The following is a 130,405-nucleotide window of genomic DNA, read 5'->3' as shown; positions in this document are numbered from 1 at the left end:
CGGAATGCTCAAGAAAGGGCGATATGTGTTGCAACGACTTGAAGTTGTACCCTTGATAATGGTTAGCCGCCGGCGCGCGTTCAACGCAGAAGCTTCATGACTTTTGACTTACCTGAGAAAGCCAGCTCAGGAAGTACCAGAAGATCGAGATCGTCGGGATTCGCTTTGCTCAAGACTGAGTCGGCGCGGTTGAGGTTATTGTCAACATCGCCTACCTGGGGAGCAAACTGAAGGCAACCGATCCTCATTGTCAGACCGTATTAATGGCGGGCGCAGCGAAACAACAACCAGGTCGAATCTCCTACGGTCAGAATCCCCTCGACCGATCGTACGTTTCGCTGCTCGTGGTAGGTAGAACTCGGTAGGCAATGGCGACGACATTCAAGATAGAGGAAGGAAAACACTACACTGAGAGGAAAAGGTGATAGAAGATTATGGGGCTAAGGAGTCCGACTCAAGTCAAAGTTTAGCGCAGCCCGAAATGGGAGAGAAATCTTGTGCGCCCAAGACGGTATATGGGGGGAATTGCGGAGAGCGGAGGAGGGGAACTCGGAACTTTGCGAGTAGCCACGAGGATAACGCTGCGAGCAACGGCCTAACATCAACGGACCTATTGCGACTCTAGAAGACTACGGTGTTGGTGATGGAGGGTCAACCAACAGGAAGACGACGTTTGCCGCTCACTGAAGACAGGGGTTTGGTCGTAGCAACTGCAGCTATTCGACGGTTGGAACCAATGGCCTATCACCCAATCTGCATCCTCCCAGTGCTTCCCTAGGCACTAGGCTATGCTAGGCACAGGGCACAGGCCAACCTCCCATTTCGTCGGACTGCCCTTGAGGCTTTCCCACTGGCTTATGCTCCTCCTCCCCACAAAGTGCCCGCCCACGTCGCCCACTCATGTGTGACATTCCCCCTGCACCACGCCTCGCGCACCATGTCCCAACCGCTTCTGCCGTTACGGCCAACGGGCAAAGCCCAAGTGACGATCTTGTGCCCAGTTGCCAAAGTTGCCAGTGTGTTGTCGTAACATGGTGGGGCGAGTTTCCTCATGTTCCGAAACCAACCGCATCGTGAGTTGCCCCCTCTGCCTATCGCTGAGTTATGGTCAGTCCCCCGTGCCTGAACAATGTCAGCACAGAAGGTGAACATATCAAGGCTTCTTGAAAACCGGCCTGAAGTACACACTGTTCACGTGGGTTCTTCTCCAAAGATTTCCCACCTGACGATGCTCAGTTGTTTTGTTGTGCAAAACGCCATCGTACAGCTTGGTTGTCTCCGACAATCACACCAGTTGAAATGTCTTCTACTGAATAAGATGGAATAAGATGTTTTCCCTAGCACGAACTTCCTCCACGATCTCTCTCACTGGAAAGAGGCTTCTTGTGAAAACCACTTAGCCAGGCGGTGGGTGGGATGCTCCTGAACAGGAGTGTAATCACAGCTGCAGAGTGATCACGAGCGTAAGTATGCGTCCCACCGCTTCTCACCGGTCTATCACGGCCGCAAAGTCGCATCGAGATGCTTGGCCAACCACGGCACTGGCGTCATATGCCTTACAGGGTCGCTTGCAACAGGCTGATCCTCCAAGACGAAAGTGGCCCACAACTGCTGGCAGCCATAGCGTGGCAGTTGGGGTTGAGGGGCTTACCAGCTGCGCGGGTTGAGCGGGGAGGCCTTCTTCATGTCTGTCCAATCTGATGGAGTCCTGATGGAAAAGTTCGACTTATGATCAGGCGCTCTCTCATAATCTGGCGCCTATGCGGCGCGTAGCCCGTCTCCCTTGCCAACCATTAACGATAGAACGGCTAAGATCCAGTAACCGCAAGATCGCCGTCACCGCCGAATGCTGCGTACTGCAGGCGTCTTAATTTCCATATGCTGTTGGCTAGCTGGTTTTCTGAAACATGACGGGTTTATCGCTGAGAAACGATGCTGCTTGTTTCACCTTGCTATGAAGAAAAGATGATGGTGAGACTTGCGGGGGCTTTTCGGTGTGTGAGCCAGCGGGCCGGAATACTTGCGAGGTAGGTAAAAACGCGCATGTCCTCTAACCACCCCAAGAATGTCTTGACCAAGTTTGAGACTTCGAGTATTGAAGCTCTGTGTTTCCGTTTCTGGATATATTGAAGAGAAAGGTATCTCTTGCCTCAAGGCACTCACTGAATCAGACTTTCTAGGCAGTATGAAATCATATTTTGACATGACTATTCTAGTTCATAAACAAATATTTCGAATTCCCTATCCTCCATACCAACACATCACCTAACTACCCACACGAAGAATCGAAGTTATAAAACAGGTCAGAGACCTGTAACATTACACGTATCCTAACTGAGGCTTCTCGGCATCGTCAGTGAGCTGAAAGCTTGGAGACGATGTCACCAGTCTCAACGGATGTGTCCTCTCGGTACGGAGAGGCAGGCCTAGGTCCATTGTCACCCAGAATGATGTTTTTGCTGACATCGTTGAATCCATAGAATGCTCTCCTGTCATGGTGTACACTGCAGATAATGTCAGCTTCATTGAGGTCAGAGAAGGAGAGCTCAAATCTTACTTCATCAAGGTCATGACCGCCTCGTCCGTAGTCTCGTTGTGACCCCAAGAAACCGTCCACCCACCGTAGCCACAGGCTGCGTCAGCGAAGCTCTTACCCAGGGGTAAAGTTCCTTCAAAAAGGGCAATAATCAGGAGGCACTGTTCCGTCAAAGGACCGCTCTGAATGCCGAATCTCATGATAAGTGCATCGCTGTAAGGAACTCCTCGGTTGAATTCATCTTCGCAACACTGTTAACAAGTTATACATCGCCATGAAACCAACACAAAACTCACATCTGATGAAATCCTTGATCTTCCAGCTGGAAGCGTATGCCATCTCACTCTCTTCCTGACTGGCCATGACCTCTCGCTTGGCCGAGAACGGGTAATCAAAGACCTTGGACTGCTGCGGCGTCGCCGCCTCGCCAGCCCACAGCTCGTCGTCCCTGAAAGCGAAGAAGGACAGGAGCTTTCTCAGATCGTTGATGACCGTCAGCGTGATGAAGCCTTGCTCGTCCCAGCCGCCGTTTATGGTGTACTCGGGCACGCCGGGGCACTTGAGAGACGAGAAGTCAGTTTGGTACGCGGGGAGCCCGCCGGCGGCGTCAATGTCAAAGTTGCAGTACTTGGGCACCTTGGCCACATCTTCGGAGATGAGGAAGGCGTAGCTGCACCGGCTCTGGTCCGCGGCGCAGGTGCGTCGGAAGTTCAGGAGGGTCCAGTCTTCCAGGTTTGGGGGCTGGGCCGGCTCGGTCGGAGCCGTGAGGGCCCGGACGGCGAGGGTGGCGAGAACGACGATGGCTGTTTTGAAGCTCATTTTAATTTCTTGGACCATTTAGACTGAATGATGTTCTCTAGATAGACCTTGTAGTGAGGGATCTCTGGTTCAAAGTGAAGAGATCGTTTCCTCTTAAATAGCTTCGACATTGAGTGAGTTTTGACCATCGCAAGTCAGAGTCACTGTATACACATCACCAGCCATGTGGTCAAAGTGTCTTACGGGATAATTCCAGCTTGTTTCCTGCCAGCAAAAGTTCTGACTGTGAAGCTTGACAGTTTCCAATGTACGACACAAACAGTTGCTGTCTGATAGTCTATACGATCCCGAAGCGGACAGAGACACAAACATATCAAACTGGCCGAAGCAGCTCCGCCTTCCGAGCCTCGACGAACCAGTCAGAGCAAATTCTATATAGCATCAAGCTGCCAAAAATGGGTCCCTCACCCTGAAGGGAAGGGAGTCAATATGAAAATTGGGGTTTCGTGTCCCGGAAGAGCTTGAGATAGATTCCGTGCTACGGTCTCTTGGGCCCAGAACGGGTAATTGCCACGTGTAGTTGAAATCTGGATCTGCCGGAAGTAGTCTTGGCTCCTAGCGTCAAAAAAAATAGTATTGGCTGTTTGGGACCTGGTGCAACACTTGAGGGTCCGCGTTGATGAAGGCTGATATCACACACTCCGCGAGCACAAAAGGACGGTGGGTGATGCCTAAGAAGCATGGCGACAGCAATACAGGAATACCATACCAAATCGTACTTTCGTGTAAAGCAAGACCGTATGAGGCAAGCAAGCCGGGAGGTCATGAACCAGGTTTGTGGTCGCACTGATTTGATGACAAGATTGTTTCTTGGGGCCAGAGCTGACCCTAAGCAATCATGCAAGGACCCGATGAGAGGAACGCCACGGCTAGTCACGCGAAGCTGAAGCTTTCCATGAAATTGTATCCAGAACTACGCCCGGCCGCTTTTTCTGAGGAAAGTATCTGTCATGACTTTCTTTTTGTTACCAGTGAGAGGGAACTCACACTTGGGTCGATAGAAGTGACTCCCGTAGGTCTTTGATGAGTGAGAAGCGACAAGCAGTGAGGATTTCTCTCTGTGTCAAGAGGATGGCAGAGAGTAGACACTGCGCCTTATCCGGGACATCATTCTTTCCCCCATCGCGGGCACTGCGGACGTTAGAGGAATACTGAAGAGAGATAAGGAATGTAGAGATAGATGTAGCAAGTCGGTTGCATCTGCCAATGGGTTCGTCGTGAGAGAAGGGAAAACGAGCAGGGAGGTGGCGCCTCTTATATAATTGGCGTCCTGCCTGATAATACAAGCACAAAGTGACTACAATGCAGAACGATTTGGATGTCCGATGCAAGAATGAACGCAATGTTAGAATAGAGCAAGGTAACGGCAACATTCTGTAGAGAACCCTCATAAAACTCATCAATTTCATGTCGTCGTCGAAATGGAGGTGTTCGCGCATACTAGACGGGAAGTTACCCCTCTCAACCACGGAAAGTGGACGGTGGTTGGCGCATGCAGCCACCATCACCCTCGCTTCTATTCATGGACATCCGCCTGCAGGTGACAGCCATACAGAACGGTCCCAGAGCGGCCCCCAAGCAAATGAGAGAAGTCCGGTTGTGGTGGTTGCCACGACCCGCCGTCTTAATCAGCACGCAGCCGGGAGAAGTTGGTCGCATCGACTTTGTTCTCGCGGCAGCGGCACCAGGCCCGGGCGGGACATTTTAGGGCGGGACATCTTACTGTCGTTGGCCGATAGACGCGTTGTTAATACATCGTGGGCTATAATGTGTGTGTTGGGCTGAAGGAAGCTTACTTACATACTCACTTACTCATGTGTATGAATCCTCCAAGCCATCGCAATCCTATTCTGAAAAACAAATAAGAGATAGTGATCTGCGGGGAATCAGTCCTTCTCCGAATCCCATCATCCCGAATATGCTGGATACTGAAGTTCTCTTTCGCCCAGACCCGAAGGAGGAGCAGGTAGACGGAAGACATCCGAGCTGGCCCCCGTCGCCCGTTCAAGATCTCTAGTCGCGTGGCAATTTCGGCCGTGGTCAGAAGTGGTCTGATTTCCCCGCCGCCGGGCGTCTTCAAAAGTCATTCAAGCTGCCAGAATGCGGGCCCTCTTGGACGGGAAGACGGCCGCTAAATGGCTGGTCAAGGTTCTTCTCGAGATACCTTGTTCAGTCGTTGACAAGGGTTGTTTTAGAGACTAAGACTAGGAAAGCAGGCCGCATGCCCGGCCGGCGCCTGCAAAACCACTCAATCCTGTTCACGAATCACCAGCTGCCTTCTCCCCCGTTTCAACCTTTCCCGTGTGCCGCGTGCGCGTGTCTCTCAAGTCAGTCGACCATTCAACATCTCTCGTTTATTTCCCTCCAACCTACAATTCGTTTGGCGCTGTGGGCTTATTTTGTTTCCTTCTCTCTGATTCGTCGTGTTCGAAGCCTGGGCGCGATTGCAACCGTCAAGGGTTCACCACTACGCGCCGTCTCATTGGACTCACGTTTCTACCCGCTCCCCCATCTTGGCTCTTCTTTCATTGCTATTCTCAGCTCTCTGGCGGAAATCCTCCCTCACCACCCCCGGGCTGGCCTGGACGATCTGGAGAAACGAAAATTGACGTGCGCCAGTGGATAGAGCCTTACCATCTCTGGACACCAACAGCTGCCCTCTTTGTGCTGTCTGCTGTCTCTCACCGGCTGGAGCCAACGCAACACTACCTTCCACTACCACACACCCTCAAAATAGACCAACCTCCATCTAACTACGTTCGCAATGCTTGCAAGTGCAGAGCCGCCTGCCTGTCTTGCATGGGGGATCAGCCGTGCCGTAATACTACCTCTTCAAGACCCGGCATTATATCTGCAATGTGTTCCCGCAAAAGTGAAAGGCGATGGGGTCTCCTCAGAGATGATGAACTTTTGACTGTCTCTTTGATGGTCATCATTCTGTCCGGTCTCACTCACGGGATAGAGCCTGTCATCTTTACTCGCCCATCGAGTTTCTCTCCTCATCAAGGGTGATATGCCATGCTGTTCAGATAATACCCCAGGCTTCACTTAATCCTATTATCCTCTCTCCCCTCCTCCCCTTCCGGCCCTCTTCCCATCTCAAGTCCAGACCAGCAGGACGTGGAAAGGGTAACATCATCATGGCCGTACCGTCTCTGTGGCATCTCCTGTTCGTATTCTCGCTTGTCGCGGTCGTCTTCTCCCTCGAGGTCACACCCGACTCAGACTGTGCGGCGTTGTGCTTGGGTGGGCCAAACGGAACAGCAATCGACACAACGACATCAGGGACCAACTCGTCCGACATAGTCTGCGAAGACGACCAATACCACTCGACAGGCAAGGGAATCAAGTTTAGGAACTGCGTCTCGTGCCTTCAGAAAAGCCAGGCGTCCAAGGGGGCAGAGAGTGACGCCTCTTGGTTTCTGTGTAAGACCTTCCCTCTCCTTCATTCAGGGGAGTATCAGTGAGGCTTTCGAGAATTCTTGGCTTATTTGAGATCGTTTAGACAATATCCGTTACGCAGTAGACGTCTGCCTCTTTGATTTCCCGGACGCAATATCCCACATCAACTCCCCGTGTATCATCAACAGCGCCTGTCGACCTCTGAAGAACGCTCTCGCAACCGCCCTCACCACCCCAGACGCCAACACCGCGTACGACTACTGCATAGCCGACGGTGACAGGTTCTCAAGCTCAAATTGGTGGTCCTGTGTCCGGTGTCTGCAATCAAGCGACAGCCAAAGCTACCTCTCAAACTGTAAGTGGTTACACCAGAGCCGCCGCCCCTTTTTCACAAACGAAAGACAACGTATGCTGATGCCCTCTTGAAGTCTTGATTGCCCTCAAAGCCGGCTGCCAGCAACAACCAGGCAACGGAACGCTCCTCGGCCTGACTGGTCAGCTCTTCTCCACCGAACCTGTCAACATCACAGACTCGAACACGAACACGACTCTACCAGGCGACGGCGGCGCCTCTTCAACAACCATGACCCTCGGCACCATCGTCGGCATCGCCGTCGGCGGCGGTCTCGTCTTCGTCGGCGCTATCTGCCTCTTCGTCATCTACTGCCGCAAGCAGCGCAAGCAGAGAATGCAAGACGAAGCAGACTACCTACCCCCTCACCACCCGCCCAGGAGCCACGCAAGCTCCTTCACAGCCATAAGCAACGGCCCTTACCTCCCCATCGGCGGCGGCGGCGTCGGAGACCACAAGAAATCCTCCTCCATCAACTCGTACAACTACGAGCTCCAAGAAAAGAACATCATCGCGACCAGCAACAACAACAGCTTCAATAACAACGCAGAGTACTACGACAAGCTGGAGCAGGAGGTCCACGCCGGCCGCGACATGGCCCACTACAACTTTGATCCGCACTCGGGCTTCCACGGGCCCGGCAGTGCCCTCCCCACGCACCCGGCGTACATCCCGCGGGCCATGAGCCGACAGTCGGGCCGCACCAACACGCCCACGCCCACGCCACCGCCGGCGAACCTGAACTTGAACGTCAACGCCGCGATCCCGCGCAAGACAAACACGCCAGACTCGTACGCGCTGCAGACGTACCTGACAGCTACGGACGAGCCAGGCACGATAAGCGGCATCAGACCGCCACCCCGCGCCGTCTCCCGGACGCCATCACCCGCGAGATCCCACGGATCACGTAGCGACAACGTGATCAACAGCACACCAAAGATGATCAACATCCCGCCCCCGCCGCCAGGAAAACCACCCGGCCGTAAGCAGTCCAAGAGGATACCGTCCCTATCCCTCCCCTCGGTGCCGCGGATCCGCGTGCCGAAGCAATACTCCCCGCCCTCCATCACAGTCCAAGGCGCCACACCGATAGCGGATCGCGGCGAGAGGACAAACGAGATGCAAATCTCGGAACCCTTGACCTTCCACGAGGAGCGGTTCAGGGATGAGCCGCTCGCGGGCCGGTCGGCGATAATATCGCACCAGGTGCCGGTGAGGGTTGACCCCGAAGAGTATGAGGGTGATATGCCGATTCGAAGCGGCAAGAGTACTCTGTACGGATGAAAAAAACCTTGAGTTAGGTAGTGGGTACCTTGATGTGTCCTGATAATGGCGCAAGGGAACAATCGGTGGTATACCAAGGATTGTACGGAAAGGAGGACGGTTCTCTCTTTTTGATATCATGGAGTTTCTTGGTCTGGGCCGGTAATTTGTATGTTTATATCTAGCGTGCGAGCCTGCGGCGTCAGGTATCAAAGTGATCGAAAGGGTCATGGAACAAATACAATGTTCATCATTGATTAAGTCTATCGTACAACGATTATCATAGCATGTGATTTAACCCAGACGTCTGCCAGGTCCTCTTGTCCTCCACGACTCGGGCAAAACACCGCCGCCCTGAGACACACCAGTGCTGCTACCAGAACTTTGAGCAGAGCCACCACCGCCGCGAACAGCAGTTCCGTATCCACGCTGGTTAAAGCGAGGCGTCTGCACAAGACGAGACAGAAAGCCGGGCGTAGGAATCAGGTTGCTGCCTCCGCTGAACTCGGGCCACACCCGGGACAAGAAATCGTAGAGGTGAGCAGCCAGGAAGCCCATGAGCTGGAGCATGGCGGTGTAGTATCCGCCGGGGAATAACAACGACACCAGCATCATGCAGAACGGGGTGAGCTGGGCGGGGATGGTGACGAAGTAGAAGTTAGCCTTCATCCCGCGCTGGTCCTGGGTAACGGTACGACACATGGCGAGAATCAAAGCCGGCAGGAAGGCTCCTCCGCCCATGAGGTAGGTGCAGAGTGCCTGTGCGATATTAGCGCATGCTCCTCTGGGCCGCAGCTGGATGATGATGATGATATGGTCATGACAATGGTATAAACAGTGAACAAGAGAAACAAAACCCAAATTTTGGGTGTTGATATGTAGGGCGCTAAGAAAACCACTCGAGCAACATTGTGAGGTTGCACGAGCCATCCATAAGACATCCCACCATGCCCACGCCACAAGCCACGTCCCTAAAGCGAAAGAGGACGGGTCGCGCCGTGAGGGTAATCTTCCTCATTTCCAGGAACCGCTGACAGCTGTGGGGATCCACTGTGCGGGCAGATAATATGAGGTGCAAGAAAGTTGTGTGTATAGCAAGAGAGGAAGAGACGTTCTTCTCGTATGGGCATTGTGTATAATGGAGGAAGTTTTCCCAAATGGAAATAGCATGGTTTTGGGCGGACTGCTAGAGCAGCGACAATAGCAACTTACCGTGATGACAGTGCACACGAACATAAGATACCAGATGACATCCTCGCGTCTGGCGAACCTGGGGTTGCCAACCTCGAGCGCCGTCAGGTAGTGGTACAGGAAGTACGTGTCAAAAAGCAGGCCAAGCTGGGGGCCGGTGAGCAGGAAGTTGGTCCCTAGACGCCAAATCTGAGGCGGGATCTGGAAGAGGAACTGGGGCATGAAGATGAACCAGTATCCGTTTGCGACGCCCAGGAGAACGGAAAGAGACGTGACGAACGCGGCTGTTGCAAATGTTCTGTTCAAGACGAGTCAGCAAGGCTGAGGAAGAGAGCAAGGTGAGAGGGATGAGCTGTGCTTACCTTGCAACAGGCGGCGCCTGCCAGTAGGCATCGAGGAACTCGGACATGTTTTCCAATGTCCAGCAAAGCCGTGTTCCAGTGCGTTGAAAAGGCAGGTAAGCAAGAAGTCGTTGAAGCAAACGAGAGAACGTGGTGATGTTGCAGATGGCAAGGCAGCTAGCAAATTGGCCAGGCTGCACTATTTATCTGCAGGGTGTTGCGGGAAAGGAAAAACGTGACCAATCAGACACCAGGCTACCGCGCTGATGTGTTGGTGTTGGTCACCTAAGCTCTGTTCCTGACCCGTGTCCTCTCCTTTTTGGGGGCGAGCTGGGGAAATCTGGAAGGACAAAGAAGCGTTCCTGCCTCTGCGCTTTTCAATTCTTTTTTTCTGCCGCTGGAGCTCCATCACTCGGAGTGGACCTGCCCCCCCAAGCGGTGAAAATTGGAGAATGCGGTCGGGCACGATTCGCTGTTGATGCTGTTTGATGGCAGCTGCAATCGCTGACAGTTGAGGGGTGATGATTGGGCAATGCCCCACCTCGTCCGAAGTCTGCCCCTCCCCGCCACTGGCAGCTCCGACACACGGCGCCCACTGATAACGATTAGTGACTCTAACGAAAAAAAGTCCCAAATCAACCTCAACAATACTCAATACAACTTGCGATTTTTTCACGATCCTGAGACCAATTCATAATATACTTCCCTTTCCTCGATCACGTACGAATTATATACACACCAGCCATGTCTACAACATCTCACCCGCCCAGATGGGCCGCCCTCGCGCGCGACACCAACGAGACAAAGATCCAAATGGCCCTCAACCTCGACGGCGGGGCATTCCCCCCAGACACCGACGAGAGGCTCACCGCGGCCGTCACCGAACACGCCTCCCAGGCAAGCAAGTCCCAGACCATCAGCGTCAACACGGGCATCGGCTTCCTCGACCACATGCTTCACGCCCTCTCCAAGCACGCCGGCTGGAGTCTGGCCATCGCCTGCAAGGGTGACCTTCACAGTTCGTCTCCCTCAGTAACAACCACTCAGACATAGAGAGGAATATCCACCCACTTACACCTTAACCTTCCCTGCACAGTCGACGACCACCACACAGCAGAAGACGTCTGCATAGCCCTAGGCTACGCCTTCGCCGCCGCCCTCGGCAGCGCGACCGGCCTCGCCCGCTTCGGCTACGCCTACGCGCCCCTCGACGAGGCCCTCTCCCGCGCCGTCGTCGACCTCTCCAACAGGCCCTACAGCGTCGTCGAGCTCGGCCTCCGCCGCGAAAAGATTGGCGACCTGTCCTGCGAGATGATCCCCCACTGCCTCCAGAGCTTCGCCCAGGGTGCTAGGATCACCCTCCACGTCGACTGCCTCCGCGGCGAAAACGACCACCACCGCGCCGAGAGCGCCTTCAAGGCCCTCGCCGTCGCCGTCAAGATGGCCACCAGCCGCGTCGCTGGTAAGGAGGGCGAGGTGCCTAGCACCAAGGGAACATTGAGCGCATAAGGAACGATGAGGAGAGGGAAAAAAACAAGAACAGAAAAAACACGGTAAAAACGTAAATCACGGTGAACACACAGCCTGCGAGAGAGAGGTTTCTTGGAATCATTTGAATAATCCGAGTTGATATGATACCCCCGCCAAACTCCATGCTATCATCTTTGGTGGTCAAAAAAAGACTACTCGTACAATAATTCCTGAATTATATCTCTCCAACCAAAAACGCCATATGCGCAAAAAGGGCGGAAGAACGTGAACCGCCCCACAATGCAGATTAACATCATGAGCGCTGTGGTCGCATGTTCTCCTTATTGTTGCTCTGGCCCGACGCTGCGCGCCTCTTGTCGGCCTTTCTCTGTTCTATGCGCGCGATGGCCGCTGCTCGTCTCTGTGGAGGTAACGTGCTTTTTGACATATTTGCCGCCAGCATGGTGCTGGCCTCAACATCAGGCTCGCCCGGTCCCCCTAAGCGAGCAAAACGATCCTGAAGTAGATCGATGGGTGCGTCCTTGTCCTTGCTGGAGAATCTGTGTCGAGGTGCCGGCGTATTGCCTGTCGGAACCTCGCTCGAGGTGACGATCCGGTCGTTCAGATCAGAACCTAGGTATTCTCTGTTACGAGGGGACCTTGGGATAAAAGGTCGCCACTTAGGCTTGTCCAGATTGACGCGGCTCGAGAAGATTTCGGACTGGGGGCGCCTTGGTGGCTCTCTCGCGGGCGGCTCGTCGTCTGAGCTGAGGGAATCGGCGTCTCGATGATACTTGTCTCGAAGGTTTTGAGACTTTGGCTCGTTGAGCTTCTTACCTAGTGATTCTACTAGGTCGAAGCTCCGGCGGCCTGTCTCGGTCGACGTTTTGCGGCTTTTGTTATCCGCAGTGAAGCGGTCAGTCTCTTGAGCGCGGTGTTCCCTGGCGGCAGGATCTCGCTCAGGGGGGGCAGCTGTGTTCTTCGTCTTCGGTACATCAGCTGTTCCTGCTTTGAGCGTCTTGTTTTCTCTCTTAAGCTCGTTGATCTTCTCCGTTGCCTTCTCCAAGATGCGCCGCGTATCTTCCTGCGTGGCCTCGGCATCCGTCCTATAATTCTCAAACTCCGACCTCAACTTGCGTAATTCATCGTCTTTCTTGCGAATCGCATCCTCTAGCTCGTCCACACGCTTCCCTGATGTCGTGGCGTCTTTGACTTGTTCCTTGTTCTGTGATGGTTGTTGCTCGGCAAGTCGTTTGTTTTCTTCGGCGAGCTTGTTTGCTCGTTGCTCTGCGAACAGGAGGTCGGACTTTAGCCGCTCTACTTCCTCCCGCAGCTGTCCGTTCTCCTTGACTTGTGTTCTAGCCTTTCTCAACTCTCGCTGGGCCTCGAGCAACGTCTTGTGTGTCCGCGGCGAGGCAGCCTGCCGTCGGCGCCGGCTTCGTGCATCCCCTTCGTCGTCTTCGCCGTTTTCGCGGTTCTCCAAAAGAGCCGCTAGTTCCTGCACCTGCGTCCGGTACTCAACAGCCACGGCAGTCTGTTTTGCCAAGTCTTTGATAAGCTGAGGGTTGTCTCTCTCTTCGCCGCTGGCTCGCTGCTTCGCGGCAATCTGCGCTGCCATTTCGGAGATCTTCTTCTCCATCTTGGCGGCCTTCTCTTGCTCCTCCCTGAGTTTGGCGTTGAGGTCGATAGCCTCAGCGTCCTTCATCTTGGCATACGACTTGGCAAGCTGTTTGTACTTGAGCAATTTCTCCATCTCGGCTTTAGCGTCCTGGTGATATTGTTCGAATTCCGACTTCCAGTACTTGCCCGACCGCGAATGGGGCTCGTTAAGGTCCATTGTGATATCATGCATGCATTGGTCGTCGTCGGCCTCCTCCCATTCGTCCTCAGCATCGTCACTCCTGGCTGCGATGGTCCGCGTCTGGCTCCTCTCCCGCGAGCTTGAAGTTCCTTTGTTGCGTCGGGAGTTCTCCATTGTTTCGGTCAATCTGGTGCGCTTGCTTGCGGAGTCGCTGGTTGTGTCGGCAAAACTGTCTGGGAATCTCCCAGGTCGTTCGTCGGTGTCTACTTCTTTGCCCTTTCTGTTGTCGACCTTTTTGTTGTCCAAAACATCGTGCCCGAATGACACACGCTTCCGCCGAGATGTTCCGGTTCCAGGAGTGAGAAGGATACCTTGAGGTTGCTTCATCGGGGTTCGGGACTCAGCATCAGAATCGTCTTCGTCCTTGCGACGCGCCATAGTGGCAGCATTGTCGTCGTCGGGTCGCGCAGGTGTTCCAAAGATGGCGCTTTTGAGTGCGCGGGCGGCAAAGACAGGTGCGGGCGTATCTGGTTGCTCAATCTGTGTTGTGTCGTCTGCTGTGAAGTCAGAAGAGCCGTGCGATGCGGCGGGAAAGAATGGTTGATTTGGCTGGGTCTTCTCACCTGCGCCTGCATTTGCTCTGTTTCCCCCCGACGCGCCCTCCAACCCTCGTCTAAGAACCCAGCCCAACATCCTAGGTTGCTTGTGGGCTTCTTATCGGTGGAGGAAGTTGGTGGTGCCAGTAGTTGTATGCGCGCGGATCAATGGTGTTTGAGGTTGGGCGGAGTCCGACAGACGAGATCACATCACATGCGCTCGTGTCCCGGCGGGTCAGGTATTGATTAGTTGTGCAGTTTTTGGTGATCTGACCGCGGCGAACAGATGTGGTTCTCAGTTGTTTACTTTGTTACCGCATATGGACGGCGCGTCCGTGGTTCGTCCCCTGGTCCCACACCGTGCTTAGTCACCGTGCGCACACTGCATCCGCCAATGTCTCTGTCGCTTCCATTGCCCCTCGTCTCAGGGTTCTTCAGAGCTTCAGGCGCCTTGGCCCACTGAAAAGAGCAACCAAGACGGTCAGCGTCATCATTGAGGGGCACTTGCTCGCCCCAAAACGACCCCCCACTTCCAGTATGGCAGGTAAGGCACCCAGCTGGAGACGAATGCGCCGTACTGTGGTGACAGCGCACCAGGCCGTCGATGGTCGCGGTGTGGCGCTTTCATCGGCTAGACCTGCGCTTGTGACTTCTTCCTCTTTTCTTCTTAGCTCTTCTTCACCCATATCACTATATCTGAATAACTAACTTTGCTCAACGTACCAATTATGGCTTTCCCGTAACGGACTGTCACGGCTCGCGCTGTGGTGATTCGTCAAGCCTTTTCTCGTCGTCCTCGATATGGCGTGGAAATCATCCGGGGTGTGGAACAAGCCCATCGACAAACCGCAGAAAAACGAAGATGACTCAAGCTTCCCGGGACTCAGACCAAAGCGTCCCGAGGCCGCCCCCAAACTGGAATATGAGGAGCTCCAGCAGAACGAGCTCATCGCCCTTGAAGCCATTTATGGAGAGGATTTCATGAGGCACGCAGAGACGCCAGGTGCTTGGAAGGTATTAAATACGACTTTATCATCCCGCCCTCAGTATAACAAGATTTCATAGCCTGATGCTTACGCTCCAAACAGAAATCTGACCCCTCATTCGATGTTCGCATCAGAGCTTCATCAGATGAAGACTTTGCAGTTACGCTGGGCGTGGTGATGACTGCTACGTACCCCAGAAGCCCGCCGCTGCTAATACTGAAGAACACTGGCGACCTTCGCGAGGTCACTCTGTTCAAACTTCAGAAGTACCTCGAGACAGAGCCCAAGATATTTGCTACCGAGGAGCAGGAGATGGTGGACCGTATCGTAGAGGGACTCAGAGACGTTCTCGAAGACGCGGCCCAGGCAAAGGCGAAGGGTCTCGAGCTGCCTTCGCTGGAAGAGGAGAGAGCGGCTCACGAGGCCTCGCTGGCTAAATTGGCTGAGGAACAGAGACAGGCAGAGGAGCGCAAGAAGGAAGAGGAAAGCAAGGAGGAGGAGAGGGTTCTCGGTGGCTTGTTGCAGGTTGAATTGAAGCGTCAGAAAGAGAAAGCCAAGGAGACACGAAAAAAGAATCGCCCCAACGGAGGATTACCATCTCTCAACACAACGGACGGTCCCAACTGGCCCGAAAGTGGCCGTATCATCTTTGACAGACCTTGCCAGACCACCGACAAGACTGGGAATGCCATTTCCTTCCAGGCTGTCTTTGGAAAGTCCGAGATTGCCAAAGGTCCCGTCTCAACCGTCTTCTCCGTCTGGCCTCTCGTTAGCAGTGGACAAGAATGCCCCAACTTAGCGCTCAAGGAGACCACTCTTCGCCCGGCTTCAAAGGACACTTCGGTTTTCAAGAAGCAAATTCAGTCACTGGAGGGTCAGCTGGAAGCGCTCAAACAGGTGCGTCATCGCAACTTGCTCGAGGTCTTGGATTTCAAGGTAGAGCGCGAGAAAAACAATGTCGAAAAAGCGTCAGCAAGCCTCTGGACTGTCAATGTCCTTACCCCAAGTGCAGAGAAGGGATCATTAGCCGAGCTACTCGACTTGGCGGGCCAGTTGGACACCAGCAAAGTGCGCGCCTGGACACGGGATCTCTTGGATGCTCTGAACTTCCTGCACAACAAGTCTCTGGTGCATCAGGATATCCATGCAGGGAACGTGCTGCTCTTCCGGGAACAGACAGGAGAAGTCGTGCCGAAGTTGTCAGACGCAGGCTACCAGAGGGAGTTACATAACCTCTCCTTGAAGGGACAGGCGCCAATTGGGTTGAGCTCCGCAAAGTCTGCATACTGGCTGCCGCCAGAGACTGCAGCCTTATCGAAGCAGCATTATACACAAAAGACGGACATGTGGGAGTTTGGCATCGTTTTTCTTCAAATGATATTTGGACTTGACGTGCCTCAAAAATACCACTCACCCTCTGCTGTCTCGGACTCCATGTCTCTATCGCGGCCCTTACAGGAGTTGGTGACCAGATTCTTCAAGCCAGACCCCAAGAAACGACCACGTGCTTTCGAACTCGGCTCCAGCGAGTTCCTCGCCACCGACGCCCCTGTGATCGTCGAGGATACCGCGTCTATTGCGTCAAACTATCACTCCGTAAACACACTATCACCTATACCACCGAGATTGAGACGCGAGTCAACGAATAGAACTCTCACTTCGTCGAGATACCGGGAGGACTTTGACGAGGAAGGTCGTCTTGGTAAGGGAGGATTCGGCGAGGTCGTCAAAGCTCGGAAGAAACTGGACGGGCAGATTTACGCTATCAAGAAGATCAGCCAAAGATCTCAAGCAAGTCTGACAGAAATTCTGAAAGAAGTTCGTCTACTATCGCAGCTTAGTCACCCGGCTGTGGTGCGCTACTATAACACTTGGGTCGAGGAAATACCGGATCAGTCTGATACAGAGGGTGATACATCCACGGAAGACCTGAATACCGAAGACTCTCGCGATACCATTTCTCAGGACCCGGCAATACATTTTGCAACCAGCACCGGCGGCCTCGACTTCATGTCTTCGAGCGGCTACCCGCAAGTCGAATTTGGCTACGATGATTCGGACGCTGAGGAAGAATCTGAAGAAGATGAGGAAGACGATGAAGAGGGTTCCGAGGATGAAACCGACTCAGATGACGACAACAGCAGTCAGGCTGTCGGAAACGGCCCGAGGAGTAGGGAAATTCAAAGAAGGATTAAGCTCCAGCGGTCTTTCAGAACTGTCTTGTACATTTCCATGGAGTACTGCGAAAAGAGGGTGAGTGTCTATACCGCACAGTATACCCTGCCAGCAAAACCATTAACGAGACTGACAACAATAGACGTTACGTGATCTGATCACTCGAAAACTCTACCAAAACACGCCGGAAATATGGCGTCTTTTCCGTCAGGTTCTCGAAGGCCTGGCCCATATCCACGGTCTTAGTATCGTCCATCGAGATCTTAAGCCTGAAAATATCTTTATTGCTCACAGCAGTGATGGAACGGACAACGTCAAGATCGGAGACTTTGGATTGGCTACTAGCGGCCAATTTGCCGTCGACAGGGCTCTTCCTAATGCCATGGAGTCGGACGATATTACCAGGAGTATCGGGACTACGTCGTATGCCGCACCGGAAGTGCGCTCCGGGTCTAGCGGAATGTACAGCTCCAAAGTGGACGTAAGTTTCTCGCGCAAACTATTTGTCATGTTTTAGGTATCATGTTGCTGACCGTATTCAGATGTACTCTCTGGGCATTATCTTCTTCGAGATGTGTTATCCCCCGATGCTGGGCATGCAAAGAGCAGAAGTTCTCGAGAAGCTCCGGCGACCGAGTCCCGAACTACCTGTGGATTTCAAGCCTGCCGAAAAGATACAGACGGATATTGTCCTGTCTCTGATCACCCATAATCCCAAAGAAAGGCCATCAAGTGCAGAATTACTGCAAAGCGGGAAACTTCCCGTGCAAATGGAAAGCGAGACGATCAGACGAACATTAGCTGGTCTAGCTGACCCTAGCTCGCCTTACTACAAGAAGATGCTTTCAACGCTTTTCTCACGACCCCTGGAGCAAGCTAAAGATTACGCTTGGGACATGCATGAGGCGAGCCCCAGCCAGGCAGACTTACTTAACCAGAGCATCGTCAAGGAAACGCTGATTTCCATATTTCGCCGACACGGAGCTCTGGAGTGTCAGCGCACCTGCCTCTACCCGCGTTCATCCCACTATGCAGAGAACGTCATGAGACTCCTGGATTCGAACGGCACCGTCCTGCAACTGCCATTTGACCTCACAATGGGCCACGCAAGAATGCTTGCCAAAGCCAGCGGAACCCCTGGCGTCCAGCGCACATTCACTTTTGGCAATATTTTCCGTGATAAGGGGGATACTGGGCAACCCTATATGCTGGGCGAAGTTGACTTTGACATTGTCACGACCACCACCCTTGACATGGCTCTGAAGGAGGCCGAGGTCCTCAAAGTACTCGACGAAATCATTGCCACGTTCCCGTCACTATCTACGAGCCAGATGTGTTTTCATCTAGGACATTCCGACTTGCTGCAGCTAATATTTGACTACTGTCGCGTCGAGCATAGCTCTCGAAGGGCTGTGGCAGATGTACTCAGCAAGCTCAATATCCACCACTGGTCCTGGCAGAAGATCAGGGCCCAGCTGCGTTCTCCCCTAGTAGGCCTTTCGGCAACCAGTGTCGATGAGTTACAACGATTTGACTTCCGAGGTTTGTCAGCTTCTTTTTCTTCTGCATTGAGTCACATGCTAATAGGGTTCAGATACGCCGTCCAAGGCCTTCTCCAAGCTCAAGATACTCTTTGAAGGCACTGACATGTATCAGCGAGCCTCGTCAACTTTGGCGCATTTGAGAGAGGTCTCGGAGTATGCCAAGCGACTTGGAGTCACAAGCAAGATCTATGTCACGCCATTGAACAGTCTGAAAGAAAGCTTCTACACCGGCGGCACTCTATTCTCCTGCCTCTACGACAAGAAGATGAAGGATGTGTTTGCCGCAGGTGGCCGGTACGACAGCCTCATCAGAGAAAATCGTCCTAGAATTGGCAGCCATTACGAAGAGCGCCACGCCGTCGGCTTCAACTTATCGTGGGAGAAGCTTTCTAGGGCCCCCAAAACGAGCGGGAAAGCATTCCTCAAAAAGTCGGAAGAAGAGGGTCATAACATGTTTAGCAGCACGAAGAGAGTAGGTCATTGATTTTTCTTAGGTTTGGTCCGGCTACTCACCACAACTCACAGTGCGACGCCCTCGTGGCCAGTTTCGACGCTGCCGTCCTGCGCTCTACGGGAATAGAGATCCTGCAGACGCTGTGGTCGCACAACATCAGCGCCGAGCTCGCGAGGGATGCGCGGTCTCCAGAAGACCTGCTCTCTCGCAACCGTGACGAGGGCTACTCCTGGGTCATCATCATCAAGCAAGACGCCATCCTCAAGGTGAAAACGATGGACAAGAAGGACACGCCTGACGTCGACATACCCATGGCGCAGCTTCTCTCGTGGCTGCGCGCCGAGATCCGGGAGCGCGACTCCAAGGAGTCCAAGTCGGCGGCGGTCAAGTCGAGGGCCGGTGGCGGCGGGCAGCAGGCAGAGACCAACGCGACGATGGAGACGCAGCACCACCAGGAGCAGGACGTGCGGGTGCTGGTGGCGGGGACGCGCAGCAAAAAGTTCAATCGCAGGACAGTCGTGGAACAGGCGCAGGTGAGCGCGGCGAGCCTGGTGCGGTCGTTCCTCGACGGGCCGATCCTGGCCATCGAGACGACGGATCAGGTGATGGACCTCATCCGGGACACGTGCCTGTCGGACGGAGAGAGCTGGCGGCGGGTGGAGCACAGCGTCACGACGGCGGAGAAGAAGTACGTGCGGGAGATTCACGACATGTTGCTAAATTGGAAGTGGGCGTGGGAGAAGAAGAGCGGTAGCGGCGGTAGCCGGCACGCGTTTTTATACAACTTCCGGACTGGAAATTGCGTCTACTATGATTTGGGAGCATAGTCTGATGGATGAGGAAGATGGGGTGAGCTTGTAGCTTACTGCTCCAAGAAACGGATGGATAAAGAAATGAACAACCTATCGAGGCTCATTCGTTTTGTCCCTTTTTTCCTCTTCTGTCCTTCTTCTAGGTTTCTTTTACCATGGCTAACGAGAAAGCGTACTCGAAGCACCAATCTCGCTCGAGTCTGCTCAAAGACCATCTCTTGGTGCAGGTTGTGGCAGTTGGTGGTCGTAACAAGACCAACACAATGAAAGGTGAAGCAGGGGTCCGATGCCGGGGCGGTGACTTGTGACGTGGGTTTCTGCGAGTTTGCATGGCTGGGTCGGGACGATCGGACCAAGGAGCATTGGGTTTATCTGGGGTTCGACTTGGTTTACCTACATACTGTGACGCCTTTTTTGCGACAAACGGAGTAGGCAATAGGGATTTACGTGCCGGGTCGTTATGCGAGGACAAAGGCTCCCGGTCAGGTACCGAAACGGAGGTACTTTGGAGCGTTCGATCAGTTGATGTCCAACCTGTACGGATACCTTGATGGCAGATGATGGAGTCTGGATGAGGTATCATGACGGGCCTTCAAGAGCCCTCAATTTGCAAGACATGGGTTTCTTAGTCATCTCGGGCAGTCTTTTGGGAACAATGCGGCAGATGGATACTCGAGAGTCGAGGGGATCAAGATACTGCGACATGGTGTAAGTGCTGTGCTGGTACCTGACGTGGTGACAGGCTGAAATGCACAGACAACAAAAAGAAACCTGGCAGTGCCTGTGAGGTGCATGGCGAGTCCGGACCACCCCTTTGCAGTTCCCAAGTGTGTTGTTGGCTTTGAGTTGAAGACTGGAGGTGGCGGAGGCGAGGTCGAATAAGCACACGCAAAGATGACACAGTAATGTTGCTGGCAGAATAGACAAGAGATTCTCCGTTGTGAAGGGAAGGCCTTGTTGGTGGCGGCGTGTTTGGCTGACTGACTGACCTGGTGATGTGACCTTTGCTTACATTACCTTATTGTATGAATACTACGCAAGGTCCTCGAGTGTCCAGGGACAATAAGACAGGGGGCAAAGGCAAAGGCACCCGACAGCGGCAGACAAGGAGTGCTTCGCAAGGTACCTTATGGTACGGGTAGGGCCAAGGACAGGCGACGGCTCTGAAGCTGGCCACGGATCCGAGACACTGCGTGACCTCCTTGAGGAGTCTAGCCATCTCGGGTGGTCCCTGGGGTCCCATGGTTCCCAAATCGTCCAGGCAGGGCAGTTTCCGGTCTACCTTACCTCATGGCAGGGAACCTTGATAAATCGCAAAGGGGGCCACCTCAGACCTGACTGGAATTGCTGCTTTCTTAATTTGAGACTATTTCTTTGCATCGCGACTTCCCCGTTGTTCAGCTTTGTCCCTGAAAGCCCTCTTCTTTCTCTCACGAAGCACACAGCATAAAATATCTCTCCCTGGACCAGACCTTACCGCCACTCCATTCCCGTCTCATACTCTTACACACCCGAATCCCTCCACCCACCAGACAAGCCCAAGGTCTTCACACTTACGGGTCGGTCCTCCCGTCTCCCTTTATCTTATCGCCTGCCGCCCCCTCCGAGTCAGTTCGGTGGTTTATCGAGTCATCCCCTTTCGCCCCTCCATACCCTCCATCCCACCTCATCGTCGCTTCCTTTCTTTGGTCACACGCCTCTTGTGAGAACTTGCGGTGCGCCTTCTTCACTGCCCACCCACACGAGTGCCCTTTTTTTTCTACTGCTGCTCGTGCACACAATTGCATACTTGGATCATATCATACTCAGACATCTTCTTCCCGGTGACAAATCGATCTCATCGCTCCAACCTCATCCCACTGCCTCACTACGAAGTGCTTCTCCCCCGCATACTACCCACCGCCACCTCACCGTTACAAATACTCCAACATCATGGCGCAGAAGCGATTGATGAGTGAATATCAGACCCTGCAGAAGGAGAAATGGGTTCACATTGATGTCGACGAGCGGAATGTCTTGAACTGGAAGCTTGGCCTCATGGTCGTCAACCCCGACAGCGCCTTCAACGGAGGCTATCTGAAGGTTTGTTTGATCTTCCCCCAATACACTATGGAAGCATCTGGCTCACTGAACTTTTATAGGCTGAAATGACGTTCCCTCGAGACTACCCGTACCAGCCTCCCACCTTCCGCTTCCTCACCAAGAATATCTGCCACCCAAACATCTACACCGACGGCAAGCTCTGCATCTCTATCCTCCACACTCCCGGCGAAGACGAGCAGTCTGGCGAGCAGGCCTGCGAGCGTTGGTCTCCTCTGCAGGGCGTGGAGTCTGTCTTGCGTTCTGTCCTGCTCCTTCTGGACGACCCCGAAATCAACTCTCCAGCCAACGTCGACGCGAGCGTTCTCTACCGTGACAATCGTGCCGAGTACCAGAAGCGAGCGCAAGATACGGTCGCAAAGTCCAAGAAGGACATTCCCGAGGGCGTGGTCTTCCCCACAACCGCCGATCTGGAGCCTGTGCCTCAGAAGCCCATCGACGATGACGCCTTCTGGAACGAGACGGACGATGAGGGTGACTTTGATTTGGGCGGTAGCGATAGCGACTTCGACATGGACGAGTACAACGAGGACGATGAAGATGAGGATGCGGACGACGATAAGCCTTGAATCCAATCCTCGAAATGGGAATCGACCCAGCACACATTCACACTTTCCTGCTCCAACTTGAACCTGCTCGACTAAGAAAAGCAAACACTTCCCGGCAGGCGTTCTGACTTGGCGTTGGCGGCGGCGTTTGCGGTGGTCTCGTTTTCCATCTCTTACATTTTCTACATCTCTCTTCCTCTACACGCATGATGGTGCATAGCAATGGCCCCGGGCGTTTTACCGGCTGTCAGCACGGCCTGCTTAGGCTAACACGGCGTCTCGGTTTCTTTTACGGGTTTGGCATAATTCAATCTCTGAGGAGGGCTTCTGGGAAGGGCTTCCATACAGGGATACGGGAGTTCATATTTGGTTCTGCAAAAGCAGAGAAATCAGAAGGGGGCGGAATTCAATAGTTTGGTGGCTGATTGGCAAACCAAGCAGCCAGGACAGCGCATGAGATACCGCACATAGACCAATCGATCAATGACTTTACAACCGAGCAACTGCAGAGTGCGCCACCTCCAAAAAAAACTAGCAAAGCTCGATGACCAGAGAAAGTATGCCGTACCTTGTGCGGGTAAAAAGCAGAGCTTCCTGGACGTTCTCGGCCAATCTATTGTACCTTGATGTACTCTGGGTGTCTGGTCACTTTCCATTTGCCGCTTGTTGGCGCAACATTGCTCGCGACGTCTGGGCCGGCAGTGGCCGTCAACGTGCACGCCGTTCCCGATCCTTCAGCGCCGTAAGGGGTTTAAAGTGTAAACTTGCCCCGCTAACACCATCAGCATCCATGAGGGTTATCAATGACCTTTTCTTGATCTTTTACCAAGAACTCCTAGTAGCTGGTCACCATTAATATAATAGCTATTGCCAAATGATCTCGAATATTCTGAGTAATGAAATTCACTGGAGAGTTTATGTACATATTTGCTTCCCAAAGTCTGGGTGCCTATGAGGGTAAAGCGTGTTGGAGACGGCAGATAGTGGGGAAGTGTCTTTGTGCCGCTGCTACCTTGAGACGCACTGTCCATGAGAGCAATCGGCAGGACAGACAGCTCATGGGGCTTTCCCAGCACGGGTCTACGTACTTGCATCCAATGCCACTTCCACTTCTCTGAGGTACCAAATCGAACGAGAGGTGTCCCGACCACATCTGACGACAAGACGAACGGAGTCAGATTGCAAGTCCGCTGGCACTGCTTTCTCCCGTGCTGTTGCTAAGTGCTACCTTCCGACCTTTCTTCCGCACCCCTACGGACAGCATCACGCCTAGACCGGGTCGCCTCTACAGCACATTGGGTCCTTTCCGTTTGACACTACCTACTCCCCCGAGCCTCTCTCTGGCAAAGCTACATGCGCCAGGCCACCTGCAACCCCAGCCCGTCTTTCTCGATAGTCATGCGTAACTACCCTCGATCCTTCCACCTCCATCGCTTCTAATCGACCCATTCGTAACGATTCGAATCGAAAACATAATACTTGTCTGAGGGGTGGCTCTACAATATGGCGCCCGAACCCACGGCTCAGGATGTGGACAACTTCCTGGAGTTCTCAGGCCTAGACCCCTCTAGAGACCGCAATATCGTCATTACAGCACTCAAGGTGAGAAGACTGCGGCTTATGAACAAGCGCGATGCTCTTTCTGCTGACAGGAGGGCTGACGTGGGGTACAGAGCAACAGCAATCGGGATGAGCTTGCGTCAGAGGTCTTGATAGACGGAGTCGAAGTAGTTCGTCGTGCCCGGTCAAAGAGCTCTTCATCGCAGCTAATAGGACCCCCAGTTCCGGAGAAAGTATACATGGGACGACACAGCATTTGGAGCCAGTCGTGACGGGGAGCCGAATCACACGGGTATAGGTGCGTTTGGTCTTACGCTCCAGCAGCTGGAGACATTGTGTTGCTGACTTTTGCTGGCCAGCTTTCAACATCGAAGCCCCCGACAATGCCGTCATACAAGGCGTTACCCCTCCACCCGACAACGGCTTCTACGGACCTCCCGCAGGTGCTCCCTCACGACCTCCATCGAGAACAAACAACCGATCGCCGCTTGGTAGGATGATTGACTGGACGACCGGGGACCTTTCCGGTACTGCCTTCCCTGTTGTGTGGGGCTTTGGCTGACCATGGACGATAGGAGCCCCCAGTACTGCTGCGCAAGAAGAGGACGATTATAACAGGGCCATTCGAGACTCCCAGCGAGACGCAGACTACATACCTCAGGAAGCCGGCGTCACGGGCGGAAACGCCAACGCCCCGCACTTTGGACCTGCCAACAGGTCTGACTACGACTCGAACAGCTGGGCTATGGTGACGACCGCAACGAGCTCGTATCAAACGACAGTCGACGACGACCCCGCCCCTTCTGCAAGGAAGCGAGAGGATGACGCCCCGGCGTTCCTTGTGCAGAGAACGACAGCACGCACATCTAAGCACCATCTGGATTCCGTATTGACGATTCTGCATGAGATTCCACTTGCACGCAATATTCTACTGCGGGGTGGTGAACAAGCCGCCAGCTATGGCCACAATAGCGAATGGTGGAAAGGTCAACCAATTTATGCCCCTCACGTCCTAGCCGCCATGAACCAAGGCGACCTCCAGTGGGCCGACGACACGAAGCCGGACTTTCATGAGGAGATTCACCGTCTGATGGCCTTTTTGGACCTGACTGAGAGAAGCTACGGTTCTGTCGATTCCATGGCCGATCTAGTTCCCAAAACCAACTTCGCTACCGAGAGACAGTTCTTTGATACCCTCGTCGAGAAGACCGATGCCGACGTCATTAAGCCCTTGACGCACCTAGCATGCCCCATGTCTACAGACACCTTGGAGAGGACCCAAGACCCACACAGATTTGCGTTTTTGAACTTTGAGTTAACGAAGAGTCAATACGAGAAGACGACATCTCTGTACGAAGCTTGGAACTGGATTGTGTGGCACGATGTCATGACGTGGCTGGAGCTCAATGCGGATACCGGAATGGTTGTTCTCGATGACATGGGCGAGGTCATGACAGTCGTTATCGATGGCGATGGCACACCCGATAAGCTCGACATCCCCGAAGTGTGGTACCCAGAGCGCTATCTCGAGAGCCGGAAGGAAGAGGCAAAGGTCTGCCAGGAACACCTTGCGTGGGTGCACAGGATGCTCTACGAGGCCGAATCCAAGGAGTTCGAGCTCACTAAGTGGATTGATCCGAAAACTGACAAGGTCCATAACAAGGAGGAAATGCTGGAGAAGACAATCAAGGAGTATGAGAGTCACGTCAACTATCTAGACGGCCTGGGACGGTTCAGAGAGCTGCGAAAGTCAGACGACGATGAGCAAGGCAACCTCCGTCTGGAAGACGTGCCGTGCGTCTTGTCTAAAGGCGAAGAGGAGCTTTTCAAGAGCTCGCGAAAGGTGCTCCAGCGATGCAAGTGGCAGCTTGCTCAAGTTAGAGAAAAGCAACAGAGTACGTCGAGCCCAATATTTACCCTATGTTTGTCGGTCACTAATCATGAAAGCAGAACTTAAGTGGGAACGGGAGAGGCTTGAGGAAAGGAAGCAGTATCTAAACACTATACTGACTGACCCCGACAAGCCAGGCTTGAGCAAGCCTTTCACTGGCAAGAAGTACCTCTTGAGGGGAATAGCAACACAGCAGAACGTGACATATGTCTGCAAGCGAGCCGAGCCGTCACTCATTGACATTGATGAGGCGCCGACTTCGATAGACCAGTGGTGGCGGCTGTCGTATAGTGCGAAGCAATACGCAAAGGCCGAGGTACGCGAAGCTGCAACGTTTTCCCCTTGGAACTAACTTGGATGCTGACTTGTTACAGAAATACACCTTCCAACAGGTGGTTGACGCAATCTACTTTGAGACTAAGAACCCGTTGCTCGTGTATGCTACAGAAGACGCAATCAACACGCCCGTGGCACCTCTTTCAGACGCCCTTTTACGGTTCGCAAAGGCCGAGAACAAGATCTTCAGACAAGAATTGAACCAGGAAACCACGGAGGAAGTGGCCAACTTGAGAAACACAAACATGTCGCCAATTTCGCCATCCAAGAGGAAATACCGGTCGGGCAGCGTCGACTCCATGGCAACCAACCGAGCTTCATTGGGCAACAGCGATACAAACTCGCGCGCCGGGGATTTTGAGACGGATCCGTTCGGCGACGGAGACGGCATAACGGACACGGAAATGACGGACCTATCGACCAGGCAAGGCAACACAGAGACACAAAACTCGGGTCTAGCCCAGGTCATGTACTCTAGTGAGACGCGAGACAAGGCACAAGGAGGTTACGACGTCAACGGGCCCGGCATCGGACAGGACGGACTTTCGACCAGTGCTCCCGCTGACGACGGCACAGAGATTAGTCGTACAGTGACGCCAGACGTAGATGTGGAAGAGCCGGCCAAGGGGCCCGAGATGCAGGAACGAAGCGGAAGCGGTGCCGGATCGCCATTCATGGCTAGACACTCGATTTATGGAACGGCACACGACCCCAGAGATGAGCAAAAGACGATCAAAATGATGGATATGGAAATTCCCGACGAGCATCAGTAGCTATGGGCACTAGAGAGCATCATAGGGGGGGAGTTTGGTGTACACAGTAAGACTCGCAAAGGCATAGCGATATAAGCAAAGTTTCGAGAGGCATCAAATGCAGCAAGCATCTTTTGCTTCTTGAAGGCTCTACAGCACAGCACAGCGCAACACGGCATTGCCATGGTATGATGATGTATTATGCAATAGGCTATGAGATTATCAATCATTGGATACCCCATTGGCTCAGTTGATTTTACCCAAGCATGCGTACCTACTATGTACCGAAACACCAAAGATCGATATTATCATTAGAAACTTGTACTGTGTATGTCGGATAATTGCGTAGAAGGTTCTCGAAGCTTCTTATTCAACTAGGAGAATCGAGAGACGTTGCAGGGATATGGTGGCTTGAAGCGGCGCTCGAGCCACGGCATGAGCTTGACTCCGCTATTCCCGCACGGCAAGAGACCCCGCCATTTTCGTCATTGTCCATTTGCGACTGCTTCCCTGCTGCCCAACGAGGTCTCTTGTCGATGATGCTCATCTGGAATGAAGGATAATATGAACATATCTCAGGACCCCGTGTATTTAAGACTGGATAAGTACTATCTAAATGTAGAGGATTGTATGGATACTTTTGTGATCAGACAACCTCGAGAGCAAAGGTCTGACTAGACGAGCCCCATCCAGCCTTTCTGTGTGATCAGACAACCTCGAGAGCAAAGGTCTGACTAGACGAGCCCCATCCAGCCTTTCTGCGCTCTTCCATCGAGGCAGTTCGAGTGAGATCACCCGATTCGACGCCCCGCCAGGTTTTGGGTCGCAAAGTCGCACGGGGATGGGGGGTGTGGTGGTCAAGGCTCCCCCTCCTTCCTACCTTCCTCCCTCCACTCCCGTCCTCTCAGGCTCTGCCTTCCCACCCCCCCTGCTCTTTTGGGGCTGGGCTCCTCTGAGAGACGGGCACCGAACCTTCCACAATCGCGCCCTGTTTCTTCCATTGAAGACGGCCGGGGGTCCTTTTCTACCACTAGACGCTCTGGGCTACCCTCGGTGACCCAGTCTTTCTTGGCTTTTTACCTTGCGCAGTAAGGACCAACTTTACCTTACGTAGAGGTACATATCACGCACCGAGACCCAGACAGTCGGCTGCATCATCCAACCATTCTCTCCAATTCTTCTCTTCTTTAAAACCTACCAACCTTTTTTTTTTTCTTTTGCTATTCACTACCTACACGCACGTCGATTGACTGCGCAAGCAAAGCAACTTTAAAGGGTTCAGACATACAACCACCCCAAGTAACACACGAAAAGACACAACATCAGCGAACACAGGCCACACTTTCGCTGCGATATCCACACTACTTTTACCCCTCCGTTTAATTGACTGGTCGACTTTTACACGACAATCACGCGACAGTCTCAAACCATGGTGAAAGAAACCAAGCTGTACGATCAGCTGGGCGTCAAACCCACGGCGACGCAAGATGAAATCAAAAAGGGCTATCGGTAAGTCGTAACAGCTTTCCCTAAAACTTGTCTTTACCTTAACCCTCTCCGCCCCTCACTTATCTCCCGCCCGTCGTTGCCCAACGGCGTGGCCCAATCGCCCTATTTGCCTCTCCACACGGCCATATCAGACCGTAGTATGCTAACCATCTCACGTGTATAGGAAATCTGCACTAAAGTGGCACCCCGACAAGAACAAGGATAACCCAGACGCCGCCGAAAAGTTCAAAGAGTGCTCCCAAGCCTACGAGATCCTTTCCGATCCCGAGAAGCGCAAGACGTACGATGACTACGGTCTCGAATTCCTGCTCCGCGGAGGCGGCGCCCCTCCCCCAGATGCCGGTGGCGCCAACCCCTTCGCTGGAGGCGGCATGCCTGGTGGCTTCGACTTTGGAGGAGGAGGCATGCCCGCCGGCGGCGGTGCACGCACATTCCGCTTCAGCACAGGCGGAGGCGGCAACGGGTTCAACTTCAGCTCGGCGGATGACGTGTTTGCCGAGTTCATGCGCTCTGGTGCTGGCGGTATGGGCGGTGGCGGCGGCGGCGGCGGCGCGGGCGGCATGGACGACTTCTCCGACATCTTCTCGACGTTTGGCGGTGCCGGTGGCCCGCGCGGTAGCAGATCATCGCGCATGCGCAGCAGCGGGTTCGGCGACTCGCGGGGGGCGAGGGAAGCGACACCCGAGGTCACGACGGTGGAGCGGCCTCTCCCGCTCACGTTGGAGGAGCTGTTCCGTGGCGTGACGAAGAAGATGAAGATCAAGCGCAAGACCTTTGACGACACGGGCAAGAGGACGACGACTGATACGGTTCTCGAGGTGCCCATCAAGCCAGGTCTGAAGAAGGGTAGCAAGATCAAGTTCAAGGGTGTTGGCGACCAGGAAGAGGGCGGCCAGCAGGACCTGCACTTCATCTTGGAAGAGGTACGTTCACATAGTCCCGGTGCGAAAACTCGAGAGACGTGGCAATACTAACAACTACTATAGAAAGCTCACCCGCTATTTGTGCGCGAAGACAACGACCTGGTACACACCGTCGAGCTGGACCTAAAGGAGGCCCTCACGGGGTGGAAGCGGACGGTGACGACGATCGACGGCAAGCAGCTGAACCTCGATAAGAACGGCCCCACACAGCCTGGCAGCTCCGATCGGTATCCCGGCCTGGGTATGCCCATTTCGAAGAAGCCCGGAACGAGGGGTGACTTTGTCATCAAGTACAACGTCAAGTTCCCCACGAGCTTAACGCCGGCACAGAAGCAGCAGTTGAAGGAGATCCTGTAAAGGGAACTCAGGAGTGAGGGAGAGGAGGGGGGTGCAGAGACGATGCCAAGGCGACGCGGAAGTTGCGGCGGGGGTGTTAGACCGTAAACAACATGGTCTTTTGGTTTGGCTGGCCGGGTATGCTCATCATGAATAGGAGTTTGGGGCGTGGTTGGGTTCTCTGCTTTTGTAAAGCCACAAAGGGTTGGCCTTCTTTTCCTTTTTGCCTTGTGAGCATTGCGCATTTCATGAGCAGGCAACATGAACTGAGTTGCTGGTGGGGGGTGATGCCTGCGCAGAGGTACCTAGATATGAAATAATTGAAGCTTGAGATTAAATTGCTACGGATTCAATGCTTGTTGTGATGTGTGTGACTACAGACTGAGGGATGGCGTCCGGAAGTGACTTCTTTTTCAGTTGATGAGCTGCGACGACAGCCGCAATTGTGATGGGGAAGAGTTGTCGTGATAGAAGGGGTGAGCGGCGTACACAATGGCGCAAGAAGCCAACGCCCAGAGTTCAATATTGAGCTCTGAACAATGATACTTCAAAACCTGCAATACGTGGCATCTTGTTCTCTCAGATGGCTGGTAGTTCGTGATCAGGCTTCGGTGACGATATGACCACGACTAGACGGCTCAGTCGGGCATCTCGGGACCGAGAGGTGTTCCAGCCTCCCGTCATCTCGATTTTGTTGTGCTGGAGGTTCCCAGGTTCATCCGGCGTGCTGCATAGACCGAGCGAGCTGTATCCTTGCGGTGAGTGGGGTATGTCTAGCTGGCTACTGACTAGCTAGGTAGATATCTACTACATCTTGTGTAAGTAGGAAGCAAGCATATCAGAATATCAGGTACAATAGGTGACTTCTCTTCTATGATAACGTCTTCGACGTTTGGGAGTGTTCTCAAGCCCACGATTCGGGAAGCTATATCTCGCTCATCTTGTGATATCCAAAAATGGAGAGAGAGAGAGAAAGGACCTCGGCAGTAAGTCTGCTAGGTACGAGTGCGCCCCGTCTCCCTTCTCCAGTGATCAAGCCGCCCAAGCTTGATTTCTGTGCTGTACGGATATGCAAGACAGAGTATTTCGCGCAAGGTTAGGCAGGAGTGAAGATTTTCGCAGGCCCGTCTCCCCGCGTTCCCCGACCCTACGCTCGGCAGAACTCTGTTTCGCAGATGAGGCGCGGGTTCGGGAGGTCGGGATGATGGAGGGCGGGTGTTTATGCGGGGGGGTTGGAACCATGGCCTGATCGCGAAGAGTCTGTTTTTTTACCATCGTAATACCTACTCCTACAACAGCCTACCGGCATCAAGAAATGTAGGATTCCTGAATTGGATGTCAAAGCAGGTAAATGGCGCATCCATCCAGATTCGGTGGTTGATGTTGCCGGGGTTTCGCCGCGGTCTTCTTCACGGGCTTGAGTACATGGGCCATGTGGTGGTGTCTGCCTGTATGTACTCGACCCCGCGGTAATGACGACACTTCACATGCGGGAAATGGTGGGCGACGGGATGGGGACGCCCGTGGGTTTTGGAGGGGGAGGGGTAAAAGCGTTGGTGGGGGCCCCTCGTTCTAGGCACAATACCTAAGCAGCCCAGCATCGATGCAAGTGCTGTCGGGTAAGGTGTTGTAAGGCCATTTTTTCCCGCCAGAGCTGGTTCAGGTCCTACCTTAGTTCCCTTACTTGCGTGTTATTTTCCGCGGCTCTCATTGGACTTGTCGGGACGACGAAAATGAACAGCCGGCTTGTAGGATGAGGGGGAAAGGAAGCGGGCGCGGGCGCGGGAGAAAGAGGAAAAGAAAAGAGAGACCTTTTCGGTTTCCTGGGAGATAGAAGCGTTAGATACCTGAATGGAAGTCCTATTCTACCCTGATTCGCTTGGTAGCTCATTTCTTCTCCTTCTCTCCTACATGACAAGGTTCCCAGTTCTTCAAGTCCCCAGCTCAGCCAAGGTTTCTTTCTCAATTGGTCTCGGACAGTAAGCTTCGTCTACTTTATAGATAGCTTACCTGCTCCCCTCCCCTCCAGATTCAGCTCTCAGCTTCAGTGAACCCCGCTCTTCATAAGACAAGCTCTCCACCTCAAACCCGGAATAGCACCCGAGTCTTTTGTAAAGAACCGCCAACATGCCTCAAGTAAGTCGTGACGAGAGAGAGTCCCAATCCCGACCACCAATCTCGATAGAATGCAACTCGGCTCGACTAACATGTACTAACCACCCTCCAGATCACAACCCTCCTCTTCGACTGCGACAACACCCTCGTCCTCTCGGAGGAACTCGCCTTTGAGGCCTGCGCCGACCTCATCAACGAGATCTGCGCCTCCCGCAACATCGAGCAGCGCTTCACGGGCGAATCCCTCATCAAGGAGTTCGTCGGCCAAAACTTCCGCGGCATGCTCCTCGGCCTCGCCAAGTCCCACAACTTTGAGCTCCAACCCGACGAGCTCGAAAAGTACGTCACCCGCGAAGAGGACGCCGTCATCGCCAAGCTCAAAGCCGCACTCAAACCCTGCCCGGGCGTCGACGACCAGCTCGAGGCACTGCAAAAGGCCGGCAAACATACCCTGTCGGTCGTCTCCTCGTCCGCCAAGCGCCGCGTCTGGGCATCCGTCGTCAAGGTCGGGCAGGACAAGTACTTCCCCGAGGACGTCGTCTTCAGCGCCGCCACGTCGCTTCCCAAACCCACCAGCAAGCCCGATCCGGCCATCTACCTGCACGCCATGAAGACGCTCGGTAAGAAGCCCGAGGAGTGCGTCGCCATCGAGGACTCCAAGAGCGGGACGCTCAGTGGTACGCGCGCGGGGATCAAGGTGATTGGGTACGTCGGCCCCTACGCCGCCGACAAGCAGGCGGAGATGGAGAAGGTGTTGCGCGATGCCGGGGCCGTGGTCGTCATGAAGGACTGGAGCGAGTTCCCCGGCATGCTTGCCAAGATTGAGAGCGGGAGCGCCTGACTAGCCGGGGTTTCCATCCCGTCGCCTTCTCTGTGAGGTCGAGGCCGCGGCGATGTAGAGGGATCATGATTGCTTCCATCTCCCAACTGAAACTCCTTTATCTTTTTCCCCATTTTTACAGTGTTCATATCGTTAGCTAAGACCGGCAGTAATCCGGTTCCTAGAGGCGCTTCATCAAGCCAGCCCGCTCAGGGGAGAGGAGGAATCCAAGTAGACTCGAGACTAGTAAAGAGAGACCTTTTCATCTTCGGTGATCCATGAGAAAGCTGTTGACGCTCTGCAACGTAGCCCGATTCGCATTCGCCTCCGGAAAGGCCGTCATAATGGTCCCCAGCTTCACCCTGATCATGTCCTTGTTGAAAAACGTCGTCGAGTCCGCCACGCGAAACTTGCCGTCCCGGTCGAAGCACCAGCAGTAAATGGCCAGCGCGGCGCCAATGGATAGATCCTTGCCCGTCTCGCAGGCCACGAGGACGCTGCCGCGGCTGCTGCTGTCGCCCTCGGCGGCGCCCTCTACTATGTCGCGATGTGAGTCGAGGTACCGCGAGACAAAGGCGCAGATATCCGGCAGTGCCTGCCGGAGGTTGCGGCTCGCGATCTTGTGCTTCCCGAGCCCGACCTGCATGTACGTCGGAGATTTCACCCACGACTCCCTCGGCGTGACGTCCTGTGTGAGTACGACTCTGCACGCACCCGCGGACACAGCATCCGTTCCACCGCTGCTGCTGTCCCTTTCATCGTCCAGGGGTAACGGACACACGTAGATCCGCGGCGCAACTTTCTTCGGCTGCAACCCCATCGGCGCATTCCTCTTACCCTCCGCGACGAGACGAACAACCAGCTCCGGGAGATCGGCCTCGGGGCACGAGAGCAGCGCCGTAGCATTTTCCCAAAAGACTTCGGCCGTCAGACCGAGGGCCCAGTTCTCCGTGTCGTCGCCGGCGCCTTGGATGTACCCCGCCTCGCTCATCTCCGTGCCGGCGACGCGACGCGAGGAGGTGCAGCAGATGATGGGGTGGTAGTCTTCGAAAACCACATTCTTCAAGGACTCGTCGTCATCACCCGCAGACGTAGATGGAAGCTGCGTCTCCTGCGTGACCCAAAACGGGCGCAGGGGCTTAGAGACGTGCGAGCGGAGAGCCGCAAGGTCGAGGTCGAGGCTCTTGAGGGAAGCGAGGAAGGATGGAAGGAGGGCGGCGATTTGTGCGTGTTCCGAGGCCGAGACGACATTGGGCGGGGTGAAGAGGCGGAGCTCACGCGCCGGGTCGAGGTCCGGGAAGAGGGCTGCGTTGAGGACGGCGCACCAGACTGGGATGGTTTTGCTTAGGGCGTCTGGCATTCCTGAGAGCTGTGTTAGTCTGAAGGTTCTTGGATGTGCTGATATATGAGTCTGATGATGTGGACTTACTCTTGCCCCTGCGGGTTGAATCTACGATGATACATCTAAAGTTCGCAGTCAGCTCTGCTCTCATAAGAAGCATTTGTATCGGAAGCCTCTCTCGCCTGAATGCACTCATGCCACCGTCACCAAACTTCGAAAATACCACCATACAACTCACCCATCATGCTTCCCAACAAGCTCAAGCAAATGCAAATTCAACCTGCGCGTACTAAACTTCCACGCATTCGTATGCCCATCTGTACTCTTGAAATACGCGCTCGCCCGCTTGTCCGCAGGCCGAATATACCAGCTCCCGCAGCGCTCGTTCGCCACAAGCGGACGATCGAAACCGGCCGCGGCATCTTGCACAAAGTCGGCGTCCTGCGTGATGGAGCGAAGCCTGTTCGCGATGGAGAGGTTGGAGCGCTTGAGGTCCGTGAGGATGTGGGAAAAGTTGTGGTTCGCCGTCGTGGGGAAGATGAGGTCTGAGAGGGCAGGGGCTGCGGCCGCTGGGGGTGTGGTTTGCGCCATGGCTTCCGTTTGAAGCTCCAAGGGCAGGACAGGGGTGTGTTTGAATTGAGGCTATCTCATCCAAGATGAGATTGAGTGAGGTTGGAGGGGTTTAGACAAGATTGGCTCTGTCTAGGGCTCGAAATGAGGCACGTCTCAGTCGTGAAATTTCCAATGTGGACGACCCTACTTTGCACTGTGCTTGCGCTCTGGTCTGGCGCGATAGCAGTGGCACTCGGCACTGTATGGATGCGAGGCGATTCATTCATCGCATCTCATTTGGATAACACCGATTATAAGATTGTGAGGTCATGTTTCAAGGCACTCATTCTGCAGATTTGGCTGATGAACGTTTGATGAGTTGGTGCCAAGAGATGAATGAGATTCAAAGGGATCAGAGACATCGGAGATATTGTTCAAGAGACATTGAGTGAGGCTTCATTCTCGTGTCCGTGCTGAATTCCAGGTGCATTCAGCCGCAAGCTAGGGATCGCTGGCATGCCTCACTCAGATGTCGTCCCAAGATGATCAAAGTTCTGTGCTGCTGCTGCCGCCACCGCCGCCGCCGCCGGGCTCTCTCGGGCCGGACTTGAGAGTCGGTAACGCCGACGAGTCGAAGACGGAGAAGATGATGGAAATACCGGAATGTCGAGAATGTCTCCCCGCCTTTTTTCGCGTCGTCAAGATGCGCCGGCAGATGGTATATTGGCAACACGCAAGCAAGCGTGGCTATGTTGGGTACAGCCAAGATGGGCGACGCAACTGTCGCTCGCTTGCTCGCTCGCTTGCTTGCTGCGCGGGTGAGATGCTTTCTCTGCACCCCAGCAATAGCTTGTACCCGGACTGCGGCCGTGGATGAATGGAGACCCGTCTTTACATAGCATCGGGCGGCAAAGACTTACGCCATTGTATCCACCCTACGGATACATCAGGGACTTTATTTTCCTGGCGCAAGGGCATCTGGTGCCCTCTTCCCGCTGTGCCGCTTTGGTGATCAGACCAACAGCTCTCTTGATGTGGGAGAGTAGTGGACAGAGAAATTTATCCCGCTGGAGACGCACTCGGGGTTCCCGTCTGTCAAGATCGAGGTCTTCGTTGTGGAATGGACTGCGTTTCCATGGGCTCTGAAGGTTCCGGGGCTATGAGGGCCCTCTTTTCTCTAGTCTCGTACGAGAGACAACAGTTGCCCTGTGACCAAACAACGCAAGGCCGATTGGACCTTGAGAGTCGCAATTCTGGCGTAGACGTTAGGGAGGGGAGCGCTGGGCGACTCAGCCGTTGTGCGCGTGGACCATCCGGAATGCGGCGGCAGCGGGCTCGTGTTAGCTTCTTGATCTTGCCAGGTTCTCTAAAGTTTTGAAGACGGCTGAGGTGTCAGTCAGTCTGTCAGTCAGTGTCAAATTGTCAGTGTCGCGCGCAATTCTGTGACGGCCCAGGCTGTTATGACAGTCCCGGAGTTCATTCGCAAAAAGACGACCCTGTCCAAAGCTCTGCCGGGCGGTCGTCTTGTCTCATCTCGTCTGCCGTGGGTTGCCGTCCAAGGAATCGAGGCCCATTATCGTCTGCAGGTTGTCATCATTGATGATCGCCGTCCGGCCTTTTCTCCCCCTGCTGCCGCGCATCACCCCAGACAACCGTGACAACCAGGACGTTTTAGCATGCAGCAAAAAAGCAGCAGCAAAGCAACCGCGAAGCAACGACCAATCCAACGCCAGACAACGTCAGACGGAAATCAGGGCTCGCTGGCTTCGGTAGGAGAAACAACGGCGCGTCAGCCATTGGCTTGCGCCGGTTGACGGTTGAGAAATACGAACACCATACCATTGAACTGGTGCGTGGCTTCCTCGGCTCGGTAGGCTCTCTGTACCTTGAACGTCGTCCCTTTGGCTAGCATGCGGCGACACCAAGTACATGGACACATGGTGAACCATAGGGCCACAGGGCAAAGGGGGACAGAAAAGGTAAAAAAAGAGACGGGTTCGAACTATTCGCTCGGGGAGGCGTGGCGTGCAGGGATCTATTGCTCAGCTGGTCGCACTTGAGAGACGATAATTCGCTGCCTGGGATGCAGTGGCGCAGTGTAAACCCAGCGGTTGAGTGGCTTGGTTCAACCCAAGTTTCCGCAGTCTGCCTCATCCCAACCTGTGTGCCTGTGTGGAATCCATCCGTTCATGGAGTGTCCTTGGACCATGGGCCGTGAGTTCGCATTGGTGTCCGTCCCATTGCGCGTAGAGGTTCCGCAGCATCGGGGCTGCAAAGTGGCCGTAGGAGGGATCCTGGTTGAAGCCTCAAGGTTAGGATCAAGAAGAGAAGAATAATTACACTGCAACCTATGAAGGTCATCTTGCAGTACAACATGGAATGATTACATACCTCAAGGTACCTTGCCTTAGTTCATAGTAAACTTCGAATTGCTAAGCTAAGGCAAGGCAGGGAAGGGAAAGACCAAAGATGACGGGAGCTTCAGGCGCGGCTTGGACCCACCCCTCTGCCAGGCGTCCACTCCACCGCCCACTGCCACAGTAAGGTAAGAGGGAACGAGTCGTTGCCCACTGAATCCACGTCTCGTCACTGCCGCAATTCGAGGCCAGCTGGGGCTGTTTCGTTTTAAAGACAAGAAAAGGCAGACGCGTCCCCCAAAAGCCACTTTGCTCCTTCTGATTCTGATTTCCCGTCTATTACCTCCCATCTTCCTCACACTCACCTCACCTCACTCACACACCTCCAAGCTTTCTCTCACGGATATTTTCCAGTGTTTTTGCACGACAGCGAACAGCATCTCACCTCGCCCTCGACACTCGTTCCCACAACCCGAACAACCCAAGCCAGCGAGCTACCTATCTTACATCATTACAGCGGGTTCCCTTATCGATTGGCCCCCAAAACCCCCCGTCCACTGGTTCCGATCCCTGGGTTGTCTCGCCAAACCCCGTTGCCGAGCCGGATTGAGTTTGATCTTTATTTAGAAGGGGAAAAAAGGCCAGGGGAGCAACAGTCGCATAGCTGACAACCTCCTCTCATCCAACATCCCCCTTTCGATCACAAACGTAGGGAAACCCTACTAGATCACCAACAAACCCGACATATTCGACGACTCGACGACAAACATGCTCGGAAACTTTGACTTCGACCCGGAATACGTCCCCGGCGTCAAGCTCGGTCTGCACATCTTCCAGTTCATCCTGTCCTTCGCCATTTGGGCGTTGGAAATTGCAGTGTTTAGAGCCGATAACGCAAAAATTGTCGGCAACAATGGCTGGACTTTTGGAGTAGTAAGGCAACCTGACAGGAAAATGAGGCCTGTACTTTGGCAAGGTATGCAGATTGCTGACAGTCGCATCGTAGTGCTTCCTTTCGCTACCAGCGTGGATTTACCTGATTATGGCGCCGCGGTGGCCGAGAACGAGAAAACTGGCCAACCCCTACGCTATGGCCATCGTAGACGCATGCTTCTGCATCATCTGGCTTTCTGCTTTCGCAAGTCAGGCCGCCTACAACACAGCCAATCAGTGCGGTGACGGCTGCAAGCTCAGCAAGGCCATTGTCGGCTTGGGTGTTTTCGTGTGGTAAGTCGCCAGAAACTCAGATCACGGCTAAGGAAGTCACGATGCTAACAGCACTTTGTCAGCCTTCTTTTCGGCGGCAGCACCTTTGTCAGTCTGTACACCCTCAAGTACTACCAGTTTCACGGCAAGCTCCCCGGCTACGACAAGGAGAAGCTCGGCGGTGACAACATCGACCCCGACAAGGCCGCCTTTTCCATGGCACCCCACGACGAGGAGGCATACGCCCCCGTCCAGATGGACGATCACAACGACGACAACACAACGCTCTACGGCGGCAACGCCACCGGCAACCACGGATACGCCAACAACAGTTACAACAGCCGCTACGGCGCAGGCAGCTCGGCCTACGGCGAGGATGACGACCCGAACCGCTACGGATCCCTCCCCTCGCGCCAAAACGGCGCCATGTTTGACAGCGAGACCGAGTACCACTCCCAAACCCATCCTCAGAGGCCCACCTCCACCAGCCCCGCGGCGGCGGTACAACCGTACTCCGCCCCTGAGCCGTACGGCGCAGCACCCGCTTACGACGACGACCGGCCCGCGCAGTTTCCCTCCGCGCCCTACGATCGCACGATGCATTAAGACGAAGATCCTATTCTTTCAGCGGGATAGTAATCTGGTGTGAGGGATTCGTGATGGCAGGGCCACAACCCGAGCAAAACTTGGCCCGGTTTTGGTTTGACGAAGAGGAACGGACTGTGCTGTCCAGTGTTCACATAGATGGGCTTGGATTTTTATTTTCCGGATTACGGGGTGTTGTTGGCGTCCCATTTGTAACAAAGGTAATCGAAAAGATACCAGGCATGAAGCTCTCTCTAGGTAGACATCAAATTTGATGACATGACGATTCAAAGTCAATGATGAAAATTGGTCAACTTGCTTTTGTAGTTGACATGTGGAATATTGTGTTTTATGCCAAAAATTTTGATCTGAAAACGCCATAACTCCTCAAAAGGGGAACACGACAGTATTTCCTCTATGGCCAGGCTCTTACCACCGACCAACATGTAATATGAACGACTCCTTTTGGAACTTTTTCTTTCCTTCCATGCCCTCCCTCTCTGTAAATGCTTTCTTCCCCTTCACTCTACTCTCTTCCTTCCATTTCCCCCCCTCCTCATCTACACTGCTTCTCCTCTCCCGGAAAGATTTACGCCTTGCCAGTAAACCTCTTCACCCGGCGCGCGATATCGCCTTTCGTCTGCTGCATGGGGTTCAACTTGCGATCCCGCACCATGGCATCGTAATCGTCGCCGTGCTTGGCAATCAGCCTCTCGAGCCACTCCTTCTCCTGCTGGCTAATGTGCCGCGGCTTCTTGATCTCGGGGAGAGCGGCTTCCTTTTCGAGGAGGCGGATGACTTCGGGTCTGCTCTCGTCGTCGATGCCGCCCCATTCTTCTTCGTTTTCGGCGGCCCCTTCCTCGTCATCAGAGTCTTCTTCGAGGGCGTTTAGGGGGTCATTGAGGGGGTTGGGACGCTTGTTGGCGCTGGCGTAGTGGATTTTGATGATCTTGCCGTCGGCGTCGCGCTCGACGCGGGCTTCTTCAAAGACGGCTTCTTCGGTTGTGGAGATGGCGAAGGGGTCGGCGCGCTTGGCGGAGGAGGAGGCGGTCTTTGCTTGCTCGAGTTGAGCGAGGGTCTTTTCTGTGCCGCCTGTTGCTGATTTGAGGCGGGCTGTGAGGCCTAGGCGGCGGTAGTTCTGGGTGAGGGTTTCCTTCTTGTTCCTGGACGAAGGGAAAGGGTTCTTGGTTAGCTTGAGGTTTTTTTTTTCTTCTCAGTTGCGGAAGCTAAACGTGGAGGGCTGGCAGTTCAAAGGGACGACGAGTGTGTGTGTGTGTGTGTGTGTGTGTGTGTGTGTGTGTGTGTGTGTCTGCGTACCAGTTCTTTGCGATGATGTCGTTGCCGAGAGGGTTGAGGAGCTTCTTGGGCCTGTTCGTCTTGACTTTGGCGCGGCCGGAGCGGCGCTTCTTCTTTTGGAGGACGGAACCCATTGTGAGTCGATTGTCTTTTTTCGGAGAGGACGTAGGGAGTGGTAGGATGCGGGATCACGGGTGGTTTGGGTCAGGCAGAATTGACGAGGTACAACGGCCGGGCGCAATGCAGTTTGGCTGGAGGTTGCTCGAGTTGCCGCTTCTCGAATTTTTTGTTAATCTTATCTTATCGGGGGAGGGGCCGCTTGGCTCGTATCGGGCTTAGCGTGGTTCGAGGTGTGGTACCTTCACCGAGATTCACTGATATCTGACCGAGATTCGTCTTTCTCACCTAGGTACCAAATGCGATGCCTTTAACTCCATGCCGTACATAAGGTATTCAAGTTTGGGGGGGGGGGGGGAATAAAAATTCGATTGTCGTAGAAATTGATTCTCCTCATGAATTTCCACATGTTTAAGGCGTTCTAAGTTGTTTTCCTTGAGAGGGGGATGAGGTCGAGTCCTCCTGTTGCATGGTTGTAAGCGAATCTCCTTATCGCCTGAGAAGCTTGAGGACCCTCTCGGGCATGCTAGAACCTTCTCTATCATCAAATCAACGTTTTGTTGAATGTTGGTTTCGTGCAAATCATAACCAGTCGGTAGGATAGACTGTTCATTGTTGCAGGCAGTAAAAGAAACGCCGATGTGTTGATAATCTGTGTTCCGGCGTTCTTGCCTCTCACGCAGATGTCGATACCTTGAAGTAGGGAGGGAGGTAAGTAGGTACCTTACGCATGGTATATCCTACCTGCGCGTTTACGTGTATTCATCCCCGTCACTACAATACACCACAGACGAAGCCCACATAGGTCCCCTCAACTCCATTCCCGTCACCAGCAACCGCAGGCGCCCCTCTAGGTCGGGGGGTCAGGTCAAAGTGGGCTGGGTGGTGGAGTGGTTCATGGTCAACAATCAATTATACGCCAACCAGCCTACTCGACGACAGGCTAAGCGCATACGAGTACTCGAGTACCAGCACCAGACATTACAAGTTCCCAGCATGAGCACCAAGAGATGTAGCCCCCACTTCGGCATCGGGGTGGGTGAACTCTTTTTTGGGGGGTTTCTCCTCTACCGATTAGGCCTAAATTGTGTTGATTCACAGCCCAGCATAGGGTTGGAGGATAAATGTTGCAATCTCGAAATCGACTGGATAAATAGATAGTCGCGGCAAGCTGTAATAGTTTATTTCACGTCGCCTATGAAGGGATCGGCCCAGATTTTGGATGTTGGTGTTTTTTGTTATTACTGGCTCTGCAAACCTGAGTCTTAGGTTCCTCAGAAGCGTTTAAATACGGCTTTCAGATGGTCATTTGGCGCTGTTGATTGGCTGTTGTCCAACTGGTAGGTCAATGGTAGCAGGCCTTAAGGGCGAATGGGGACTTCCTACGGTGATGGATTGCACACTTTCATGTGTGGACTGACACTGCCTTTTAGCTGTCTGGGCAATCCGGTTTCACGATCAATGAAACTCTGGCTTTAAATCTCATCGCAAACAGAGCATACTTCTCATTCATGTCATAATTTGATTTCATTCAGCGTAAAATAGCAGATGGTATATAAGCCCTTTACATATCCACAGGTCATCCACACAACGTCATCCCTTCAACACACACCACCCCCTACACCAGCTTCCAGACACCGTTATTGACCTCAATCTTGATCTCGCGGTTCTCGTCGATACTTTTTCTGCCGGCGTGGAGGATAGCCGTGGTGGCGATGGTGTTCTTGAGGGTAGGCAGGCCCTTGGCATCAAGATCCTTGGGCTTGAGCTGGCCAGAGTTGACCTGCCTGCAGCCGTCGACGAACTTCTCGAGCGAGATGTAGCCGTAGCCCGTCTGGCCGTTGAAGTTTCCGTCCTCGTCGGGCGCGTAGCGCATGTAAAAGGGGTTGTACCACATGAGCTGGCCCGCCGAGTCGTCGGCGACGTCGTAGCCGCGCTTGGCCTGGTCGACGCGGATCTCGCCGTTGGCGGCGAGGTAGTGGAAGTACTGGTTCGAGTGGACACCCGCGCGCTGGGGCGCGGTCCAGCTGGCGGTGTAGACGCCGGTGGCCTTTTTGGATGGGTCGCCCTTCTTCTCCCAGTGGACGAGGACGGAGATTGTGTCCTCGGTGGCCGGGTCGCAGCCAAGGTCGGTGGCGATGCCCTTTGACGCCGAGGCGGAGACCTTGACGGGGACGAAGCCCTGCTGGGTGACCATGGAGTCGCAAATGTCGACGTGGTGGCTGTTGAGGTAGTAGGAGATGTCCGAGTCGACGCCGGCCCAGGCCTTGAAGGTCTCGAGCTGGGACTTGGGCTGGGACATGTAGCTGTAAAAGTAGTTGAAGTCGCCGAGCTTCTGGGCCTTGAAGCGGGCGTCTGAGTAGGCCGGGTCGAAGCGCTTGTGGTGCTCGATGAAGACGTAGACGCCCTTCTTGTCGGCGGCCTCGATGAGGGCCTGGTGGTGCTCCAGGTCCTTGACGGCGGGCTTGGTCAGGAGCACGTGGATGCCGCGCTCGATGGCATAGAGGGCGATGGGGTAGTGGGTGGTGTCGGGGGTGAAGATGGTGATGGCGTCGCCGGCCTTGAGCGCGTCTATGGCCGTCTTGTAGGAGTCGGGGTCCTTCTTGTCGTTGGAGGGGTAGGAGTCGAACGAGGTGTCCAGGCCGTTGTAGGCCTGAGTGATGTTCTTGTGGAGATGCTCCCCTTCACGCCTCGGTTAGCATTGCCACTTCAACTAAGTAAATTTGCTCGGGAAGCGGTGTTCTACGTACTAATGGCAGGGAACTTTGTGCCGTTGACACCAACCATGCCCAGTTGGTTGACCTTGCCTCTTCTCCTCAGGTCGAAGAGAGTCAGGCCGACGACGCCCACCTTCTTGTCTGAGCCAGAGGCACCGCCACCGACGAAACCGGTGGTGTACTCTCCGGTACCAACCTGGTGATGATTGGATCAGCAACTGGAACTGAGCTGGACATTTGTGGATTGGCTTACCATCAAAACGTTGAGAGGCTCCATTTTGGTCGCGTCTTTTCTTTCAATGGGTCGGAATGTTACGTGTGAGGGGAAGGAAAGTTTGGGAGGGAATAGAGAAGAGGAACTTCCTGAACTATGACGGACGGCGAAAGCTATGGTCTATATAAGAGAGGGGTGGGAACGTGTCAATGGGTCAAGTAGCACGAATAGCTCGGGCGAGACGCAGCGAGAGACAGCACAGGACAAGGTAGACAACGGGTAATAATGGGCAGGCCAAGATTGTTTTTTCTCTCCTAGGATGAAGCTCGCCATGGCATAGCGACCAAGGAGGAGCTCCCGTCTCGTCTCCGTCACGTCTCGTAGCTACTCCACGACAAAAGCTGGGCCCGGAAAAATTGAGGGGCAGAGGAGGGGGAAAGACAATTGGAGGGATTTATCAGCCCCGCACTCCGCCGTGCGTCAGCTCCCCCAGCCCAGACGCTTGACTTATCCGCTCAGATAGTACGATGGAGTCAATTCTAGGGAGTCTCTGGGATGATGTGCTGTGGTGGCTTCCCTTGGCTTGTTTTGTCAGAATAAACCGAGATTGTTGAAAGAGCGCATGGCGCATGGCATATGCACGGTTTATTCTTCAGCATTCATCCAGCATCAATTTGTATGAGGAGCACATTGCGGAAGCATGAGAGACTTGCGGAGAACTTGTGATTACGGTAATGGAAATATGTCCCTAGCGTATGGGAAAGAGAATAGTAGAAGAATAAAGCATGCTGTCGTTACCGGAATCCCATCCCGAGTATGACCGAAGCCACGGTGCCGTGGACGCCGGTGTTCGGAGGGGCGAACCGGCCGATTTAAGTCTACGACGGAGGATGCGCCGCCACGCCATCTTGCCAGGCTTTCATATTGTGGCTTGAGCTTCTAATTACAGCAGAGCAACCTGGTATCCGATTCTTCCCTGGAGCCGGTTCTATTCATTTCTTGTCTCGCAGAGAAATAAGGAGCCAAAGTGAAGACATCTGCGAGTTGCGGCTTTGCGCCTGAAGAGGAAGAGAAACATGGAGGGGCAGAAAAAAAAGTGGAATGAGGGGGAGGGGGAGGGGCAGTGGGAATCCCAAGCGTGGGGCAGCGTCGTGCCGTTCTTCCATTGGGGTTCAACGGGTGCCCGTACTTGTGTACCTCACTTTGTGCTAGTAGTCGGCCTAGTAACGTGTGGATTTGGCCATGGAGAATAATGCCAATTTGTCTGGACAGGGTGGTCAATTGCTGGCCGGTTAGAGCAATTAACGCCGGTTATTACCCGTTGATTGGGAAGACCAATGCATAGAAGAGTCAACCCTGTATAGAGTATTTGTACAACCACTCAACCCCAGAAATCTTGACGGCCGAGAGCGAGCACGAACAATGTTGGACAATCGTCTTAACCCAAAGTAATTTGAACGATCAAGGAACCAATACTCGTAAATTCTGATTTGGATTTGGAGGAGGTTTCCAGGACCGCCTTCGCACGCACATTGCTGTGTACATTGACAACCCAGCGTGTATGTAAGTCTCTTTTTCCTGGGCCATTCCCCGCCCCCACGCCCCATCTGCCCCGCGTCAACTTGTAACATGGATGACCGCTGGTACAAAATACATAAAGGTAAGGTGCGTAATAGATAGTAGGTATCCAAACAAACTACCTAGTTATCCGTAGACCATTGGAATAAATATTACAGCGTATGTTGCTAGAAAGAATCTATTGTCGATTGCAGAATACCAGGCTGTCACCACTGATGCAGTATTTTTCATTCCGAAACACGCACCAGGGCATCCTGCTCCGAGGAAAACCATGTGATGGGATTCTTTACCTGCACACGATACATTGCTTGCAGAATTCGATATTTAATCCCTCTCCAACCGGCTAAAGATTGTGGTTGTATTGGCCGACAGTGCACAAACTTGAGTTTCATTGCCCGCGACGTTAGCAATACTCAATATCTTGCACGACTTTACCCGGGAATTGGAGTTTAAGAAGTACACACAATCTTTGCCGAATTACTTACACGCCTTTCATGATACTAAGGTATCTACACCGAAACGTAGCGCAGGCTCCAGGTCAGTCACACGCACCTGGATAAGTTCTTCAGGATATTAGACCACCTAACGCCTTTCTACATGAATTCCACATTGATCGCGAGTTTCAGTACCCACATTATGTCCTCTCGCTCGTCCATTCCGTTCCAGCGCCGATGGTTAGATCCCTCGTGCCCCTCCATGCCTGCTCCAACTCTGAAGCTAAGGTACCGTGGTACCTCCACTCACTCGAAGACACCCCACTTACCCTGCCAGACAAAATTTTCTAGTTCCTATTGGAGGAATATCTTGGACGTAATTTCTCCGTCCACTCAGCTGACTTCCATTTCCATCACTTCTAACCTTCTCCAACACTTCAACGCCGCACAAATCCATGCCATTCCATACACTTCGTATCGCCGGCCAGCCTCTCACATATCGTTGCAAAGAGGTTACAGCGATGCACTGCGCCATCTGCTAGATGTTCTACTGTTTCGGTGTTCATGCCGGTTCTCTCTCGCCGGCCACCGGCTGCGGTCACCAGAGCGACCGGTAGTGATCCGGACTTGCTTAGAGAAAAGCCATCGCTGGCACAGAATATAGCTTACTTGGCTCGTCTCCGGATACACAACAAGACAACTTATCGAATTCACCTCTTGATGCTGACCGTAGGGTTTCAGTATCTTCGAGCTAAACACCACTACCGCCGTGACTCTCGTCACTTTCCTCGTCTCCAATATGCCGCTTAGTGCGTCTACACTTCTGGCGGTGTCGATAGGTCAGAAGATGACGACGGGAAAAGTTCAACTCATGCACGACGGGCGAGCAACCCCGAGACTGAGCTACCAATCGCCGGATGATTTGCCAGGCACCCTCCGGCCTGCAGATGTGCATGTCCCAGTTCGGCGCTAATGCTCAGGACGGGCTTGACGAGCCTTGTGCTGCATGACCAGACGACAGCTCTCCCAATAATGCCGTCTTTCTCATCATCCTTCTGGTATTGCCCTCCACGCGCGATTCCAGATTTCGGACACCACCCAGCCCTGTGCTGGCTGCCTCCGTGCAGATCTCGTGGCATCGGCCGGAAGCATCTGGCTCATTGGCGCAATCCATCTTCCCAGCAGATCCTGTCCATGACACAGGGCTACAGCTTACAGCAGATGCATCTTCGCTACCGTCTATTACCGGGGCCCACGGACCACAGACGTGGGTGGGCGATGTTGGATGGATCGGAGCTTCAAGGGAAGTCCCTTGCTTGTCTCGGATTTCCCTCGTCTTGTGACGGCTGTCTTTTCTCAAAGTCTGCAAATACCCCGCCATGGCTGAGAGCCCTGCCCAGAGGATTCATTCCTCTTCAAAGTGGGACTGAGACGCAGCGAGCCGACTTCATCCTCACCAATGCGGTCAACATCTTCACTCAACATATCTGCAAACATGAGAGCTTTACCATCATTATCCCAGTAGGCTAGTTGAGGGCCATCAAAGAGTAGGAATTGGTCACCAAAAGCCTCATCGTTGAACTACCTGGAAACAGGAACCGCTTGCCGCAATACCGGTGATGCACCTCGTTTCTCTGCACACTCCACCCCCTTCTCCATCTCTCTTAGCGTTCTTCTCGTCTAGTTTCCGATTGCCCCTCCCCCTCCCTCCCCCAACTGGGGTGCAAGGGAGCGTCCCAAGGTGGCCCCGTTGTGCAGTTATTAGCTTCTTCGGTCTTGGCTTTTGAGTCTACACGATGTTCGATAGTTCGGGACAATGTCCACACGAGCAAGGCCCTCGCGACACGTCGAATATTTATTTCTAGGCTCATCCCACCCCACGCGGGCTTGCTGATACTGGAACAAGCCCATTAGCTCACGGAAACCTTTCCGTCCTCCTCGTTGTCTCTTTTCTTTCTCCCTCCTATAAATACAACACCGGCCTCTACCCGCCTCTCTGGTAAGTATTACCTCTTACCTCTTCTCAACAACCACTTCACTCCTCTCTTGTGCTCTTCACCTCTCCAACCTACCCCTCTCACTCACACTTTGCTCACAGCTCTCTCATTCATCCAGCTCACCCACCAAATCAGCCCATCATGACCGTCTCCAACGGAAGCAGTGGCGCTCGCCGCCCCCTCCCCGTCGGCATCTACGCCCCCACCATGACCTTCTTCGACCCCGAGACGGAAGATCTCGACATCCCTACCATCAAGAAGCACGCCGAGCGTCTGGCCAAGGCTGGTCTTGCTGGCCTGGTCGTCATGGGTTCCAACGGAGAGGCTGCCCACTGCACACGCGAGGAGAAGCTGGCCGTGACCAAGGCCACCCGTGAGGCTCTCGACGCCGCCGGCTTCCAGAGCACCCCCATCATCCTCGGTGCCACCGAGGGCAGTGTTCGCGGCACCATTGAGCTCTCCAAGGCCGCCCTCGAGGTCGGCGCCGACTACTCTCTCATCCTTCCCCCCTCCTACTTCCGCGCCCAGATGGACGAGCAGGCCATCTACGACTACTTCATCGCCGTCGCCGACCAGAGCCCCATCCCTCTTGTTCTCTACAACTACCCCGGCGCCGTCTCCGGTATCGACATGGACAGCGACCTGCTCATCAAGCTGGCCGAGCACCCCAACATCATCGGCACAAAGTTCACCTGCGGCAACACGGGTAAGCTCACCCGCGTAGCCCTCGCCACCAACGCAAAGACCCCTTGGTCAGAAGGCTCCGGCTACATGGCCTTTGGCGGCATATGCGACTTCACGGCCCAGACCCTCGCCAGCGGCGGCAGCGGCATCATCGCCGGCGGCGCCAACGTCATGCCAAAGGTCTGCGTCAAGGTGTGGAACCTCTACTCGGAGGGCAAGAGGGACGAGGCCCTTGAGCTTCAGAAGAAGCTCAGCCGCGGCGACTGGTTCCTGACAAAGGCCGCCATCGCCGGTACCAAGGGCGCCATCCAGAGCTACTACGGCTACGGAGGCTTCCCCAGACGGCCTCTGAGACGTCTGGAGAAGGCCCGTACCTCTTCTATTGAGGAGGGCATCAAGGAGGTCATGGACATTGAGAACTCTCTCTAATTGGAGAACGATTTGTTCTCCTTCTTATGATTCATGCACTCATGAAGAATTGGGAGAGAGAAATGACCTAAGCATGCGGGCAACAAAAAAAAAAAGTTGCCCGGCGTGACAGATGGTGGGGTAAACGTCCCCTCCCACCGATCACGGCCGTGGGGGTAGTTTCCCCGGGCTAGGTCTCGGAAGAATGTCCGGGGTGATGATGTGCCGAGCTCTTTTGGTATCCCCCCACCCCACTCTCACCAAGGTATCCGTACCTAGCCTGACATAACTCGGACTTTTTTGTCCTCATCCCCTCAAAAAAGACAGTGTGGGTTGGCATCTGTCGATAGTTTTATAGGGAGTTTTCGGGCGCAGAAATAACGATTTGGGATGAGAGGTTGCATTTGTTGGTACCATTACCAACTTAGGACCCTTGTACTAGGAGCAGCGCATAGTCAAAGACATCGTCCTTGGGACTGAATATCCTAGAGGAACCTCATAATAGATTTTATGATTTATGTATTTTTTCAAATCACTGTTCGTGTTTCGTTAATCATGCGTCTCTACCTTGTTTTCTATACCATGCAGCAAAGGTTCCAGCACTGAAATTGCACTTCCACTGCGTGTCTGCGCTCAATGTCACCGCATCTAAACTCTATACCGCCTCGGATCCAGCTCCGAGATATCGGCGCTGACAGTCTTGCCGTCGAGTATATACTCGGACATGAGCTTCCCCGTTGCGGGTCCGTTCTGGATGCCCCAGCACGTGTGGCCGGCCGCGAGCCACAGGCCCGGCACGGACGTCGCGCCGATGAGGGGCCCAGACTCGTGTTGGGGCAGGTAGCACGCCTGCTTCGCCTTGATGGAGGCGGCCGCCAGGGCGGGGCTGACGGTGGCGATGTACGAGATGATGTCGTCGCAGTTGGCTTCGTCTACTTGGACCTTGTCTGCTGTGTCGGGGAGGGGTGCGTCCTCGTCTGGTTCGCCTACAGTGTGGGGAGTGTTGCTGTGAGCTTTACGTCTTTGATGGACTTGGGGTTTGGTTGTTGAATATGTCTAGGGGAAGGGCCGGAAAGGGGGAAAGGGGGCAACGAACCACATGCATACACCTCGCCATACGGCCGCGCATAAATCTCCGGGTCGACAACGCGCTTATGCTTCCTCTTTTGGCCTTTGCTAACCCGGTGTTCGGGCACAAAGTCGGCCGGGAGCTTGATGCTGGTGAAGACGGCGTAGGGGCTGACGTCGGCGTTGTATACGACGCTGTGGGCCCGCAGGCCCGTGACCTTGGACCGCGGCAGCAGGCGGCCGGTCCACGGGCCCGCGGAGACCAAGACGTCCGTCACGTCGTCGATCGTCCGGGTCTCGTTGGTCTCGCGGTCGAGGTACTCGACGCTCTTGACGCCTCCGCCGCCGCCGTCGCCGCCCTCACCGGAGATGATTCTCTTCAGCAGCGCGTTGGTCCGCACCTCAACCCCCTTTTCCTGCGCCAGCGCCGCCATGGAGGTGGTGAAGTCGTAGGGATGCACCTGCGCCGTCTCCGTCGCGCCAGGCCTGCCCATCTCGGCGTACGTCTCGACGGCGGCGCGATCGATCCAGTCGAGGTCCCCCGGCACGACGCCGCCCGAATCCCTTAGCATGGCCTCGGCGGCCTCGTCCTGCTTCGGCAGCCTCTCCCACCCCTTTTCCTGCTCGCCTTCGTTGGCGCCGGGCGCGACTGCCTCGGGTTTCACGGCGGCTTGTTTGATTTTTTCGAGCGTCTGCTTCGTGACGCGGGCCTCGAAGCTGCCGCAGTTGACGCGCCGGTAGCCCCATCTCTTCTCGCCGCCGTGCTCTGTGGCGAGCTCCTTGTGCAGGCGGTAGGAAAGCGGGACGAGGCAGGACGGGTAGGCCCAAAGGGCGAGAAGGCCACCTGCTTTGCCCGAGGCGCCTGAGGCGATAGCGGTGGCCTCGAGGATGGTGATGCGGTGGAGGGCGGGGTTGTATTTCGGGTGTCTTGTGAGGAAGTAGGCCGTTGTGGAGCCGATGATGCCGCCACCTGTAAAGTGGCCGTGCCCTTAATATCAGTCTACTTGAAGTGGCGACGACGACGACGACGAAGAAGACGAGGACGACCCTGTTGTGTAGTAGACGTACCGACAATGACAATGTTGCGCTTTGCTTGGGGATCCATGGCTGGCAAGGGCGGTGTTAGTGTCGACAGGGCCTCTTCCTCGAGTATCCGTCTGGCAATGTCGAGTTGTCGTTTCTCGCGCCGCTGCTTCTTCGTCTTCTTCCTGACGGCGGGCATTTCGTCACCGCGTGGGGCGGGCGTGTTCCGCTCAACCCTGAGCTCCTCGAGGGGCACGGTCCGGGGCGGGGTAAGTTTCCTTATCGATAGCGCGTGGTGACGGCGGCGGGACGTTGATAGAACGAGACCGCGGCCGGGTTGCGGCCCCCCCTCAAAAAGGTACTTTGGAGCAGGTATCCGTTTCTGTAGGTAGCGTGTTGCAGCAAAGTCTCGAGCAGCCTGACGTGATTCGGGTGATTTGCGTACTGGTGATTGGGAAAGATTGCGCTGAGGGAGACCGGGGCGGCAATTGGCCCAGGATCGAGCTTGTATTCCAAATACGGAAATCACCTCGGCGAGGGAGCTATGACGGAAGAAGCATTGATCCGCCTCGGCTCGGCTTCTTCCTGCTTAGTAATTGACAATCGATGGCTGGCCAAGTCCCGATAACGTTATGAGCCGGTCTGGCGTGAGCTTTCTATTGAAATCGAGGTGGCCTCCCCCCGGCCTCTTCGGTGCTCTTGCCTCGACTCGGGTGGTCTGCCGCCATGGAAGACCCGGACTTCAAAGTTGGTGCTTGTCAAACTTGCAAGAGTCGAGGCTTCAAAACCCATCTGGACTGGCCGACTCGGGCACCGGAACAACGCATTCAACCGACCGGCTCCACTTTCACATGAAGAGCCGGATCTCGCGTTCGCTTCATGAATTCGAAGTAGTGATTCAGTATTGTGAAGTTGATGAGCTGTGAAAGACGATGTCTTTTGGTTGACTTCAAGCAAGACTCTTGGGAACAGAGCTTGCTATATGAGTTGATCTTTGTAGGCAATGCTCTGCTTAATACTCATCTGTCTACCAGTGCCACCAAGTGACCAAAGACAAGCTGTGACATTGGCATGTCTGGATCGAAACAAAACGGAACCAGGACATGCCGTCCCGTACCTCGGCCGATGCAGAGCTTGTCGACCCTCCCGCATCCATCGTTGACGGAGCCCCACTTTCGACCGAAGACCCCGTCATGCCCCTCTTGTTCTGGCCCATTCGAGGTGTCAAAGTGCAGCTCTGTGGAGGCGTTGGAAGTGTTATGGTGCAACACTAACGGTAATGGAAGGTATCCGTAGGCCATTACGGAGTACTGTGTACGCATACGCAGTACTTTAGTCTGTTGGTGTGGCTTCGATGCGAGTGCACGCCCGTGCCCGGGGACCCCATTGGAAACCGGATTGAAACTTTGTCCCGGCAGCACCACTGGCGAAGTGGACAGGCGTGACAAGAAAGGACGACGCACTTCCCTTCCCGTCCGTCCCTGCATCACCCAATACCTCCCTCGTGGCGTCACGCATGGCATGTTTCGTCAACTACATACCAGAGCCTTCTCTCCCATAACAACTTCCACTGCTGCTTCCGTAGCTGTGCACCACCAAAGACTTTTTCTTCCCTACATCTACTCGCTCAAAACTTGTGTATCATCGCCAAACCGACCGCAACTAATCAACAAGATCCAATTGCGGGGTAATCTCAAAGCTATCGCACAAAAGCACCAGCAAATTCACACAACCGCAGCAATGGCTTCCGCAACAGGCTTCTACGACTTCAAGCCCTTGGACAGTACGTGTGATTCTATTGTTGCGCACGCTAATTAACCAATCACCTTGAAAACGGTTCGGCTGACATGCGTTCTTCCCCTCCAAAACAGAGCGCGGCCAAGAGGTTGCCCTCGCCGACTACAAGGGCAAGGTCGTCCTCGTCGTCAACACCGCTTCCAAGTGCGGCTTCACCCCGCAGTACGCCGGCCTCGAGAAGCTCTACAAGGATATCAAGGAGAAGCACGGCGACGACTTTGTCGTCCTCGGCTTCCCCTGCAACCAGTTTGGCGGCCAGGAGCCCGGCTCCGACGACGAGATCCAGAACTTCTGCCAGGTCAACTACGGCGTCTCCTTCCCCATCATGCAAAAGATTGACGTCAACGGCGACGCCGCCAACCCCCTCTTCCAGTGGCTCAAGGAGGAGAAGCCCGGCATCATGGGCCTCAAGCGCATCAAGTGGAACTTTGAAAAGTTCCTCGTCGGCCGCGACGGCCAGGTCAAGGGCCGCTGGGCCAGCACCACCAAGCCCGAGAGCTTGGAGAAGCCCATCCTCGACGAGCTGGAGAAGAAATAAACGCGAAAAGGAGAGAATGATACCCAAGAGCGCGTTTAGCTGCGGACTAAGGGGGAATTCTGTTGTGTTTTGTCTGGGAAACCCGAGCCAATCGCACAGGTCTCGTAGTATAGCTTGGCAACCGCCCTACTCCCTTCGGTTTAGTATAGTACGGAGGATAATTAACAATATGAACCACTATAGTGATTTGTTCTGTTACATGCCTGTTTGAAACATTCGCAGTGCTTGAAGATGAGGCGGTAATCAAAGGACGGTCTCAAAACGTGACATTCGTAGGCTTGAATAGCTTCATGTTGACAGTGAGATACGCATGGGCTGAATGATACTCTTTTGCTGAAGATCACTTCTAGGTTCTCTGAAAATCAGAACCTTTGTCCTGTGCCTGTGAAATCTAGGCTACGAGTTGTGATAGGCAATGCGATAGTGGATATTCATATAATTAAAATACACACGCCTTTCTTAATAGCATTACTGAGGTGGTTCCTCGCATTCCCAAATAGTCAAGTAATCGTGTCATCCTTCATCTCATTCTAGGAATGGCTGCAAATCACCCAATACTTGCCGTTCCTTGCGGTCTATGCTCGTTACTTTGTGAAGCTGATTCCGGTAGACACTTGCCGTACACTTGCCGTGAACGTTGCTATAGTTGTCGCGAAGTTGCTCGATGTGAAAGATAGTTATAACCGCTTTCCGAGTGAAACAATCATCCATAATGATTGGATAGAAGACACTGGTATTGGGGCTGCCTGAAAGCATCTCTGGCCCTAGATGACCCCTTCCTTGAGTGTCTTGTTGGGGTTGACTGCTCCTAGCTTGATGAGGGATAGAAAGCAGTACCTTCTCTTGACCTTTACACGAGGCTTGAGAAAGACATTCCCTGCCATACTTGACGCTGCATGTATCTCGCCTACCCCATTATGGTGGTAACAGTGGCAAAACGGATTGATTCGATGATCAGTGGCTCGATATCTCCATCCTCGACATCATCAGTGCTAGGGTGACTTCCTGCGGCGAGCTACAGAGCTGAACGATCATGATGAATGCAACATTCGGCTGAACACTTGCTCCTTCAGCCTAGCCGAGCCTTCATATTTAAGGCGCCACGACGGACACTGCGTCTTTACAAGGTCGAGACATACATAGTTTCGGTTCTAGGTGTCGTCGTTGAATATTTAAAGAACATATATGCCACGTGTTGCCTAGTTGGTAGATGGAATAAAGAGCTTCTCTGCCTCTACAACTCATGGGGTAATCTTCAGAATAACGGCGATTCGCAGCGCTATCAACATGTATAGCCTCCAAGGACTCGGTAATTGACTCTTCGCCGCCGTGCACACGAGGCTTCATTCCTGTCATAGGCTATGTTGATGGGACCTTCGGTGTTGTAAAGAAAGAGCATCACGACAGGTGAAGCACGGCAATCGCAACCTGTCTATAGCTGGCAAACTTTGATTACCGCTCACAAGAAACTTCATTAGCTAATGAGGTGCTCGAGAACCTTGGCTGCTGTCTTGGACGAGGAGGCAACTGTATGAGTGCCGCGCTGGATTCTGCATAACAGTGAGTTACCGGTTGGCGTTGAAATATCTCACTACATGGTGTGCCTCTTGAACAATCATCATCGCTGAAGCAGATATGACTCTCAGTGTCAGATTGAAAGAAGGGGGCCAGAAGTTGTCTCGTAACTCGACTACAGCAGTTGCGGTCCATCAAAATGGCAGCGATATCATACGAAGCTTCAACTTGATATTTGTGTCCGCAACACAAGTATCTGTATATAGCGCACACTTGTTGAATAAATTGACTACTTGTTGAATAGTACTCATTCAGACTAGATTGATTGTGATATAAGGAAACCCCCCTTGGAATCCGGATCTAATTGGTATGACCTCAACAGCCAGTCAAGTCGTCAACATTTCCACCATAAATCAAGTATGAGGCTCCATCTCGGAAGAGGGCTGTCACATGGGAGCACAAGTTCTTCTGATTTGCCTTGGGAGTGTTTTCATATCTTGTAACACGGATTCTTGGTTACAGTTGACCAATTATAAATTATCAGCCTCTGTCGACATTGTAAACTTTGCTCTCCAAACGGGATATGTACGTCTTTGCCGCGACCTAAAGAATCCACGTAGAAATCTAAACGGGCCACGCTCTCATGTAACAAGACGAAGCTGCTTCTATGGCTGTACGTAGCCAAGCTTATTCGATAACGGCCAAGTGAGGAAGCGACAACGATGACCAGATGTCGCCGAGAAAGTAGCCCTCCAAATTGACCGCGAAGGTCGGTATATGCTACTGGCATTAGACTGACATAGAGCAATATCATTTGGATATTAGGGTCATGTTTAGGATCTTGAACGTTGGCGCTTTTACAGACTGTGGACACCAAAGGTGAGGAGGCTTCAACCATTTGTTGACCTGAAGTCACTCATGGAACTCCCGCGATGTTTGAGAGCCCAAGCTGATCAAAGAGAGACGAGCTCGGCATTCAGTGAAGATGCAAGATATGATCGAGAGTCCACCTAGATAAGGCAATCTGGTCTTGGTTCAGATTACACAGGCTGAGCTGGCTTTCAACTCATCCGCTTCCTGAATTTTATTTTCATAGCGTTCACATTAGGGACGGCATGGTGACCCGAGACAGCGTACATCACAAGGAAGAAGACCGTCTTGGTACTTGCAGAGTAGGGTACTCCCAACCAATATCAAAGACTCGGGGCCTCTGTGCTTACTCGAAGTCCGAGAAAGCGTGATACATCAAGCCACGGAAACATTGGGACTATACCACAAGCCATGGCCAGGGAAAATGTCGTACAGATATCAAATTGAGGCTCAAAGGCAATCACAAGTGTATACGGATATCAGTAATCATGTGAAAATGCGACCTCCAATGCATAACATCTTATTTGCTACAGATATCTACAGAGGCATGACACTTGAATCCTCGTTGGTACGCGAGGCCGCCGCTACGAAACAGAAACCTCACCCTTCCAATTCATCTCACTATCTCTCATTTCTCAAAACCCAGAAGATAGAAAGAGATATTCTGCCATATGCCGCCACGCAAATGAAATCAGGAAACCCCCACGGCACGCGACTCACCGTCACACAAGGCTCCATCACCACTGGCTCATCTCCGTCCCACCGCAAACCAAACAGTGGGAAAGCCAAGATTTGCCCCCTCGTGGGCGTGCAGAGAAATAGAGAGACGTAGAATCGTGTAATCTGGTTCACGCCCCCTGGTTTGTGCGCTTTTTTTCGCGGCATTGCACAAATGCACAATGCGCCTTGTCAAAAACCCCCCATCCTCGACTCCATAGTACCGGTGAAGTTATGGGACTTCATCGCGTGTCCCGGGTGCCCAATGCTTTCTCGCTTGAAGAGCACACGCCCCCCAAGTGCCGGAGACGATCAAGTAATAGAAACTAGGTTGGCCATGTCGTCTTTGCTTGTCCTACTTCTTCTTCTGCTTCGTCTTGCCTGCCGTGTCACTGTAACGCCAGATTCGCCTCGGACCTACAGATGCAAAGGCAAGGCTCGGGAGACGGTGGGAGGCAACAAACGTGGAAAATGCCCAGAGAATGGCGCGAAGCGGGACGAACGAACTTTTGACGAACAGGGGAAGGAGAAGATGTAATGAGAAGGGAAACAAAGTAAAATAAGAAGGAAGAGGGTATTTTGGTTAGTGCTGTATAACGCCATTCAGCGAAGGAATTGCGGAAGTTACAGAATTTTCTCTATTCACTCGTAATTCTAACAACAATGACCAAGAGCAACACGAAAACACTAATTACAGAGCCGCCGACTTGGCTTTCCCATGCATATCCGTATTATTGGATGTCCTCTTTTTCTTTCCAACATCCACGGTAACACCGGGTGGGATTTCCACCAAGAGCTTGGTCCACTCCGGCCGGTACTGCCACTGCTTGCTTGCTTGTTTTTTTTGTAATTCTTCATGCTTGTGAAAGTTGACAGTTACAGCCAAGACATGAAACCTACAGATGTACAGTATTGAAGTACCTAACATGCAGTTGCCGCTTCACTTTGAGGTTCCTCTGGATCCATCCAACATCGGGACATGAACCCAAAAACCACAACAACAGCGAGGCCATTATTATCAGGGGAGCGGCGATCTTGCGTGCCATTGTGACGCACCCGAGCCCCGTTTGCGGGCCGGCAAAGGCAACGGGGGAGAGGAGGGGCGAAAAAGGATCCTGGGGCCGGTCTCGAGGTCTAGACATCGATATCTGATGGACACAACACACACGCAAAGAGAGAAAGGCCCAGAATTTCTAATTCCAGTTTGGACCTTGAAAGAAGGTGTGGCGATGGTAGAGAGATTACCACTACCACTACCCACAGATGGCAAGAAACGTCGTCCGATGTCGCGGATCAGCGAATCGATTTTCCTCCTGGAGAGGACGCACATCTCGAAGGGTGGAGAGAGGGGAGAGGTGTGACTTCTGATATGAATGGGATGCCCACAGATGCGCAAGCAAGAGTCGTCCGCGTCAGAGACCGAGAATCTCTCACCATCTTCAGCGAAGCTTAGGTAGATCTCGACAAAAGTCACGCTTTGCTGCAGTCGCCGCCCAGATTTCAGAGGTGGGAAAGGGAAAGAAGGGTTCAAGAGGCCAGACCACCACCCCTTCTTTTCCAACTTCATCTCATTGGGTCGAAGCAAGTAGAGCATCGCCGGGTAGGGTTGCATACATGGACATCTCTTTCTCTGTCTCTACTTCTCTTTGGCAAGCATCGAGACACGACCCAGCTCTTTTTCGCAGCAAAGTCGGAGACTGGGAAAGTCTATCCAAGCGAGAAACGTCCGAGGGGTAAACAAAAGAACCTCATCACCTTTAGCCTGCGTGATAAGTTGACGCCGTCCGAATTTCGTAAAAAATAGCCTCCTGACAGGTAACCTGACAGGAAGACCCGGAAAAAGGGTCCTGTGGCATGCTTGCTCATGGAGGTAGGTACCTGTCTTTACTGCGTATCACAAGTAGACGTCTGCGTAGCCATAGCTTTCAACAACAAGCACAACCAAATGCCCACTACACCCGAGCGTACATGATGTGCGTCCCATTCCCCCTCGCGCGCCACACCCCTGTGCCGATGCGGGCCTGCGGCAGCCGGGCTGGGAACTTTTGTGGAAGCCAAGCGGGGGGTCGTGGCCGCACCACCACACACACACACACACACACTTCTCGCAGCAAGAAGAACCACCCCCGCATGGTCCTGGTTCCTACTTCTCCATCGGATCCAGATCAGGCAAAGAGCTCGAGGACTTGGGGTGTGTGGGGGCAGAGAGGTTTACTGCAGTCTGCGTAGTTCGGGGAAAGGCTGGCCTCTCTAGTGTACTGCGTAGCAACTTCACACTTCAGGTTTCCTGCGACTGACGTATCTCTCTCTCTCTCTCTCCCTCTCTCTCTCACACACACACACACAAGCTGTTGACCAAGGTAAAGAAGGCGCATCGAAGCGGGATGAGAGGTGATTAGGCAGGGTACGGCCGCCGGCAGAGAGGCGTTCGAATTCCTCGCATGCGGTTCCTGGAAAAGAGGGAACGCAAGGCACACACTATTTGTCCACACGTACAACACACCTACCTCGGGCATACTGCCGCAGTGAACCTCTGGGGGCCCAGCCACGATCTTCAATTTCGAGGACGTGTGAAACGCCACATGATGAGACCTGGCAAGGAGTGACCCGTGGTGTGAACAACAACAGCACATTGCCTCGAAAAGCGAAAGAGCAGGAAAGGAAGCGAGGAGAACCATGGGCCCCCGTCCACTCCCGATGAGATCCTGCCCCCTCTAATCTCGAACGAAGCGAAAGCCGCGGTCGGCAAACCGCCAAGAAAAGGGACTCGAGATAGCGTGCCGGCTAGCCCTTTGACGTCGACATCGTCCATAGAAACGACCGTGAGGCTAACTCGTCCATGCCGGCGATGTGAAGGCGAGTTAAATGCGGGGAAAACAACGGTCAACGAACCCGCATCAAGGGCCTCGTCCGCAGGCGGCAGAAACCACCCCCTTCCCTCGGCCTTACATTGATACATGCAAATCGCCTAACGGTCGAAGATGCTTGAATGCCAAAAAGCCGCCTTGCCGCCCCCGCTGATCTGGTTGCTCTCCGTGTATCCTTGTGGAGGAAATGGTCGTTTGGCACGCGTGACATTGGCATTAGCAAATTCAAAGTCCATCTTTAGTCATGGCGTCCTGTCAACGACCTCTCTGTCGGTAATCGTGCAAGACTAGCTTGATGCTGGGGCAAGAGAAAGCAATGGCCACGGAATGCCACCCCGATCCAGTTTGCGGGGAAAGAAAGTTGCACGAGACGAACTGAAGGGCACGCGACGAGCTTAACTTGTCTTGACTGTTTGGCCCAGACCCCCGATCTCCAGAGTCCCGCCTGGTGAACCCTTGGAAAAAGAGAGAGAGAGAGACATATACGGATCCCTAGACATGTGAGCGAGCGGCGGTAAGACGATCCTTCTCATGTGTTAGTACGTAAGGAGACAGTGTGCAGTCAACTCAACCCCCCCGCCGGAGCATAGTCGCCTCTACGATTAATGGGCTTTACAGTCTCTCGGCTACTTGTTAGGCAGCCTACTATCTTTCAGAAGTGTAACAATAGCCTGGTGTATGTTTCCTTGGGCCGAGTGATCAATAAGCGCGAAACAGCCTGATGTACGCTCACAAGGTTGCCGTGGCTCAGCAGATGTCGTTCTCTTTTGCAAAGGAACCGATAGTCCAGAACCATAGATAGACTAGGCATCAAACGACAGACGAGGCTGCGGCTGCGTAATCGTAATTGTGCCGTTCGTCGTTACGAGCGGGCCACTGCATCAGGACCGATTAGTATAGACTAAAATAAAGGCCTGATGATTGCCACCAGTGGGCTCGAATCGGATACCCGACATATCGGCCTGAAGAAGAGTCAGGCTATTGCCTTCCGAGCCCTCCACAACTTTTCCTACCGATCGAGTTGCAAACAATGGAGGTCGAACGACGGTATTCTCATTATGAAGTCTACTCCACCCCATGGTCTCTGATGGATGCTATTGGAGGCGGTCGTTGGCGCTTGTCATTCGCTAGTCCCAGGGACCACGCTTGTCTCTGTTAAGATGATGATTGCAACGTTGCAGCGCCAATAAGATAGCGGCAAATCGTGCAAGGTCCGAGGCGTGAGGCGAGCCGATTCGACGAGAGGTGATGAGCAGACACCGATGGGGGATGATCATGACATCTAGACACTGAGAGACCGTATAGAGAGCGAGGAAGAAGGGGGACGCGGGGACTGGCTCGAGCGTAGGGAATCTAGGTTTGCTAAAATCTTTTCCATGTTTCCTTCTTTTTCGCAGCTGTACGCTACATAAACATATCCATGCCTTGAAAGAGCCCCGAGGATAATACCAGGGGTAAACCCGACATTGACTGGGGCCCGCTGGACGCACCGGACATCGAAGTGACCTTGCCAAACAGCCGCCGTTGTCAGTGCTGAAGCAAATTTCCGAGCAGGGATCGCGGCAGGCGCTTTAGCTCATGCCAGAACCAGTCGGTGGAAAAAGTCTGGCAAGATTTCGATGCTCAAGAGGAGAGAAAAGCAATTGGCGGCGACAGACAAGGATTGATATTAAGCAGGGATTCTTGAGCCAGAGCCAGCTGGCAGACCACCCATTTTCCCACAACAGCGGCGGCGCGGGATGATGAATCGGTATGGGCATGTCATCATCAGAAAGCCAGACTCGCGCTGTTGTCGAACGGGTACGATGACGTCCTGGGTGCTCTTTGGAGCAGGAACGGTTGAGTGATGCATGGCCGTCTGCACAATGATCTGATCAAGCCTTAAAGAAGAGTGATGGAGGTACGTGGTGTATGCGTCTTCATCCTGCACCACCAGACCTTTCATGGAGCCCTGACAAGCGTGATAATGTCAGTCTTAATAGAAATGGAGAGAGAATGATCAGTCCCAGGCGGAGATGGTTGGGGGTCACCCCTCTACGGAGTACTGTCACCTTCACCGGCCGGCCTAGCGTGGAATCGAGGGGCAGGTTCTAGGGTTTTGATGAAGTGGCGGTGGGCTCACTCTCACTTGAGAACCAGCGACAACAGCGTGCGGTGTACATAGAGTCCAGAGTTCATAGTCTACTCCGTAGAGAGGCCTTCCAGACCCTGACCCTGCCACCCAGTAGACGGCTTTGATTTGGGCACAAATTGTCAAACCGCCAGTGTCGACAAACCGCACCATGTTGTTCCGGTGCCATACGGAAGAGAAGTCTACCCATGGCCGCCAACCTAGACGTCGTCTACAAAACCGGCATGATGTGTGTGTGAGTGTCTCGGGAGATGGTGTTGGCGGTCGTAACAACTCGCATCCAATCACAATGATCGAGCCTGATAGAGTTAAGCCGGCATCAGAGGCGCTGGAGGAGTGATGGTTGGGTAGAAGTTGACCATGTAGGAGGAACGGTTCTCTGCACGAGCGAACGACGGCGCCCACAGCACTACTTGATCGCTAGGTAGAGCAACGCCAACCAATCGTTGATCAAATAGATACGGGGACAAGCCACACGTCCCGAGACCGAAGATTGGGGGTGGGGGACACATTGAGCGAAAAGGAAGCAGATGACGGCAGCGAGGCGGGCTTGAACAGGATCCTTCTTTCAACTGGGTACCTATGGTTGGCTGCCTTTGGCCGGAGCAGTTCGCGCGTTGCGGTGAACGAACGAACGAACGAACGGTTTAACGGTTGACGGATGACGGATGACGGGAGGCGCACACTTGGAGACGGCAAAGTCGAATTTAACTCGCCGACGGGGGGATGAGCCGGTCACCACGCTAACGGCTGGCTTGAGGACTTTTTGCATCGAGTGAGGCTTAGACCACCCCCCTGACTTTGAAATGGCGTTTGGAGAGCTTCTCTGCATGCTTCCTCGGTCCTTCTAGCGCTCCGAACTGCATCCCTCGTGCTAGGCGGAAAGTGTAACATTGCTCTGTTCAAACTGTTCTTGATTAGGGTTGGTGCTATCCGTACCTGCGACTGCCAGAGGCTGCTTCTCTGAGTTCAGAGTGCAGCAGGAGAGGAAGCTGGCGAACGTCTCCCGACGACGTCGCCATCTTGGGTGACATCAAGAAGAAGCCAAACCATGTGCGATGGTCCTCTGCTCTCTGGATACGATATCAGAGATACGGAAGATGAAGTGGTCCAAGTTTGAACTTCCCTTCTAGGCATCGTCCGCGCTTTTGCTGCACCGTCTCGTCATCGGCGTGGGTTGGGACCATGTAGTAATGACATGTCTCACGATGATTGTTGAATGCACGTCAACCAGACTCCTGGACGCGCTTCTCCCGACATCCCGTCTCGCACAGCCCCAGCCTTGCGGTAGTTGAGCAAGCGGGAGTCAGAACGGCAATGCAAAACCATGGGGGGTGGTCTTCTCATTGTCCTTTCTGAGAAGGAGACTCTTTGCCAACCTGCTGTTCTTGGAACTTGTTTGTGAAGCCAATATTCTGTGCATGGGCACTTTGAAGTGCTCAGTATCCATACCCGTAGAGCAGACTCAGTCTCAGCTCTCAGGGGCGAGCTGCAGCAGGCATCGTCATGAATCGCGGGCTGCAGCTTCGCGGAGGGTCGTGAATATGTCTTTCTTGGCTTCAATAATTTGCTGCTCTGCAAAGGCTTCTCTCGAGTCACTCAGGTTGCGTTGGGGGCTTCCTCTAGCCAAGTTTAAGCGTGGCTGAAGCCGTATTCTGCCAATTCTCCGGGTCCTGTAAACGACTATGTGCCAGATCAGATCAACTTGGGCAAAACCCTTTATTTTACCCTTCGGGGCCCAGGGACAAGGGCTAATGGGATTCAAGGCCTAGAGTGCTGATCAATCTCGGTGGTTAGGGGTCGCAGGGACGCAGGAGGTGTCGGTCGGGTCCGAAGTGGGCTCTGAGGACAACCTCGGAGCGCGGATTGGACACTATCAAAATAGCAGAGATGGAGAAGGGAACGGCCGAGACTCGCAAATAGGGGAAAGCATGTGATGAATGGAGACGGCCGACGTTGAGCAAGAGCTGGGGCGACCTCCGAGCCCCACGGTGGCGATCCCGTTGCTCTGCCGCCCTCAAGGCTGGCTGACGGGCTCCTGATGTTGGTTTCTCAATCTCTCAGGGCTGCGTTGATATTGATCCTTCAAGGGTTGTTGTTGACGAGGTTGGATTCCGACAGAGCGCGAACCGGTGCACCTGGCTCTCGCGGGCGAAGCGAGCTAAGGCTATGGGGGCGTGCGGTGTCAGTGCGGACGTTTGTCATCTGGACCAACGCAACGTCAGCCAGCATTAGTTGTTGGGTCCTGGGCATCCTGAGGTGAAGCCCGGGGTGTCAATTGTGGACGGACGTCCTTGGGACCGTGACAGCGGCGCTACTCCTGCAAGATTTGAGACACGAAGAACCAGCGAGGAGGTATCTGTACTTGGATAATTGGATCCTAGGCGCCTTTGGCATGCTGTGATCAAGGAATCAGGCAGGCAAAAGGCCAAGGCCGTCAGGTCCGGAAGAAGGGGAATTGTGTCAACAAGCATCAGAGAGATCGATACATCCGCATCGTGTCGGGCAGGCAGGCAGGCTTAGGGCCTGGCGGAAGGGCAATAATACTAGAACGGACTATTGCTGCTGATTTCAGTCACACTACCGCGAATGTGTGTTTGCGGTGCTGATGTTGCCTGATACTGGTAGGCTGTAGCTCAAGTGAGGTGAAGGTGCAAAATGTCATCAGCGGCGCAAGCGAGGTTGACGACGGGGACATGGGACGGCGGTGATGGTTGAGGCCAAAGCAGCTAGGTGGACTTTCTGCGTTGCGACGGTCTCAACGACAAGTCTCGGCAGTCGGGATGGCGGTTCAGAGACGTGCAGTAACCCATTACTAAGTGTGATGAAAAGTGTGGGTGGCATATACTGCTTGACCAAGGGCGCTAAACGATGTTGAGTTCCAGGTGAGGTGAGAGAGAGAGAGAGAGAGGAGGCTCGGATCCCGGTGACGAGATGTGAGGTTCGAGATGGTACTTTAGAATCGGGTTGTGAGGTTCTTTGCAAAGCTTCCAGAACGCTCGACGCCCGCTGCCCCCCCTACTCACTTCTCATCCTTTCCGCCCCTTCTTCTCCTTCTCTATTGCCTAGAGTTACCGAAGGAAGCCGTCGGCCACCGAAGGATAAGAAAGGCAGAAGGCAGGTACTGACGATAACGATGGCAAGGTGTGGGTGAGCCTGTGATTGTGAGTGTGAGAGTGTGTGTGCCTGAAGAGAGCGCAATCCTTTCGTATGCATGCTTCATCCCCCCTCCTCCTCCTCCCCTTACTTCCTCCCCTTGGGCTTTCCCCCTTCTCACAAGCACTTGCTTGCGCCTGACCTGCAAGTCACATCTCGTGAAAGTGGTTGGCCTCTGAGCAGACTGGCCTGACGGCAGAAGGCGCGTCGAAGTCTGCATGGAAGGTCTAGCAAAAGCGCCGCCCGTTCTGTTGCACGGCGTAGAGGATGCGATGCCCTGCACCTATCCTGCAATGGCACACTCTGTTGCTCCTGGGCAAAGGCGCCACGGCGCAGCTAGTCCAGAAGGCAGCAAGCCCAACAAGCAGGCCAAGGCTTCCATGAATCCATAGTCCATCGTAGCCTGTGCTTCTGTAGCATTCTAGAGAAAAGGGCCCTGGCCGAAGGGACTGGGGGTGGGAGTGAGGGTGATCCGGTGTGATGAGATGCTTCTTCCGAAGTGTTACGTTGGGGGAAAAGTGTGTCGAGTTGCGTTGTGAGGTGTCGTGATGTGTATCAAGGAGAGAAGGGGAAATGTTCCTTGGAGTTTAGATGTTAAACAGTGACATGAGACATTAGACGCTGGACGTTTGATACTACTCGCTACCAGAACAAACGCAAGTGTGCCCTCAAAGTTCCTATTAGCTAATGGGAAGGTAAGGTAAACGTTAAGATCTTTGCTCGGGTGCCGTTCCCTCGAGTACCGGTGTGTAGTGTAGCCGTAGATTTCTCCAGTGCGGGCGGGAAAAGGACTCCTGCATCCCGCCCTCCCTTCCTCTCCGACCCCCCCTCCCCCTTCCCCCTCTCCACATCTCGTAGACCTCGATCCAACCCAACCCAACTTACCCAACTCACCTCCCTCACCTTGCCTTGCGTCTAACACGCATCCAGCCAATCCGGCATGGGTTTGCTTTCTCTAGTCTATTACTTGATGTGTATCTGTATGTAGGTACTCGATAGGCTTCACCGCACAACGACGACAAGCCTTTTCATCACTTGACACTTGAGCCAGACTTTGAATTATCCCACGGCTACCGCGTTTGAGAGCCCGTGCCAACCACGACAGACTCGGATTATGGGTACGAACGGATACATGTACGCTGCTCTCTTCAGGTGTCACAAACTGCAACCTATCATCACCTGTGGCCATGATCCATTCGGCTCTCTAATGTTGGCTGAGCTACGGGTACCAAGTATGGGATGCTCCATACGCTCCATACGCGCCTCTACCTTACAGTAGGCCGGAATGAGCGCATCGGCAGACAGGGTTGCTGGGCTAAAGATAACAAAATCTCTTTCGCTCGAAACAACCGCCGATGATATTGGATATGGATTCAAAGTACGGATACACCAGACCCGTATGCCACGGATATTAGACACATGCGAACTGCATCGCCCACTCCACCACAACCATCACCTTGTCCAACATACCAGATCCGGCCATTGACAAGTCTCTACCGCGGCGCATACCTGTCGCACTGGCACTCTATGGGCACGGGCGTCTTGCATCTGCTTGGAAATCAGGAACAGATGCTGGAACGGGAACAGGAACAGGAAATCTCCATCAAAAAGCTGGCCATGGATCATTATGGACCAGAATTGCTCCGTCGTGGGGCGCGGGGGTTTACCCGTCGTCCATGTCCGAAGCTCTCTGACATGTCGCTTCACCCTCATACTTGACTCTCGCTGCCCTGTCCTAACTCCCACGAGTCCCACGCCCTCGCCCTCGCGCTGTCAACAAGTCACAAAGTCACCAAGTGGTCAGTGTTGAGCGGGTGGATTCCAAGACGACCGATGAACCACCCCCGTCATCATCCTGGTCAGCTCGGTTCGAGGGAATGCGTACCGAGGAACACGGAACACGGGTTGAGATCGAGTTACAAAACACCTTGCCGTTAGGTACCTGCCTCTTGCCGCGGGACTCCCCGTCAAGACTATGTACCGACAGCGGCGGCCGACAGAGGCTCACTTGTAGCTTTCGCCTTGGACTCAGGCGCCGTACGCCTCACCCGCTCACTCCATCTCATATCCCTCGCCCTCACTTCAGGTGCATCTTCTGTCCGTATAGAGACAGATAGAGAGGAGACTTGCGACCGAAATCAGCCACGGCCCGGCAACAATAGCAATGACAAGCATCACAGTGTTCATTTCCGTGGCTGTTTCTGTCACATGCAATCAGCTCTTCTGCTCACTTTGGGCACCTACGTCTCGCTGTTCGTGGGCCTCGATGAACCTTTGCTCGACTTCTCTTGTCGCCGCAATCTTTCGAGAGTCATCATCTCAGACAAAAGTCTCGACCCCAGGCGCCTATCGGCTGTTGACTGGGCCATCCAGTCATCTAACCTATCCTAAGCTACTACGCTACGAAGATAGTCCGTACGGGATTGCCCAGCTACCAAGACGCCGCTTCCATTGGCAGATGCTGCTTGGCCGTGTCATTGGTTGGGTTGATCGATGGAGGAGCAGCAGCCGCCAGTTCGTCCAAACATTGAACCTTGAACCTACCTTCATCTTTTCTTGTTCTTTGGATTGCAAAGAACTGCCAGACCAACGCTATTACTCGAACCACTAAGATGGTGTACAACGAAAAGGGCCTTGCTTGGTTTCACTTCAAATCACAGATACCGACCTCGTTTCCTCGTTTCGCTCATCCAAGCTTCAAGTACCGTTCCAGCCTCACCCCCGTCCGACGACAATTGTCCGCGTCGTTTTTAGCTCGCGGCGCCTTGTTCCTTGCCCGCAGCAGGCCGAAAGTTAATTGCACACAGGCTTGCTGTTCTTCACAGACGCCTCTCAGCCTGTAGTACTTACTCCGTAGAGATTCTGGATGCAGAAGAAGCACGCAAGCTGGCTGGCTGGCTAGGTAGCTGGACTCTTGGAGAGACCCCCCGGGCTGCCAATCACCCTGGACACGGCCGCCGTCTCCGCCCTCGCCGTTGTCGTTGTCCTTGCATGGACCGACCCTGTCCTGCCCTGCCCTGTAGCGCGGCAGATGCAGCAGCATTGCATCGCATCGAGTCGCTAGCAGGGGCCTTCGCTCAGGGAGTAGCAGGGTGGATTTATGGTGGGTTTGCAAAAGGACCTGAGCTAGGTTGAGGCTAGGCGCGAAGGGGAGCAGCTGGGAGCCGGCGAGCCAGTCTTTTGCTCTCGAGTGCAGACGTTCATTTTGGAGACTGACGGACGGACTGACTGCGCAGTCGTCGCTGACAGGCTGCAGAACGAAGACTGTCTCATCCTCCTACTGTCTCCGACTCTCCCCTTCTCTTAACCGGACTTTGGACTGACAACTGGTCTGGTCCAAGGCCCGGGCTGATCTGAGACTTGCCAACGTTGTCAGAATCCTAGCAAATGGAAAACTGTCAGAGACGCTCCCGCAATGATGCTATTTCCGATGGATCTACCATCAGTGTCTCGTCTTGCCCGATCTACGGATACTCGTCTGTCAGAATCAGATTCGCCGTACAAGGCCAGGCGAAGGCGGGAAGCAAGTAGGGGCTGGTTCGCAGGCTGGTTATGGGAACTGTTAATGTTCAGGGACCGATGAATACGAGTTGTTGGGGCCGAATACCTCATAGCAGGGATCTCAAGCGCCGCTCAGAGGGAACATGTCGTCTCTCGTCCCTCGTTTGCTTGCCTTGACTGGTGGGTGCATTGACCATTATCCGTCTCGTCTCCTCACCTTCAAGTCCCCCCCCCCCCCCCGCAATCCTCTATCACGTCTTATCTTGCTGCCCTCCCGTGCTACAGGTTCTTTTGCGGCGACCGGGTTGGATCTCCGTTCATCGTATGTCACCAGCCATGGATTGAACCTTTTTTTTTTTTTTTTCCTCTACTGCGTACCTCTCCTTCTCTCCGTTTATCCTATCTCAATAGCGGAGAGCAGAGCGGATACCGACCGTATTGATTGCGCTCTATCTTTGTCCAGCCGAGTATTGTGCGAATATGACACTCAGTCCTTGTACGAGACGTGTCCGAGATCGCATCCAGCTATACTATCCTCTCTCTCCAACTATGAGCCTATTCTGAAAGCCCTCGATATTAGATCTTGGAGACACTGATCTTCTTCTAGGCTCTTACTCCGCATTCAACTCTCTCCTCTTCCCCAACATCGACAACTATTACTAACAAGATAGAACGCCCACCAAAGCCACCCGCACCGCACCGCACCGCACACACTTTGAAATTTGGGGGGTGATGGATGAGGCATGCAACCCCTCCAAAGTCTGGATGACAGGGGGTCCCTGTCGCATCGTCCGGCCACATCTTGACCAGAACAACCTAAAATCGCGGGCAAGCCAGCGAGAGGCAAGGTACCTACGGATACAGCAGTAGCCACAGCCCACAGTCGAGGGCCCTGGGCTCTTGTGCCTGCAATGAAATGGGGACTCCCTCTTTGCCTACCCTAGGGATCCCCTGCTCTTCAGACATCTGGCAACGGACCCGCTGATCTGCTCATCTTCATCCTCCCATTCTCGACTCCCACTCGCTATGCTCTGCCCGCCGCTCCTCTCTAGCCTTGCCTCCCACTCTTCGTTGTGTCTCTCAAGCTCTTACCTCCCGCATCCACTAAGATCGAGAGAACGGCCAGGAACCCAGAGACGAGGCACACTCCCCGAACGCTGCTCTCTTCTCACACACCCAGACAACCCAGCTCGCCTTCACGTAGGTTTCTCTCCATCGGTCCAAGTCGCCCGCCCCTGGTCTCTCTCACTCACTTTGTCTCTCTCTCTCTTGCCATGCTATGCTGGGTGCTGTGCTCCTCCAAGCATCCTCTTGCACTCATTCTCTCTGCCCCCCCACCCCCATCGGTGCTCTTTCTCTCTCTCTCAAGTTGCCTCCTACCCCCCGTCAACGCACATGATGTACTTTCAGACTGCCTGTGCAATACCCGCTTCTCTCCCCCGGACGAGTTGCTTGCTGAGGCCCAGGATCCTCGCACGCCGCTTGTATATCTCTAGCCAATCTCTCATCCATGTAGCCAATGGTTGCCAACCAGAACGCTCACCACCTCTCGATACATATATACACTCCTCGTCCCCGAGGCTTGCCACACTTGGATGTATTACTGTGCCTCTTGACTTATCCTCTCGCTTTCATCTTTTGCTCTCTTACCTCTAGCGGTATACCATCTTTTCCCAGAATACCATCACTTCCTACGTACCATTGCCGGACTGCCTTAGTGTTCGACATCGATATCATCCTGCCTCCTTCCTGACTGACAGCCGGTCTCACAAACGTGTTATAAAACGCAATTCCACGGTTTCGTCCCACATTCAACTTGAACACTAGACAAGATGACCGCTCCCATAACTCAACAACAATCCGCGCAAGCTAAAGATGCTGCCGCTGCTGCCTCGGTCCGGAAAAGGAGAAGACGCGCTCCCGCCGGTGGCGCTGCCGACGACTGCTTCACCTGCTCCAAGAGGAACGTCAAGTGTGACCGCAGACGGCCCTACTGCTCACAATGTCTCGAGATTGGCAACGAGTGCTCAGGCTACAAGACCCAGCTGACTTGGGGCGTTGGCGTTGCCAGCAGAGGCAAGTTGCGCGGCCTGTCTCTTCCCATAGCAAAGGCACCTCCCGTGGCCGGAGTTGCAAAGAAGTCACCCTCGCGTCCCCGCGCAAACTCCACGGCTACCAGCGCAGGCTGGGCCGATGCAGACGACATGTCTCGAAGGAGTCCGCGTAACGACGCCGGCTTCTCACCGGAGCACGTTGTTTCAACACCCACGACACCCTACCCTCACAGCTACGACATGCTCTCCATGTCACACCCCGAGCACACACCATCAATGACTGCTGGACACTGGGGTGGTCTCCCGTACTCAAATAGTATGCCGACGGATGGTCCCAACTACAGGAAGCTGGGTGCTCACCTGGGACCTCTTCCTATCTCGAGCGCGCTGTCTTCCTCACTCGAGTCCGTCAGCGATGGCGATTACATGTCCCCCATCAGCCATTCTTACTCAAGGGACGACATTCCCTTCCTCCACAGCCCCAACGTCATGTACGACGGCTACAGCACCCACGGCTCGCCGGTGCCCCAAAGCCCCATCTCTGCCATTCTTATTGACCAGAGAGCCGCCCCGACGTCGTGCCCGAGCCTTGTGTACGCCCCATCCGAACACAGCTCCAGTCTCACATCACACATGGACAACTTCGAAAGCCAGTTGAGTCAGAAACTGATGCGGGAGTGTGACACTTTGAGTAAGACGCCCTGTCCGGCTGCTCTGCTTTAGGATCAGACTCGCTGACGTGACGACTTTTAGGCGTACCCGAGATGGATGCATACAGCACGAGCTGCAATTCCAACGGCCATGTTTGGACATCGCCCCCTCCGGAGGAGATGTCACCGCATCATTCGGATCACCACGCTTCGGCTCAGTGGCCCACCATGTTCGAGCCGCAGGCCGTCCACGTCAACTCTGACCTCATTGCAAAGATGCCCTTCTTCATGGACTACTACAAGAACATTATGTGCCCGGGCATGGTCTTCATGGACGGTCCCAGCAACCCCTACAGAGAACACATTCTCCACCTGGCTTCAAGTAGTCAGAGCCTGCAACATGCCATCTGCGCCCTGTCAGCCTGCAACCTGCGGATGAAACGAAGACTCAGCTTGGGTCAGGACACACGTGAGCTCTCCGAGAAGCTCATGGCTGAGAAGTCGACTGCCGAGTCCATGGCGGATGCCCAGCCCGAGGACCAATCCCTCTCTGAGGAGTACCAGCACCGGAACCTGGCCGTTCACCTTCTCAACCAGCAGCTCAACGATCCGGCCAAGTCCAGCCACGACTCTGTCCTCGCCACGATCCTGCTTCTCTGCCACTACCGCATGGTGGAGTCGGGCATCGCCAAGTTCCACACCCAGTTCGCCGGCGTCAAGAAGATTCTCTCTATGCGGCGATCACAGAACTTGGCGCCTTCCCGCGACTCTGCATGGATGGAGGCTATCTTTACCTACTTTGACGCCATCTCGGCCAGCATCAATGACCGAGAGGCTCAGCTTAACTCTACCTTCTACGGCGTCATGCCCGACGCTCAGCTGCTTCCTCCTGGCGCCGAGAACCTCGTCGGCTGTGACCGGGAGCTCTTCAAGACCATCAGCAAGCTGGGCAGACTTAACCTCCTCTCTCAACACCGCTCGGTCCAGAACCTCGTCACTAGCCCCATGGCGCGCAACATACCTTCGCGCTCGCAGTCACCACTCAGCTCGCCCCTGGGTCACTCCTTCAAGAGCAACCTTAACGGCTTGCACCACCAGCAACTCGGTGACATCTACAGCTTGCCGGGTCACCGTTTCGACGGCAATGGCTTCGGCTCTACCCTGGACGATGACGAGTTTGTCTCTTCGACACTCTGCTCTTCGGCAACGTACGACGACAACCGCAACAACTTCTGGAGAGAGTGGAAAGAGGCTCGCGTTGCCCTCCAAAGCTGGGAGTTCGACTCGGCCCGCCTCCACGCCTCTCTCCCCTCCCCCGCGACCCCAGCCCAGGTCCGGGACTTGGGCTCCCTGTCCGAGGCCTTCCGCTACGCGGCCCTGCTGTACACGGAGCGCCTGGCGTCGCCCAACGTCCCCTCGACGCACAGCAACTTCCAGAACCTGGTCTCGCAGGTGGTCTACTACGCCACGAGCCTGGAGGCGGGCAGCCAGGCGGAGAAGTTCCTTCTGTGGCCGCTCTTCGTTGCGGGCAGCGAGTGCGTCAACGAGCTCCAGCAGAACATTGTCCGGAGCAAGTGCCGCGACATCATGGCGCGCTCGGGCTACATGAACAACCTGGCCGCGCTCGACGTGCTGGAGAGGCTGTGGGCGGGCGAGTGGAAGGACAACGAACCTCGGAGCCCGGCGGCCGTCAAGCTCGAGGCGATGCGCCGGGGTCCGTTCAACTGGACCAGGTGCATCGGGGGTCCCGGTGTTGAGGTGGAGTGGATCATGTTTTAAGGGTGTCTTTTTTACTTTACTGCAACTTTGCTGCAGCTCGCTTCGCCTTGCGGAGCTGGATGGTATGGATCACCAAGGAGTTTTTGCAGGGGAAGTGAGAAAGGGAACACCAAAAAAAGAGCGAGCAAGGGGAATTTGGGAAGCACGACCACGAGTCACGCGCAAAAGAGAGAGATGTCGGAGTGAGCGAATGTGTTTTTCTTTTTTTCCCCTTGCTCCGGCTGGCAAGCTGGGGCTTGGAAGTCACGACTGATGAGATGAGAGAGAGAGAGGGGCGATAGTGGTGATGTGATCCATCTGATCTGTAAACCTGTACAATAGCAAGCTTCGACGACTTTGTGGGCATACATACTTATGATGCGGCGTTAATCAAGGGAACTGGGAGGCAAATAGGGTCGTCTCTTGGACGTGTAAGCCTCAAGATTGGCTGATTGCATGGAAATGGGGATGACTTGGGAAGTTTGATGGAGATCGTTTCCAGAATACAAACACCATGAGAAGGCGAACATGGTTTTCATCATGCACACGTTGATCTTGCCAACATCGTAATCTTCAAGAGACTTCTATACTAACATGCGCCTCTCACAGAGCAAGACTCTCTCACACAGCAAGCTCAAGTAGCCAAGTTTAACAGCGCTGGAAGGTCGATGGCGTTGTGATGGCGTGCTCTATCACGATGGTACCTGCGTTGCGGTACCGAAACAACCGCCAGGCGGCGGCGCGGCGGATCCTCCTCACTCACCCCTCAACTCCAAGTCAGGGTCCAGCCTCCCAGTATGCTTCTATTCCACGGACTACTTGCCATCATGTTCCAGCGTCTCATTGCGTTGAGCTGTGTAGAACGCAGGCGCAAGCTGAGTGGTGAGGGAAGGGGGGGGGGGTGCAAATGGACGAGGGAGTTTAGTGTACACTATGTACAAGAGATAGGGGGTGGGATGGGAATAGACGAAGGGGGTGTGGAGGAGAGTAAGGTAAGGTAGGTACCCAGGTATTTGCCCTCCCGCTCTCCCCCGGTCCAAGACTTGTACGGCTTCGACCAAGTTAGGTCCACCACCTTGTCCTAGGGGACCTGGTCTCTGTCCAGTCGCAATCGCTCCAAGCGCCGTTTGGAGCGGGAGGCGCATGTGGGCGGCGCGATCCCATCACCCATGTGCCTGAGGACTAGAGCAAGGGGAGGAGGGTTTGGAGAACGCGGTATGCTTTATCCGTGCCTCGTTCTTTTTTTCTCCATGACTTAATCACGGTAAAGTGGTTGATGGACTGCTTAATTGTGCTGTCCCCCGTCTGTGCGAAAATACTCGGATCTGAAGGAGCACGGAATGATGACCGTGCAGCATGAGTTTGGGATCGGAGGAGGCCGATGGTGATATGATATCAAGAGAGGAGGAGACCGAAAGAGTGAGAAAGCAAAGTTGCAGAGTCAGTCTGAATCGTTCTCGACCCCGTAGCACTCTCCACTTCCTGTACTCCGTATGCACTACGGATATGGCATTCATGATCCTTGTCAGCTCGGTTGCTCCAGACCGAGCCAAGCAAAATCGACGGCCTGGAGTGCCGTTCGGTTTGTTGTATTTGATGTGCGGCACTAGTGTAGAGACACTTAGAGCTTGGAGAGGTTCGATATTCTTGCTTGCCCCCAGCCCAGCCAGCGAACCCGTTGGACCTTGTTGAAGGGGTCCAAGGGGGAGGAGGGAGGAGGTCACCGTTGCAGGGACGAAGGATGCCCGCTGCTTCCACAGCTTTAAGAGCTGCAAACTGCTTCCACGCGCATGCTGCAGAGAACGGGCAGTTGAAGGACGATGACGGAGGAGGAGGAGGGGGAGGGGGAAGGATAGAGATGTAGTGTACTCCGTAGACGCAGTAGCTTTGCTCTACTGTACTACCTCGTAGACAGCCACACAACAGCCCCAATAGACAGTCACTACCATCGAGGTAGAGAGGAGGGGAACGGACGGATCAAGGGCATCGGGGTAAAAGCAGACTGGCTGGCAGGATGAACCAGGACCAGGATGGAGAACAGACGGAGAGGGCAAGGATCAAGGATCCTGCTCAAGGCCTGGGGAAGAAGCGTTGACGATTTGAATCCACCCGAGCCAAAAAAGTTCCCAAGGTGTGGGGGTGATAAGGGACGTTCGGGCCAAGAAATTCCGGCCGGGCTCATGACTGGCTGGAATTCACGACAGAACTGGACAAGAGGGAACGCGGGACTGGCACGGGCGTTTGTGGCACCGCACACCATCACACACACACAGTCTCTCTCTCTCCGATCTGGCGACGCATGGGTTTCTTCTCTGGCAGGGCTCAAAGGGGGTCTTCCGTGGACAGGCACAGGGTATCCGTACAAGGAAAGGGGGCCTGGACTTCATGGATTAGAAAGAGAGGAGGAATATCCACAAGGCCCGACCAGGGAGTTTGGGAGATGGCAAAGAGTGGAGAGTGCCCCCAGGGGAGAGAGGGAATGCCCGGCCGGTCACTCGCTCTCACTCATTCAGTGGTTCAGTGGTCACTGGTTCAGCCATGGAGATTCAACCAGGGGAAGCTGCCCGACACACAGACAAGACTCGAGAGCGAGAGAGAGAGAGAGAGAGAGAGAGAGAAGGACGACAACCCCAGCCGAGCCAGACACTGCGCAGGACGATGTGGCAGGGGAACTCCAGGCGGTGGCGATGGGGAAGAACTCCATTTACGCTGCTCCCTCCTCGGTACTTCGTTCTCGCTGCACAGGAGCTTCAACAGGGCAGAAAGAGAGAGTCAGAAGGTTCGGACGCAAGCTGCACCTTGCCTTGCGCGAAGATGGAGACAGAGTCGCAGAGTCAAAAGACACCTTAATCCATATTGACTACTCTGCCTGACCTGGCCTCACGCACGCACTAACAAGCTTAAACTTGGTACATGCTCACTGCTCTTTCCGTACTGACACGCTCTCACCTACGGAGCACACTACCTCGGGTCCCATACTTTAAACCATGTCCGCGCCTGTCCGTTCTGTCTGCTCGCCTATGTACACTGCTCCGTACGGAGGAGCACTCATCTAATAGAACGTACCGGGGGGGGGGGGTGACCTGCGAATATGCAGAGATCTTTTGCGAGAACCAAAAAAGTAGACAAGAGGAGGAAGCTACTGCTTATCCGTACGGATACCTACTAGGCGGCCGCTTGCAACGAACAAAAGGACACTGGAGATAGCACGAGCCATCTCCTGGCGTCTCTGGGACATCCAAACGAGATACTGAAGATAGCGATTTAAATGTCGACTCTTGATGTTGACTTTTGTGAATTAGTCGTACGCATAGTCGGATTCCCCTCGTCCATCGTTCGTGACGGCGACTTGGCAAAGAAGTGAGATGACGGGATGCGTGGGGGTCTCTCACTGTCGCTCTCACCCTCATCCTCACCTTTCCCCTCGACCTGAACTGACCTGACTTGAAATGACCTCACCAAACCTCCCCCACCCACCCAACCATCATGAACAGCTCTCTCAGGGCACATCAGGTCTGCCATCATCTTCAGATCGTCTGATGTCGTCGAATCAGCTCAAGTGGTTCGTCTGCACCTTCGCCGTTGATGACTGCCAGGAGTCTACTGCAGCGAACTCATTCATTCGGCATAGTATGTGTGGTACTACTAATTCACACACAGTGTCCTCTCGACCAAGTGCCGCAAATGATGCCATTTCTATCACCGGCAATCCGAACACTTGAAGAGTTTCGCTACCTGGCGGCGCATGTTCATTGCCGTGCCTCACCCACCATGCACATATTCTCGCGCCCGCATCGTGCCGTAAGCCACCTTGGCTACCATTCTTCAACCGCGGTTAGCAAACAAGAAGAAAGCACGCAAAAAGCAATGCATGGATCCACCATCGTGACTTTGTAAGTTACTGTGTGTAGTACAGAAGTCGGGCAGCTAGACTAGGGGTGAGCGAGCGGCAGATGGAGAAAAGGAAGGGTGTATGTAGGACGAGATAGCAAAGAGAACATAGCAAAGTCGAGATCGGGGGGAGGGGAGCAGCGTTTGCACTACTAAATGCCAAGGCAACGCGAACCGAGGACCCTTTTTGCTTGGCAAAGGGGTGTGTGAGAGAGTGGAAAAGTGAGGCTCCATATGTCAAAGTTTTGTGATATCCATGTCCCGGCCCATCATCGTGCAATGCCTATCCATATCCATACACTTACTTTATTATACTTACCTCGGTTTGTGCCTTCTTTTGAACAAGACTTTTTCCCGGCAAGGGACCAGGGGGCCGGCCGGGGGTGGGAGCTTTAATTCTTTTAGTGGCAATTCGGGACCAATTCATAGCCGTTTGGCGATTCAGCGATTCAGGGTGAGTTTCTCGCATTTCATCTATTTCCACGAGTAATGAACGAGGCCAATATCCGGTCCAACTTGACCGAAAACCCAATTTAAGCTATTCTTACACTTTCACTGCCCTTCCAGGGTATCCTATGTGTTTTTGATGTTTTGGCCGCGCCCGATTCCCCGATAATCACGCGACTTGCCCGAGATACTTTTCTGCCCGTTCTTCTAGAAACGGAGACCAGGATAGGCCTCATCGCGGCTATTTTTTTCTCAATAGCCAATTTCCGCGCCTCTCCATCCCACCCATCGTACAGAGCGCACCCCCTTCCCCTATCCTCTTATCCTCGGCTTTTTCTCTTCCGTGTTCACTCATCCCTTCAGCCGCGCCACTTGAACCGGCTCTGCCTCAACATGTCCAACAACCCCGTGGGCAGAACCCCTTTGTCCACGACAACCAGGCTGCCGAACCGCGCGACCATGTCCTTGCCGTAGAGCCCGCACACCCATTGCTCGTAGCCGCTGAGCCCATACCAACCCGCCGGCGTGGTCTTAAGCGCGGCTTCGATCTCGCCCCTAAGCTCAATCGCCTTGGTGGCCGGCGTGTGCCGCAGCCTGTCGAGCGCCCGGCTCAGCGCCGGCGACGTGCGCCTCCGGTGCCGCGAGAATTCTTGGTAGCTCATGAACGGCTGGTCCCGTAGGTCTCTGTAGTCGTCCGCGAGAACCCACGGCGGGGGCATTCGGGGCACTGAGGTGTCGAGGCTGCCGCCGCCGCTGGCTCCCTCGGTATCTTCCTCGTAGGCCGCCTTCTTCAATCTGTACTCTGCCTCCTCCTCGGCTAGAAAGTCGTCCATGATGTCGTCCGGGTCCTCGATGACGTCGTCGCGGATCAGGTAGAGATGTATAAAAGGGTTCTGAAGTCCCAGGCCGCCCAGGGAAACGGGGAAGTATAAGTAACCGTCAGGGATGTCCTCGACGCCGAACCGATCGCCAATGAGCCGCTTCAGGTGCGCCCCGGCCCCGCCAGCGCCAAACAGCCTCTCCTGGATGCGGTGGAACGTCGCTAGCATGCTGTCCACGTGCTGTCGGGAGTAGCAGTTGGCGAGTTGGGCGCAGTTGGTCTTGAAGAAGCGAGCGCCGTAAATGTTCCACGCCTGGATCCAGTCAAAGATGCTGCTGCACGCCTCCAGCTGCAGCCGCAGCTCATCAATGTGCACGTCAATCTTGTCCTGGTCCAGAAGGAAACGCCCAGACGTCGGATCGAGCTTGAGGAATCCCCACACGACGTCGCCTGATGGCAGACGACCCCGTGCCGTCGTCGTAGCACCCGTACCCGGAGGCATGGACTGTTGCTGTTGTTGTTGGTTCGCCCCGGCTACCGGGGGCGCGGCGGCGGCAGCGGCGACCCTGACGCTTCCCGTCTTGTCCCAGTTGATCTCCAGCCCTGTGAGGTTGACAAACTCGGTCATCGTCTCCCACGCCCTGGTGCAGGTCTCGAGACCGCCCCATAGCCACATGTCGTCGTGCAGCCGGTAGAGGCGGCAACCATCGGCTCGTTGGTTGACGGCATAGTCCATGCAGAAGAGCATAGTCTCGGCAACGAAATCCGCCAGGGGCGTGCTCAGGGGCGTGCCTCTTCTTCGGATCTGGGCTGGCGCGTCCGACGGGTCATCGCTGAAGCGTAAAGGGCACTCGAGCATCCGCCTGAATAGGCTGGTCCACTCGTCGTCGACGCCAAAGAATTCGAGCACGGCAAAGATGGACGAGTGCGGCACGCTGGGGCCGAACCACTTCAGGTCGGACCGGATCACGGTCACATCGCTCCCGAGCCGCGTCTGCATGATGATCTCGGACTGCACGAGGTGCAAGAGATTCTGCACGACGGAGACGTGCGACTTGCGGCTGTCCCCCTTCTTCTCCTTCCCGTCTGAGCCGTAGCCGCCTCGCTCCTCCGCCAAGGTCTGCGGCAGCTGGTCCAGCAGGATCTCCGACTTGAAGTGCTGCCTGAGCTTCTTCTCCACCGAAACGGGGCTTTCAATCCGTGGTCCCGTTTTCAGGAAGAATCGTCGGCGGCGAACGTCTTCCTTGCTCATGGGCTTCGTCGCATCCTTTTCCACGCCCGCGCTTTCGAGGAACGCGACGAGGAACCCGCGTATCTTGACGGCCCACAGCTTGCCGATGTGGTGAATGAAGATAGCCTGCAAGAGGTCGTCGTCGGGGTAGAATCGGTAGCGTCCGTTGAGTTGCCGTCGCACGTCGATCTCAGTCGCGCCATCCCAGGCCCAGTTCTGTCGGGTTTGCATCCGCATGTTCAGTACATCAGCAATCTCGCACAGAACGACCTTATTGTTGAGAAAGTCGTTGAGCGTCGTCCTCTTCTGGTCCGTGAGGGTATCCGTCCGGAGGAGGCCGCGGATGGTGTTCATCAAAGAATCCTCGTCAAAGTGCGTCTTGTCGTCCCACGTGTCCTGAAACTTCTTGACGTTCTCTTTCAGTTCCAGAAATGCCCGATGAATGTCCTTGGAGGGTGAAATGAAGAGACTCTCGAGGTAGCTCTTGATGGCCCGGCTATCCGTCTCCTTGGCATGGAAAACATAGCGCTCCCACGTTGCTCGCTGTTGGTGCATCTCCTCCCTACCAACGGGGACGAACCCCGACTCGGCTCCCTGGCCGGCAGCCTTCCCGGCGGAGATCCATTCGTTAACGAGTTTGCCGTAGAGTTCGGCGTATCGATATTTTGCCGACTGAACGTCGAGTTCGTTGCGTACGCTGTTTTCATAGTCGTGGAGGAAGTCGTCGGAAACGCATGGGTCAAATTCGGCTTGCTGAACGAATCGCTTGAGATTGTCGATGGATAGTAGTGAGCCATCGTCCAAGGGTGCCATGGCAGGAAGCCTCTCAACCCGGTCGACTAAAAGCTTCGCCCTCTTCCGACTGTCCGTCTCATAGGCCGCATCATCTAGCAGGGCTCGCTTTCCCGACTCATATGAAGCCTTCTGTTTATCCAACTGGCTGAGCTTCACACTTGTGATGGTGTGAAGGGTCTGAGACAGGATATCGGAGGACGCCATGTTGGACGTATGGATTAAATGAGAATGAGAGTGAGATGCAAATGTTGGAAGTGAGTGGTGATGCTGACTGAGTGAGAAGTGAGGTGAGAGAGACACTGGTCAAGTCTGCTTAAATAAGAACATCATTTCGAAGAAGCCTCATCGAAATCGAGAAACGAATCGAGTTGAGGCCATTTTCTCACGCCGAATACTTGCTCGGCGTGAGAGTCCTCATCAAGTCCTCATGCCTTGGGTTTAATCCTTTGATGGGCAGTTTGGCTGCGGTCAGACACCACCGGACATGGTCAAGTGGAGATGAGAGGAAACTGAGGCCATTTTCCGGCGGCCTCAGTGGAAACCTTTTTGAGGGGAGAACAATCGCCTTGTACAACATGCGGCAAAACGAACAACATCCGTTTATACCTTTCATTTCATTTCCTTCTTTCCCATACGCATTTTCAAGGCCAGTCAGGCGGCGCATAGCACACTCGCGCAGAAAAGAAAGAATAATGAGATCCACCTCGTACCTGGGCTGCTGGGCAACTTCGATCTGGGCGTGCTCGCTCGCTTACCGGTGTCTTTTCGCCGTGAGTTGAAGGCGAGTTTTCCGGCAAGTCAGAGTCGTTTTCCGTTTCCAAACCCCGCCCGTCGTGAGATGCTTTCGAGGCCCTTGGTTGAAGGGAGCATCATGAGCGGCGTATGACCTCCTCCAATTTCTGTATTCTCTTTTCCCACCAAATGTCGAGTCAAATCACAAAGGTCCCTCATTCAAGCGCCAGGATGAAGATGGGGGAGGTGAGGCCAAGTTAAAGAAAGAGCCCAAGGGCGCACCGCAGAGGGAGCGACAGGGCACACCGACATCGGCAGTGACGTGATTGCAAGGTTGTGTCGCTGGTGGGTAAGATAAGGAAGGCATACGCAATGCTTCGGGAATTACTTACCCAATAAACTCTTCGGTGGAAGGGTCTTTTCGCCGTTGGGCGAGACTCAATGAAAATTAGTCGGGGCTGATTACTATGTGGCGTCCTCCAAACTCCTCTTTTGTAGACTTACTCCAGCGTCAGCGCCCATCTTATCGTACGCATCTGTGGCTGACATCTCCTCCATCTCTACCGCGTCTATCTCCGTGCTGACTCTCAAGACTCAGATTGCCCGGCGGCCCGCCTTCGACATGCTGCACAGTTGCCTTTTGCGGACAGACGGCCGGGCACAGCTGCCAGGGGGGGCCACGGGGGCGCACGCCGAGATTCGGGGTCCGGGGAACTGCTGTCTGTTTTGTCGCTGTGAATCTTCTTCAGCAATGACATTCTGTTTCCGGGAGCTTATAGATTACATAAGACACCGGCCGGAAAGCTTATCCCAATAATGCGAAGAAAAAAAAAGCATTGACCCAATAGGTTGAACGTCATTAACACCTTCGAGACATATCGACAGCGACGTTGACGAATGACTTTCAAGGGCTCAACTCCGCATCGGTCAAGGCAGTAAAGGGAAACCCAGGTTGGAAGCCGAAGCAGAGGAGGAGAGAACATCACCATCAAACACGATGGCAGACGAGGAGCAAACGCGCCGCCCGGCCGCCACCGAGCAGAGCTCAGAGACGACGCCGCTGCTCAACGGCACCACCGACACGACCAGCAATGGGACCGCCGCTGCCGCCAACGACGACGAGACCACCATCGTCGCCGAGACCGTCTCCGGCACCCGCCTGGCCCTCATCCTGGGCACCTCCTACTTTGGCGTCTTCCTCGGCGCCATCGACAGCACAATCATCGCCACCCTCTCCGGCCCCATCTCAAGCGAGTTCAAGTCCCTGAGTCTCATGAGCTGGCTCGCCACGGCCTACCTCATCTCCAATGCCGCCTGCCAGCCCATCTCGGGCAGGCTGACCGACATCTTTGGCCGCGGTCCCGGGCTCGTCTTCAGCAACCTCTTCTTCGCGGCCGGCAACCTCATCTGCGGCCTTGCCCGCACCGAGTCCGTCATGATCTTCGGCCGCGTCGTGGCCGGCGTCGGCGGCGGAGGGCTCATGTCCATCTCCACCTTTCTCGGCTCCGACCTCATTCCCCTCAGGCAGAGGGGCATCTACCAGGGCATCGGCAACATCGCCTACGGCTCCGGCGCCATGCTTGGCGGCGTCTTCGGCGGTCTCATCAACGACCACACCGCAATGGGCTGGCGCCTCGCCTTCCTCGTTCAAGTGCCCCCGGTCCTCGTCTCCGCCGTCCTCGTCGCCGTCCTCGTAAAGGTCCCACCCAAGGCCTCGGACAAGTCCTACCTGGCGCGCATCGACTTCTTCGGCGTCTTCCTGACCATCTCCTTCCTCGTGCTCCTCCTGCTCGGCCTCAACGCAGGTGGGAACCTGGTCCCCTGGGTCCACCCCCTCCCGCTCACCACAATCCCCCTCTCCGTCGTGGCCTTCATCGGCTTCATCGTCTGGGAGAGCAGGGTCAAGCAGCCTATCATCCCCGTCCGCCTGCTCGCGAACCGCACCATCCTCGCCGCCTGCCTGACCAATTTGCTGTGCACCATGGTCATGATGATGGCCATCTTTTACGTGCCGCTGTACCTCCAAGTCAACGGGCTGTCTGCCACGCAGGCAGGTCTACGGATCTTGACGTCACCCCTGGGCGTCTCCATCATGTCCGTCGGCGCCGGCTACATCATGAAGCGGACCGGGAAATACGTGATCCCGGGAATCAGCGCCCTGGTTCTTTTCAACACCGGCATCATTATCCTCACGCAATTCAACGAGAACACGCCGGCGTGGGTCAACTATGTCGTCTTCTTCCTGGTGGGAGGAGGCTACGGAGCCATGTTGACTATTACGCTGCTCGGTTGCATTGCTGCCGTCGACCATTCACAGCAAGCAGTCATCACATCAGCAACATGTAAGTCATCCTTGGTTATGTGGAAAGCCGCCCGCATAGACTAATTAGATTTCATAGACCTGGCCCGCAGTCTCGGAGGCACCATCGGCATCACCATCGGTTCTGCTGTCTACCAGAACGTGCTGAGAGTGAAGCTATGGGAACGCTTCGGCGACTACCCCAACGCCGCCGAGATCATCGGCCGCATCAGAGACGACCTCGACGAGCTCAAGAACCTTCCCCCCGGGTGGAAGCCGGGTGTGATCGACTCCTTCCGGGAGGCCTTTGGAAGTGTCTGGTACACAATGCTCGGACTGTCCATCCTCGCCCTCGTATTCATCTCCTTGATGAGGCAGCATGTTCTCCACTCGACCTTGGAAAGAAGATGAGATGAGACGGGGGTCGCGTGGCTTGTGAGCAAAAGCCTCAGGTTCACTCACTCACATCCACACACCGCCCGACACCGCCTCGATACCCTCTATAATAAATAAATTTGCTTGTTACTATCACCAAGGCCCGTGGCGCAGCGGAGAATGTCCTACCTCAGTTCGAATAGCTCCGCACCCATGGGTCCCGGGTTCGAGTCCCGTCTTCTTCTAGTAAAAATCCTTGCATCGTTACACCTGAGGCTGGTAAGAGTCTCCTTGGATCTTTCGTAGGCTCCCAATAGGGAGCTGAGCTTTTGCAGTTTCTGTCTACTTCTCTATGTTTTTTTACTTGCTAGGACAGTCAAGTAGCAATAGCTGTGTAAGTGTATGATATGGCTTTCTATACATTTCTCTACATCCTTGGCATGATGGTAGCTTCTTACACTACGTACGGTGAAGATGAGCATCAAAGTCGACTCGTGGCAGAGGAGGGCAAAAGCATCATCTGAGCAAGTAATCTGGAGCGTGGTCGCTTTGGCTGAATCTGCACATACCCGCTGTCAAGCATTAAGACTAGATACAGCTCAAGCAAACTGGCAGTGAGCACAGCAATGTGCCATGAGCCATGTGAGCGATGGTTTGATATCGAATGATCTGGCGCCGGCCACGTCGGCAGCAAGATAAAGTAATTCACTGGCAATAGATCAATCAATCCTTGGCAGAACCAGGTACGCACACAAATGATGGTTTAAATGGAAGATGCGAGGAACCCATTGGCAAAGGACAAGATGTAAAAATATGAATCAGATTATGTCTGTCCCATATCCATGAACTCAGCTACATATCAAAGAGGCCATGTACACGGATTTTCTATACGTATGCCAACGTGTTGTCATCCCGGATCTTGCCTGTAGCCTTGATGGTGGCCTCGTTGCCTGCAACACAAGGACCTCGAACAATGATCTGGGTTGCAGCGTTAGTTGTGCGGCCGGGATTTGGATGGCCATCAAACTCACCTCTCCCTGATATTCCTGATCGGCATTTTTATGCTGTTCCGTATCTCTCAACAGGATCTCAGTGCTCGTCAGAGGAGGACCAAAGTGCGACTGCTTATCCTCATGTACTCTATAATCGTAGTAACCAGTCTGAGCGACAGCTCCGGCAACCTTGGGCGCGGCCAAAGCGTAGATAACTCTGGCGCCTGTGAAAATGCGAAGATCGGAAAGTTCTCGTGACGACAAAGGCGGCGAGCCAGCCCCGACCCTATCCGCGACATAAAGAAGACGCAGCTTTCCAGGAGTCTTGCCGATAGCTGGTCGAGATGCGCTGTTGAAACGTGCCGCGGCGGATGCAACGGGCATCACACCACTCTCTGTGAGGCTACGGGACTGGGCCCAGTGAGCAACCTTGGCCAAAGCAGAGGTCAGGCGGTTAGTTGCCTCCTGGTGGGTCTTCAACAGAGTCTCGGGAGTGGACACCAATACTGTAGGAGCAACTCCCTGGGTAGCCAGAGCCAAGTCCGTGACCTTGCCAGCCACTGAGTTGAATGCAACAGATGAGTTGGAGAACAGAGCTGCTAATGTGAGGATCAAGGTGTGGATGTTCGTGAGAGAGTCGGCAGCGAGGAACAGATCAGAGGGACTGAGGCGTTGGGTAGTTGGGATCGCAGCGAGCTGAGCGGCAACACCGGCAACCAAGTTGGACTGAGTGAAGCGCACCATCTCTTCCATAGTTCCCGGCTTGGATTGCCAGAAAGTCACCACATCCTTCGGTTCAATTTCCTTGTCGACAGGGGGCACCTCTCTCGCGGCATCGACTGGTGCATCACGGAGGATCTCTTGCCATGTCGCAACGTTGACACTACCGCCCATTCCTTCGGGAACTTCATTCCAGTCCATGTGGGAACTTCCCTCATCTACAACCCAAATGAGTTGGCGGAGAGCGGGGTATGCCTTGACGACCGAGTCGAAGGGGAACGCGCCAGGGGCTGTTATAACGGTATCGGCGGCAGAACGGCGGAGCATCGTCACGAGTTCCTCGTCTGACACATCAAATGGGATCAGGATGGCTGTGAGGTTCGGGTAAAAACTGCAGGCGAAAAGCGTCACCAAAAGCTCGATAGAGTTTGGCAGGTAAACGGCGACTCGGATGCCACCCTGCTCGTGAATGTGTTGTCCGATGAGATTGATTTGACGAGTGATATCATCTGCGCGGCGTTAGAGAAGTTGATAACGGCGCAAAATAAGTGTACTCACCAAGTTGGTGCTCGATAACGTTCTCGGAGCCCAGTACCGTCAACAAGCGGCCCTTGCCTACAACAGGCTTGCCTTCCTCCGAGGCGCCAGTTGCCGCTCTTCTCCAGATATCCCGAAGATCTCCATCACGTCCTCTTGCCCACTTCGAAGCACCGGGGTCCTTGACGTTGAGTCCGCTGTTCAAGGGCATGCCATGAGGGGCAGAGTGGGATCGGTAGACGGGGGATTCTGCTGGTTGGCGAACGGGAGAGCCTTGGGCTTGACGGGCAAGCAGCATGGGATGGGTGTCGGGATCCTGGCTAGAGACGATTCGGTAAGTAACGATGGCGACAAGAAAAGTGACGAGGGCAGTGGTGTAAGCGTTCCATTGTCCGAAGAAGCCCGAAACGCCCTCGTCCATCTGGTGCATGATGTTGTCAAAGAAGCCCATCTTGGGCGGCGGGATGGCGGGAGATGCGAGACGGGTCGAGCTCCGGGGTTAGTCGTCAGTTGAGGAGTATGAGTGCTGGTGGAAGCAAAACGACAAAAGGCTTTACGTGGCCCGCATGGAAAGCTCGGAGGGTTAACAAAAGGGAAAAGCATGAGGTGAGGCAGTGCCGCGGAGCTCGAGCTCGGAGGTTTCTTGGTGCTGAGCCTTGAGGTGGGTTGTGCTGGCAGTCAACGGCGGGGATCTGACGTCCCCCCCGGCTTCCGCTGTTGCGACTAGGTGCTTCTCGAAAGCGAGCTGGGTGAGGTACCTTACTCGTACCGCGTCCAGGATTCTCCAACATGATGGAGCCGGGCAACTAGCACACTGCGCGTCTCTGACCGGCCTGCCTTTCTGCGTAGTCAGCGCGGGAGTTCCCAAGCTGCGGAAAGTCTAACCAAGTGTTTCCAACGTCGAGGCTACACTTCTCTGTATCTTCAGGTACTCTTGCTAAGGCTGCCTCCGGTCGCGAGAGGACTCGAGTGATCTGCAGCGGCATGTGTAAGACACTTTGACAAGTCATACTTTGAGATACTTAGGGGACCATCGCACCCTGAAGTGAGCTGTGATCGGTACGTACCCAACTGCTCGTAAGAAACGGCAAGAGCAAGCCACATCCCCCACCAGGCAAGAGCGCAGGTATCCGCTTCGCAACAGACCGCTCCCTGCCGGTTGCTGTGGTCCGTGTGGCTGGAGTATTGTTTTTCTGCCACTGCTTTGCGAGTTGCTGCAGCCAATGTTTCCTGCCACATCCATCACCATCGACAACCCGACTTGAAGCGGCGCATTGAAGCACGCGAGCGCTCGGCGATAGCGCAGCGTCTAAGAGAACTTGTACTAACAAAAAACAGGTTTGCGAAATCACTGGGAAGAGTAAGTCGCATTGATCATGACGGACGCATGTGTAGACCTGCAGATGACTGGAACTAACTCTTGCGCAACAGGCTTTGACCCTGACTGTGGTTACCGCACGACGACCTCTGCTCCTCGACCTCACCTCTCAGTCTTGTCAGTCTTTGCGGCAATAATGTCTCCGTCGGCAAGCCGAGCTGCTGTCAGCACTCCCGTCAAGTCGACGCCGCAAAAGCCCACCCCTATTGTCGACAGTCCTGGCACATGGAGACACCCACGCCTGAATGAGATCACGAGACGGCGGAACGCAACAACATTTTCCGAAAAGAACGTTAGACGGATAGCTCTGAACATCGGCTTTCTTCTCAGTCTCTGGCTGTCCCAGATCTTTTCACGTTCATACATTCCCGCACAATGGTACGCCTTCCGTTGACCTTACGAGTGCGACCGCTGCTAACTAGCTGAGCAGGTTTAGTAGCTCCTTGCGGTCATATTTGGGTTGGGCATACTACCTGATCCAGCTCATTCCTCTGGTTAACATTGGCATGGCTATGCTGCCTCTGCTCCGATCGGCCGACGACCTTTCCGACATTCCCTTGACGCCTGCTCAGCGCCAACTTCTCGGACTGCCGCCTAGTTCTGCAGCAGCGACACCTGATGCTGTTTACAGCACCCCGCCACGTTACTCGCGGACGCCTTCTCTGGCAGGTTCGCCTGCGAGCAACCGGAGCTTCTCTGGCTCCCCGCTTTCCGGCAGAGGCAGCCCAGCTCTTGGGGGCTCTTTCAATGGAAACGGACAGTCTTACTCTCCTTCGCCCCTTCACAACAGCCCCTCAAAGTTCTCGGCCAGCTTGAACAGCAACCGGAGATCGTCCTTTGGCTCTTCTACGAACCTGGGAGCGAGTACTGCATCTTCCCTCTTCCCTGATCCGGGAACGCCGAGCCCCTCTACCGGAAAGCGCACCAGCGTAGGACTGAACAACAAGTGGCTCTACGAGAGAGGGAGGAGGTCGTCAGGTGGTACCTGGATGCATTAGGCGACGACAGCGCACTACGCTTTCAGGGCCTAAAAGGAATTTGGAAGATGAATGACTGCAGTCAGTGGGATGGATACCTTGCGAAAGGCGTTTGGGTGTGATGTTTCTCATGGGGTGGAGACAAAGGCTGACTAGATGCTCTGCAATAAAGTCAAAAAGTCCCCAGACTGTACATAAATGTTCGCGTGGATCATATAAATCAATCGAGGAACTGAACCTCAAGGGTCCTGTCTTGATTTCGAAGTAATAGACCTGTGTCATTGCGTCCCTACTCGCATGCAAGAGCTCCAGTTTGTTCACGTGTCAAGCTTCAGGATGAGGTAGCTGGTCAGGCCCCAGGCCAGCGTCCTATGCATAGCCAATCTGAAGGAATTGGGAAACTTCAGCTTCAGCTTAAAGTACTGTGAATCAGAGAGATGATTGCAGTTTGCGGCTTGATTGCTTCGGCGAGGCTTATGAGCTTCGAGAGCTATCCAATTCGAAGTAGGTATATTAACTGCATAGGTAACGAAAGTCCTTAAAGTTTAGGGAGGTACGTACCTCGGTATGGAGGTCTGGCACGGAGGATGGGAAACGGGACGGGGACGTGAACTTTTGAGATACGGCGAACTGCCACCCCGCCCTTCCCCCTTCATTGGCCAAACATCAACCTGCGACCCGCTCCTCCGCCATTACGTAGCACTCGGCGCGCTTCTGGGAATCTGGTGTCTGGGACACTGAACCGTCGACCTCCCAAGCTTCTTCTTTCCGCCAGAAACATTTCTACGGATAGTATGCCCCCTCTGTGACAACATGGGCGCCAGCGATTCGAAGCTTGTCTTCAAGAAAGGCATCTTCAGGCTTTCTGAAGAGCGACACATTCCCGCCGATGATCCCTACTGGACTTCTGTATGTCAGCTTATGAGGTGTCCTCTTTGCCCGTGATACTGACCCAGCCCGCCCGTGTAGTTTTGGGAGCTTCCCGAATCCTCAGAGGATATCTTCAGCCTTTTCGCCCCCGCCGACATTCGTCGCACTCGAGACAAGGCTTTAGAGAATTTAGAAACTCTAATATTGGCATTAACATCACGCCTGTTCATCCTGCGCTACCATCCTTCGTTCCCCGATCCCGAAATCGCCCCCGAACGCGATGCTCTCAATTGCGTCCGCGTCCTGACGCGCATCCTTCCCTTCATCTACGAGGCAGATAATCTTGCAGCATGGGAGGAGCGGTTCTTCTGGGGTGCGCGGAGGAAGAGAACTAGGCAATCTGCGATTGCTGCCGAAGTGCTGTTTGACGGGGCTCAAGAAGGCCAGAAACCGCCCAAGAACGAAAATGAAGACTTCGAAGATGCCAAACCCCTCGCCGAAGAGCTCATCGACACATTGATTGATTTGCTGTTCTTCTCTGACCTCACTCTACCTAGGCAGCCTAGTGGGCGGCCGAAAGTATCGTACGCCATCTGGCAGAGTGGTGTAGGCTGCAACACATCAGTGGCGACCACCAAAGAATTCGAGAGCAATCGTAGCGAGATACTCCGCTTGCTGCTTACTATGACTAGCCAAAGCATGTACATGTCATCAAACGTGCTTCCGCAGAGAGGAATTCGAGCCTTGACGCATATCTGCACGTGCCCCGATAAGCAGGTCGTGCTATCAGTCTTGTGCTCGTTGCTCAACACTGTATGTGAAGCAGCTCGTTCCCTGTCGCCTGGCTTCATACTGACAGACACAGACCCTGAAGTACAATCCAGCTACCTGGCGTGTACCATATAATACTCTGGTCTTCAAAGACGAGAAGCAGATACTGGTGACATACACACTCCAGCTTTTGCTAGTGTTCCTATTGTACCCAATTCCCGAGCAAAACGGCACAACTCCCAAGAATTATTACCGCCACTTCCTTGGCAGACTCCATCGGCCACAAGACTTTCAGTTCATCGTCGACGGTATGACACGGATTCTCAACCAGCCGCTCCATGAGAAGAGCTCGTATCTTCCTAGTGGGCAAACCAATGCCAGATTTGCGCCAGAGATCATCATGCTCTTTTGGGAAATCACTCAGTGCAACAAGAGATTCAGGTCGTTCATCATCGATACTGAGCGGGTTCATGATTTTGTCGTGCTCACTCTGTTCTACGCTCTGGAGTACAAGAATGACGCATCCAAGCAAGGTGTTGTGAGAATGTGTGCTTTTCTGCTGCAGACGCTGAGTGTTGAGAAAAACTTTGGCGCCAATCTCAACAGAAGATTCGAAGGCCAGGACAGCCTGCCTTTGATTATCAGGATACCTGGCTTCAGTGGCACTCATGCGGATTTCCTGATACACGTAAGAGAGATTCTGCTGCATTTGTGTCGATCTCAGCTAATAAAAACAAGTCCATCTACAACCTCATCACCACGAGTCAAGGCAGACTGACAGCTATATACCCAGCTCTCATGGCTGTCATCAATAACATTGCCCCCTATCTAGAGGGGCTAAGCTCGGCATCTGCCTCAAAGCTCCTGCAACTATTTTCGTCCATGTCTTCACCTTCCTTCCTTCTTGCAAACGACAACAATCACGATTTACTAAGGTCACTATTGGAGTCGATAAATTCCATTGTCGAACATAACTACCAAAGTAAGCAAGCCACCATGTTCGTCAGAAACTGCAATGCTGGCAATCTCCTGACTCTCCGAATCTGGCACGAAAAAATACTAACCTCTAGACAGAGAATCCTGAGCTTATTTTCGCAATCCTGCGCAACAAGAAGCGGATAGAAGCACTACGGACGTTCACCTTGGAGAGCGGTCAGGAGGAGATCGAGAGACGAAACCGTCGCCGCAAAGAATCAGCAGCCAATGGTGATGGACTCGAGCCAAGTTCTGTGAGGAGCTCGGCAGAAAGTATCCGGAGCCCAACGACATCTCACCCTCGACCTCCGACGTTAAGTGATGTTCCAGAAGAGGACGGTACGTTCGCGATTGGTGATGACGAGGACGATAGCGAGGACGAGGATCACCGCCCAACGCCAGCCCAGTCAACCACGAGCGAAAACCCATCTGTGGCATCGTCACAAGCATCAGTGGTGGAGGACGCCGTTCCGACACAACTCCGGGGAATGTCAGAAAAGGCTAGAGGCAAGATGCCCGCCGGCATGAGCAACTTCTCCAGGCAAAACAGCACCACTAGTCTGGGCGGATATTCTGCAAGTGGACAGTCACAATCCGGTGGCTTTGAGCCAACAGCCAATTGGATTGAAAGCTGGTTGCCAGAGCTGCCTCTTCACACCAGCCTGACCGTGATTCAGCAGGTGACAGCTCTGTTGCCCAGGCAAGCTCTTGCAGGAGAGTCTGCAAACCGAGAGACACTTTTGAAAATCCAAGAAATCAAGCTGGTGGGAGTTGACCCAACACCACCACGGGTGCACTCCTTCGAGTGGTCGCAGCTCTCACTAGGATGGTATGAATCGTTGTTGTGGGGCTTCGTTTTCAGCAGCGAGATTCAGATCTCGAAGGGCACAGTTGGAATCTGGAATGGTACGGCGATCAAGCTGTTCAGAGTCCAAGAGACTGCACCTCAAGGGCCAAGTCTGGCATCGCCGAGGGGAGCCGTCGATGCTGTTGGAAGCAATATCGTGTCCCGAATCGGTGCTATGAACCTGCGAGGCCCCGGAGGTACACCACCAGCAGCCAGTCAGCGTCCAGGATGATAACGCGATGAGGCTTACAGACGGGAAATTCCTCAACATCTTCGTCTCATCCTCTGATGCGGGGTCGCGAGGACCTTGGTTAGATCATTCGACACCCGAGGACGAGGCTCAGGGGAAGATGGCAAAGCATGATAGCAACACAGCTGCAGGCTGAAGGCCCGTTGCAGAAGCAGTCAGACCACAGTAGCAAATGTCGACCCTTGCGTAGAAAGGGGTCGGTGAAGGAGGAACAGATCGGTAGAAGACGAGGCCGAGAGTTTAGGAAGGTGCTAATCGCGCCATAGACCAAGATCGCGTCAAGGTAGTGAGATGTGGCAAACGACGCGTGTGTAGTTGAAGCGGGATTGAACGGGCATTGGCAGGCGGTAGGAGTTACAATCAATCCAACAATCTTTCACTCAGTGTCTGACTCTTAAAGTGCCAACAAGACCAGCAAGAACTGAAGTATCCGTGACTCGACTTCGCTTACTGCTCTGAGAACATCGAGGCGGCACGGTGGCACGCGGTTGTCAAGTACCTAGAAAGGTGTGGCTTGACGTGGCGAGAGCGCCATTCCAACGAGCAGGGAATGAGGACTTTAGCACGACCAATGAGCCGTTATAACGTGCCCTTCGCCGATGAGTGTGTTGGCAGACGGCCCAAACCTGGCGACTGATGCAACTCTGTACCTGGCACAATCTAGCAAAAAGCGGTGATCATTTCCGAGCTTGTCCAGGGATTCGTACGCACCGCCACAAGCTTGCCCGGCGCGTACCTGTTCTACGGTTCTAGACCCCCTCGTAGTCCAGATCGCCCATTCAGAGGCCGCCTGGCAAACAAGGGGAGAGAGTTCAAGCCATAGCGCCACACCACGAAACGACATGGAAGTGCGCTCTCTCTTCGGTTGCAAAGATGGTGGACCACCTGGGTCATGGCACTTTATCAAAGTCCCGGACCATTAGTAGGTAGGTAATGAGACGATGCAGGATGTGGTTCTGTTTCCCAGGCTTAAGAGAAGGTTGTATCAAATAGTTTCGGCTCGCTTAACCTTGTTCATGATTTTCCCCGTCTAGCCTTACTGCACCCGCTATTCCTGGTTTTTGGGCTACAATTACTCAATAAGACCCTCCCCGTATGCTGTTGCTATTGCGACTTGTTTACTTTCCGGTGTTTCCGCTCAGTACTGGGCGAAGGCGATTTTGATATATTCATATGAGTCCCGCCGGCACATTCACACGTGTATGATGCTAATTGACTATTACCATGGCCAGCACTCACGACTCGGGCGCCGCTGGCGTGGCCGGAGATGAGATCAGCCCTTACCGCATACATGTGAGGACTCCCAGAGGCTGAAGTGAAGGGATAACTGGTTGGGAAAAGGGGATTGAGAGGTGTCGAGCTTTCCCGGCTAACATAAAGTTGATGTTCGAATGAAAGGTGTCCAGCAAATATCTCGATCTCACGAAACAAAAACTGGAGCTCACGAGACTTCCTCATGAGCCCTCAGAACCCAACAAGTCTCGGGACTGGTGGGAGCCAAAGTCTCGAATCGAACCGCTCATTGACTTTTGGTGAGTCGAAGTCTTATTTGATCCCGTCCAAGAGATCAAGTTGACGGAGGAAGAAGCGTTGGCTCATGCAAAGACCCTTCTAACTCATCGCAGGCTAGAAAAGTACGATTGGCGAGAACAAGAGACAGCTTTCAACAATCAACTGCCCCAGTTCCGCACAGCCATCGCCCCGCCAGGCTCATCCTCGCCCGTTCGTCTTCACTTCATCCACGTCAGATCCTCACACAGCAACGCCATCCCTCTCCTCCTGATACCCCCATTCCCTTTCACGAACCTCTCCCTCGGCCACCTCATCCAGCCGCTCACCGAACCCGAATCACCATCATCTCCAGACGGAGAGCACCAGCAGCAGCAGCCCTTCCACATCGTCATCCCCTCCCTCCCCGGCCTCGGCTTCAGCGATGCCCTCCCCTCCGACGATGCCTCCGTCATCCCGACGACAACGGACATCCTCAACACACTGATGGCGCGCCTCTCGTACCCGCACTATCTAGTCTCCAATACGGCCTCCGCGGCCTCCAGCCCCGCGCAAATCGACTGGAAGCTCGCGGACCACCTGGCCCGCCATCACCCCAGCAGCTGCCTCGGCGCACACTTCGTCAGCCCGTCCCTCGCGGCGCCGACGCTCAAGGAGGCACCACTCGAGTGGATGAAGTGGTCCCTCGCCAAGTTCTTTCACGCGCCCATCCTAGGCTATCAGAGCGAGGACCTCCGTTCCCTCGACGAAGAAACCCACGCGAGCCATATCTCAGCTGGGAAGAGGCGCCCTCTTCCTACTTCACTCCAGACCGGCGCAGGCAGTACTCTGGTGGAGCCAAACACAACGTCCTTTGCGCTCTGCGACTCCCCCGTGGGCCTCCTCGCCCTCGTTCTCAAAGTCATCCGCGTTCTCGGCGCCAAGAAAGAGTTCCCGGCCGCCGAGATCATCACCTTCACCCAGACGGCCTGGCTCCCCGGTCCGGAGGCGGCGATGCGCCTCTGGGCGCGTTGTCTGACGCACCAAGAGACGACTCCGCCGCTTGTAAAACCGTCCAAGAAACCCAATGTGGCCATTACAGTTTTCTCGGGAGCCGGGGAGCCAGGGGAAGTATCCGGCGGGCGACGAATCGCGGACGACGATCTAGAAGCCCAGACACAAGCCCGGGATGACGTCGACGTCGACCTCGTCTCGCCCCATCCCGCCCCGAACCCGTACGTCTGCCCCGCCTGGGCCAACGTCTCGTACAACGCCGTCCACGTCCGTCGCGTATCTGCCCCGGGAGGACGTCCAGGTCTCGTAGCCTGGGACCACCCCGAGCTCATCGGCGACGGCGTCAGGGGCCTGGCCGCAAATCTCCTCTCCTTTGACGCCAGGTTGCAAGACATCGTCGCCCGACAGCAGCAGAGACCGGAAACGGTGCCTCTGCAGGGTGTCGCTGTGCAATCCGACTCGTCTGCCTCCACGGCGGTGACGGGTTCGGGCCAAAGAGGTGCAACATCGGCGGCGGCGTCGACGGCACCGGTGTTGCCCTCCACTCCGCAGTTTGAGGCGACCAAGTGGCGACTAAGCCAGATCCGCGAGGCGTCTGAGACGCCAAAAAAGTCGTTGCAGCTAGATGACGGTGATGCGGGGATGATGCTGTCGCCGCCGGATGCTGATTTTGCTGGGGCGAGTCCGGATACCATTGTCGTCACTCCCCCCGTGGACATGAAGTAGTTGTGTGTTCGGTCTTGAGGAAGAGTGCACCGGCTGGTTTCTAATGTTTCCACTTTGTATATTGTTTACTCTGTATGATGATACCAATGTGATGCCGATGTATACGACACAAGGCATGTTCTGAGAATATAGCTACTTTAGTAATTACATTCGTTGAAGTCAGGCGCTCCAACGCCACGCTAATGTGGATCGAGCGGTGTCTTGATCTCAGTGCATGGTGCTTTTAAGATGCTTTCCTTGTAGAATCTCTGGTATATACCAAGTCTTTGCCCAGGTTCGATATAGAGATTTCTTGCAGATAAGTTGTCACATACTTTGGAGATGGAATGTGATAGATCTCGAACTCGGTCCAAAGCTTACCTACCTTACTCTAAAGCTGAGCCTTCGTAGTAGAGACGTGGGTTCAATAGTCGGGACATGGACTTGACGTTAATTGATGAAGAGGGTATGCCCCTCGGACAGCCTCGTCAAGCTCTTAAATGCAGACTCGGTGGACACACGTCCTTGGTCGAACGCTGCTTGTTGGCGAGTACATGTACATAGGTGAGCAACCCGAGTCAGCCGACCACCAAAGAGGAAGCTAGGTTTCCATAGACAGCTCATCTGCATGGACTGACGAAAGAAGTACTTGAACATAGCGGGATCGAGAGAGCTGGATCACCTCCAGAGACGGTATGGAGACGGGAAAACAACTTGATATTATCGCCAAGATACCTTCCTACGCTATGCATCCTTGAACCACCCATACCTATTTACCCAAACGCCCAGAGCTTATCTTCATTATTCCTCGTCACTACTCTCCATCACGAACCCTCCCCTCGTCCGTTGCCGTGAGCGTGCTGTAGGCACCGGCGCATCTTCGTCATCAGAATCGGCATTTGCCTTCTCTGGAGCCTTCGCCCCTTCCTCAGCAGTAGCTGACTCAGGAGTGATGCGTCTCCGTTTCCGAGATCCCTTTCCTTGAGAGGAGGACGGACTAGAGCTCAATGGCGTAGCGTTGTCTCCATTCTGCCCGCCGTCACTATCGGCATCCATATCAACTTCGGCACTCGGCCGGGTAGACTGAGTGCCCCTCGCCACGGCGAGCACATCATCGTCATTGTCGTCGCTGTCATCGAGTAGCACCGCTGCTGGTCTCTTGGTCGGCTCCGATATCGCAATCTTCTCCACGATACGAGCCAAACGCGAGCGCTGTGCCTCTTCTCGTTGAAAGAACTCGCGGTCGTACTCCTCGTCCGTGTCGTCATCGCTAGCGTGGACGTATGCTTCGCTCTTGATCTTTCTCGCCTTCTCTCTCTCGCGCTCTCTGCGCTTCTGGGCCTTTTCTTCCAACTCGGAATCGTTCGGCGCCTCCTCATCTTCGCTGTCTTTTTTACGCCTCCTCCGCTTCGTCTTGTTGGAAGCAGGGTCGTCAACAGCTTTGCGGACGGTAGGGCCCAGGGGTTCAAAGAGGAAACCGTCATCAATATCATCATCGTCGTCATCGTACTCGGCTCGCTTTCGGGCTGCTTTCTTGCGGCGAAGCTGATCCTCTGCGCTGGCACCATCAAAGGCGGGTGGATCAAACTCGGCATCATTGATGTGCTTGATATACACACGAAGGAGGCTGGCACTGAGATCTGGTGGCAGGATCCATACGGACTGAGGCGTCTCCTCGATAGTCGGCGCTAGCCTCTCAAAGCCAACAAGTTTCATGAGTAGACGCAGGTGAGAATTCTTGAAAATGGCAGTCTTGCGGGCGTCATTGTCCGGTCGCACAGCTGGTGCATGTTAGAGATATCAACCAGTATGCTTGCCTTAAGAAGTACTTACTGAAAGGGTGTCTATCGATTTGTGCGCCCTCGTCGGTGCCCTCAACCGATGGTATGAGGAAATCAGCCGCCTCCCAGGCAGCACGCTCCTTTTCCGCAGTGTCAAGAACCTTTTTGATCCACGAGATATGATCTTGTTGATTTTTGTCAAGCAGAGCGCCAACGACGATGGCGATTTGCCGGTCCAGATCTGCAGTGTACTTGAACTCGAGTTCTGCAGCGGGCCGAGCTGTCGATGTCGAAATGGTTTGTTTCTCATAGCCATATTCCAGGTAAAAGGCAGTGCTGCTAATCTTGGAGAAAAGCATCTCGATTATGAGTTCGGGCCGCTGCTCAATCTTGCGCGTGCACTTTCTGAGAATTTGCTTGGTTAATTCTTCCCACTCCTTGTACATAGTGGAGTTTTTGTCGAGCGGTTCCGGCCCCTTGATCATGTTGTAGAACAGGTGGACAATATCAACGCGGAAGAGCATCACGCTCATCTCCTGTTTGAAGGCTATGCGATAGAAGTATCGATGAGCGCGCTTCAGCTGAGAGTCATCGAGATCCTTGTAAAACTTGGTAAAGGCGACAAAAGTGTCGACCACACCTTGGGGAGCAAAGCGCGATGTGAACCGATGGAAGTCGAACTTGCGCTCTTTGGACGTCTTTTCGGCGTTTGCCTCGTCGTTGGCGGATTCATCGTTCTCCTCATCGTCAACTGTATCAATGCCTGTCTCTTTCTCGGCTTTCTTCTTTCGCCGAGTCCGTTTACGAGACCGAACTTGCATGTCGACGTTTTGTTTGGAGTAGGCCTCCAAAATTCGCAAGAAGTGATGCACCAGCTCTGTGGCGGTGTCGAGATACTCAAAGCCTTGCTCCTTGTATTGTCTGACGACATTGGCAATCAGATCGTGTGTGGAGTCTTCGTAGAAGAGACGACTCAGCGTGTTTTCCGCAATCTCCTCGTCGTCTTCGTTTCCTGACTGTGTCATTTCTTGGACCGTGAGCAGAATCTGCGTGAAACACCGCATCGCAGCCGTCAGGGTAGGCCAATCCTTATGTTCCCAAGAGTCGTGCATAGTCTTTGTGAGAGTGATGAACATTGCTTGATCCAGCACGCCGGCCACGAGATTGAAGCTGCTGACCTCTTCGGGGGCGCCTGCCTTCTTCGAGTCTCGTTTTGACTTTCTACGAGTTCGCTCCGCCTCCAGAAACCAGGCTACAAGATACATGTACTGCCGGCGATGGTAAGACAGAACATGGGGCGCCTCCCGGTCCAAGGACTTGCGGATATGCACGAATAAAGGGTTGAAACCAGCATCAAGGAAGTCTTCGACAAAGCTTCGGAGCTGGTCGTTGGCCCTTGCATTGAGCTTGACTGGGGCACCGAGGTCCTTGGATTCCAGCTCTTCCTTCTTGGCCCGTCGCGGTGGCTTAAACGTTTTGGACTCGTCCAGTTTCTTTTGCCGCGTAGCGCTGTCTGCGAGCGCATCCTGACCAGTGATTGTTGATACCCGGCCGTCTTCGCGCTGCATCCATACCATGGTGCCAAAACGGTTGTGTCGGGTGGGCGCCCTGCGGTTGAATGCACTATGCATCGCGCTCTCCTTTTTCATCATTGAGGAGAGCTCTTTAGCCTTCGTCTTGTGTAATTGCTGTTCATTCATGAACAGCTTCTTAACCTCGACCTGTTTGACCAGGTGGTAAATGACTTCCATGAGAATTACGTCCTCGGTGCGGAAGTCTTCGCCCATATTCGAAGCAATCATCAGCAACACCGCAAAGATGTCCTGAAACGAAAATGCGTCTATCGTCGTGGAGCGGGATATCTGTGTCTCGTCGCCATCGTATTGGACACCGGCAGGAGGGGTAATCATGGCGATGTTGCGGAGGAAGAAAAGCACAAGCTTGATGATGCCCTGGTCGCGGGCTGATCGTTCGCCAATGGAAATTGCCATAGATGGTAGAGCTGCCCGAATAGCTGTATTGAGAACTTGAGCGCCGTCAAAGTTGATGATGGCCCGCTTGTATCCCACTTGCGCCAGCTCGAGAACAGGCATGTGGCGATGGTGATTGACCGTCATTCGTTCGGCATCTCTTTCCATGGGCCAAGTAAGGGGCACCATGATCTCGAAGCAGGCTAGAGCTATGCGTGCTTTGAATGTGTTGTTGGTATCGTTCTCGGGCCAGCTCGCGAGGATCTGAAGAAGGTCGCCTTCCACGATGTTGGAGTCTGCAATGCATCGGGCTACGTCCATGCGATTGGTCTTTTCGTCGTAGTGCCGAATCCATTTCTTCAGATCGCGGAGGACCTGGACGGCGTCGTCACCAAGTCTGTATCGTCCATCGTCGTCGGCGCTGGTGCCACCGAGCTATTTTCATGTTAGAGTCAATGTACAAGGATTTTGGGGAGGAATTCTCGGCTGGCCAAAACTTACCGCGGACACAAGACTGTTGATGTGCGCACGAACTTCAGGGTGGACAACTTCTGTTGACCCGTCCGGCAACTCCATCTTGTCGGTTCTGGCGGGATTCAAGACAATGGTAGATTGCAGTTGGGGCTTGGTGATGTCTCCATCTACACGCCAATAGTGACGATGATTGAAAAGCCTTGGAGGGACCGACCTGCCCTGGTTCACCTAGCGACGCGTCCGACGCGATGCAGCGCGTCCTAACAGAAAGTTGCGTTAATTGGTCCCACCTTTTGTGTTATCGATACTGAAGATTAGATAAGGCCTATGTGTGGCGCGCGGACCGAAAGGTACCTGCTTTAGCTCTGGGCTTTTGGGGTTGTTAGGGGGCCGCGGTTAACCTCGGGTCATGGACAGCATCATGGCCCTCGACAAGCAACGACATCTGTCCACGGACTTCCGTTCTGTACTTCAATCTAAACAGTACTTTAAACCAGACTCGTAGAGTTTTATTCCCCTTATCACTTATTGTATCTTGCTCACTTGTTTCTCGCGAACTTCCATTCAATCCCTCACGCGGCCACAGCGGAGCTTACTCGAATATCGCCGAGATCATAGTCCCTGCGCACTCACGTTTCGCTCACCTTGATAACTATGGCGACTTCAATTGCTCGCGTACGGGCGGTGGCCAAGCTTCCCGGGCAGCTTCGGACGTTCAGCTCTACTCCCAGAGTTGCTTCTGCAACGGGGGGAGTGAAGCGATTGGGTGTCATCGGTGCTGGACAGATGGTGAGAGAGCTCGCGAATTAGCATGTGAATATGCGGCATCCAAAAAAACTGACCGGCTCAAATCTAGGGACTCGGCATCGCTCTTGTAGCTGCTCAGAGGGCCCAAGTCCCGGTAACACTTGTCGATGCAAACAAGGCGGCCTTGGACAAGGGTCTTGCATTCGCGGGTGAGTACTCAACGACTCATTGCTGACGAGTTTCGTTCGCTGACACCTCAACAGAAAAGCTTCTTGCAAAGGATGTTTCCAAGTCCAGAATCACACAGGAACAGGCCGACAAGGCCCGCTCGCTGTTGTCGCCAGCCACGTCGATTGATGAGCTGTCGGATGTAGACTTTGTCATTGAGGCTGTTCCTGAAATCCCCAAGCTCAAGTTTGACATCTTCTCCAAGCTGGCTGAGGTTTGCCCGAAGCATGCCATCTTGGCCACAAACACTTCGTCCATCTCCATCACCCGCATCGCGGCATCCACCACCCAAGACCCGACAGACACCTCCGCGAGCTCGCGCGTCGTCTCAACCCACTTCATGAACCCCGTCCCGATCCAGAAGGGCGTCGAGATCATCAGCGGTCTGCAGACCAGCCAGGAGACGCTGGATAAGGCCGTCGCATTCTGTAAGGCCATGGGCAAGGTCACCTCCGTCTCCGCCGACTCACCCGGTTTCCTCGCGAACCGTATCCTGATGCCGTACATCAACGAAGCCGTCATCTGCCTGGAGACCGGCGTTGGCGACAAGGAGTCAATCGACGCCATCATGAAGAACGGCACCAATGTCCCCATGGGCCCGCTGCAGCTTGCCGACTTTATCGGCCTGGACACCTGCCTCGCTATTATGAAGGTTCTTCACGAGGAGACCGGTGACTCAAAGTACCGGCCGAGCGTGTTGCTGCGTAAGATGGTTGATGCTGGCTGGATGGGAAAGAAGAGCGGAAAGGGATTTTATGACTACTAAAGCAGAGATGTGTCGATGATGATGAGCAAGTTGGACTAATATGTCGGGCCATCTAATAGGAAAAGTGGCAGATAGTTCTCAGTAGTTAGCTTCAGAATTGAATACATCGCAATGCACGAGACCTTTGTCATCATGAAGTAAGTCGTTGACTTCGTTTATGTCCACGTGCGTCCAATCACAGAGTACATTGATAAAATGAAGTATGTGTTTTTACTCGAGGCAGACTCATTTGCGCTCACTCTGTCATGCAACAATGTACATGGGAATTCCTCTGGTTCAAACAAACAACAAGGCCAAAAGCTGATGCAATGAATTACGGGTACGTATGCCCCAGGTGGTAGAATGCCTGTACAAACACTCAAGTAGGATGCGTGAATATAGTTTGATGACTTGGGCATATTGAAGTTACCGCGAAAACCCATCCATAGCCACGCACATTCTCAGATAGCGATGAGTACTACGCACTTAGGTATAGGGTACTACTTATAAGTGACATACTGGCCAGAGTCGTGAGACAAGTTAGGCGCGACGTGCGCCAGAACGGTCAAAAGATACGGCAGCACAACAACCTTGAGCGGCTCTGACCTTGACGACTTCACTGCTTAGGGTTTGGCTGGTGATACGGCTTAACGGTCTAAAGGGGTGCTAATTTTCATCAATAGCTCCGCATAGTCCAAAAATCTTGTTGCGGGATTCAAGGAGACACGCATACGCTGAAGGGAAAGTTGTTCTAAGCCCGTATGATCACATTGGAAGAAGTCTCAGAACAAATATATTTGCTAGAGGATCCCTTGGCGCTTTCAACTGCACATAAAACTACAAGTAACGTGATAAGACCTGAGTATCTTTGGAAAACCAAATAAAACTCTTCCGGATGCCTTCGTGCTACGAATCGCTGTAAGCAGCTCCCTCCAAAGTGTGGACGGAATTCATTCTGAACTCATTCACCAGGTAGCCAAATTTTTAACGACAGCAGCTACTACCAAGGTTAAGGGGGGGCAAGTCTAGAAAGTAGCTGTAAATAGGGGCTAAGGTTGCTTTCCCGACTTGTCACCCTCCGAGTAGTCAAGGCTGGGCTCCAGGACGGGACGGGATGTCAGGTCATAGTGCCCTTCCACAGCCCAGTTTCGGCCATCATTTGTTTTAGAAACACGTCAAACACGTCAAAATCATGGAAAAATTCTGGGCAGATGGTCAATTATAGTTACAGCATGTGAAAGGAACCAAGTCACGAGTTGATGACCGCTACTCGCCCCTCTCGAAAAGGGGTCACGCAGGGAAGTTGATGTTTCTCGCGTGAGATGTATCCTCAGAATTGTAAGTTGAACGAACAATACATGTGCACTAAATAGACTTATGGGGATACTTGCGTTTCCTTGAAGCTTAGATCCCAGCTCCAGACTATCCATCAACTTGCAACATCTCGTCGAGTAAACCAAAGTAGAAATAGACAGTTGAGGCATTCTATTCACTGGTCATTCATCACAAGAGGATGAGTCTCGGCATAGCAATGCTCCCACCGGCTGAGCTTCAGAGAGAAAAGCCTACTTAGATGTTGTATGTATGATAGTCACGCGAGGTTGAGGAGCAAAAGACGTGCCATCAAGGGTATGAAGCAATACCAAGAACGCGGCATTCAAAAATGGCCAAAGCTATCAAATCATCCATCCTACACTTTTAGTTCACTAAGACGACGACATACGGTGATGTCGTCCCGTCATGCTATCCTTTTCCCCAGGTACAAAGACCAAAAAGAAAAAAGTCGCCCGAACGAAGCCCGGTCCAGAACTGATCTACACGTAACTTGGGACGGCAGTTCACAGACGCCCGCAACGTTTCTTCGCCACTTGGCCCCCATATATATCGGATTGAGAGTTTCATGATCTACAACGTGCCGTGCGTGCCTGGTAGACAGCGAGGAAGCATGGTAAGAGGTAAACAACATCCACGGGAAAACATGATGCTGGTTTCTCCGGCATCACCAACAGACGATATCGACACATCTGATGGTGGCGCGAGAGGGGGAAATCCGAAGCCAAGGTTGACCCAGCCCTCTTCCACGTGGTTTTTGTAACTACGCATGACGACGTTGAACCTGTTTACGTGGAAAAACCGAACGTACCTATCCCGACACGAATTCACGCATTCCCATCCCGCCCTCTCAGCCTCCACCCTCCCCCTCCCCAACTGAAGCCGGGCCAAGAAGCAAGGCGGCGGTGTGGGGTCGTATATCGCAACCGTCAACGGAAAGAAGAAGGCAGTGCAGTTTGAGAAAGGCTTCCCGAGAGAAGAGGGACCAATATATTAGACACTCGGGACTGCGGGAGGGCGAAACGAAGCGGCGTGGGTCACTCTGACCTCCGAGGACTTGTGGCTCCCATCCCCCGAACACGCGTAGCTGGCCAACGCCCGCCCGCCACCGGGGGACATGTGTAGTCCGAACCGAACAAGACTTCACCGGTGTGCGGGAAGAAGGGATTATCTCCTCCTGTCTTGGGCGGGAGCCCGCACTAGAGCTCATTGCCGAGTGGGAGGTGTCAAAAACCAACCAACGACAAGGGAAAAGGGCCGCGGCAAAACTTCATGAGCGTGGACGAGTTTGGTAGTCCTTGCCCTCGGTATGATGCCTTCTTTCGAGCCTCAAATGAGCGGCTGATCAGGCAATGAGAAGCTAAGCTACGGTTTACCTACCACGAACGACCGGATTCTGCGCTGCCCGACCGTCTCTGACGGCAGAGATCACAAATACCCCCCTCCCTCTCCCTTCCCTCCTTGCACCATGCTATCAGACCCGAACATCATTGAAGGGAGATTTACCGGCCGAACGTCGATCTCTGATACCCCTCCCCGCCTGGAACGAGCCTCCTCCCGATGACGAGCAAGCCGTTTGTCACCCATCCCCGAGTCTCCCGCGGCGGCCTCTGCAAACATGCAGACACACACACACACGCAATAAGCTGATCCCCTTCGTTGGACCTTGGAAGGACTTCCTTTTCCGGTAATGGTCATGATATGAAACACGGCGGTGCGGGGGAGCAGAACAAAAGAATTGGGCTTGCTCCAGATGGACGGGAAGACGCGTAACGTCTGCAACACTACGTAGGGAGGGGACGAGAGAGAGAGCCGCAAACGACAGCAGCCATTAGCATAGAAGGGAAGACTGGGGGAGACCATTTTTCCACCGTCGTCGAACATGGCGAGAAACGACGGAATCTTCAGCGGTTGGTGGATTCGAACCATGTAAGACGCGATGGCTGTTTGGCAGCATGTAAATGATTTTCAAAACTCCGCACGCGGCACAGCTTTTTCTCTTCGCGAACAATGAAATCGAGACCGAGGTTTCGCGAAGTTCCTTCTGTATACTTTCGGGTTCTAGGTTTTGAAAGTTGTCCATGCGCCCCATCCTCAACCCGGAGAAACCTGTGATTTGTCGTTGGTTGTTAGACTAGGTTGTTGGTGGTGTCAGCAAGGTAGTTTGCTATCACGTCGCCAAGAGGCCTTTGGTGAGAGCTGCTGCCACCATCCAACTGCTTTTCCCATTCTTTGTCTGCGGGTAGCCGTCGCGGATGCGGCACGGGCAGGGTGTCTTTTCTTGACGCGAACTGTCATCCTTGATCTTATTGGGAGTGATTGTCGTCGACTTGTTGAAGAGCCGCGCAAGGAAAAATGAACCCAAGTCCAGGCCTAACCAGGACCCTGTCTGTCACCAAAGCTGTCTAACACAGGCAAAGCACTTGCAACAAGCTCCAGCAGCTTCGCAAGAAAGCATATATTGATAAGGCGAGAGCGACGTTTGCCGCTGCTGACCATGTTCTAGAAGATCTATTGTAAGGTTTTGCGACGAGGATGAAGACCAGACGAGTTTGGTGAGAGCTATAGTAGATAGCTTTCGCCGCGGGCTCCGTGATGGCGGGACGGGGAGGAAGATGGGGTCAGGGCAGGGCAAGGCCTTGAAAGTTGGCGTAAAGAGGCCAGTCAAGGGCACGTGGTGATGGTGGTCATCTCGATTATGGCCATGCTATGCCATGCGGCATGCCATGTCCACGATACGATGGATGAACCGAGCATGGCATGCATGGCGGGGATGAGCATGAGCAGGTTCGGGGAGGGGATAGCTGGAACTGGCCTAGGCTGTCACTGGGCTGAGATGGGGCCAAAAGAGAATGTGTGTATAATTAGCCCATTGATGATGCTATTTCGAACAGATGGGCCATGGGTCATGGGTCATGGAGGGGGGAATCGGGGAGGAGGAATATCAAGTTGGGGTTTGGTTGCAACGTGGATGGAGGTTGGGTGGGCTCAAGGTGGAAGATTTGCGTGATGGATGTGGCAGGATGATGGGACGAAAAGTCACGAAATGGGACTGATGATGGCAAGAGGTTCGCATTGAAGTGACGGATATGGAATGGAGTATGGAGTTTGGGATGAGCGGGAATGCCGTCGTGTCATCGGGTGTGGTGTGGTAAAACAGGCACGGCAGTCGTCTTCAGACGTTAGTCGTCTCAAGTCAGCCTTAGCAACCCCAGTTGGGAAGGCAGCCAACTGCCAAGCACAACCTATGGAAGTCGCCAATTGGACCAATTGATACTGGTTATGACTTCCTAATACTATCAAGCGCAGTCAGACGGACGATGAGGTAATCATGCAAGGTACCGCGGCTTACCTTAGCATCGTGTGTTAAGCCCAAGGTGTATCCGTACTTCGTACCTATGTACATACTCAGGTACCTTACTACGGACACGTATGAATGGTGGAATAAGGTAGTGTGTCGACATCAATAGCATCACCCGCGTTATACCTCCTTCCCTTACCTTACGGCTTGGCCTTGCGTCTCTTCTCACAGCGAGCTCACGCAGTAAGGCGATTCTCAAGTCTAGACAGAAGCGGGTGACCCAAGCAGTGTAACTTCCCCCATATCAGGATTCGCTTTGGCCCGCCCAGATAATGCCTGGCGATTGCGACTCATAAATGGGGTTTTAAGATGAGCTAAGACCGACCCTAACGCGCCTTTGCCGAAAGCTGGGCTGATGGAGAGTTGAGGTTAGTTCCATTTCCCCCAATGACTTTCCAGCTGATTGTCTATCCCAGCTGGGGACTCTTCTTAACTCACCTCAACTATTGAATAGTCTCTCTGTCTCTCGGCTCTCCAAGGCTTCCCGAACAACCTAACCAATCCCCCCCCTCCCCACCCTTACCTTACTCGAGTGACAGCAACTTTCCCCGTTGCGTGCAAGGCACCAGGCACAGGGCCACACTACCGCGAGAAAGCCGCCTTCACTGCAACCGTAGTCTGCCAGGGTACACAGTAAGGCACGGCAGTCCCGAGGGTGAACAACTCAGAGGCTCTCGTAGCTTCACGGCACACCCAAATCAGAGACAGGGCAGGGCCACCGCCAGAACCTGGGGGCCAGGGATTGACACTAAAATTGGGCGTGGACATCGAGTGGGCACGGGCAAGCTTCGGCGGAGTGAGGCCCGTCAAGGCCGGCCTCTTTTTTGTTGGTGAGTTGAGTTCACTGAGTTTGTTGACTTTATTGTTATCTGTTTCTTTTCTTCCCCTTTGCGAGTTCCATTTTCATTTCGGAGGCTCCTCTCTCGGAGTATCGTCTCTGAAATTCCCCGTGCTGTTTCCTTCTCCCACCCCCGTCTAGGTTCTTCTTCGGGGAAAAAAGAATGGAGAAAAGTGGGGGATTGGGGCCGTGAGCACACTGGGAGGCGGTTTGAAGGTGGTGGGAATTTCCATCTCGCTTTGCTACTGCAAGGAGCGGTGCCTCACAGACGATACCCAAGAAGCAATAAGAAGAAATCGAGGGGAAACTCAATTCAGCAGGTAGAATTGCTACCTATCCAGTGGTCACTGGTCACACACACGGCAGCCAGCCACGCCATGCGGAGGAAGAATGCCAAGACAAAGGGGAAACGGGGGTAATGGGCAGAAGGAAAGAAAACAGAGGGGATCCATAACATGAAGAAAAAGGAAGCAAAAAGGATCCGGCTGTGGTGGAAAACCCGAGTTGTGGAGTCGAAGCAAATACCGGCGGCCGGCAGCTTCGAGTCTTGTGCCGCGGCCTAGGCCATGCCATGCCATGACAATCAATGACAAGCCTTTCTTTGCACTTCTACCCTCTAGCCAGGGCCCAATCTCGTTGATAGGTACCCGCAAAAAGAAAGAAAATGTCCAGACCGCACCTCAACCTCGAGTTGCTGGTATGCAGCTGGCGTCTTATGTGATATTCCCTACAAATAACACAGTCCGGCTTCCGTCATCGTACCCACGATACCCTCTTTCACCCTGGCGGGAAATCACAGGAATCCAGATTTCAGGGCCCCCAGTGCTCACTTCACCCTCGATACTGGGAATCGGGACGCTGGAACAGTGGACGCCGCAACGGGATCCTCTTGCAGTCATTACGGATGCCGCCTATCTCTGATGACACTGTCGCAGTCCAGGCCGACGTGCACTAGCACTGCGTCCGTGAGTTGCTGCAAGCAAGTATCCGCACCCATTCCATCCGCACAACAACGGGGGGGGGGGGTAGCTATCTCTCCACCGCGCTGCGACCTCCCGTCGTCGACATCGACTCAAGAGTCAAACCCACATCCACCCACTCACTGCTTGGTGGAGAGAGGCATGGTGGAGAGCGCGATGAGCCTAGCGAGGTCTATTTCATTTTCAACTTCTCATCAACCCATACCCATACACCCAGGGCCAGCACCTTGGCGTCCGTGTCGGTGTCTCCAGAGTCCCAGAGTCAGTGCAGAGAGGCTCATCTGCCCACGCTGTCAAGGGTCGTTGCAAACTCGCGCCTTCTCCGCCTTGTCTTGTCAGACGACCAGCACCTGAATCGCCGCGCATTAGAATCGTCGTGAAGAAGGTTTAGCACCATGCCTCATCAGTAAATGATCACAGCCGATGATAGTAGTTTGACAAACGCAACGGGCACTGTTGCTAGTGTACTTGGTGCATCTGACGAGACCCGCATCGCATTCGCACGAGTCTAGCCCAGTGGAATGCCCAGACATCGGGTTCCCGCTCATAGTTATCGCATTTCGTGATTATCCCCCTTGCGCTCCGCCGCTCGCATAGAAGACGACGTGAGCACTGAGTCGTTGTCGTTTCTCATGCTAGGACTCTGGAGTCTGCGGATATGGATTTTGACAACAAGTCATCAGGACAGCCGGCGGGGATATCGGAGAGTGGGACGGTACGAGACGAAACGAAATGAGATGGGCGCAAAGTCGAGCTATCGAGCTTCGTCCACTCCGAAGCCGTCGCTCTCACCGTCAATGTCACGACGACCAGCCTCCAAAGCCACCCTCCAAAGCCACCCCGAGCCACGTTGCAGAACGGTAGAACCTGGAGCTTGGCGACAAGGCTGTTTGTTGTTCTGGTTCACTGGTGAGCTCAGAGCTCAGAGCTCCAAACTTAGAGCTGAGACCGAGGAATGCGAACTCGGAATGAGTGTCTGTTCCCACGCCCACAGACTGGATCCAGGGCCACGGTTCGTAAAATAACGTTCAGTGACACGGAGCGCGGTGAGGTGTGCAAGCTTGTTGCGACGTCTCACAAGGCTCAGGCGCAGGGACTTTTTGGCCTCCCGCTCGTCGGATACTAAGGTTAGATGCTCCGTAGTGTAGATAGACAGTTGGCGGCGGGCGAATAGATGAGACCGGCCGATGCAATTCATTTCAAAAGTCAGATTGCCTTAGTGGGCGGGTACTCGGTGGTATGGTAAGGGTAGGCAATTTGATGAAAAACAATAACAGTAAGGCAGAGGCTGCTGCAGAGGCCGTCAAGGTTGACCGTCGTCGTGATCAATGGTGGCAGTGTTCGCAGAGGGTCCCGCTACAGGCAAGGTACTGTATCCGTAGGCTGTTTAACTGTATGCGTACTCCATACATCGAAGTTTCCAGGTTGGAGGAGCAATTCGTTGACCGCTCGACTGGGGTGATGCTCGTTGGTCGGGACGACTCGTATATCCGTGTCCGAGGAGCTGGAAGGGTTCAGTGAAGTCTGTGAAGGGGGGAACGTCCCGACTGGACCGGTGACCTGGGATGGTGTGGGATACGTACCTAGGTGCCTTCTCACCGTTCGGATGCCACCTTACCTAATATCGTCCGATCGGCACATTCAGCCTGGGCTCCCCTGTCGGTGCCTGGGAAGTGACATGTGCCCCGCTCTTTCCAGTCCCTTTTAGACATTTAGTAAATACACTGGATAGTAGCATATAATCCACTTGGAAGATGGGAAGCCGTTTCTCCACCCTCCTTTTACGCATACATGAATACGCAGTATGGATCTGGACCCTCCACACCTCACATCCAAAACTGCCTAAACCCAATCCAATGTAGGTACGCGAACAACACACCAAAGCTCGGCACTGGCACCCAAAAGTGCCCACGGCGTTGCAACGGTGCCGGGGGAGAGACCGAGTGAGGACCTCAGAGCGGCTGAGACTCCCCGTCGCGGACGACCATCGAAACGGAGCAGGCCCGCTGACGACCGAATACCACTCTGGTTCCTTCCGGAGAGGTGGGCGGACAAAGTTGCAACGAAGCCAAGGACCAAGACTCGAAAGAGGCACACACGCACCGAAAGGGACAGATGCTCAGGGAGAAAGAGGACAGAATGGTACGTCAGTGGTAAGACGATGGCCCTGCCGAGCGGAGGCTCTTACAAGATACCCGTCCCCCCGGGCCTCGGCCCTCGAGTCCTTTGATTTGATTTCTAGATCGCACCATCTCCGGATCCCGCGCATCTGAAGCATCGGCAGACGTCTGCTAGGTGCCTCGCGTCATGTCCGCCGTGCCGTGCCCACCGCAGTCCATGGCCAGATTCTATTCTTCCATGATCCATCCCATGGCGGGCGGCATGGCCCCGGTCTTGACTTCGGCTTCTAGTGGACGGAATCACGGGTACGCATCGAGAGCCTCCATGAGTCTAGGGATCATACGGACCAACGCGGACTACGGACAAATTCGCAAACTCATTAGCTTGACACTGTCCGCGATGGGACCACCATCATCCATGACCTTGAATTATCGTGGCCGATACCGCCATGCACGACAGAATCTTCTTCCAAGGGAACCCACCCTTTTTTTCTGCTTCAGTATCAGCGTGCCAGGCAAGCCTTTGATTGCAAGCTTGTCAATGTCGTCTGCTTGCGAGATATCCGCACCATGATGCAGCAGGGGCCTTTTTGGAATTGCCTCATTTGGTTTGGTCGCTGCCCACAACAAACCCCCGTGCCAAATCTTCCACTGCTCAGAAGCCTTCCTTGAATCCTGGAAGCTGGCACTGGCAGACAATGATATCCGCACACACCGCAACTGCAAAACCCGGGCATGTCTTGGCAGCCATGGACCAGCAGCGATGCCCGTTTGCCAACTTGTCGTCAGGTCCCTGGGCTTTCATCTCGTCTCCGGCTTCATCGTCTCCACAAGCGCACGCACATCAACGGCTCCGTTCCAAGTCATGGGCTCACGCTTGAGCCAGTGCCAGGTAGTACCTTTGTCTTTGACGGTATCCATCGCCCGCATCTGCCATGGAAACTTGTTGTTGAAGACTTCAAAGTTCACGGACGCCAGATACCGTTGGTGGCATTCAGGGTGCCAAGCAGCGATTCAACGAAAAATCTCGCCCCCCTGCCCCCCTTCACTTCCTACGTCTTGGAAAAGTTGGGGATTCAGGACCGGCACTCGAAAGGCTTGTCGAGGGGAGCCCTGCTCTTACTGCAGCCGCACCAACCAACCCGCTTGACCTGCTCGTCCCGTCGCTGGTGTGACAAGCCATGCCGAGCAATCGGCCACCCGTCTGTCACCTGCAATTGACATGGCCTTGTCGCACAAAGTGGCGAGTTGGTGCTTTTTGCTCGAGGCCGGGAAACTCTGTCATCGCACGGCCGCTAGTGCTCGCCGACCTTGAGAAGACGACGCATCCCGGGACCTCCCTGTCCAACGGTTTTCAAGCCTGCTTGCCTCGAATCTTGACCGAATATCTCGAGTCCTCGTTGGTCAGATGCGCATCAAGGCCGCCCACAACTCAGACCGAGTTTCTCCCATCGACCTAATGCAAGTCCATCGCCGTGGCGAAGACCACAGCCACGCGTATTGTGCGCGGTCGGGCGCGGGCACAAATGCAGTTGCACATGGTCGAATCCTGCAACTTCTAGACATGCAAAGGCTTGCGCAACAGCGATGCTAGCAGCTTAGCAGCCTCGGTGATGAAAAGTTGTAACTTCAGCTCCACTTGACTTGGCTTCTAATCACCGTGGAGACACATGACTCTGGGGTGAGTGGAAGACTCTGAGACTTCTGAGGGCAACCTTCGTCACCGCAAGGGGCACTGGAACCGAGGGCCTTGACTTCGAATGGCAGGTAAAGGCGAGTCCAATACGACTGCAACCCTCGAAACCTATTCATAGCCACCCAAGGTCCACAGTGCCGAGGGTGACGAGAATGGGCTCAGCGGACCGGTCACCGACGAGCAGAGTTGGGGAGAGAAACCTGCGTTAGCCTTAACGGCGCGGATCGCGATCCATGCCATGTCCTCTTCAGCCCATGTTGTTCGCCCATGCTGCCTGTCACCGAGCATCGACAGCAGCGCCGCCGCACGCGTGCGCACCTGTCTCGAGTTCTAGACGCAATACAACACCAAATTATCCGCACCCACCACATTCGGCCTTTGCTTGAAGAGCCTCAGAATCGCCAATGCCCGGCCCTGGTCACCGGCCCCCGGTGCTGTCTCTGGCGGCACAGGCGTGTTCACATGGCCGCTCTCCGAAACTGCATCTATTTCCGCCGCCGAAGCGGCTACCTGCTCGTGGCTGCGGCTCTCCGTCGACTTGACACAGACCAACGATTGCTCCACGAAGGGCGGGTGACGGTGGATCTGATGCTATTTTCTGCTTGTACGCATCGAATAGAGTGAGTGCAAGCAGGCAATGCAGGTTGAGGTTACGATCCTCCCAAGAGTCTTGAAAGACATTTCGCGTTGTACAAACGGACCCGACGACGGCTTCGAGGCTATCACCGGGTAATCGCTGTTAGTCGGGCGGCGGCCAGCGTCTGCGGTGTGACTCGAGTGGCCACAGCCGCAGCCGCAGCAGCCGCATCCTGGAGTGTGGCTGCTGTCTGGTCTGCCGTCTTAGGCCCCTTTGGCTTATACACGCCCTAAGTTCCTAACTGCAGCACTGCTTATTTGTTTGGACGAGGCGGCGGGATATCGAAGCCGGGAAAGCAAAGGGGAAATAAGCAAGTTGTCCCGGACATGCAAATGCAGTATCCATGCCTGCGTACGGATCACACAAACACAGGCACAAACTCCTTGTTTTGCAGATCGCGGGTCAGACAAGAGTTGCGTTGCGCTGCGTTGGTTCAGCCAGTGTCATCTCGTACGGACGTACGTACGAACCAACCAACTGTACTGAAATGCCGTTCTCCAATTTGCCCGTTGTCGAGGAGGCAATCAGAATCAATCTTGCATCTCCGCACACTAACTTCAAGCCACTAGCTTTTCTGTTTTCTTTCCCTCCTCCCTCCTCACTCCAAGGCGTCGTCACTCCTTGCTAGCGCATTGGGCATCCTAGGATTCTTCTGCAGTTTGATGCCGGCTTTGAGTACCGGCTGCATCCACTGTATGTCAGACAGGTCGGGTTGGCAGGTCCAACGACAACGATAGATGAGCCGAGACTCGAGACTCGAACGAGATTATCGACAGTCCCTGACTGACGCGGACTGCAATCAGCATGCGCCTGCAATCCCAAGGCATGGCAACTGAGACACGCCAAAAGTCCCGCCTCGCTGGATCAAGGTGGATTGGAGATTTGCCAAGACTCTTGGAGGGTGAAGGTGACGGGCAACACGCAGGTACGCCAGTTAGCGTACTGGGAGCCACACGCATGCCGGGGTTGCTGTCGAATGGGCAAGTTGTAACGAAAGAGATTCGCGCGCGCGCGCGTCTGCAGGGGGGCGTGGAATGGCAAGTTTGGACGAAGTGCTCGCTGGACCATGGCCCCACGGTTGCCGCGCTGTCGGAACCTCTTGGATCTCCCTAGCGCGTCTGGCTGGCGATTCAGAGATCTCTGGGAAGCAGAACCAGGTACTCCCTGACAGGCCTTTGTGTCAAGTTGATGGCCCGACGGGGCGCCGGTAGATTTGGCGCCCTTCTGTCTTTCCCACCAGCTCCCTGCTACACCGAATACGCCCAGCCGTCTTCTGGTTCGACTCAGGTACCTTGGACTTGAGCAACGGGACTTCGGGTAGCCCGCGAACAGCTGTTGTAACGGCTGGCGAGTGGCTTGCAGACCTGCCAAGTTGTGTACCGAGCGAGTCCCTCTTCGGATTTGCCTACGATCAGTATCAACGGCAGCCCGATCTTGAAGCAAGTCACCCTGTCCTGGTCGGTGGTGGAGTTGTGGTGGTATGTCTTGCCTCTGTCTCTCATGCCTTGGCTTCCTCGGAAAGTTGCACGCTACCCATGCGACAGAGTAGGTAATTCAATCGGGTTCTCTGTATTACTACGGCCAGACGTACAGACAGCCGTCCCAACCAACAAACAGTCAGCCTGCAGGGCGAGGCTCGCAAGCAAAGCAGGGAAAGCAACAAGCAGTAGCATGCATTGACGGATGTAGCGTCCGCGAACGCTCCCGTGTCTCATGGATGGGCCTGATGGACCTTGATGAGCCTGATACCTGACGCCCATCACCCGTTCCTCTCATCTTGGAGCTGTTCTTTGGGATCAACACAGGCATGGCACCAGTCCCCAACCTGGTCGGAACAACATTTTGAGCAAAGTTTGGGAAACGACATGCACATCAAAGTCCACCACGATTGCTCCTGTCAAATGGACTTGTCGTCTCTTCTCCTGCAATGCGTGCAGCAGTGCCGGAAAGAAGTCCACGGGTGGCGTTCCTGTATGGCAGGGCACGCCGCACACGGACGGCCGTCGCGGAGATGGATTCCCACTCTTCTGCGCGACGAAATTGGACAGGACCCGGCGACCGCACGACACGATCCACACACCCGTGGGTTGGCCCAGCCCACACGCAGCATCGCTCTCTTGCGCTTGGCCCCATGGGTTGGGTTGCTGTCGGTTTGCTGTCCCGATGACGAGAGCAAAGGCCCCCGGGGCCCGGGGCAAGCCTTAGCCAAGGCAAGGGCAAGGTGAGGCGAGACGAGGCGACGCGTCCGAGAGTCAGAGACTCGAGAGAAGGGAAGTGAAAGGACCGGGCCATCATGAGATTTCCAAGAAGAAAACACACCGACAAAAAAGCAACAGAGTGACAACCGACATGTTTTTTTTTGGTGTTACGTCTGTGGCCACTGTGCCCCATTTTTCGCTTTCTCACTTGGTTCCTGGTGTGAGAAGCTGGTCAATTGGTCATGCTGGATGTCACTTCGGACGGGTGGTAACTCTTATGAAGCAAGACCATTCTTGTTGTTCGTTCATCTCACCATTTTAATTTTCAAATGTCTGAATTCCAGATGGCAGCAGGCCTCCCTCGGTCTGAAGATCCTGCGACCGAGGACATCCCCGAGCGGCAGAGAGTTTGGCATAACCAGGCCCCCGACACCACCGACAACGCCGCGCCGCCGAGTCCGGATCTTGTCATTTTGACTTTGGGGGTCCATCCTTACAGATATTCTACACGTATGGTACGGGATAGATGGGCTAGGCATTTTTCCGTATAACGATTGTAGACTTTGGTGACGTGAGAGGCATCAAACGGTACGCTAGTGTGTAGGTTGTAGCTAGTCCCTCTCGCTTTCCGCACCGAGTATAGTCTCGCCTTGTCTCGTGATGTCTCTCTCTGTGTCTTTTACTCATCACCAGCACGCACCGATTCCTGCATCATAGTCGTCACGCATGGCAGCCGCGGAGGAACGAGACGAAGCGGATGCGATGATGCGAAAGTGGGATCCCCTAATTCCCCATCCCCATCACCAGCATGTAAGGCACATCGCTCCCCCCACACCCTGCTTCGCTCACTCGCATCACTCCGCGGGGGGAACGAAAGAAGATGATGGCTGGCTGGCTGCTCTGGCACTCTGGCAGGCCTGGCTTGATGAGGGGCCTACGATCACCCGTCCGTCGTCGTCGCCGCCGCCGCCGCCGCCCCCTGTCCGGATGACGAGGAAGATCCCTTTTTTTTTTTTTTTTTTGGTGACGTGCGTCGATTTGTCTGCTCTTCGAGTCTCTTCCCGCACCCAGCCAGCCAGCCCAGCCCAATGCTGATGTGAACGACCAACGACTTACCCCGGTCCGCAAGCGTACCCCGGCATAGGATGAAACCACGGTTCGTATGCCCTTCCCCTCCACCCTCCCCCTGGCCGGAGGATGCCAGATGGAAGCCTTCTACGGCCAAATCTGAGCACGGACATTTAGCAGCAGTAGTCGCAGCAGCAGGTAGTTGTTGTCTTGTCTGCGGTGTGTGCTGCACGCAAGGCAACGCAGCTTCAGCGCATGAGGAGTGCAGTGCAGTGCATCCAGCGGAAGGAGGATCATGAAGTGTTGTGTGTTAGTTCCACGCCCCCCTATTGAAGGTCAAGTGGACGATTGTTGCTGCTGGCGAGAAGTGAGTAAAAACCCCGACGGCGACGGCGCCTATGTAATGTGCGTATGACTTGTATGTAGGCATGTATGTATTTATGTGTGTATGTATGCGTGCGTGTGTATAGGGGTGTGTGTGATGGATTTCCCTCCGATGAAGGAACGTTTCTGGTTCGTTGGTTCCTGGAGAACTGAGAGATCTTCACTGCTCATTACCATATCCTATCGTTCTAGGCTCGGTCGGTCAGCCTCCTTGTGTTTGGGTGTGTGTGTTCCGAGCTCAGTTCTCTCCGTTCTCACTTCTCTCTCTCCCCGCTCACGATGCAAGGGGGAAGTGGATGGGCACGGTACGCAAACTTGAAGAGAAAGAGCATAACTCGACGGCGTCTCATTTCTGAACATTGCGGGGAGAGAGTAAGAGGGAATGAGTGATGTTTGGTTTAGGGGGTATGGATAGATGAACCACGCATATGCCGTCATTGTCACCCGAAGCGTAGTAAAGCAGAAGAGCCAAAAGAAGAGTTGCAGTGGTTGACTGCTTCTTGTTTACCCGTACCCCGTATCCCTTTCCTCCTGTTCTGAGGGTAATTGCAAAACTTTTCGGCACACGAGTGATTGGTCCTTGCATGAACTTGTCTCTCTTGACTGTCTGTGTGTACGGATAGAGACAGGACAGAACCAGACACGGCTCAACTTTTTCTTTGAGATGATCGGCAGGTTCGGTAGCTTGTTGGAAATGTGGAAATCGTTCCCGAGGCAAGTGTGTGAGAGCCTCACACGAACGGTATTGTAGACTAGATGGCAGAGGGAGGGCCCAGCGAATTCAGGTACCGAGACACCACACCACAGACACAAGTGCCATCATCCATGGCAAGGCAAGCAGGCAGCTTTGGATCATGGATGGATGGATGGAGTGATGGAGTGGCTACACCGTGACCCCACCACGAAATGGTCGGGAAGCATCGCGCGCACCATTTCTCTCCCCCCAAGATTACTCCTCCAAGACCACCAAGAGGTAAGACGAAAGGGAAAAAAGCTCGCAGGAAGAATGAGCCCTTTCAGCCTACGGCTCGTTCGGGCAGCTTTCCAACCTGACCTGACCTTACCCAGCACCAGTGCGGCACCACCATATCGACGCATCGCATCATTCGCTGCAACGCTACCGCTCTTTTCTTAGCTTTCGCTTCTCATGCTACCCTTGCTTGGAACCCCGGTACGAAGTATACGCAGCAGCTCTCGTCGAATGCGGTGCCTCTTCTCGGGATTCCCTGACGGAACAACACGCACACACACGTTCACAAAATCACACCAAAGAGTACTTTCCAAAACTCTCGGCATATACCTCACTGCAATACATACTCAACATAGTAAGATGAAGTACCTGACAAACCTGCTCGAATACACAAGCTGGAGAAAGAGCTTCCCGTTGTTCCTGGGGACCGGGTCGCCCATGTCAGCGGCCCTGACGCCCGTCGTTCGTAACTTCTCCCCACGTCCACCACGGCATTGACGAGCGTGGCACCTCTTCAGCCTGGCATAGATTGGAAATGACCGGGACTTTTCATCACCAGCTAAGCTAAGCTAAGCTAGCTAGCCTAGTATCCGACTTTCAAACACAGCTTCTCTCTCTCGTTGCTTTCTTCTTCACTGTCTCTCTTGGTCCGATCGAATCATAATGCACGTGGAGATTGGAATCTCGCGGACGTGCCGGACAAGGCCCGCAGCGCCAGGTCAGGCACCCCCCCTCTCTCCCCGGAGACTTCAATATCCCAAGTGCCGTGCTGTCAGAAGAGAAGCTACAGGAAAACTAATTAACCAGCTTTTCCGTTCGGTCACGTACATTTGACATATTACACCCACGCCGTAGACTAATCTGACCGCCTTCCTTTCCGCCGCCAAACTCGTTCGATTATTCCGGGGAGGGGTTTTGGCTCCAGCACGTCACCAAGGCGCGTTGGGTAACAACCTCAGTTTGCGTTTGCCCGTTGGCTCGTTAGCTTAGTTAGCTCTATCTCTCTTTTCCATCTAAATCTTTCGATAGCGGTAGTGCGCCGCGCCAAACCGTGAGCTTAAATCACGCCGCCTCATCACGCCAGGTCAGACACATTAATCACACAGACGGCGCATTCGTTGGAACACTTGGAAGCTCGTTTTCGTTGTTCTACGCGAGCACTAGAAGGCCGCTACCGCTACGTTGTAATCCACTTTTGCTCTTGCTCGAGACCACTAAGTTTCCTGCAACACGGCAACAGGGCGACTTAGTCAAGGGACCGATGTACACAAGATTGGAAGTGGACCGCAGCCAAAGTATCCGTACCCGGTGACAGCCTCTGGCAGACGGGCTCGCTCCCAGTCTCTCGCCTGTATGTTCTTGAGTGGAGAATCATGGCAACTGGCATTGAGGGACTGCGGGCTTCGAGAAACCGCATCTCTCCTCCCCTAGGCCCTGGTAAGGAGAGAGAGAAAGAGAGAGAAAGGGCACTCTGGAGTCTGTGAACATGCTTTTTCTCACTGCTGTGGGGAGGTTTGGCTTTCCGCTCATCCCATACTTAAGAGCCACGAAGATAGGTTAGTGTAAGGAGTAACTTGCGTGCGTTGCGGCGCGTTGTGTTCTCTGTACGCAACGTGCAGGACCAAAGGACATGCGCGTTCACTGTTTCTGCCCTCTTCTAAAACATGGCTGTACAGCAAGCGCGGCCCCAGATTCGGTCCAGATTTGGGAATACTTTGGTTCACCTCCGAAATCAAAAAAAAGAAAAATCCCACATGGCTGACACGCCGCCGTTTTCTCCCCTAATTCCGCCTCGGAAGCGGACAAGTTCCCCGTCTCTCTTTTCCCCCTTTGCTCTCTCACTCTCCATGTGCCTCCTTGATTCTGCCTCGAGGGACGCTGTGCGCTGCGGATAGTTAAGGTTTGTGTGTGCGTATCTACGTGTGCCTGTTTCCGTTGAAAGTGTCTGTGTGTACCCTTACCACGGTGTATCTTCCACCGTTCGCTGTTGATGTAAGACTGGGCGGCGGCGGCGGCGGCGAAAAGAAGAGGTCTTGAACCGAGACGAGGAAGATCGACTTTGTTGGAGGATCTGCTCATTGTCCGTCCATCCCCTTGCCTCGCCAAAGGCAGTCTGCCGGGGTCGGGAGTCATCCGTCGCCCATCAACCCATCACCATGCCCATCGCTTCTGTGTCCGTACCCGTTACCCGTTACCGTACCCTGCCTTGCCTCTGTTCGGTTCTCCTCTCTGGCCGCCTCTTGCTCCAGTCCTCGACCCATTACCCATTGCTCTCCCCGTCGAAGAGGATATTGATGATCGAGGGTGTCCGTGAAGAGAGACAGATCGAGAGACAGGACCATCCACTCGCCGGTCAATTACCAACTAAGTTGCCGCCGTCAGTCAACACACAGACATGCGCCAATCTTCCAAGAGTCTACCTATACGGCGTCTGCTCGTTACTGCGCTGTATCTCGCGAAAGCGCTCGCTGTCTCTCTGAGTCTCTCTCTCGTCCGGCCCCCTGCAACTACACTAGCACACTACCGCGATCCTTGTTCTCGCTCGCTCTCACCTCCACCCCACCAGATTTCCCGACCCTTCTTTTTCCTCGCGGCCGGCCAACTCAATAGACGCACACCTGGGGCTCTACCCTCCACTCCGTCCCGCTTCCCTTTGGGACGCCCTCCCCCGCAGCAGCCTTTCCTCAGGCCCTTTTTTGGTGTCCGCAGTGGGATGGGGACCAGAAAGCGAGCAGAGAGAGAAAGTGAACTGTGAGAGAAAGCCAGAGAGCTCCAGCAGTGACCGCACACACACCCACCCTCCTCATCGGCTCATCCACCTCCTCCGGCTCCCCCTTGATCGATGATCTTTTCCATTGGCCGTGGCCTCGGCCGGGCTTCTCGACAACGGTCATGCGTTCATCCGTGGAGTCGACACAGAGCTAATGTCACAGAGGATCCAATGAGCGTCATGCAGATATCCCAGCCGAGATGCCTCTTTCGCTCCTTGATTTCTTTTTTTTTTTTTCTTTCTTACTTTTCCCGAGCCGTCTTTTCGATTCTTTCTGTGTGCCGTCTTGCGTAAGTACGCAGTAATGTGTGTCAAGGGCTTGCGAGAGAGAGAGAGAGAGAGAGAGAGAGAGAGAGAGGCATGTGTGTATGATGTCGGGGCCTCGGAAGAGGAGGACCATCTGTCCCTGTGCAATATCGTGTGTATCCGTAACTTGTAAGTACACAGGGAGCCTTGAGGTGGTTTGTGATCCCCCTTCGCCTCGATGCGAGATCCATAGTATCATTATTTTTGGGGCCAAGCAGTCAAACCTTCGGCCGCGCCTTTCGGTGCCTGTGCCTGTGCCTCGCGCTTGTGCCCGTCTGGTACCTGAGCTTTTTTTCATGAACCCAGCTCCGGGTTCAGGTTCAGGTTCTTTTTTTGATCTCTCTGCGGCCGCTCCAAGCCAAGGGCCAAAAAAAAAAATGGAAAATGGGAACAGGCGCGGGAAAAGGGAGAGCCCCCGTTCAACCCTGTCTCATTCCCTCCTCTCCATTGCTCCAAAACCGCCCACCTGGTTCTGTACTGATTCAGGTGTCGACATCAGCCTGCCTATTCAGGCCTTCGCAGACAAGGTGACCCCGTTTCACCATGGGCTGCTCAACTCTGCTCAGCTGGCACGCCGCTGCAAGAAATCTGTCATCTCAATCTGGGATATCTCTCTTCTTTTGCCTTTCCCAACACGGGCCAAGGGTCAGGTATCTCGCTCACTCACACACACAGACATATTCCGTACTCTCTCTCTCTCTCTCTCTCTCTTTCTCTCGCTCGCGCTATGCCGTGCTGGGCTGAAAATGACGGAATGGTGTTGGGTAGGTTATGGGTTCCAGGACATTCAATGGCAGCACGGCATTAGCCATTCAGCCGAAAATCTTAAGGCCATGGGCTGTGGTGATATAGCTGCTACCATCGTCCGGTTCATCTGTCACCTCGCTTTGAGCGATCCTCCAGGCTCAGCCCAGGTCTTCTTCTCGAACACACAGGGTGGACACCGGAAGAGGAGGAGTAGGAGGGTACCACCGTGGGAACTTGGTAGTGCTTGGGAAGAAGACTGGACGTGGTGGACGAGAATATCCACACCCATACCACATTTGCACGCACATATGCATGTGGCTCAGCAGAGCAGCAGCATCAACAACAGCATCCCGCGACAAGAGCAACAGCTGGTATTAGCTGCCCACCCACGTTCGCGCGTGCCCCGACTGACTTGTTGATGCCAGGAACTGGTGCTGCTGCTGCTGCTGCTCTCCCAGACCACCTTACCCACCCCTCCCCCTACCCTACCCTACGGATCCATCCCCTACCCTGCAGTCCCCTTCCCTCCCCATCTGTCCATATCCACATGGACAAATCTACATCCACATCCACATCCCAAATATACACACCCACGTCCAAGCCGGGGGCCTGGGGCCTGGCGGCGGCGACGGCGGGCGGGCAAAGCTCGATGCCATGGCATGAGCTGCTGCTTGTGCTTCTACTTCTGCTTTCTCTGCTACGGATACTGCTGCTGCGGCTTTTCTCTCTTGAGTCGGCGAGCCTTAAACCATGCATCGGGTCCCTTTTTCAACCATCTCATGCTCCACTGCTACGGTACCTGAGTACCCTCTTCACCCCAGTCATCCTCGTCCTCCTCGACACCACCAGTCAGGTACCGAGTACTCTCGAACCCTCGTCGTTGAACCAGCCGTTGTTCCTCTCCCCCCCATCGTGGCCAGCTGCTGCTGGCTGCCCGTGCTGGCCCTGGCTCGAGTCCCAAGTCCTCCTGTCCGGATCCAGCCTCGACATTTCTCCGTGTGGATGGCCGTACCCTTCGGTATTAATTCCACCTCTGTCAAACTAAGAAGCAAGGGCTTCCTTACAAGACCGCCTTATTACAACCACGGGTATCCTTCAGACTTGCCATACATAACGGGGCCTGTCAGTTCCAGGCCCAGGAACGCCTCCCAGTCGATCGACCCCGCCATACTATCAGTTGGCACACCCTCAAATTTATACAATATATGATCGATCCTACCTCGTGGGACCTGGGGTAGCCAAGTCCTCTTTCCCTTTTTCAACATCTTCTCTTCCTTTGCCCAAAACGACTTGACGCATCAACGCATCATCCTCTCTCTATATCTATACATCACTCTCACTCTTACACTCTCTCTTTTGATTAACTTGTTAAGAATCATCTCGGGACGGACCCAACTCCAAGGCCAGACACCTTGACCTTCCGACATCAACCTTACCTTGAATCATCAACATAGAGTGCTGTTATATTACCACTATCGGTTGCTTTTGTCGTACACCTTCTAGCTCATCTAGATCTCGACAAACATCGATAGCTTCCAACACAATCCCTCCAAACACTCCTTTCCCATCTGTCCTAGATTCAACCTCATCTTAGGACATTCTCTCCAGAGAAGCCCAGATCGTCCTTGTACCAGCTCGAAACAAGACCACGACCTCATAAACCGAAACCAACACACCTGTCCCAATGCTTGTTACCAGGCAGTTTGACACCACCGAGCAGAGCCAGTGGTCCTACAGCAAATTTGAGACTCCCCTCCACAAGGCCCCTACCACTCCTCCACGCATGTCGAACCAGTTCGAAGCTCCGTTGCCCACGCCTCCCGAGTGGCAAGGGCAGCAGTACTCTTACCTCCCAGGGCCGGAAAACAACGTCTTCTCCCAAGCATACGGAGCTGGCAATGAGACTTCGGATGCGTCGCAACCTCGCACAGCAACCGGCGCCCCTGCACAAGTAGAGATCCAGACGAAGCAAGAGCCCGGTCTGGACAACCGTGGAACAGCAGACCCCCTTGGACTTCGTCAAGTGAAGCAACCCACTCCGGAAGACGAGCCTGAGGACAGACAGCAGCAGCAACAACAGCAGGAACAGCGACAGGCATCGCAGTCCTTGGAGAAGACCGCAGAGCCGGTATCTCAGGAACCTACGGCGTCAACAGATATGCAGGGTCAGACAATGATGTCAAACCCGGCTTCATCAACAGAGCTCAGTGCCGATGCGTCTGCATCTCAGATGGACAATGACGAGGGTAGCTTGAGCAAGGACGAGGACGACGACGTGCTTGACGACGATGATATGCTCGACGATGGCGATGGAACCCCGCAGACGGCCGCAGAGCGGACAGCAGCCCGGAGGAAGATGAAGCGATTCCGGTAAGTTGAAGCAGGCATTAAGTATCATCAGCGGCATACTGACCAGGACGACAGTCTCACACACCAACAGACGAGATTCCTCATGAGTGAATTCGCCAAGCAGCCTCACCCTGATGCTGCCCACAGAGAACGCCTGTCGAGGGAGATCCCCGGCCTGAGCCCTCGCCAAGTACAAGTCTGGTTCCAGAACCGGTGAGTCTGCTCGCAACCCAACAAGCCATGAAGAGACAGTGGAACTAATCATGTTCATCAAACAGCCGTGCGAAGATTAAGCGTCTCACAGCCGATGACCGTGACCGCATGATCAAGATGCGCGCGGTTCCCGACGACTTTGACAATGTTCAGGCTCTTCACTCCCCCTACGGCGCGGTCCACGGTCTCAACACCCCCATGTCATCCCCCATGAACTTTGGAACACAGTCATACGCCGACCACATGATTCGTCCTTTGATGGTCGACGTCCGCAGGGCAGAGGGTGGCGAGGAGCACATGTCGTCTACGGGACTCAGCCCTGGATTTGGAAGCATCGGATTCACTCCCCCAGGAACCATGAGCAGCCCAGACATTCTCTCTCCCATGACGCCCAACTCGACTGGCGACCACCGCTACGGATACGGCAGCCACCTGTCTCCCATGGGCCCCGGCCCCCGAACTTCAAACCCTTTTGCGCGACAGGGCGCCCTCGAGAACTCCATGTCCATGCACCGCGGCCAGCCGAGCCGACCTCTTCAACCTCTCCAGCTCCGGGAGACCATGAACCGCTCAAGGTCGGACCTCAACTCTCCTCTCCGCTCCAGCATGTCCTGGAAGGGCGACGCCATCGACTACAGCTCTTACCACCACGGAGCCGGCGGAAGCCCTCAGCTGAGTGGAAGACAGCAGTCGGTCTACCAGCCAGAGCAGATGAGCGGCCCCTCGAGCAGCGGCCTCCCGTACGAGTCAAGCTCATACTCAAGTATGTTCTTATTACCATCATCTCATAGAATCTCGTGTCACTAACCCTGATTGTAGGCAACAACTCACCTCCTGGCATGAACTACTCAAGCTTCCCCGGCGGGCCACCAAACCGCCTGCGCGCCCGCGCCTCATCAGGCACCCTCGGCCTCGACCTCCGCAACCAGTACCGCTCCGTCAGCTCCGTCCCACCCCCGGGCCACTCCCCAGCCCCTCGCGCCACCTCGGCCCAGTTCGCCTACACCTCCAGCCTGCCCTCGGCCCCCCTCACCGCGCCCGTCGACTTCTCCCTGCCCCGCACGCCCGGCGCCCGACCCGGCGGCGTCCAGGACTACTCGATGCCGCAGATGAGCGCGCCCATCGCGGCGCCCAACGACTTCTCGCAGGCCTTCCACGCCAGCATGAACACCTCCAGCTCGAGGACGCCCATGCGCGATACCTTTGGCGGCGGCGGCCCGATGCCGCCTCAGCACGCCCCTCACGGTGCCCACAATGGCGAGTACGCACAGCAACAGCAGCAGCAGCAACATCACCAAGAACAACAGCGCGGAGGAGACGAGTACGGACACGAATTCGGCGCGCTGAAGAGGAAGAGAAGCTTCTCTAGCGGATCGCCGGCCGGCCCTGGACCCGCACCCGGACCGCAGGCATACGGAAGCACTGCATAAAGAGAAAAGAAAGAAACAAAGAACGTAAAAAAAAAAAAAACACAAACCTCATATGGACCATACTTGGAAAGTTGGCCACACCCCCAAAGATACCCCAAGGCAAAGGAAGGGAGGAAGAGAGACAAGGGGACATTCGGAAACATTTGCTTTGGCTTTTTTGGGTCGGAAAATCTGATATTTACTGTTCTTAGAATAAGGGGTGTGCGAGCGCGCCGCTCCAACGACATGACTCTCCTGCGTTTGTTGATTTTGGTTTGGCCTTGTTTTGGTTGAGTTTTCACTTCTTGGGTTTCTTGTATGATGAGACGAAAGCTCACAATTTTCTGTCTTTTGGTCGTTGTTTTTTTCTCTTCTGCTCTATGCACATATTACTTTTTTGACAACTCCATATATCCCCAAATGACATACAAAAGGGACCTTTCTGTCTTTTACTGCAACTCCTCTCTCTCTCTCTCTCTCTGTCCCTTCCCTCTTGAGTGCTTCCCAGGGCTGAGTGTCAGGGTTTTTCTGTTGTCGAAATTTGTGCTCTATCAAAATACCCCCTCTCCAAACGTCAAAACGTATCTCAATGTGATTTTTTTCGGTTTCCGTTTTTCTTGAGTGTTACTTTTTTCAGATCAGGGAAAGTTTTTAGTATATACAAATACCACTTTTATTCTGTCCAAGACATGACGTGCCTCCAACTTGTGTACTGAACCAGTGGATGAGAACAAGCTAGCCCAAGTTGTGGCCCATCAGAGTGAACTGGGCCGCCATCACAACCTTGCATCAGGATTGAAGATCTTACAGGGGCTGGACTACCTTGAGAAACTGGATAGGTGGGGGGAGAGAGGGTGGTTTCAAGAAGAGGAGGGGAAGGAAAAAAGAAAATATCCCGAGACGGAAGAAAGAAGTGATGGGGCTACAGCTGTACCTTCGGTTAACGACAGAGAGAAGGTCATCCACTCCCTACCATCTCACCCTTACCGAGGATTTCCTTCTAAGGTTCATGTTTGTGATGGGTTACCGTGGGCTTTGCCTCATGTAACCCTGTACGTCTCGTTTCGTCTCGCCTCATCACGCCCTTGGATACTGAACCGAGGTCGGTCATAAGCTTAGCTACCTTACCACGTCCTCACCCAAACGCCCTTCCCAAAACACGACTTAGCAGCGAGGACTGAGGAGTAGCTCTCGAGATAAACGGTATGCCGGGTGGTCATCAAGTGATCTGACTCTGTGAATCAAGGAAGTAGACCTCCATACCGAATGATTCCTCGACCTGCTTAACGCCAAAGTGCAGTGTAGTTTGCGTTGTTGCTGGTCACGAGTGGTTCCCTCCACCAATCTGCCCCCCCCCCCGGTTCCTCATCACCGGAAACTAGTTGCGATCCGGCCGAAAGCGTCCAAATGCTGCAACCTGGTTGGTCCCCGCCCGCGCGTCCGCTTCCTTCGCCGGCTCCATTCTCGGCGGTGCTGGTCCGGGCAAGGGGGGCGGGGGGATCACGGGATTTGGCAAGACGGAGGAGCTCGCCGGTTCTCCCCCACAATGCTACTCTTTTCTTTGCCTCTTGTTTTGTTTCCAAACTTGTTCTTCCTGGCACTACTCAGGTAGTGTACATACCAAGACGGTAGGTAGTGAGCATACTTTTTTGGTAGTTGTAGGATTCCCAAGCCCGAGCCGCCCCCCCCCCCCCATCTTGCCCCGCGCCGGGCCTACTGCAGCTTACCTTACCTACGAACTTAACCCGACCAGACGGAGGCCATCCAAGGCTACTTGGGGTCCTTTGAACAGAGCGATGAGACACTCAAGATCGAGGATACAACCTCGTAAGACCGGGAGGTAGTGGGTAATGCTACGCAATATGCTCAAGCTCCCTTCTAACGGAACAGGCCAAAGACGATGATTGAAGCTGTGCCATGGACCCAATGCCAGCAAGCTTTCTCGCCAAGGTCGCCTGTCTTTAGGCACTCTGACCGAGTCTTTCTCGCCCTTTATTATCCCCCACACACCCTCCTAGATTCACTACTCAAGCGGTCGAGATCGGCTTCGTCGGAGTCGGCTCGATTAAGCTTAAGCTCCAAGGGACTGAAGCCAAACGCGCGTGGTCTTTTCTGGGCGGTCACACCCCCCCTCCTTTTCACCCTTCCCGCGAAGCCATGCCTTCCGCCCGGAATGGCGGGAGTATCAGTGGCGAGGGACGATGCCGGTGTCATTCGTCTTTTCTCTGTCTCAAAACCGAGAGACGTACCGACAAGGCACGGCAGAGAAGTATACGCTACTTGCACACTCCGTCCTGTTTTGTTTTGGTTACTGGTCACCCTGTTGATGTGTACGCTTCCCCCTTGCTAACCTCTGCCGTGGCTGTCTGTGATCCAAGGGTCCAGCCATCAGACCATAGTCACCTCTTCTCAGTAGACCGGGTGTCACTGTGGCGGATACTTTTACGGCTAAGGACACAAAGTAGCAGCAGCTATTGTCTCTCTCCAGGTACTACCCCAAGCCGCGCTGCGGTATGGCAAAGATCCGCGGCCCTCTGAATCGTACCGTAAGCATCGGATCTGCCACGATACACATGCGACATTCTTGAATCGCGTGGTTATGGGCGATGAATATGTGAACTACTCTGCCCTGTGCTGTTCTTGTCTTGTCCCACTGGCCTTGTATCACTTGCGTGCTGAGGCGAAACCTCTGTGGAGTACAAGAGCGACATGTGGTTTCGACGTTGGGCAGCAGGCGGCAGGCCACTTCAAGAATGTCTTTAACATCAGGCTTCTAGTACTCTACCCGTATGATGGAGGCTGCAAGGAAAGAGAGACATTCTGCGGCAGCTACTTGCTATCGTAGCTCATTTGACAGCAGGGATACATGATCCGGGACCAAAGCAGGATTTGTGAGGGCAAAAAGGAGAAAAAGAAAGCATGAAACAAAAAAGGAAGGCGTTGCCCGGATCTGTTGTCTCGGCTGTTGACTCGCAATGTTATACCTGGTTCCGCACTCTGTACGTAGCAATTGCTTCAAGCCTTCCACAGAATCGCCCGGTGTGGGATTTCAACTCCTACCGGTGACAGATGACACAGACATAGTCCACTTGGACGGCAGGCAGGCGGCCGGCCAATGCCCCAAACCCCCAAGAGCTGGATAAATTACTGGAACGTGGTATCAAAGTTAAGCTCTAGCTACCCGAGGGATAGAGTATTAACCTTGTGCTACCCCATGGGAACGATGCCTGGATGGTACGGTATGTTGTGACCCCCGGATTTCCATACTTGTGGGGAGAACTGGCGGGCTGTACGTGGCGATGGTTGTCAGATCGACGGAGGGACTGCAGTAGATGCTAACTGACGTGTGGGTATAATCGGCTACATGGGGCCAAGTGAAAGTCAACCTTTGCCGAAGTAATACGGAGGTAGAGATGCGCAGGATATGCAAGAGGCCGCGATTGTCCAGGCCGACAGCTTCAATGTAGTTGAGGCGGGGAGGGGGGGCGTGTCTTCATCCAGGCTGGGCCAAGGCGATTAGTTCCCGAGGCGTCAGATCGGGCGACAGCTGGCCTTCGTTCAATCGCGAGTGGACGCTTGACTCGATGCGTGTATCCGGAGGCAGACGGCCGACGGCCGACAATAGAGAACCGGCCGCCACAGCATGATAGGTGGAGGACATAGGGCTCCGCGTGTGCCCAACCACACCATGGCTCTCGCTGCTCTGAGGCACCTCATTGTTCGATACGATGCGGGGTTCAAGCTCGGAGTGAAGCAAGGTGACTGCGTATTCGGTACCGAACCCTCTTGTTGACCCTGAAGAGATGTGATGATTGGGTCTCATGGTTGGGGGACGGAAATTCCTCATACCTTACCAGGCTGCCCTGCAGGAGACGGCCTATCGCGGAGGACGTTGCCGAGAGAACTTAAGGGGAGGGTCAGTGTGACCCCCCGGGTTCATGCCGTCGAAGGCCTCGAGTCCAAGGCGAGCCAATGGCGGAAGGTACTCGATATTGCAAGCTCTCGATGGCGGGGAGAGGTCAGTGAGCTGCCGGCCATGGCACGAGTCTGGTTTCCCGTTTGCCGCTAGAAAGAAACCCTCGAACGTTGATGGTTTCTCTCCGAGGTGTGAGCTTTTCACCGCATTGACCTCGGCCGAGACGGTATAGTAACGTAACATTAGGCCTAGTAGACACCGAGCGAGCCATGCAGGCTTCAATGCTTAATTCGATGAGGGAGTCAACATGAGAGGTGTAATCGAGCGAGCGGCTCAGGGTTGCCCGAACCACCAAACGTGGACTGTGGCTGACAGGCGACGGCTGAATCGGTTGCCTCCCAGCGTTGAACCCGACGCCAGGCGAAAGAGATGATGTGGGAGAGAAAGTAAAGAGGATGAAGAGTGCGGGATCGTGGGGTTGTAGAGGAGAGGTGTGGTGTGAGGCGCACTGACCACCGCCGCATCCTTAATTCCAACGTCCCGTCTCCGTTCCTGTCAATGACACGGCAGCGCCTTCTTCTCGTCGACCAAACAGACTACAGTCAAGATTCCCAACAAGCCAATGATCCTTAAAGGCACACCTGTCCGCAGGTTCCTCCCTCCCTCAGCAGAACCCATACTGACTTGCGAAGCGAGGACATGCCCAAACAACATCGGCTTTCGCATCAGGGAAACTGGAAGCCAATCACAGAGACCCCGACTGCCTAAACGGGCTTGCGGGGCGTGCTGGGCCGAGCGGACGCTGACCGCTCCTACTACCCAGAATCAATGTGTCAATCCCATTACTGACGTGCAAAGGCTGTCCAATTATTACCTTGGTTAGAGTCTACCGTTGTATCTGTGTGAGAAGACCCTGTATTCTTCCTTCGTTGACACGTTGCCGGGATACTCACTGTCCCTAGAGTTGAGTAGAACTGGACATGAAGCAGGGTCCGTCTATACACTAATCAACGCCAACTAAACACACATTGTAAGGTATTGGTATATACTTCAGCAGGGCAGCCTTTCGGCCGGTACGATGTCCAATAATCTGTATTGAACAGCGCATGTATGTGGAAAGAGGAAGTTGGTGGGCGTAGCCTCTGTTGGTTGTAAGTAGGTGGAAGAGCCGTCTGCACGATCCAGACCACCTTCGAAATCCCCCTTTCTGCCGTCGATATACTAACAGCGAGCAAGTGTTTTTGGGTATTAACTAATCAAGCATTATGATCTTTCTCTACTACTCTTCGATCTTGAATCACATCGTCGCTGACATTCAATCAGCCGTCGCAGCGTGCCCTCCTCTCCTCGTCGTCTTTCCCGCGCTCTGCACACTCCGAGACTGTCCCATCTCCGCCACGTCTTCCCGACTTCTCCCCGGTTCCTCCGCCGACGCAAAGATGCCATCGCCGTTCCCCGATGCCTGCCTACTACCACGACCCTCCTCCCCATCATTATCATAATCAGACACCCGCGTCCCGTCCGAATCATCACCCGAGTCCCCGCCCCCAGGAACTCCACCAATACCCTCCATAGTAAAAGGCGACGCCGTCGCCTCGTCGAGCGCGCCCAGCTCCTCGGGCGAGAACCAACGCGGCAGAAGCCATGCGCGGATTGGAATAAGCAGCATAATGAAAACGGGGAAGCCCACGGCGGCGACGGTCTGCGTGATGGCGAACGTGGCGCCGAACCCGACGAGCTCGATGGCCACAAACTCCCAGATGGCGCGGCGCCGGTGGATCTGCTTCAGGGGGTGACCTGGCGGCGTCAGGTTCTTGTCGCGCAGGAGGAAGAGGATCTTGAGGGTGATGCCGTTCCCTTCGAGGGCCTGTACGCCCATGACGAAGAAGAGCCCTGCCAGGACGCCGTGCGGGATGAGGTGGAGGACGACCAGCAGGGGACCCGTCATCGTGCCCAGAGTCAGGAGGCCCTGGGCTAGGTTGGAGACGCGCTGTTCTACCACGTGCGATGCCTTTGTCACGTAGCTGCCCTTGAACTCGCCCTTTTCGTCCGTCTCGGGTTCTGATTTGCTGACTGTTAGGGAGTCGGTGTGGAACGGGGCTTGCGGGATGAGGCCGTTGGGGAACGGCAGGCCGAGGATGCCCGCTACGCCCGTGGTGAGGCCGAGCAAGAAGAGGTCCCAGTGGAACCCAGCCGGCTTCTTGAGCGGAAACTCGGTTCCTTGTGCGATGAGAGAAGATACTGCAAGCTCATATTAGTTTAAAGAAGCCCTCGATTGGATGGGTCGAGTTTGTAGTCCTCACCATTATGGTCGAACCAAAACAGAATGGTCAAGAGGATAGCAAAGGGAATAGCCAGGAAAACATCCCCAACAGGGATGTTCCAAAAGTCCACAAGCCAACTCCTATCCGCCGTGGGCATGAAAGCAATACCAGTAGGCAGCACCTCCAAATCGACGGGCTCCATCCTGCCAATGTGCACAAACCCAGTAAAGAAGATGAGGGTGAGCGGGGTGCCGTAGTCTTTGAGGAAGACGCGCACGTGGTGGTGGAACAGGCTGCTGCCGCCGACGCCGGCGCAGACGTAGGCGACCATGAAGACGAGCAGGGCGGCGACGATGGAGAGGTAAAAGGGCTCGGCGTCGCCCAGCCTCTGGAGGACCTGGATGCCCTTTTGGAGGTAGATGAAGGCCACGTAGAAACCGAAGATGTCGCAGGGAAAGCGCGTGACGTAGCGAAGCCAGTTGCACGAGTTTGTGACGGCGAGAATCCAGTGGAAGACGAGAGACCACCTGCCCCCGTTGAATGTTCGTCAGTACATGATAAGGTGAGGTGGAAGGGAGGGGGGAAAGGGGGTTGGGCGAGACTCACAAGCCGATCCAGCACATGAATGCTAGGTAGTTTGTGCCGGTTGGCTCCATGATATCGTACACGGTGTAGTTGAAGACGGTGATGGGGCCTGTGACGCCGACAATGACCAGAGGCTGGCAGGCCAGTAGAGAGAAGACCACAGCCCCGAGAACGGAAGCTAGGAGGACCTCGTTGACTCCGTATGTCGATCCCGTGCTCGTAAACATGTCGAGGGAGAATGCCAAAGCGGGCAAGATGCTGCAAAAAGGTAAGCCGAGAGCCAACAAGCCTAGAATTGAGAGCGATTAGGGCAGTGAGAGCGATAAACATGTGAAACAACATGGCAAGATGGATTGTACACATAAGTCGTGTCTCCATCCTGGCATACGGCTGGCGAAACATCATGCTTGCCAAGAGGACAGAAGGATCAGAACCACAG

The 130,405-nt window shown here is 54.2% G+C and overlaps 34 protein-coding genes across 34 annotated transcripts in view; 20 read left to right on the top strand and 14 right to left on the bottom strand.

Moving 5' to 3' along the window:
• The window catches only part of BDZ83DRAFT_755386 (carbon-nitrogen hydrolase), a gene marked incomplete at both ends in the record, with an annotated part of 2,305 nt that extends 2,057 nt beyond the window's left edge, over positions 1–248 (bottom strand). Inside the window, 2 exons of the mRNA XM_060514603.1 lie at positions 1–51; positions 113–248. The exon at positions 1–51 is cut by the window's left edge and continues 273 nt beyond it. Of these exons, the coding sequence (XP_060361324.1) occupies positions 1–51; positions 113–248 (187 nt within the window). The remainder of the gene's footprint in view (positions 52–112) is intronic.
• A 1,058-nt stretch (positions 249–1,306) lies between these two features.
• BDZ83DRAFT_722277 (uncharacterized protein) lies at positions 1,307–3,355 on the bottom strand (the record flags this gene model as incomplete). Its single annotated transcript, XM_060512460.1, has 2 exons — positions 1,307–1,368; positions 2,881–3,355. The coding sequence occupies 2 exons, from the start codon at positions 3,353–3,355 to the stop codon at positions 1,307–1,309; spliced, it is 537 nt and encodes a 178-aa protein (XP_060361323.1).
• Positions 3,356–6,495: 3,140 nt separating this feature from the next.
• On the top strand, positions 6,496–8,393 carry BDZ83DRAFT_722276 (uncharacterized protein; the record flags this gene model as incomplete). Its single annotated transcript, XM_060512459.1, has 3 exons — positions 6,496–6,781; positions 6,861–7,112; positions 7,186–8,393. The coding sequence occupies 3 exons, from the start codon at positions 6,496–6,498 to the stop codon at positions 8,391–8,393; spliced, it is 1,746 nt and encodes a 581-aa protein (XP_060361322.1).
• A 217-nt stretch (positions 8,394–8,610) lies between these two features.
• On the bottom strand, positions 8,611–10,268 carry BDZ83DRAFT_632622 (centromere/microtubule-binding protein cbf5). Its single transcript, XM_060508983.1, has 3 exons — positions 9,926–10,268; positions 9,585–9,861; positions 8,611–9,131 (listed from the first exon to the last, which is right to left on the bottom strand). The coding sequence occupies exons 1-3, from the start codon at positions 9,970–9,972 to the stop codon at positions 8,667–8,669; spliced, it is 789 nt and encodes a 262-aa protein (XP_060361321.1). The 5' UTR covers positions 9,973–10,268; the 3' UTR covers positions 8,611–8,666.
• A 380-nt stretch (positions 10,269–10,648) lies between these two features.
• BDZ83DRAFT_755382 (imidazoleglycerol-phosphate dehydratase) lies at positions 10,649–11,413 on the top strand (the record flags this gene model as incomplete). The annotated part of the gene is made up of 2 exons (XM_060514602.1): positions 10,649–10,922; positions 11,001–11,413. The coding sequence occupies 2 exons, from the start codon at positions 10,649–10,651 to the stop codon at positions 11,411–11,413; spliced, it is 687 nt and encodes a 228-aa protein (XP_060361320.1).
• A 274-nt stretch (positions 11,414–11,687) lies between these two features.
• On the bottom strand, positions 11,688–13,868 carry BDZ83DRAFT_585666 (spindle pole body formation-associated protein-domain-containing protein; the record flags this gene model as incomplete). Its single annotated transcript, XM_060505865.1, has 2 exons — positions 11,688–13,732; positions 13,799–13,868. The coding sequence occupies 2 exons, from the start codon at positions 13,866–13,868 to the stop codon at positions 11,688–11,690; spliced, it is 2,115 nt and encodes a 704-aa protein (XP_060361319.1).
• Positions 13,869–14,572: 704 nt separating this feature from the next.
• On the top strand, positions 14,573–19,757 carry BDZ83DRAFT_755380 (anticodon binding domain of tRNAs-domain-containing protein; the record flags this gene model as incomplete). The annotated part of the gene is made up of 6 exons (XM_060514601.1): positions 14,573–14,785; positions 14,860–17,010; positions 17,075–17,413; positions 17,475–18,474; positions 18,527–18,948; positions 19,002–19,757. 6 exons carry the CDS (start codon positions 14,573–14,575, stop codon positions 19,755–19,757), a joined length of 4,881 nt encoding a protein of 1,626 aa, XP_060361318.1.
• Positions 19,758–19,782: 25 nt separating this feature from the next.
• Positions 19,783–20,627, bottom strand: BDZ83DRAFT_467831 (uncharacterized protein). The gene is made up of 2 exons (XM_060503274.1): positions 20,497–20,627; positions 19,783–20,438 (listed from the first exon to the last, which is right to left on the bottom strand). The coding sequence occupies exon 2, from the start codon at positions 20,323–20,325 to the stop codon at positions 19,882–19,884; it is 444 nt and encodes a 147-aa protein (XP_060361317.1). The 5' UTR covers positions 20,326–20,438; positions 20,497–20,627; the 3' UTR covers positions 19,783–19,881.
• Positions 20,628–21,674: 1,047 nt separating this feature from the next.
• Positions 21,675–22,411, top strand: BDZ83DRAFT_722271 (ubiquitin-conjugating enzyme; the record flags this gene model as incomplete). Its single annotated transcript, XM_060512458.1, has 2 exons — positions 21,675–21,824; positions 21,884–22,411. 2 exons carry the CDS (start codon positions 21,675–21,677, stop codon positions 22,409–22,411), a joined length of 678 nt encoding a protein of 225 aa, XP_060361316.1.
• Positions 22,412–23,718: 1,307 nt separating this feature from the next.
• Positions 23,719–27,360, top strand: BDZ83DRAFT_467736 (ubiquitin interaction domain-containing protein). Its single transcript, XM_060503272.1, has 7 exons — positions 23,719–23,992; positions 24,064–24,120; positions 24,173–24,248; positions 24,310–24,477; positions 24,526–25,845; positions 25,901–26,157; positions 26,216–27,360. The coding sequence occupies exons 1-7, from the start codon at positions 23,894–23,896 to the stop codon at positions 26,948–26,950; spliced, it is 2,712 nt and encodes a 903-aa protein (XP_060361315.1). The 5' UTR covers positions 23,719–23,893; the 3' UTR covers positions 26,951–27,360.
• A 1,615-nt stretch (positions 27,361–28,975) lies between these two features.
• Positions 28,976–30,014, top strand: BDZ83DRAFT_632613 (HSP40/DnaJ peptide-binding protein). Its single transcript, XM_060508982.1, has 2 exons — positions 28,976–29,361; positions 29,425–30,014. The coding sequence occupies exons 1-2, from the start codon at positions 28,999–29,001 to the stop codon at positions 29,716–29,718; spliced, it is 657 nt and encodes a 218-aa protein (XP_060361314.1). The 5' UTR covers positions 28,976–28,998; the 3' UTR covers positions 29,719–30,014.
• Positions 30,015–31,824: 1,810 nt separating this feature from the next.
• Positions 31,825–32,653, top strand: BDZ83DRAFT_654944 (haloacid dehalogenase-like hydrolase; the record flags this gene model as incomplete). The annotated part of the gene is made up of 2 exons (XM_060510765.1): positions 31,825–31,833; positions 31,925–32,653. 2 exons carry the CDS (start codon positions 31,825–31,827, stop codon positions 32,651–32,653), a joined length of 738 nt encoding a protein of 245 aa, XP_060361313.1.
• A 241-nt stretch (positions 32,654–32,894) lies between these two features.
• BDZ83DRAFT_722267 (initiator tRNA phosphoribosyl transferase) lies at positions 32,895–34,813 on the bottom strand (the record flags this gene model as incomplete). The annotated part of the gene is made up of 4 exons (XM_060512457.1): positions 32,895–33,994; positions 34,062–34,096; positions 34,213–34,534; positions 34,735–34,813. 4 exons carry the CDS (start codon positions 34,811–34,813, stop codon positions 32,895–32,897), a joined length of 1,536 nt encoding a protein of 511 aa, XP_060361312.1.
• A 2,629-nt stretch (positions 34,814–37,442) lies between these two features.
• On the top strand, positions 37,443–38,910 carry BDZ83DRAFT_467424 (uncharacterized protein). Its single transcript, XM_060503270.1, has 3 exons — positions 37,443–37,816; positions 37,890–38,110; positions 38,173–38,910. The coding sequence occupies exons 1-3, from the start codon at positions 37,652–37,654 to the stop codon at positions 38,693–38,695; spliced, it is 909 nt and encodes a 302-aa protein (XP_060361311.1). The 5' UTR covers positions 37,443–37,651; the 3' UTR covers positions 38,696–38,910.
• A 57-nt stretch (positions 38,911–38,967) lies between these two features.
• On the bottom strand, positions 38,968–40,453 carry BDZ83DRAFT_632599 (ribosome biogenesis protein Nop16). The gene is made up of 2 exons (XM_060508981.1): positions 39,992–40,453; positions 38,968–39,837 (listed from the first exon to the last, which is right to left on the bottom strand). The coding sequence occupies exons 1-2, from the start codon at positions 40,102–40,104 to the stop codon at positions 39,264–39,266; spliced, it is 687 nt and encodes a 228-aa protein (XP_060361310.1). The 5' UTR covers positions 40,105–40,453; the 3' UTR covers positions 38,968–39,263.
• A 1,252-nt stretch (positions 40,454–41,705) lies between these two features.
• On the bottom strand, positions 41,706–43,081 carry BDZ83DRAFT_585680 (oxidoreductase family protein; the record flags this gene model as incomplete). The annotated part of the gene is made up of 3 exons (XM_060505867.1): positions 41,706–42,769; positions 42,838–43,000; positions 43,058–43,081. 3 exons carry the CDS (start codon positions 43,079–43,081, stop codon positions 41,706–41,708), a joined length of 1,251 nt encoding a protein of 416 aa, XP_060361309.1.
• A 4,087-nt stretch (positions 43,082–47,168) lies between these two features.
• BDZ83DRAFT_585698 (dihydrodipicolinate synthetase) lies at positions 47,169–48,140 on the top strand (the record flags this gene model as incomplete). Its single annotated transcript, XM_060505870.1, has 1 exon — positions 47,169–48,140. The coding sequence occupies one exon, from the start codon at positions 47,169–47,171 to the stop codon at positions 48,138–48,140; it is 972 nt and encodes a 323-aa protein (XP_060361308.1).
• A 403-nt stretch (positions 48,141–48,543) lies between these two features.
• BDZ83DRAFT_654937 (FAD dependent oxidoreductase) lies at positions 48,544–50,409 on the bottom strand (the record flags this gene model as incomplete). The annotated part of the gene is made up of 4 exons (XM_060510764.1): positions 48,544–48,604; positions 48,781–49,105; positions 49,216–50,157; positions 50,256–50,409. The coding sequence occupies 4 exons, from the start codon at positions 50,407–50,409 to the stop codon at positions 48,544–48,546; spliced, it is 1,482 nt and encodes a 493-aa protein (XP_060361307.1).
• Positions 50,410–51,489: 1,080 nt separating this feature from the next.
• Positions 51,490–53,000, top strand: BDZ83DRAFT_632588 (thioredoxin-like protein). The gene is made up of 2 exons (XM_060508980.1): positions 51,490–51,993; positions 52,082–53,000. Exons 1-2 carry the CDS (start codon positions 51,732–51,734, stop codon positions 52,543–52,545), a joined length of 726 nt encoding a protein of 241 aa, XP_060361306.1. The 5' UTR covers positions 51,490–51,731; the 3' UTR covers positions 52,546–53,000.
• Positions 53,001–56,338: 3,338 nt separating this feature from the next.
• Positions 56,339–57,506, bottom strand: BDZ83DRAFT_733499 (uncharacterized protein). Its single transcript, XM_060512919.1, has 2 exons — positions 56,569–57,506; positions 56,339–56,543 (listed from the first exon to the last, which is right to left on the bottom strand). Exon 1 carries the CDS (start codon positions 57,257–57,259, stop codon positions 56,666–56,668), a length of 594 nt encoding a protein of 197 aa, XP_060361305.1. The 5' UTR covers positions 57,260–57,506; the 3' UTR covers positions 56,339–56,543; positions 56,569–56,665.
• A 10,607-nt stretch (positions 57,507–68,113) lies between these two features.
• BDZ83DRAFT_467258 (uncharacterized protein) lies at positions 68,114–69,131 on the top strand. The gene has a single exon (XM_060503268.1). The coding sequence runs from the start codon at positions 68,329–68,331 to the stop codon at positions 68,956–68,958; it is 630 nt and encodes a 209-aa protein (XP_060361304.1). The 5' UTR covers positions 68,114–68,328; the 3' UTR covers positions 68,959–69,131.
• A 3-nt stretch (positions 69,132–69,134) lies between these two features.
• Positions 69,135–71,785, top strand: BDZ83DRAFT_585694 (fungal-specific transcription factor domain-containing protein; the record flags this gene model as incomplete). The annotated part of the gene is made up of 2 exons (XM_060505869.1): positions 69,135–70,047; positions 70,110–71,785. The coding sequence occupies 2 exons, from the start codon at positions 69,135–69,137 to the stop codon at positions 71,783–71,785; spliced, it is 2,589 nt and encodes an 862-aa protein (XP_060361303.1).
• Positions 71,786–80,677: 8,892 nt separating this feature from the next.
• Positions 80,678–82,390, top strand: BDZ83DRAFT_585691 (major facilitator superfamily transporter; the record flags this gene model as incomplete). The annotated part of the gene is made up of 2 exons (XM_060505868.1): positions 80,678–82,022; positions 82,080–82,390. 2 exons carry the CDS (start codon positions 80,678–80,680, stop codon positions 82,388–82,390), a joined length of 1,656 nt encoding a protein of 551 aa, XP_060361302.1.
• An 849-nt stretch (positions 82,391–83,239) lies between these two features.
• On the bottom strand, positions 83,240–85,054 carry BDZ83DRAFT_585751 (uncharacterized protein; the record flags this gene model as incomplete). The annotated part of the gene is made up of 3 exons (XM_060505872.1): positions 83,240–83,332; positions 83,386–84,575; positions 84,625–85,054. 3 exons carry the CDS (start codon positions 85,052–85,054, stop codon positions 83,240–83,242), a joined length of 1,713 nt encoding a protein of 570 aa, XP_060361301.1.
• A 586-nt stretch (positions 85,055–85,640) lies between these two features.
• On the top strand, positions 85,641–87,248 carry BDZ83DRAFT_632558 (nuclear pore complex component). Its single transcript, XM_060508979.1, has 3 exons — positions 85,641–85,963; positions 86,035–86,359; positions 86,412–87,248. Exons 2-3 carry the CDS (start codon positions 86,118–86,120, stop codon positions 86,977–86,979), a joined length of 810 nt encoding a protein of 269 aa, XP_060361300.1. The 5' UTR covers positions 85,641–85,963; positions 86,035–86,117; the 3' UTR covers positions 86,980–87,248.
• A 288-nt stretch (positions 87,249–87,536) lies between these two features.
• Positions 87,537–91,060, top strand: BDZ83DRAFT_467071 (high-temperature-induced dauer-formation protein). Its single transcript, XM_060503267.1, has 5 exons — positions 87,537–87,867; positions 87,928–88,641; positions 88,694–89,287; positions 89,338–89,581; positions 89,674–91,060. Exons 1-5 carry the CDS (start codon positions 87,772–87,774, stop codon positions 90,651–90,653), a joined length of 2,628 nt encoding a protein of 875 aa, XP_060361299.1. The 5' UTR covers positions 87,537–87,771; the 3' UTR covers positions 90,654–91,060.
• Positions 91,061–92,180: 1,120 nt separating this feature from the next.
• BDZ83DRAFT_632541 (uncharacterized protein) lies at positions 92,181–94,198 on the top strand (the record flags this gene model as incomplete). The annotated part of the gene is made up of 2 exons (XM_060508978.1): positions 92,181–92,203; positions 92,260–94,198. A coding segment is annotated over exon 2 (1,228 nt), but the record flags the coding sequence as incomplete, so codon positions are not given.
• A 252-nt stretch (positions 94,199–94,450) lies between these two features.
• BDZ83DRAFT_632539 (timeless protein) lies at positions 94,451–98,358 on the bottom strand. The gene is made up of 3 exons (XM_060508977.1): positions 98,131–98,358; positions 95,712–98,064; positions 94,451–95,659 (listed from the first exon to the last, which is right to left on the bottom strand). The coding sequence occupies exons 1-3, from the start codon at positions 98,203–98,205 to the stop codon at positions 94,680–94,682; spliced, it is 3,408 nt and encodes a 1,135-aa protein (XP_060361297.1). The 5' UTR covers positions 98,206–98,358; the 3' UTR covers positions 94,451–94,679.
• Positions 98,359–98,486: 128 nt separating this feature from the next.
• Positions 98,487–99,964, top strand: BDZ83DRAFT_632536 (3-hydroxyacyl-CoA dehydrogenase). The gene is made up of 3 exons (XM_060508976.1): positions 98,487–98,892; positions 98,960–99,059; positions 99,114–99,964. The coding sequence occupies exons 1-3, from the start codon at positions 98,758–98,760 to the stop codon at positions 99,842–99,844; spliced, it is 966 nt and encodes a 321-aa protein (XP_060361296.1). The 5' UTR covers positions 98,487–98,757; the 3' UTR covers positions 99,845–99,964.
• Positions 99,965–106,103: 6,139 nt separating this feature from the next.
• BDZ83DRAFT_467043 (uncharacterized protein) lies at positions 106,104–106,827 on the top strand. The gene has a single exon (XM_060503266.1). It carries the CDS (start codon positions 106,275–106,277, stop codon positions 106,686–106,688), a length of 414 nt encoding a protein of 137 aa, XP_060361295.1. The 5' UTR covers positions 106,104–106,274; the 3' UTR covers positions 106,689–106,827.
• A 5,647-nt stretch (positions 106,828–112,474) lies between these two features.
• Positions 112,475–113,445, bottom strand: BDZ83DRAFT_467036 (uncharacterized protein). Its single transcript, XM_060503265.1, has one exon. It carries the CDS (start codon positions 113,176–113,178, stop codon positions 112,660–112,662), a length of 519 nt encoding a protein of 172 aa, XP_060361294.1. The 5' UTR covers positions 113,179–113,445; the 3' UTR covers positions 112,475–112,659.
• Positions 113,446–117,671: 4,226 nt separating this feature from the next.
• On the top strand, positions 117,672–118,259 carry BDZ83DRAFT_467003 (uncharacterized protein). Its single transcript, XM_060503264.1, has one exon. It carries the CDS (start codon positions 117,803–117,805, stop codon positions 118,160–118,162), a length of 360 nt encoding a protein of 119 aa, XP_060361293.1. The 5' UTR covers positions 117,672–117,802; the 3' UTR covers positions 118,163–118,259.
• Positions 118,260–120,705: 2,446 nt separating this feature from the next.
• BDZ83DRAFT_466990 (uncharacterized protein) lies at positions 120,706–123,371 on the top strand. The gene is made up of 4 exons (XM_060503263.1): positions 120,706–121,600; positions 121,655–121,792; positions 121,858–122,555; positions 122,612–123,371. The coding sequence occupies exons 1-4, from the start codon at positions 120,915–120,917 to the stop codon at positions 123,220–123,222; spliced, it is 2,133 nt and encodes a 710-aa protein (XP_060361292.1). The 5' UTR covers positions 120,706–120,914; the 3' UTR covers positions 123,223–123,371.
• A 5,061-nt stretch (positions 123,372–128,432) lies between these two features.
• On the bottom strand, positions 128,433–130,371 carry BDZ83DRAFT_722250 (HCO3 transporter family-domain-containing protein; the record flags this gene model as incomplete). Its single annotated transcript, XM_060512456.1, has 4 exons — positions 128,433–129,358; positions 129,421–129,908; positions 129,988–130,224; positions 130,355–130,371. The coding sequence occupies 4 exons, from the start codon at positions 130,369–130,371 to the stop codon at positions 128,433–128,435; spliced, it is 1,668 nt and encodes a 555-aa protein (XP_060361291.1).
• Between the last annotated feature and the right edge of the window lie 34 nt (positions 130,372–130,405).

This window comes from Colletotrichum acutatum (assembly GCF_030867785.1).
Source record: "Colletotrichum acutatum strain CBS 112980 chromosome Unknown BDZ83scaffold_99, whole genome shotgun sequence".
NCBI classification, from domain to species: domain Eukaryota; kingdom Fungi; phylum Ascomycota; class Sordariomycetes; order Glomerellales; family Glomerellaceae; genus Colletotrichum; species Colletotrichum acutatum.
Note: the sequence above shows the minus strand (reverse complement) of the source record. Positions and strands in the feature narration are given on the sequence as shown.

What these genes read in the sequence shown, in the direction of transcription:
- BDZ83DRAFT_632622 (XM_060508983.1), bottom strand. Translation starts at nt 9,972, where the DNA reads ATGTCCGAGTTCCTCGATGCCTACTGGCAGGCGCCGCCTGTTGCAAG. An exon ending in CAGGCGCCGCCTGTTGCAAG is followed by an intron (nt 9,862 to 9,925) that starts GTAAGCACAGCT and finishes CGTCTTGAACAG; the next exon opens with AACATTTGCAACAGCCGCGT. An exon ending in TCGTGTGCACTGTCATCACG is followed by an intron (nt 9,132 to 9,584) that starts GTAAGTTGCTAT and finishes AATATCGCACAG; the next exon opens with GCACTCTGCACCTACCTCAT.
- BDZ83DRAFT_467831 (XM_060503274.1), bottom strand. Translation starts at nt 20,325, where the DNA reads ATGATACCTCATCCAGACTCCATCATCTGCCATCAAGGTATCCGTACA.
- BDZ83DRAFT_467736 (XM_060503272.1), top strand. Translation starts at nt 23,894, where the DNA reads ATGGCGCCCGAACCCACGGCTCAGGATGTGGACAACTTCCTGGAGTTC. An exon ending in TCGTCATTACAGCACTCAAG is followed by an intron (nt 23,993 to 24,063) that starts GTGAGAAGACTG and finishes CGTGGGGTACAG; the next exon opens with AGCAACAGCAATCGGGATGA. An exon ending in GCCGAATCACACGGGTATAG is followed by an intron (nt 24,249 to 24,309) that starts GTGCGTTTGGTC and finishes TTTGCTGGCCAG; the next exon opens with CTTTCAACATCGAAGCCCCC.
- BDZ83DRAFT_632613 (XM_060508982.1), top strand. Translation starts at nt 28,999, where the DNA reads ATGGACGACTTCTCCGACATCTTCTCGACGTTTGGCGGTGCCGGTGGC. An exon ending in TGCACTTCATCTTGGAAGAG is followed by an intron (nt 29,362 to 29,424) that starts GTACGTTCACAT and finishes CAACTACTATAG; the next exon opens with AAAGCTCACCCGCTATTTGT.
- BDZ83DRAFT_467424 (XM_060503270.1), top strand. Translation starts at nt 37,652, where the DNA reads ATGCTCGGAAACTTTGACTTCGACCCGGAATACGTCCCCGGCGTCAAG. An exon ending in ATGGCTGGACTTTTGGAGTA is followed by an intron (nt 37,817 to 37,889) that starts GTAAGGCAACCT and finishes GTCGCATCGTAG; the next exon opens with TGCTTCCTTTCGCTACCAGC. An exon ending in GGCTTGGGTGTTTTCGTGTG is followed by an intron (nt 38,111 to 38,172) that starts GTAAGTCGCCAG and finishes GCACTTTGTCAG; the next exon opens with CCTTCTTTTCGGCGGCAGCA.
- BDZ83DRAFT_632599 (XM_060508981.1), bottom strand. Translation starts at nt 40,104, where the DNA reads ATGGGTTCCGTCCTCCAAAAGAAGAAGCGCCGCTCCGGCCGCGCCAAA. An exon ending in GACATCATCGCAAAGAACTG is followed by an intron (nt 39,838 to 39,991) that starts GTACGCAGACAC and finishes CCCTTCGTCCAG; the next exon opens with GAACAAGAAGGAAACCCTCA.
- BDZ83DRAFT_632588 (XM_060508980.1), top strand. Translation starts at nt 51,732, where the DNA reads ATGTTTCGTCAACTACATACCAGAGCCTTCTCTCCCATAACAACTTCC. An exon ending in CGACTTCAAGCCCTTGGACA is followed by an intron (nt 51,994 to 52,081) that starts GTACGTGTGATT and finishes CCTCCAAAACAG; the next exon opens with AGCGCGGCCAAGAGGTTGCC.
- BDZ83DRAFT_733499 (XM_060512919.1), bottom strand. Translation starts at nt 57,259, where the DNA reads ATGCAACCCTACCCGGCGATGCTCTACTTGCTTCGACCCAATGAGATG.
- BDZ83DRAFT_467258 (XM_060503268.1), top strand. Translation starts at nt 68,329, where the DNA reads ATGCTCTGCCCGCCGCTCCTCTCTAGCCTTGCCTCCCACTCTTCGTTG.
- BDZ83DRAFT_632558 (XM_060508979.1), top strand. Translation starts at nt 86,118, where the DNA reads ATGTCTCCGTCGGCAAGCCGAGCTGCTGTCAGCACTCCCGTCAAGTCG. An exon ending in TCATACATTCCCGCACAATG is followed by an intron (nt 86,360 to 86,411) that starts GTACGCCTTCCG and finishes CTAGCTGAGCAG; the next exon opens with GTTTAGTAGCTCCTTGCGGT.
- BDZ83DRAFT_467071 (XM_060503267.1), top strand. Translation starts at nt 87,772, where the DNA reads ATGGGCGCCAGCGATTCGAAGCTTGTCTTCAAGAAAGGCATCTTCAGG. An exon ending in ATGATCCCTACTGGACTTCT is followed by an intron (nt 87,868 to 87,927) that starts GTATGTCAGCTT and finishes CCGCCCGTGTAG; the next exon opens with TTTTGGGAGCTTCCCGAATC. An exon ending in TGTGCTCGTTGCTCAACACT is followed by an intron (nt 88,642 to 88,693) that starts GTATGTGAAGCA and finishes TGACAGACACAG; the next exon opens with ACCCTGAAGTACAATCCAGC.
- BDZ83DRAFT_632539 (XM_060508977.1), bottom strand. Translation starts at nt 98,205, where the DNA reads ATGGAGTTGCCGGACGGGTCAACAGAAGTTGTCCACCCTGAAGTTCGT. An exon ending in TCAACAGTCTTGTGTCCGCG is followed by an intron (nt 98,065 to 98,130) that starts GTAAGTTTTGGC and finishes ACATGAAAATAG; the next exon opens with CTCGGTGGCACCAGCGCCGA. An exon ending in AATCGATAGACACCCTTTCA is followed by an intron (nt 95,660 to 95,711) that starts GTAAGTACTTCT and finishes AACATGCACCAG; the next exon opens with CTGTGCGACCGGACAATGAC.
- BDZ83DRAFT_632536 (XM_060508976.1), top strand. Translation starts at nt 98,758, where the DNA reads ATGGCGACTTCAATTGCTCGCGTACGGGCGGTGGCCAAGCTTCCCGGG. An exon ending in TCATCGGTGCTGGACAGATG is followed by an intron (nt 98,893 to 98,959) that starts GTGAGAGAGCTC and finishes GCTCAAATCTAG; the next exon opens with GGACTCGGCATCGCTCTTGT. An exon ending in CAAGGGTCTTGCATTCGCGG is followed by an intron (nt 99,060 to 99,113) that starts GTGAGTACTCAA and finishes ACACCTCAACAG; the next exon opens with AAAAGCTTCTTGCAAAGGAT.
- BDZ83DRAFT_467043 (XM_060503266.1), top strand. Translation starts at nt 106,275, where the DNA reads ATGACACTGTCGCAGTCCAGGCCGACGTGCACTAGCACTGCGTCCGTG.
- BDZ83DRAFT_467036 (XM_060503265.1), bottom strand. Translation starts at nt 113,178, where the DNA reads ATGGGGCACAGTGGCCACAGACGTAACACCAAAAAAAAACATGTCGGT.
- BDZ83DRAFT_467003 (XM_060503264.1), top strand. Translation starts at nt 117,803, where the DNA reads ATGCGCCAATCTTCCAAGAGTCTACCTATACGGCGTCTGCTCGTTACT.
- BDZ83DRAFT_466990 (XM_060503263.1), top strand. Translation starts at nt 120,915, where the DNA reads ATGCTTGTTACCAGGCAGTTTGACACCACCGAGCAGAGCCAGTGGTCC. An exon ending in AGGAAGATGAAGCGATTCCG is followed by an intron (nt 121,601 to 121,654) that starts GTAAGTTGAAGC and finishes CCAGGACGACAG; the next exon opens with TCTCACACACCAACAGACGA. An exon ending in CAAGTCTGGTTCCAGAACCG is followed by an intron (nt 121,793 to 121,857) that starts GTGAGTCTGCTC and finishes TTCATCAAACAG; the next exon opens with CCGTGCGAAGATTAAGCGTC.